The 143,811-nt window shown below is 45.9% G+C and overlaps 2 protein-coding genes across 5 annotated transcripts in view; one reads left to right on the forward strand and one right to left on the reverse strand.

The window, feature by feature from the left end:
* Positions 1–706: 706 nt before the first annotated feature.
* Positions 707–109,024, forward strand: TMEM241 (transmembrane protein 241). 4 transcript variants are annotated; one of them, XR_009534874.1, is made up of 16 exons: positions 707–845; positions 3,280–3,326; positions 9,648–9,725; positions 24,071–24,152; positions 37,430–37,507; positions 43,685–43,710; positions 47,250–47,301; positions 49,505–49,553; positions 50,681–50,726; positions 51,841–51,876; positions 55,146–55,180; positions 61,798–61,867; positions 65,594–65,687; positions 95,216–95,280; positions 105,076–105,477; positions 108,233–109,024. XR_009534874.1 is itself a non-coding variant. In XM_060121780.1 (16 exons), exons 1-16 carry the CDS (start codon positions 774–776, stop codon positions 105,234–105,236), a joined length of 1,068 nt encoding a protein of 355 aa, XP_059977763.1. In that variant the 5' UTR covers positions 707–773; the 3' UTR covers positions 105,237–106,187. The 4 variants fall into 4 exon arrangements, 3 of the variants coding, with proteins under 3 accessions (XP_059977763.1, XP_059977761.1, XP_059977762.1); XM_060121780.1 differs by lacking the exon at positions 108,233–109,024 and adding an exon at positions 95,474–95,550 and having other exon boundaries at positions 105,076–106,187; XM_060121778.1 differs by lacking the exon at positions 105,076–105,477.
* Positions 109,025–125,951: 16,927 nt separating this feature from the next.
* CABLES1 (Cdk5 and Abl enzyme substrate 1) overlaps positions 125,952–143,811 on the reverse strand; it is a 107,427-nt gene continuing 89,567 nt past the window's right edge. Inside the window, exons 8-10 of the mRNA XM_060121777.1 lie at positions 130,904–131,010; positions 129,423–129,630; positions 125,952–127,393 (exon numbers count right to left, since the gene is read on the reverse strand). Of these exons, the coding sequence (XP_059977760.1) occupies positions 127,253–127,393; positions 129,423–129,630; positions 130,904–131,010 (456 nt within the window). The 3' untranslated portion in view covers positions 125,952–127,252. The remainder of the gene's footprint in view (positions 127,394–129,422; positions 129,631–130,903; positions 131,011–143,811) is intronic.

The raw sequence follows: 143,811 nt of genomic DNA on the forward strand, positions 1-143,811 counted from the left end.
GCATGGGGTATTTCTAAAAATCTGTATGTTTCTATATGTGCGGACATTTGTACCTCTAGTTCCTGACAAAGTCTCTCAGTATGTTTTTGTGCATGTTTACTACTGTCTGCCCGAAGCCTAACTAGGTCATTTTTCCTCCCTAGAGACTAGGAATAGGGGCTGTGCTTGAAGCTCTACTTCTGGAAGGATTTATTTTATGGAAATTTCAAAGCAATTGGATTGACTTCTCCTAAAGAAAAAACTACACTGATTATAGTTCCTGCCCCCTCAGCCTTCCTTCTTTTAAAATAACATTTCTTGTTGTTAGCTTTTTTGTGTCGTTTGCAAAAGTAGTACAGACTCGATGAAGAAAATTGGGAAAATTCAGTAAAGCACAAACATTTTGCTCCCACCGCTTAGAGCTAGCTATGCACATTTTTTCTTTAAATGCTAATGGACTGTTGTGAACTGTTCTGTCAGCTGCTTTTTTCCCCACTTCTACCATTTTCTACTTATTTTACAACAACTACTGTCCGCTCTTGCTCTACGGGCGGTAGCAGCCCTGGGGGAACCTATTCCTCCCTCCGCTGTGAGTGCCGCCCCGCCCACCGCGAGGCTACGAGGCCTGCGAAGGCGCGGCCTCTTTAAGAGGCAGGCACCGGGGGCGGTCCCTGCGCGGATTGGCTGAGCTCGCTGTCACGTGGCGGTCGTAGCAGCCGCGGTGGAGGTGGGCCGGCTCGCGCGGCGGCCGTGGGGCTTCTGCGGGGTACCCGGGAAGGGGCGCAGATTAACAGATGTGCATGAGGAGGTGCCTGGTCGGCCTCACGTTTTGTACCTGCTACCTGGCTTCTTACCTCACGAACAAGGTGAGGAGGGCGGGCTTCTTACCTCACGAACAAGGTGAGGAAGGCGGGCGCGGGGTGCTGATGATTGCCCGTGGGCGATCTTAGTCCCCAAATCGTGTGTAGAACAAATGCTGCCTCCAGCTTTTTATCTGATTTGTTCCTGATGACGATGGAGAAGAAAACGACTCTGTGTACCATGCTCTTTTAGAAATAAGATTTGTTGGACGGTACTGTCCCCATTTCTCGTCCTGTAATGCATTCTTTACATCTCCTGGGAAACTGGATTTTTTTGACTGGTGAATTCCCAGGAACTTAATTTTTGGATATGTGGACCACTTTTTAGGGAAAGAAAAAGCAATTGGCTCCTGTTCCCTCGAGGAGGAAGAGTAGGCGAAGAAATCATGCACATCCTGCTTTCTCTTCTAAACATGCCCCTGCCCCAGAACCCCACAAGGTTCCAGAAACCTTTAAATAGAAGATATCAATCCATCTCCATCTCTGCCTCACACCACTGATTCTCAAACCTATTTTTTCTATGTCTCCATCCCAGGCACTTCCAGTATATTCAAGATTTTTTCATGGAATTATTTTAAAAAATAAGATGTAAACTTAATTTTGTTTAATGTCTTAGAACTCTTTTGATGAAGAGGCAGAAAAGCAGTGGTACCATGTTTTTGTTTTGTTAGGAGGGAGAAGCTGGCCTTGGATTTGGTACCATGCAGGGAAATGTTGGATCCCTGTGGGCTAGGGTGGGGCATCACCCCCTGTCCTGGATTCCAGGGTGGACACCAAGCCAAAGTGGCAATAGGGAGCTCAGGACCTCCTTCCCCCACTGTAGGGTCTTGACTGCTCTCTCCCCACTCCCTCTTGAGAATAAAACCCTCTTGCTCTCTGGAAAAGAACTATTAACAAATAGCGATAAATGAGCATTTGTTATCGTCATGAACATTGTTGAGGATGATGTAGGTCATGGCCCACATGCTCAATCCTTTCTCTGTCTCAGTTTTACAAAGAAAATATCGTGGAAAAGTGGAGGGGAACAAACTGAATTGTGTGAGTAAATAGACTTTAGAGAAGAATGAAGGTCCATTTCTAGGAAACACAGACCAGAGCACAGGTAGTTAACCATAATTGTGGCATTTAGGAGCTCATACGAGGGGAATTACATGTTGATTAATCCATGGGGGAAAAAAGTATAAATGTAAACTTGCCCAACACCAGTCTATTGCACTTTTCAGATCATGTGAAGTATCAGTAGAACCCTTGCTTAAAGCCATTTAATGGTTTTTAGGCTTTTAAAAAATTCTTACAGTGTTCAGTCATAGAAAACAATAGAAAAAGATACCCAGAAAGATAAAATACAGTTCTCCCATTCACAATGTGCTGTAAATTTGGTTAAAAGACATAATAGAAATACAAGTTGACCTTAGCTGAGTTAGCTTTAAACAAATCCTTAAAAAACACACCTAAAAATGTAATATACCTAAGAAGAATTAGTTAGGAAAAAAATCCTAAGAATGCAAAAACCAAACAAAACCCTAAAAATGGAAGGAAAACAAAGGAAAGAATGAATAGGATGCAGTTCTTACTTGAAGAGAAACACAGAAGGCAGTGGATTTTTAGGTAAACTGGGCAGTAGTTAAAGTGGATACCCCGAGAAAACAAACAGTGTCCAGGGGTTTGTCTGGTTTTCTCTGGTGTTACCGCAGTTATAACATGGCACTTCCGGGGTCTGGGACGATGCTGAGGGGTCAGATGTCCACAATATCTGGCCCAGCTGCTGTGTGTTCCACTTTGTTGCGTCCCCAACTGAGAGATTGTCAGGTTTCTGGTGACCCTGGGGAAAGCAAGTCCCCCCTCTCTCTCTTTTTTTTTAATTGTATTGGAGTATAGTTAATTTACAATGTTGTGTTAGTTCAAGTGTACAGCAAAGTGACTCAGTTATACATATACATATATTCATTCTTTTTCAGATTTTTTTTTTGTATAGGTTATCACAGAATATTGAGTAGAGTTCCCTGTGCTATACAGTAGGTCCTTGCTGGTTACCTATCTTATGTATAGTAGGGTATGTATGTTAATACGAAGCCCCTGATTTATCCCTCCCCCCAACATTCCCTTTTGGTAACCATAAGTTTGTTTTCGGTATCTGTAAGTCTGTTTCTGTTTTGTAAGTAAGTTCATTTGTATCACTTAAAAAAAAATTAGATTCCACATGTGAGTGAGAGCATATGATATTTGTCTTGCTCTTTCTGACTTACTTCACTTAGTCCCTCTCTTTAGTATGAATTGGAAGGTCATTTTTTTTCCCAGTGTGTGATTTTTTGGGGAGGAATAAAAAAAGCCTTTTTGAAACTTGAGTATACTTATGTTTCTTTAGTAGGGATTTCTTTGATATGATCTATCAATTCTCTATAATTTGAAAATGTCCATTAATTTGGTATTTGTTTTTCAGTATGTCCTGTCTGTCTTGAAATTTACCTACCCTACATTATTCCAAGGGTGAGTATCTTTTATGCGCTTTATATACATTTGTAGGAAATGTCCAACCAGCATCATTAAATGTTGTTCAAAATATATTTAATGACTGCATAGATTTTTTCATTAGATAGACATCCTGTAATTTATTTAGTCATTCTATTAATGGCATTTGAATGGTGTCCCATTTTGGGGGTATAAACACAACAATGTTCTCAGACATTTTTTGCATTCAAATCTGCTAAATTTCTAACTATTTCTTTGGAATAGATTCCTATATAAGAAATTTAGATTAAAGAACATGAACTTCTTTAGTAGTTTGCTTGAATATTAAAAAATTCTTTTCCAGTATCTTTTTACCAATTTACATTGTAACCCAGCCTGTGTATGAAAGTTTCTATGTATTATACTCAAACCATGACTGTTACTTTTTCCCTCTCTGCTGATTTCATGGGCAAAAAATGGTATCATATTATTTGTCTTATCATTTCTTAGATTATTCATGAAATTGGACAGTTTTCTTATGTTATCCACTTGTATCTCTTTTTTTAGTGTCTATTTGTGCCTTTTACCCTTTTATTTTATTTTTTCTTTTTTTAACCCTTTTATTTTTACTAGGGTTTTAGTATTTTTTTATTATTTAATGAATTCTTCATATTTAAAGGATGCCAACCACTTTTCTATCATATTTATTGGAATTTCTTTTTTTTTCAATTTTTTCTTTGCCATTTCATTTTGTTTATAATTACCTTGATTATTTAGTTTTTTTAAGTGACATCATAGAGAATTCATCGTTTGAATGTAGGAATGAAGCAGCAGAGAGAAACATAGATGAATCCAGTGTGTGATCTTGTGACTGAGAGATGCTATTATTAGGAAGAAGATAGAAAATGATGTAGAGTCGGGTCAACAGTCTAGAGAAATGGTAGAGGCAGCATGGAGTGCTCTGGCGTTCACATTTCCCCTTCTCACCTCAAACTTCCACCCCCGCCCCCATCTTTTAAAAAAATATATTTTAGTTTTAAATTGATCGTTTCTTTTGTTATAGCTACCATTGCTTTTATGTTTATTCTTCTCTATCACAAGATCATATAGATATTCACCTATAAGTCATTAAAGCTTTTTTCAATTCTTAATTATGATCCGTTTATTTTAGTGTATGGCGCAATGTGAAGAAATCATTCTTCCCCTAATGGTTTTTTATTTATACTAGCCCCATTTATTATATTTTATTGTATAATCCTTCCTTTTGCCTTTGGGTCATTAGTATCATATGTAAAGTCATTTTTCTAGGGTCTGTTTTTGAGCACTTATTTGTCAGTTTTTATGGAAAGGGGCTAGTGGTAAATTGTTTTCATTATTATAGCATTTAAATATGTGGCACAGCATGCCATCCCTCTTCTCTTTTTCCTTTTTTTTTTTTTTAAGTGTCACACAATTGCACACAGAAAAGCAGGGATAGAGATCTTAATATCAATCAAGGTTGAATTCAGGACAAAAACATTAAGCAAATGAAGACAGCTGTGTTAACAATGTTAAAGCAATGCAGTTCAAAATGAAAAGACACATTATAATGCCGGAGCATGCAGTTCAAAGTGAAAATAAAATAGTGATGAATATCTATCAACCAAACAACAGGGCATCGTCATTTGTCAAATAAAAACAGCAGGAATACCAGGGCTAAATAGGAACATACTAGTGATAGGAGACAAATTTACTACTATTTTTCCATGACAGATCAATTGGACCAACAAAACACTAGAACATATGTATATATTTGATAAATAATACAATTAATAGATAAATATCAAACTCTGTATCTTGAAAATAGAGATTATGCCCCCCTTTCGAATGCCCATGGAATATTCACCATGAATAAAACATCAATTATTTTTAAAAAATATAAAGCAATTATACAATCCCAGTGCACTAAAACCAGATCTTTATATCAAAAACAAAAATCCCTACCTACAAAGGGCTCTTGAACATATAAAAAGATATTCTTCATTCATAAGAAAATATAATTTTAAACTGTATTGAGGTATATTTTTACCAACAAGATTTGCAAAATGAAACTTCAAAATTTGATAGTGTAGCATTGATGAGAATGAAAGAAAGCAGGTGCTCTCATATATTGATCATGGGTGGCAAACTGGTACAATATCTATGATTGGCACTTTGGCAGAATATAGCAATGGTTTGAATCCTTCAATCCAGCAATTCCACTTCCAGTAATTTACTTGAGAGGTTTACTTGCATTTATGTAAATGAAATATGTACAAAGATATACATGTGAAACATTGCAGCTGTTTGTGACAGCATTTTTATTTTTTGAATTTTATTTTATTTATTTTTTATACAGCAGGTTGTTATTAGTTATCCATTTTATACATATCAGTGTATACATGTCAATCCCAATCTCCCAATTCATCCCCCCCTCCCCTGCTGCTTTCCCCCCTTGGTGGCCATACGTTTGTTCTCTACATCTGTGTCTCTATTTCTGCCTTACAAACTGGTTCATCTGTACCATTTTTCTAGATTCCACATATATGCGTTAATATATGATATTTGTTTATCTCTTTCTGACTTACTTCATTCTGTATGACAGTCTCTAGGTCCATCCACGAGACAGCATTTTTTTTAATAATGACTTTTTTTTTTAATATTTATTTATTTGGCTGTGTCAGGTCTTAGCTGCGGGTCTTAGTTCCCCCTCGGCATGTGGGATCTTAGTTCCCCAACCAGGGATTGAGCCCTTGTCCCCTGCATTGGAAGGCGGATTCTTAACCACTGACCACTAGGAACGTCCCAGAGAGCATTTTTAAACAACCTAATTTTCATCTATACAGAACCAATTAAATAAATTATATTGTATTCCTAATGTAATACTATTCAAATGTTAAAAAATAAGGAAACTCTTGTGTATTGACAAGGAAAGGTCTTCAAGATTCATTTAATGGAGAACAAAATCAAGTCCATAACAGTATAGTACATTACCATCAAGTAGAAATGTGTGTATGTTTTCCTTATTTAAAAAAAAGATGAAGACACTAGTAAGAGTGGTTACATTAGGGAACTACTAAGGTGGTGGACAGGGAAGTGCAGATAGTGGACAGGGAAGAGAAGACTTTTCACCACTTTTTTATGCTTTTGAATTTTTGTTCTGTATATTATCACCGATATGTTATTTCAGATGAACTTTAGAATTACTTCGTCGTTTCTCCATAATATTTCACAGCAAAACTTAAAAAAAAATATCGTCTATGATCGTGTATATTTCAGTCAATAAAGCTGGGATATTGTTTTCTCATTTTCTTTTCTTTTAATTTAATTTTATTATTTTTGGCTGCACTGGGTCTTCGTTGCTGCACGCGGGCTTTCTCTAGTTGCCGTGAGCGGGGGCTACTCTTCATTGTGGTGTGCGGACTTCTCATGGCAGTGACTTCTCTTGTTGCGGAGCTTGGACTCTAGGCACGCAGGCTTCAGTAGTTGTGGTATGTGGGCTTCAGTAGTTGTGGCTCGCAGGCTCTAGAGTGCAGGCTCAGTAGTTGTAGCGCATGGGCTTAGTTGCTTCGCGGCACGTGGGATCTTCCCGGACCAGGGCTCGAACCTGTGTCCCCTGCATTAGCAGGCGGATTCTTAACCACTGCGCCACCAGGGAAGCCCCTGTTTTCCCATTTTCTGATCCTGATTGTCCTTTCACTTCTCTCCGGGTAGAGGGACTTAGGGAAGTTAGTGGGAAAAGGTGATGTTTTCACCTGAATTGCCTTTTCCCCTCCTTCTCTGTAGATGTCAGACTGAAGGCACCTCCCCCGATAGAATGTAAGGTCTACAAATGCAAGAATTAAGCAACAAAAACAATCCATTTTGTCACTGGTGTATCCCTGATGCCTAGAACCATGCCAGGTACACAGGAGGCACATAGTAGGGCAGAATAACTCATTCTAAGAAAATTGATCGCATGCATATGCCAGTCACTGTTTTAGACACTTGGACTACTTCAGTGAAGGAAAGAAAAATCCCTGCCCTCCTAGAGCCTGCTCATTTCTTCTTCAGTTTACCTGTGGTGAATGGTACCTTGTATCCAGTCGCCCTACTCAGAAACCTGTGTTATTCTTGATTTCTTTGTCTCCTTCACCCCAACGTCTAATCAACAGCTAGGACCTCTAAACATCTTTAGAACCCGTCCACCTTCTTCATCGCCTCTTCCTGGGCCACTATCATCTCTCAAATCACCCTAACAACTCCTAACTTGCTTCCTGGCCCCTGGTCTTGCTTTTCTCAGCAAACATTCTCTCCCTTGTAAAGAGACAGAGCTTTCCCCAAGGTAAATGTGGCAGTGTCGCTCCCGTGCTGCAGACCCTTCAGTGGGTCCCCAGTTTGAAGCCCCAGCTCATTGACGATTGATATGGCCCTTCGTGACCAGCCCCCGCCTCGAGTACTCACATGCTAAGGGCAGGCCAATTGAACCTCTGTAAGAAGCTTTGCTGGAGCCATTGTCTCTCTTACCTGTGGGCCCTGGTCCATTCTGGGTCTTCCGCTTTGAACAGGCTTCAGGCTTTTGCTTGAATTTACTTCCTCTAGGAAGAGTCACCCAACCCCCTAGACTGGATTAACTGCCTCTGCTAGGGTGTTTTGTGCTACCTGGTACTCTTCCCATTAGGACTGTATCACACTTCATTGTAATTATTGGTTAATTAGCTTACTTCCCTCTAGACCAGAGTTTCTCGGCCTCAGCACCATTGGTATTTTGCACTAGATAACTCTGTTGTGGAGGGCTGTCCGGCACGTTGTAAGGTGTGGGGCAGCATCCTGGCTTCTACTCATCAGGTGCCAGTAGCAACCCTTCCCCCATCCCCAGTTGTGACAACCAAAAATGTCTCCAAATGTCCCCTGGGGGGGAAGATCCACATGATTGAGATCCACTGCTCTAGACCAAGCTGTTGGAAGACATGGCCCATATCTGTCCACTCCGCCTGGCGGTGTCATTGAAGTCTTCACAAGGGAGACGTAACACCTGGATCTTACAGGATGAGCAGGTGTCCACCAACACGGAGGAGAAGGGAAGACGTTATGGGTCACGAGGGCCGCACGTGCAAACTCTAAAAAGTATGAAATGGCCTGGCACATTACCGAGGCTATGACCTGTTCGGTGTGGCTGGAATGTGGCTGCCACTGACAGATGGACAGGAACTGACCCTGGAGAGGGGCAGCTGCAAGTCCTGGAAGGCTTCTATGTCACATGCAAGTGACTTTGTTCTGTAGACCAGGGGTTCTCCGGTGTCGTGTCCCAACACACGGGTGTGCTGTAATAACCTCCGAGGTAGGTGTCTCAAGTCATAACTAAAAATAAGGTTTTGAAATTTATGAATGACTCACCAAAAATAGAGTAAAAGCAATTAGTGTGGAATAGGATACAGTTATGCCTGTAGTACTGGTCACTCATTTGGCATTTTGCTGTGCTTTCTGCAGTAGGAGAGGGAGGGGTGTTTATCTTGTCACCTGTGCTCCCCCTAAACTCTACACGCGAGGAAATGTGCCTCACGTGAGCTTCATGACCCCAAGTGTGTTGCAGCAGAAAAGAGGCCAAGGGCTGCTGCCTACAGCACCAGGAAGAATCAGCCATTTTTAAAACAAGTGAGGGGCACAATTAGGTTTGCATTTTAGAACAAACCCTCTGGCTGCAGGATGGAGAATGGATGGTGCAGGGCAGCCCTGGAGAGAAGGGGACCGGTTAGGGAACTGATGCTATGGTCCAGGTGTGGGATGATGAGAGTCTGAATTAAGCAGATGGATGGAGGGGAAGGCTTCGGGTTTCAGAGAGGTTATGGGGATAAAGTCAATAGGAATTTGTAAGTTGTTGAGGGAGGTGACGACAGAGGAGGGCTGGGATGACATCTAGGTTTCTGGTTTGGCTGATGAGGGATAGTAGGAGAATGACCAGGATGGGGAGAGGGAAGTTCAAGGTAATGTTTTAGGCATGTTATCATCGGGAGCTTGTGGGGTATCAGGGTGGCCATATCCTCGTGAGAAGGGGGATATGGGAACCATTAGTGCAGAGGTCATAGAGAAGTGGTGGCTGTTGGTGAGATTGTTCGGGAAAAGTCTAGAATAAGAAGAGAACATCAGTGTCAGCACTGAATGGTACAGCTGGACTCAGGGAATAGTAGAGATTGAGAAGGATGGGTCTGAGAATTGGGATGATAATTTGGAGAAAGTGGGAGAAAGGAGTTGTAAGAAGGATCACATGTGTATATTTATGTCACTCGACAGATCTGCTGGGGGTGGATGGCATTTGAGACCATGGCACTCTGTTAAATTCACATTGGCCCTTATCCTTTTCAGGTGGCAGACATTAATTGGTGGACTTTTGCTTCATGTGTCATGGAAACTGGGCTGGGCGGAGATCAACAGCAATTCAAGGTAGGACCACCTCTTCTGTGATTGATTCATGACTCATACCAGCTTCCTTGTGTATTATTTAACTTCTTGTGGTGTTACATTGGGAAACACGGGTGTTTATTTGAGTTGTATGATCTCTTAATTCCCTTCTAATCTTAAGATTAAATGATGTTGTAATCAAATAGAGCTCAAGTAGTGTTTTCCTGGTTAATAATGCCACTCTTATAATATTAAAATAAATTGAGATATACAATTTATAATACCATATTAATTTGGCTTTGTTGTAGATCACAGGACTGCTATGAATAAGTTATTAAATCAGCTTTAAATTTTTTGGGTAAATTTTTAATTTTGAAATTATTTCCTGCTTACAGAAAAGTTAGAAATAGTACAAAGAAGTCCCATATCCTTTACTCAGATTCCCCAATTATTATTTCACCTTGCTTCTCTTATCAGTTTCACTTGATATATACATACATATTTGTATACATGTAATTTTTTTCTGAATTATTTGAGGGTAAGTTGCAGATTTTTTTTTACTTCTGAATTGTTGAGCATGTATCTCCTAAGAGCAAGGATGTTCTCTTACAGGACTACAGCAGTTATCAAAGTGAGGAAGTTAACATTGATGCAATACTATTATCTCACGTATAGACTGATTCATGTTTTGCCAGTTTTCTCAGTACCATTCTTTATAACCCTCTCCACAAAAATTTGATCCAGGGTCTGATTCAGATCACACATTGTTGTTATGATCCTATTAAGACCGCTTTTCAAATAGATTTGAAAGAAAGGTCAAAGACAATGACATTTTTCAACCAAAATTGTAATCCGAATTGGCTGTTCAGTCCTGCCTCACCCAAATAAATCCTCATGATTCTTTGAGAACATCATGCCTTGCCTGAAATGATGCACAAAATGAAAAGAAAATGAAGTCAAGGTTTACATGAATAAGGTAAACAACCCAACTGAATGATCAGGCCAAACCATTTGCCTCGTGGTCCAAGTTATCTGCCCAACTTCTCCATGAATTAGATTAACTGCTTCGTTGCTAAGTCATCCCTTGGCCTGGCGCTCTGGAGAAGCTTTGAGAATGAGTCCAGTATAAATATTAATAATTTTGGCTTCTTCTGAAAATATTTAACTGGAGAGCAAAACACTGGTATGAAGAAGTTTGACAAGGGAGAGGCCCTGGGAACTGAGGTGTGGATTAATTTCCCTGACCCTATTACATCACAATCCATGTTCTGAAAGACTGTCACACACAAGACGCTTAACTAATCCAAAGGAGTAGTTCATTAAGCCATAATTTTACATTTCCATGGTAGAGCGTCCTCCACTTGATAAAACCCCAAAATATAAAATTTGGGGATTTTATATGTGTTACTAAGCACAGGTCTTACTTTATACTCCATTGTTATGGTGGATAGTTCAAAGAGAATGGGTCTTCATTTAAACGAATAGGAGCCCTGAATTCACAAGGACTGTGGTAGTTCTAAGATTTAGTTCCAAGATTTAGTTAAATGATGAAGCATTTTGACTCCGAATAGTTGAATGTATTCCTCCACAGAAGCAAGAGATTGGACTAGAATCAGGGAATTGGCCGTCAGATTTTGCACTGGGGTCCACCGGTGCTGATCAACATGGATCTTCCTCTTTTTTTTTTTTTACGGTACGCGGGCCTCTCACTGTTGTGGCCTCTCCCGTTGCGGAGCACAGGCTCCGGACGCCCAGGCTCAGCGGCCATGGCTCACGGGCCCAGCCGCTCCGCGGCGTGTGGGATCTTCCCAGACCGGGGCACGAACCCGTGTCCCCTGCATCGGCAGGCGGACTCTCAACCACTGCGCCACCAGGGAAGCCCCGGATCTTCCTCTTTTACAGTGTTCCTGACTATGATTATCTTATAATTTCTGATGTGAATTATTTACTTGTTCATAATGGTCATTTAAACATCACCTTAGGGAATTCCCTGGTGGTGCAGTGGTTGGGACTCCGTGCTTTCCCTGCCCAGGGCTTGGGTTCGATCCCTGCTCGGGGAACTAGAATCCCACAGGCTGTGCGGTGCGGCCAAAAAAAAAAAAAAAAATTAAAATTAAATAAACATTACCTTAGTCATATTTCCTTAAAAGTGATGCCATTGTTCATACTCAAAACATTTTTTTGTATGTAAAATATACATAACATAAATTTTACCATTTTTAAACATTTTTTAAGTGTACGATTCAGTGGCATTAAGTACATTCACAATGTTATGCAACCATTACCACCATCCATTTCCAGACCTTTTCACCATTCTAAACAGAAACTCTGTACCCATTAAACAATAGCTCCCCCTTTCTCCTTCCACCGCCCCCCCAGGCCCCTGGTAAAGCTCTGTTCTACGTTGTCTCTATGAATTTACCTATTCTAGGTACCTCCTTTAAATGGAATCATACAGTATTTGTCCTTTTGTGACTGGTTTATTTCACTTGGCATAATGTCTGCAAGCTTCATCTATGTTGAAGCATCTGTGAGGATTTCCTTCCTTTTTAAGGCTGAATAATATTCCATTGTGTGTATAGAGCACATTTTGCTTATATACCGCATTTTGTTTATCCATTCATCCCTTGATGGAATTCTTCATATTTTTATTGCTTTTTTTGGAGGTGGGTAGAGGGGATGACTAGTAGAACTGGGTGAAGTCAAAGATTCTCAAGATGCTTTTCCTGGAAGAAGTGATCCTTGACAGAGAAGGATCCGCTAGACACTGTTGTCCCTTTGACTTGCATGATGCTAGGCGCCACCCATCTCAGAAGAGCCATAATCATATCCCTTTTTGGTCCCCTTGCTAAATCTCCCGGAGACTTTTTCACCTCTATCTCCTGGACTTCCTTAGGTGGTTTCACAGCCACGCACACGTGATGTCAGCTCAGTTAAGCTTCTCGTCAAAGATTCTAGTGTCTTAGTTTGTAGTGGGTCTTGTGGTTAATAACTGCTGTCACAGCTCAGGATTTCCAGTTACGATGGGCCCTGGGCAAAGAGGTGTTAGCAGGTAGCAAGCAGCAAGGACCCAGCTCCAGTGCTCCTGGGTGTGCCCGGGCTGGGTTTGTGTTCGCTGTGGCTGCTGTTTCCTACTGGGCTTAGTTTTCCAGTGATGTCATCAGAGAACCAAAGCCCAGCTTTGCTGTGTGACTGTGTACTTGTGCAGAGATAGCAGAGGTTGGGCTCTACTAAAAATGGAAACAACAGCTGGAAGACAGTTTGGAGTCCCTGATGGCATGATAGAATGTCATCATGGAGTTATAGTGATGGGGCTGGAGGGTGGGCTCCAAATTGGTCCTTAATAGCATATGCCATAGAGAGCTCATTTAGACTGTCCTTGCAGCCTGGAGCACAGCAGCAGAATCCCAGATTCCCTTGCAAACAAGTCGCAGACCCTGGCACCATGTTTCTTACATTGCAAAGAGGCCATACCTGCTGTGGTTGCCAGCCTCTGGCCACATCATGTATTGACTCCACCCAGTGATCTGATGGAATCATTCTTCTCCCAGGATGTTTGCCTGGCAGCCAGTTGTTATCAGCGGGTGTTGGATGATGCCCTGGAAGCCTCTGTCTTGGGAAAGATAGCACTGGTTTTCAGTCACAAGCTTGGAATTATGTGGTGGCAACTGTTGTAGCCAAGACTTTGCAGAGCATTGAAGTGATTTTTCTAGCAGATGTTGGAAGTCCTGTGCTGAAAGCTTTTTGTATTTCTAAAACATGATCCTAAATGAACACTGTGGCCTGTTTCAGCTGACTGGAAGCCTGGTAGCACAGTGAGACCGTGTCACTCTGTTAGATTCTAGAACCATCGCTGAGGACCGACTCAGGCATGATTTCATTGGAGACTTTAGTTGCCATCTCCTGGCTCCTATATTACCAGGCTTCATGTTTAAATAAAAACATTTTGAAAGTAATCTTTAACCTACATGCCACTTTTTGTCCACTCTGCATGTGAGAGTAAAATTTTGATTCTCAAGGTTTTCAAGTATGAGAAATTCTAAGTTAAAAAAACCTATGTCATAATACCTTTGTGACCAGAGATTTCTAATAGATGAAGAAGCCCTCACACCATAATTTTACATTAAGAGTCTTTGCTGGGGAAGCATAACGAATATCTTTGTTAAAACCTCCAAATTAACTCAGCCTTCTCCCTAAAGAAATGAATAGTGAGACAATCAGGGTCGAGGTTGTACTTCTTTTTACTTATTGATTATTTATTGTTTTTTAAGTGAGCTAGCCCACCTTTATGAAAGCTACTGGTGGTTGGAATTTCCCAAATCATGTTGTAATGTATTGATATTTCATTTTGAGTGACTCTTATACCTTTCTAAAAAGTCATCTCTGCTCACAGAGGAAAGTTAGCACTTAAATTCATGTATTTTTGATATTCTTCCCAGTTGTTTTCTCTCCAGAGGAATGCTTTACATATATACATATGTTGAAATTCCTTTTTGGGGATAATACAGTGAACTTTCAAAACTTCCTCAGGAAACAAGCTTAGAGCCACGAAAAGGATAAAATATCAAATAAAAGCTGATTGGTGTTGGTGTGGTGATTGGGCTGGTACCTGGAGGGAGTCCAGGAGGCCAGTGATGGCAAAAGGACAGGAGTTTCTGAAGTATCAGCTTTATTGAAGTGTCATTTGCAAATAAAATTTTAAGATGTTTAAAGTGTACAATGTGGTGATTTACTATACGTATACATTGTGAAAGATTCTCACCATCTAGTTAATGAACACATCCAGCACCTCACATATTTATCTTTTTTTTTTTTTTTTTTGCGGTACGCGGGCCTGTCACTGTTGTGGTGTCTCCCATTGCGGAGCACAGGCTCCAGATGCGCAGGCTTAGCAGCCATGACTCATGGGCCCAGCCGCTCCGCGGCATGTGGGATCTTCCCGGACCGGGACACAAACCCGTGTCCCCTGCGTCGGCAGGCGGACGCTCAACCACTGCGCCACCAGGGAAGCCCTTTTTTTTTTTTTTTCTTTTTTTTGGTGAGAACATTTAAGTTCTAGTCTCTTAGCAAATTTCAGTTATACAGTACAATGTGATCAACTGTAGTCAACATGTTATACATTAGATCCTCATAGGATATGTTATTCATCATTCATGAGTAATCAATATACCTTATTCATCTTGCAGCCGAAAGTTCGTGCACTTTTACCAAACTCTCCCTGTTCCCCTCACCCCCCAGTCCCTGACAATCACTTTTCTACTCTCTATTTCTCTAAGTTTGACTTTTTAAAAAAAGATTCCATGTAATAAGTGATGCCATGCAGTGTTTGTCTTTCTCGGGATGGGATATTTTGACCTTTGACACCTGCAGATCATGCCCACGCCACTCAGTGCATAGGAATCTGCTGGACTCACGATTTGTCATAGATACACCACGTGTGGAAGTCACTCTGAGTCCATATAACCCTTTCTGGCCTCTTAAGTCCATGGTGTGAAATGTAAACCTCCCCAGACTGAGATCAAAGGAGTTATGTCTTGCACATTAGCTTGGATTTGCAGTCCCTCGTGGACTGTGCACGGGCAAGGTGCTTGTACTGGGTTTTCTTTCTTCCTCACATCTATTAGAGATGAGATATGTGCCTCTTCTATCCTGCCTCACTTATTATTCGGGGACCTGGGTGGCCTATATTTCTTTTTCTTTTTTGGACTATATTTCTTAGTACTGACTTCTCTGTTCTGTGCCATGCCTGCCATCTGTCTCCTAAGGCTCACTTAACTGCACATCCAGCCTTGGTCCTCCCAGGGGAGGGGTGAGGCGCCCAAGGGTACCACCACTCGAAAGTTCCAGACGTTGGGACCCAAGCTGCCTTATTCTAAATCAGGGGTCAGCAAACAAGAGCCAGAAAGTAAATGTTTTAGGCTTTGTGGGCCATGCAGTCTCTGTCACAACTACTCAAATCTGCTGTGTAGCGGGAAAGCAGCCATGACAACGTAAACGGATGGGTGTGTCTGTGTGCCAATAAAATGCTATTTTCAGCAACAGGCAGCAGGCGGGATTTGGCCCGCGGGCCCTTGTTTGCTGCCTCCCGGCTCTAAGCTATCCTCTTTGAGAAACAGTGTCATCACAGGGTTCTTGGGTCCAAGTAATATTAGGGCTGGATAAAGGAGTGTGGCCCTCTGTGAGTCAGGGAGAGAGTAAGGAATGAAGGAGAAAGGTCTAAGAATAGGAGGAAGCAGCGAGAAAAGGGAGTAAGACACTTTGAGGACCATATTCACCAGGAACGGACCAAAAAGATGAAATTAGGTGTCTTCTATAAGTAGGAAGTTAATGTATGCAGAAGTCCTTTTGAATTGTAAAGCAAATACTGATTTTACAGTTATAAGGTGTGTTACTGTTTTAGGCAGTGTCAATCAATAGTCAACACATCAACTCTGGTATCTTGGTCAGGTGTTATTTTCATGTTTGGAAACTGCTTTGAGGTCACTAGGTGTCAGTATAATGCAGAGAACTTTTAAGACTCAACGATCGCTCCAGGCTCCCATGAACAGATAAACTAAGTGTTTTCAGGGAGCAGATGTTCCTTCAATAATGCATGCTCTATTTGAAAAACAAATGATTTAATTTAATTAGCCTTCATCTCAATAACAACAGTTTTATGATTCATGCCAACAGACTATTGTTAGCTTCTTGTAAAATGCTTTATACATCAGGGTTCTTAGGGACAGTAGAGCGTGCACAAGCAGAAAAGAAAAAGTACACGATGCAAACAAGATGCAGCATATGTGCTTATAACTCACGTAGGAATAATTGCGTATCACCACTATTTTCAAAGCAGACCCTGTAGCAAATAGTCCTTCAATAGAGTACAGCCTGCAGTCTTTCCCCCAAGGAGTTCCTGTGAGATCCCTCCTACACATACACACACACACACACACACACACACACACGCACACACACCCTGGCTCAGCCCTCACACCACAGAGACTCGAGATTCTGTCAGGACCTCCTCAGGATTTAATCCCATCTTGCCTCCTTTGATGGCACCGTAGAACAATGTAAGAATAAACCAGCACAGAAGGCCCAGATGGTGCCACCTTATGAATTAAAGGTGGAGAGGAGGTGCCTTAGTAGATGTGCCTTGTTTGTTCCTAATGCGCAGGCTGTTGGGTGTCTCAGAATCATGCAGTGTTAGAGCTGCCAAAGAGCGTCTCAGTCAGCTCAGGCTGCTGTCACAAAAGACCACGGACTGGGTAGCTTAAACAGCAGACATTTATTTCTCACAGTTCTGGAGGCTGGGAAGTCCAAGATCAGGGTGCCAGTGTGGTTGGTTTCTGTTGAGGGTTTCTTGTGGGTTTACAGATGTCTGCTTTGTTCCTGTATCTTTACATGGTGGTATTGTGTGTGTGTGGGAGAGAGAGAGGGGGAGAGAGAGAGAGAGAGAGATGGAGAAAGGAGGCATGCTCTCTTGTGTCTCTTCTTACAAGGGCACTAATCCCATCATGAGGGCTCCATCCTCATGACCTGATTACCTCCCAAGGGCCCCACCTCCAAATACCGTCATACTAGGGGTTAGGGTTTCAACATATGAATCTTGGGAGTACATAAACATGCAGATCATAGCAGAGAATGAGTCAGTGTAACGTCTCTGGAAGGCAATTTTGTAACCAGTTACAAACTTTAACGTGTGTATCTTTGAACAGCAATTCCACTTCAGGAAATGTGTTCTGAATATTGTGAACATATCATAAATATGAGCAGAGAATATATTCAAGGATAATCATTACTGTGTTAGAATAGTAAAAACCTAGGATAAGCTTAAATGTCAAGCAGTAGCCTGGTATTCAAGTATTAATAAATTGGGGATGACTTTTTTGACATGGAAAGATGTTAAGCAGGTTATAAAACAACCTGTGCAATTGGATCCCATTTTTGTTGAAATGTTCATATACGTGCATATGGATGCTGTTTGGAAGGAGATGTAACAAGGTATTAACAGTGGTTATCTTTGGGTAGTAGGATTGTAATTATAATGTTTTTCTTGATAATCTGTGTTTTCAAAATTTTCTAACATGGAAGGTACCACTTTTTAATAAGAAAAAGAGATAAATTATTATAGGAAACAAAATAACTGCCTCCATTTCAAGTTTCTAAATTCACGTCTGTTGAAGAAAAACATGTTTGTTTTTTAATGCAGTTGGTTTTTTGTTGTCACAGTTATAGGCTACAACATGATCCTTACAAATGTTTATTGAATTTGAAATTCTTAGGATTCTCGTGTTGGGGCCATTTCAAACAGGCAGACGGCACGATGTGGAACCTTTTGCTTGCATCCCTACCTTTGACAACTGAGTAGCTGTAAGCGCCAGCAATTCTGTTCAGGGCAGAGTCTCTGAAGCACTTGAGAAAAGCAGAGGAAGAAATGTGAATTAGAGTCATGACTGCAGTTTCCTGTTGTATCTTGCTGCTTTGTACCAAACTAGCAAGAGAAGGGAAAACTCTTTTTTTTAAGTTACAAAAATAATACATGGTGATTCACTCAGCAAGTATTTGAGTGCCTACTGTCTATGCCAGGTATTGTGTTAGGTGTAAGGGGTGCATAATGAACAAAACAGACAAAAATCCTTGCCCTCATAGAGCTACATTCTAATTGATGCAGACAGACAAGAAACAACTAAAAATGAAAGTGGATGATGTAATAGGTGTAGAGAAAAATAGAGCTGGGTAAGTGGATAATGTGTATGTGTGTGTGCCTGAGTATGGGCCAGTGGATGGGGGGGATTGTTATTTTATATAGGGTGGATAAGAAGGACTCATGGATAAGAAGCTGTGACAAAGCGAGAGAGAGGCATGGACATATATACACTACCAAACGTAAGGTAGATAGCTAGTGGGAAGCAGCCGCATAGCACAGGGAGATCAGCTTGGTGCTTTGTGACTGCCTGGAGGGGTGGGATAGGGAGGGTGGGAGGGAGCCGCAAGAGGGAGGAGATATGGGAACCTATGTATAAGTATAACTGATTCACTTTGTTATAAAGCAGGAACTAACACACCATTGTAAAGCAATTATACTCCAATAAAGATGTAAAAAAAAAAAAAGATGACTTTTGAGCAGAGATTTGAATACGTGAAGGAGTGAACCATGCAGGTATCCGGAGGGGGAGGGCTCCAGGCTGAAGAATGTTTGATGATCAACAATGAGGTCAAAAGCAGTTTTATTCCACTTGTAAATGGAAACATCACTGTAGATATCTTTAAATACCTCAACAACGATAATAATAAATAATAAAGTATAGTCAAGTAGTACATATGTAGCCTCCGAAAGATACCAATTTATATCCCACAGCAGTATATGAAGGCATTAATTTTATGACCCCCTGTATAAGATACCATCTTTTAAAAATTGCTAGTTTCTTGGGCAAAACTTGATATATCATTGTTTTATTTTAAAGTTCTTTTTAGTATTAGGGCGGTTGAATAACTTTTCACATGTTTATTGGCCATTTGTGTTTCTTGTGTGTGTGTGTATGTGTATGAGAGAGAGACGCACACGTACACATACACAGACAGACAGGAAAAGGAGAGAGAAAATTACCTATTTCTGTCCTTTGAATGTTTTTCTTTTGGGGAGTTGTTTTTTTTCTTATTGATTTGTAAACACTCATTATACATCAAGGATATTAAACTCCAACCTGTTTTATATGTTGCCAGTGTTTTTCCTGGTTTGCTAATCATCTTTTCATTTTCTTTATGGTGTTTTGGCCATCTTATGGCCATCTTAGGTGGATCTGTCAGTCTTTCCTAGTGGCATCTGAACTTGGAGTTATGTGTGGAAAAGCCAGAAGGAGAACATTTATTGAGTGTTGTTTTCAATGTGCCACGTGCTACCTCAATGCTGCGTATTCATTCTTTTAGCTAATTGTCTCAATAGCCTTCTGAGCATTATTATCGCCATTTTATAAATGTAAAACGGAGCTCTCACTGCAAACTAGCTTTAGAGTTGGGATATAAATCAACTAGCTTTAGAGTTGGATACAAATCTTCTAAATAGGAAGGTTTGCCTGACCACATTCTTTCTACTACACAGAGCCTCCTGCTCTATACTTGTGCATCCTTCCTACTCCCACCTCTAGATAACCTAGATGACCCCTAGATGATCCCAGCCCTAGATGCCCTGACCTAGAAGAAAGGGCACAGCCCACAGGGACATGTGTGAAGTGTGTCCATCCCTTAGAGCTGTTGGTTAAAGTTTTCAGCTAACTGCTGGAACATTCCTTGGGAGTGAAGAGAGCTAATTATAATTTCCAAAGATTTGAGCAACCATGTGAATAAGATTATACTCTCCAGTGCCCAGAACCAGGTACAGTTTCCATCACTTATTGCTGTATCTCCTGAGGAAAGAATCCTCAGTTTTAGCAGACCTACCTAGGATGTAAAAGTTAGTTGCCTTTCTTTCTGAAGAAAGGATTTTAAAGAAATGCTTCAAGAGATGGCAAAAACACAAAGAAGCACCGCCTTTTTAGCTGGTACTCACCTTGTTTCCACACTGCCTGGAAGAGTATGGAAAATTCAGTCATCATGAATTTTATCTGCCCCGGTAGCTGTTGAAAGGTCTGACCCCTCCATGTTGTAAGATCACACTTACAGTCGTGGAAACCTCTGGAAGCCAGAGGTCCAAATTCTAATTCCTGGAGCAGCCTGTGTATATTTTTTCTGGTTGAAGTTCTTCCTTTCTTTTTTTTTTTAACAACAAAAAGAAACTTATGCTTTATTGAGAGAAAAATTCTACTCTAGTAGTAAGATATAGAGGAAAATTTAGTCAGACCTTGTGCTATGCTCTGTACTTACAGTACTTACAGAGATGGAAATTTTTTTTTTTTTTGGCTTAAAATAACACAGGTTTGTTATCTTACAGTTCTGGAATTCAGAAGTCCAAAATGGTTTCACTGGGATAAAAAGTCTTTGGCTGTAAAGAATTTGTTACAATTAGGAAATTTTTCCTGCATTTTTTATGTTACAAAACTTTGCAGTACATCTTAAGTTTTCAAAGGTCCCAATTCCTTTTCAGAAATTTTTCCCCAGAAAATTTATATTTATATATATCTTCTAATTTTGCCTAAACTTTCGTTTTGAAGTTATTTCTTTGTATTTTAGGGCGGAGGGGTTAAAATACAAGAGGTTCCCTAGCGCTGTTTTATTTCCCTCACGTCCAGATACCCTGACGTCTCCTGAAGTATGTATGAGAGTAGGCGGGAGTTTTCTTTGTTTAGGAGTGGGTGGGGCACGCATGTCTGGGGCCTCACTGGCCTTCCATTCTGAAGTGTCGGGCTTGCCACAGCTGGGCCAGCCGCTATTCGCCCCGCACACGCCTTCCTTCCTTCGTCATCATGCTCCCCACAGTACATGCTCTGGGCTTCCTTCTAGGGCACAGCATGTCATGGGACTTGGCCCTTAATGTCTAATGGGAAAGCCTTTTCCTAGAAGAGTAGCAATTGGTCGGTATTAGCTTGGCGCTTTAGGATGGAGGCTGGCATTTCCATTCTTTGTTCACCTTTTGGTTGGAAGTACAGATGTCTGTGATGGCAGCAGGACTAGTAATAGCAGAATATTTCTCAGATAACCAGCTGCTTGAGCTGCTACCAGGGCAAAATCATGTTGTGTTTGCAACTTATTTATTTATATATCATTGTCTCACATTAGATTATTATGAGATCCTTGAGGGTAAAGTATGAGAGGCGGTTAAAAGCAAGGTTTTAAGTCAGACAGGCCTGAATTCAAATTGTGGCTTTGCCATTACCAGCTTTTCTGACCATAGACAAATTACTTAAACTCTTTGTGCCTCGGTTTCCTCATCTGCACAGTGGGGGTAATAATGATAATAATAATGATACTTTCCTCGTGAGATTGTTGTGCAGATTTTATTATTTTTTTTTATTTATCTATTTTTAGATAAATATTTTTTGGCCACGCTGCACAGCTTGCAGGATCTCAGTTCCCCCACCAGGGATTGAACCCAGGCCACAGCAGTGAAAGCCTGGAATCCTAACCACTAGGCAACCGGGGAACTCCCACAGATTTTAAAAAGATTACAGTGTAGAAAACATTTAGCACAGTGCCTGGTTTGCAGCAAGGGCTCAAAAAATGTCATTGGTGATGCTGCTGTTTTTTTTTGTGGTTTGTTTGTTTTTTAAATTTATTTTTGGCTGCTTTGGGTCTTTGTTGCTGCGAGCGGGCTTTCTCTAGTTGCGGAGAGCGGGGGCTACTCTTCGTTGTGGTGCGAGGGCTTCTCGTTGTGATGCATGGGCTTCTCATTGTGGTGGCTTCTCTTGTTGTGGAGCACCGGCTCTAGGTGTGCGGGCTTCAGTAGTTGTGACACGTGGGCTTCAGTAGTTGTGGCTTGTGGGCTTCAGTAGTTGTGGCTTGTGGGCTCTAGCGCGCAGGCTCAGTAGTTGTGGTGCACAGGTTTAGTTGCTCCGTGGCATGTGGGATCTTCCCGGACCAGGGCTTGAACTCATGTCCCCTGCATTGGCAGGTGGATTCTTAACCACTGTGCCACCAGGGAAGTCCCTGATGCTGCTGTTAATATTAACTCTGGCGCTCTGAGCACCTTGCAAGTTGCTGTGAGTTTGGCTGAATGACTATATACAGGAAGTAGGGTTCGAAGACCTTATCTGAGACTAGAAACGTTTTCATGCCCTGTTCCCTGGGAAGTTGTACAAAAGCAGGTCTGATGATAGAGTGCCTGCCCATGTTAATAAAATTAACAAAGAACACTTCTTGAACAGGCTCCATCCCAGGACAGCAGTTCATTGAGTTACTTGGGATTATTATGTTGTATCCTGCTGGAATGTCTCCATTAATTTATATTTATTTTAGAATAACTCTGGGAACTTGAATTAGTGAACCAAATGCATTCGTAACTGATGAGGGAAGCAAATTGCACCCTCAGTGATGTGTACTCTATGGAAAGACTGGGATTTTGCTTTGTAAAACTTTATTTCAACATAACTATACTTACAGAAATACACTCATATTGGTTATTAGAATGCAATTTAACTTACCCTACACAATTTGGACCAAAAAACTTGGTACATGGTTTGCTTTAAAAAAGAAAGAAAAAGTATTTGCAATCTGGTTTATTTTTCATCTATTACAAATGTGTATAAAAGATCCACCATCAAATGCTGCTAAAGCAAACAGCATGAACCTTGAGAAATTAAACTTTGGTTTGTCTCTGAGAAATAACATGTATTGCACTGTAAAAGTTTATAAAATTGGTGCAACAAAACATTGTTGTAATGTTTCAATGCCAGTTCACAAAGTTCAATAACTAATGGATGTTGATGATGAGGGTGGGGAGAGCCTATGTGTACGTATGAAAATATAAAAGCTCTCCGATCTAGTTAATATTGCATGCAGATCACAAGTTTACTCAAGCCAAGATTCAGATAATTTCTTAAATCTGAATTAACACTACCGGTCCAGTTCATCTGCTGTCAACAAGGAAACTGCACAGTAGCTGTTTTTCTGATTCGTGCAAAAAAGAAAATGAAGTTTTTTCCCCCAGGTTTTCAGTGTAGAACTGAAACTACAGGAATGGTATTCTGAGGAGAGCAAGATTCTAAACTGTGTTGAAAAAGCAGTTCTTGGGACTGGCTGTCCAGTGGTTAGGACTCCATGCTTTCACTGCCAGGGGCCCGAGTTTGGTCCCCCTGGTCAGGGAACTAAGATCCTGCAAGCCACGCAGTGTGGCCAAAAAAAAGAAAAAAACAGAAGAAAAAGAAAAAGCAGTTCTTGGTGTGGCCACAAGGGAATCAGAGAAATGTGCCCTTGAGAAGTCCTTGGCGATTCCCTGAACTGGCATCCCAGGTAAACGCTTGAGGCTCAGCAATTGGCCACCCAGCTCAAGTTCAGGCGCTCTTTTCAATTCCATCCTTTCACACTGTGGTTCCTTTTGTTGTGGTTCCCTGGAGCTGTTTGGTACCTTGCCTAGGTAAATAGCCTTTAAAAATTTTTTAAAATAATTTGGCATGTATTCAAAGCCTCTGGCTACTTAAATTCCAAAGAATAACATTCACTGCTCCTTTTAAAAAAAATCAGATCTGTTCTTTCTCCCAACCTGCAGGAAACCTTTTCCATCTCCAGCTCGTCTGTGCCCGACTGTGGGATCAGTAACGCCACATCGTTGGCTGAGTGATGGACTGTAGGCAGGATGGCTTGGTCAGCTTCCGTCCCTCTCGATGATACAGAGCAAATCATGCTTCACAAGTCACCTGGGGATGTTTAGACAACCATGAGTGCTGTATTTGGTGTATGGGAGCGTCATACCTTCCAGCGAGGTCTTTTGGACATAAAGTGACAGAAATCTATGGCCTCTTTCCCTTTTACAGATCTGATGTTTTGACATGGCTTCCTGCTTCAGTGCTGTTTGTGGGTATCATCTATGCTGGTTCCAGAGCACTGTCCAGACTGGTAAGTGTTAGAGGCTTTGCGGGGGACAGTCCCTTTCCCTTCTTCCCCTTTGCCTTTAACTTGTTGCGCCTTGGATCAATCGGGGGCAAAGCAACAGCTTTAATGATGGCACAGTAGATTGAAGAACAAGTCTTGGGGCTGAGGCCAATGTGGAGTGGTCCCCCTCCCTGAATTGAAGGTAACCAGATAACAGGGAAGGACTGACTTGTTTTACAAGATGGAGAGCTGCAGATGGAGACGCAGGAAGCCGGAGTAGTGATATCTGTGGAGCCTGCTCTGCGTGGATACACCCTGTCCTTGGGAGCAGGGAGGGTGGCCTCAGTCTGCTCCTTGCTTCCGGGGACCGTGACTCTGCCCATGAATAACACGGCCTGGGCGGGCTGGGCTTAGTCGTGGGTTCGCATGCTTGGCACGGAATTGATGCCCAGTACACAGGGACACTAGTGCAACAAGTGTTCATTCTGTCCTCCCACCCAGACCCCAGGACTGAGCTCCTCAAAGGAGGGTACTGTGAGGAACAGACTTCTTCCAGCTATGTTATATATGATATGGAACTCCAAAAATTTAGTTATTTTGCCACCAAAGGAGAATTCATAAGTATCAGCATTGACCAGAGTCTCAGAACGTGGCTTAAAACTCAGGAACTTTTTGTTTTCATATACTTAAGGTTTTGTTTTGTTTTTTGAATTGGGGTATAGTTGCTTTACAATGTTGTATTACTTTCTGCTGTACAACGAAGTGAATCAGCTATATGTATACATATATCCTCTCCCTCTTAGACCTCCCTCCCACCCCACCCCCCATCCCACCCACCTAGGTCACCACAGAGCACCAAACTGATCTCCCTGTGCTCTACAGCAGATTCCCACTAGCTATCTATTTTACACATGGTAGTGTTTATATGTCAATGCCAATCTCCCTATTCATCCCACTTCCCCCTCCCCCACCAAGTCTACATGTCCATTCTCTACATCTGCCTCTTTGTTCCTGCCCTGCAGATAGGTTCGTCTGTACCATTTTTCTAGATTCCACATATACGCGTTAATATACGATGTTTGTTTTTCCCTTTCTGATTTACTTCAATCCGTATGACAGACTCTAGGTCCAGCCAAGTCTCTGCAAATGACCCAGTTTTGTTTCCTTTTATGGCTGAGTAATATTCCATTGTATATATGTACCACATCTTCTTTATCCATTTGTCTGTCAATGGAACGTTAGGTTGCTTCCATGTCCTGGCTATTGTAAATACTGCGCAATGAACATTGGGGTACATGTATCTTTTTGAATTATGGTTTTCTCAGGGTATATGCCCAGTAGTGGGATTGCTGGGTCATATGGTAGTTCTATTTTTAGTTTTTTAAGGAACCTCCATACTGTTCTCCATAGTGGCTGTATCAATTTACATTCCCATCAGTAGTGCAAGAGGGTTCCCTTTTCTCCACACCCTCTCCAGCATTTATTGTTTGTAGATTTTTTGATGATGGCCATTCTGACTGGTATGAGGTGATACCTCATTGTAGTTTTGATTTGCATTTCTCTAATGATTAGTGATGTTGAGCATCTTTTCATGTGTTTGTTGGCCATCTGTGTGTCTTTTTTGGAGAAACGTCTATTTAGGTCTTCAGGAATGGTTTTATACTCTAATTGCTGTTTTTAATCTATCAGAAAATGATTGTATTCTAATGTTTGAAAACATGAGAAATTTTCAAACGATTCAGTCTTTTAATGTAAAGTTTGTTGTTATGTTGGCCCCTTAGGCCTCAGATATGAAAACAGTAAAAACAAAATGTGCCTCTCTGGATAATAATAGTATTGTTAGGACAACCCCAAAGCTGCAAAGTAGTGGCTGAGAATTAACTGCGATAATTTCTAAATTAAATCGATAATTTCTAAATTAAATCATCATTTTCCTTTCATGATTCATAAGCTTGAGTAGATGGGATGATGTGTGTGATGGGGGAGAAAATAGCCTGGGTGACCTAAGAAGTGAGCCACAGAGCACGTTGGTGCTGAGCCCAGAACAGGGGGCCGGGCTGGCTCTCAGCTGCCGCTCCTGATGCTGTCAGGCTCCTCCAAGTCCATGACCTCGCTTTACGGCCTCTGGCCTGCAGGGGGAGCTTCCTCTTCTATAGCAGAGTATGGGATTTGACTGGAAAACAAAAAACAATCTTTCGTTGTACAAAAGTTTTTGAAATTTTTTGTAGGCTCTGGATAGTTATGGATGCCAGAGTTTTGAAGTTTGAATAACTAAGGTGTTGTGCTAATAATGATAATAATTTTTTGTTTGTATAGTGCTTTTTTTTGTTTGTTTGTTTGTTTGTTTTTTGCGGTACGCGGGCCTCTCCCATTGCGGAGCCCAGGCTCCGGATGCGCAGGCTCAGCAGCCATGGCTCACGGGCCCAGCCGCTCCGCGGCATGTGGGATCTTCCCGGACCGGGGCACGAACCCGTGTCCCCTGCATCAGCAGGCGGACTCTCAACCACTGCGCCACCAGGGAAGCCCTGTATAGTGCTTTTTCATGTGTTCTCCGGAGTGATTTCCTTTGTATCTTTTCATGTGAGTCTCACAGTCACCTGATATGTGAGGCACATGTTAATAACCTGGCAGAGGAAAACACGTAGGTGTGGGAAGTCTCGGTAAGCTGACTCTAGTCCCAGGTAGTGGCAGCTCTTCTGACTCCCCACCTTTTGCCTTTTCAGATTTGTCTCTTTAGGATCAAGGTATGTGGATTTTAGAATGAGCCCAGGGTACAGTAGACATGCATAAACTTGAGACTCTTGGTTGCAAGTGTTAGAAAGCTCACCAACTGGTCTAAGTAAAGGGAAATCTCCTGGTTCACATTAATGAAAAGTCATAGTGTAGAAACTGCTTCAGGCATGGCTTGACCCAGAGGTTCCAATGACCTACTCAGAATCCAGCTTCTGTCTCTCGTTCAGTTCTGCTCTCTGTCTTTGCTTCATTTCACAGCCAGGCTCCCGCCTCATGGATGTTGTTGACTTCAGGCTGACATCCTCACAATTTTAAGTCTAATGGAAAGACAGTCTTCCTTGTAGCTTCTGTATGAGTCTCCCAATTCACTCTGATTGCATCAGTCAGGACCACTGCCCGTCCCAGGTCTAAAAGCCGGATGGACTTACATTGATTGACCAGTCCTGGATCATGACTTTTCTGAACCATTCACTGTGACTGGAGAGACTCAGAGCCCTGGTCATACAGGATCCCCAGCTGGACCCACAGACTGAGAAAGGGTGAGGCAGATGCTTTATATTGGAGTGCTTTACCAAGGAAGGGGTAAGGAGGCTAGGTGGCAAAAAAACCCTCAAAAGTCCATTGTAAATGTCTATCTAGTACGTCTCAGGCAGATGGAGATTTCTGTAACCTGGAACAATGCTTCTCAGAGTGTGGTCCACAGAAGGCGATAGCCTGTGAGCTCTTCGTTACCTGTCTGTAAGGAGACTGTGCCAGAATGAGCATCACGCTTGGCACTAACCACGCTGATTAGTTTGAGCTGACATTTTTTTTTCATAGCAGGACTTTTTGAGGAAGGAAGCAGTGCACTGACTTATATTCTGTGCGAGGTCCTTATCTTTTGGAGGGACCGCATTGGAGTGCCCCTGGCCTAGAGCACAGACTTCTCTCATTGGCAGGAGGAAGCTGCTGCGATTCAAACTCTGAGCAAAGGGAAACAACCCCAAACCAAATATATCCAGTTAGAGTGCGAGGAGGACGGAAAGGAGACACTTAGTATTGTTTTTTTTTAGTGAAATAACTCAACCCAGCATCTGTTCTTTGTTTTCTGAGTTTTTTGTTTTTACATAGTTGCTTAAAAATTTACAGAGTGGATGAAACACGAGGCACTCGTACAGCTTGTGTTAGATGGAAAACCCGTGTCAGTGCACTGGTGCCAGGCTGGCAGTTTCATGAATCCACGAGGACCTGGGGGAAACATGCTCAGTTAAAATCCGTGGGTGTGTTGTTATGCAAAACACTTAGGAAGTTGCTGTGCTCCATAAAGGCCTCCTTCATCTGACAAGACTTTGAAGCTATCCTTCTGATGTGCAACTCCTGAGAGTAAGCTGATGTAACTCTTCAAAGGCGAGGTGGGGACAGTTCTTTATTGATTTTTCTACCTGGAACTCACAACCGAATGATAGAATTAAGGGAAGGAGATTATTCTTGTGGCTCTCCATTCAGCAAATATTTATTGGGGAATCTACTTCTGGGGGCTTAATGAGGAAGAAGACCTGCTTCCTGACCTTGAAGAACTTCCAGGGGAATCCGTGAGAGACACACAACTCACCATGGGAACAGGCATCGTGAATAGTCAGTGTTATATATGTGTGCCGGGCACTGCCTATTGTTAACCCTCATGACATATGAAGTTGGACTTAATTACTCCCATTTACTGAGATGCAAATTATTTGACCAAGGTCACCAACTAGTAAATGTTAAAGCGGAGATGCAAACTCAAGCCTGTCTGACGATAGTGGTTCATCTGCAACGCTTACCCTCTTTCCTCCCTAAATCACAATAAGCAAAGGAGATGAGCCCATCAAGATGGAGCTGGGAGGAGGGGAGAGGAGCCGTGTGGCTGTCCTCCCTTCTACAGGGGCTAATTTAGCTCTGCTTCGCCAGCGTTCCTGCCCTGAATAAGGTCACAGTGATGAGGGCTGATGGCATGAATGTCAGTCTTTGGAGGGACAGGACAACGTCAACCAGTCGTTATTACTCTTATTATAATTTCCCTGCCGCAGCCCTTCTCAGCTGGACAGGATTGCCTCAAAGCCTGTGCTGGTGAGTGTTTAGAACAGATGTGCAGATTCTCACACTCAGGAGCTTCAGGGAGAAGCCATCCCAGTGCTGGTGATCTGGGTGCTCAAACCATGCTCTTTTCTTGCTTAGGGTCAGCAGTTGGAAGACTCTGCAAATCTAAACTGAGGCATCTCGACGGGACTGGCCTTGGTTTCCTACCCAGCACTTTGATCTTGAGCCTTCCCTAACTGCTTGTCAGGGTTTCTGTCTTCACTCAACACAATGGAATAGAGATTGGCTGGGGGTGTCGGTGAGGAAACACACATGGATAATCAGACTTGCGTGGAGTGAAATTACTCAGTTAAGCAAACTGGAGCCTGTGGGTTCCCTCCCGCTTGGTTTGGCTCCAATATCACGTAAGGGATCTTGGATCCACAGGGAAAAGGACGTAAATGTTGATCTGTCAGTAGAATGGAGACCCTTCCCCTAAGGTTCCCTGTCACTGTGGTTAGAGGCAGTTCTCTTTCACATGGTTTTCTCATCAGAGGTGATCAGAGTCCAGTTGCAAGGATTACTTAAGATGTGGGCGCAGTGGCAAAATAATAACCCCCTCCTCTGCATTTTAGTTATGTTCCTGCCCCATCTAAAGATGTTTTCCATAACCCTTATAAAATGACTTATTAAAACTGGGCTCCAAGCGGAAAACTTCATGACACTGGACTTAGCAGTGATTTATTGGCTGTAACAGCAAGACACGGGCAACAAAAGAAAAAAATAGGCAAATTGGACTTCATCAAAATGAAAAACTTCGGTGTATCAAAGCATGCTGTCAACAGAGTGAAATGGCAATTCACAGAATGGGAGAAAATATTTGAAAATCATCTATCTGATAAGGGATTAATATCCAGAACACATAGAAAACTCCTAAAATTCAACAACAAAAACCAAACAACCTGATTGAAAACTGGGCAAAGGACTTGAATAGACATTTCTCCAAAGAAGATATGCAAATGGCCACTGAGCCCATGATGAGGTACTCAACATCATTATGCATTAGGGAAATACAAATCAAAATCATGAGATACCACTTCGTGCCCATTAGGATGACTGTTATCAAAAAAATAGAAAATAACAAGTGTTGGTGAGGGTGTGGAGAAATTGGAACTCTTGTGCGCTGCTTTTGGGAATGCAAAAATGGTACAGCTGCAATGAAAAACAGTATGGTGATTCCTCAAAAAATTGAAAATAGAGTTACCCTATGAGCCAACAAAAAAATTGAAAGCAGGGACTTGAGCAGGTATTTTGTATACCTGTGTTCACAGCAGCATTATTCACAGTAGCCAAAAGTTGGAAACAATCCAAGTGTCTGTTGACAGATGAATGGATAAACAAAATAGTATATCAGTACAATGGAATATTATTCAGGCTTAAAAAGGAAGAAAATTCTGACACATGCTACAACATGGATGAACCTTGAAGACATTATGTTAAATGAAATAAGTCAGTCACAAAAGGACAAGTCCTGTATGATTCTACTAATATGAGTTACTTAGAAGAGTCACATTTATAGAGACAGAAAGTATTGGTGCTTACCAGGAGCTGTGGGCTGGGGAGAATGGGGAATTATTGTTTAATGGGGACAGAATTTCAGATGAAAAGAGTTCTGTGAAAGGATGGTGGTGATGGTCGCACAACAATGTGAATGTACTTAATGCCACTGAACTATACACGTAAAAACGGTTAAAATGGTAAATTTTATATGTCTATTTTACCACAATTAAAAAGATGTGTTTATAACTCCCCTCCCCAGGCTACAACAGAGATTTTCTTGAGGATTATATGGGGGAGGGGGATATGTTCTCACTCACCTCACTCAGAGCCCTTTCCGGTGCTGTAGGAGGTGCATATTTAATTTAACTGAATTCATTCCTACGCACTCGTGTAAAAAAAGGGTGAGAAAAATAGCAGTTCACTGAGAGCAGGCCAACTTGCCCTCTGTAGTAGCATGTGCATTTATGGCCCCAAGTGAGGTTCTTATTCCCATGCATCTTACAAGCTGGCGTTCTAAGCTGCCTATTTTTCAAACAAAAAGGCCCCTAAACACAGGTCAGCTACTTTATGTGATGAACAGATGAAGGAGGGAGGTGGCCTCCAAGCTGGTGCTGGAGATACTCTGGCAAAGAGGGAGTCTGGCCCTCTGCCCTCAAGGAGTTGACCCGGGAGTTCCCTGGAGGTCCAGTGGTTAGGACTCCACGCTTTCATTGCCAAGGGCCCGGGTTCGATCCCTGGTCGGGGAGCTAAGATCCCAAAAGCCGCTTGGTGCGGCCAAAAAAAAAAAAAAAAAAAGGTGTTGGCCAGTTAATGACAGAATGATAAAACTAATGTAAATAAACACTCAAATTTATCTCATGCCAATCAATTTGTGAATATATTCATTTATATGTACACATAAACATATTCAAACACCTCAGCTGTCTTCCCAAAAGGATGTGTTGTGGCTTAAAAGAATAATGATGATGAAAATAAGATAAGCATTTCTTATGAATAGAATTTAAAAGAAATCTAGGTCAAGGGTAATTGAAGAAGAATTAGATGAGACCACAGAGAGACTTAGCACACATCTTATGAAATAAATACAGTTGGGCCTTGGAAAGATGAGAAAGCTCTCATCTTTCTGCAGCCAAATAAAGAAGTTACGAGACTCTCAGTGCTGGTAAGAGAAAAGCGGGTTGTTGCCGCAGACATGCTTCTTCCTTGCTGTCAGGCCCTTAGTCCTCATAAATGGTAAACTGGGCTACTTAGGGTTTTCAATCGCATCCTTATAACAAACACAATGGTAACCTGATTTCTGGGATTCTTAGTGCATTTTGGAGGCCTAATGACAGCACAGTTCAGTAGGAGCGATTCTCTGGGGCTAAAATCTCTGCTCTCCAATTATCCGGCTCCCTTCCTGTAGGAACAGTTATTTCTGGCATGCATGATTTTGATGAAAACTAGGCAGCCAACAGTTCAAAGGTACATTCTTTGGCAAGGGCCTGGCGAGCAATTATTGTATATTGCAGATTAAGGCCGCGTCCACATATTTAAAAATCACCCAAATTGAAGTTAGGATTGATGTTTTTCTATAAAAACTTAGAAGTCGACCCAGGACTTGGCTAAGGGAGTCATCCCCACTCCTACAGCATGACCCAAGGCCATGCCTGTGGGCAGGGCCAGGATTTTCCATAGAAAACTGTTTTAAGTCAGTTCCAACACCTGAACAAATAACAATCAAGGCTTGAAAATTCCACTCTGGGAAGCATGGGAATAATGAAAAATCTTAAGTAATAGTTACCAATTTCTCTTTACATCCAGAGAAAAATTTCCAGTGGTACATGGATGCAATGTAAAATTATAAGTGAATGTTAAAATTTTAAGAATAAATTAGTTGCAAACTGTGCCCCTAAGTAATGAAATGAATTGGACTGTAGGGTAGTTGAATTCAGTCAATTACACTTTGTGTCAAAATTGATAACTTGGGCTTCATGGTAGTTGATCTTGAGCCATTTTTCCTGATGAAATATGGTGGGGACCTTTTGTTATTGAGCCCGTTCCTAGAGTCTATGTGAAAGAACAGACTTGTTTTTCTGTTCTCTTTAGCAGCAAGCTAGTGTCTAGATCGTCTAAAGTGATTTCAGATTATTAAGAGGCAGGTTAAAAAGGAGAACCAAAATACATCCTTTCTTTTTTCTCATCCGTATAACTGGAATGTTACTAGTATCTCCCTCATAGATTTATTATGATGATTCAATATGTAAAAGCAATTAAAACAGAGTCTGGGGGCTTCCCTGGTGGCACAGTGGTTAAGAATCTGCCTGCCAGTGCAGGAGACATGGGTTTGAGCCCTGCTCTGGGAAGATCCCACATGCCACAGAGCAACTAAGCCCGTGTGCCATAACTACTGAGCCTATGCTTTAGAGCCTGCAAGCCACAACTACTGAGCCCGTGCACTGCAACAACTGAAGCCCGTGCACCCTAGAGCCCATGCTCCACAACAAGAGAAGCCACCACAATAAGAAACCCATGCACTGCAAAGAAGAGTAGCCCCGGCTCCCCGCAACTAGAGAAAGCCCACGTGCAGCAACGAAGACCCAACACAGCCAAAAATAAATAAATAAATAAATTTATTAAAAAAAAAAAAAAACGTACAGTGACAGCAGTAACATTTAAAAAAAAACAACAGAGTCTGGTACATAGTAAGTATTCAATATATCTTAGCTATTATTGTTATCATATCTCAGAACTTTTTATTTTGTTTTTTTGCCTGCACTGTGTGGCTTGTGGGATCTTATTTCCCCAACCAGGGATCGAACCTGTGCCCCCTGCAGTGGAAGCGCAGAGTCTTAACCACTGGATTGCCAGGGAAGTCCTCATTTCTCAGAACTTCTGTCTGATTTCACAAAAATAAGTCCTGCTGAACCTCACTCCATAAAGATAAAAGGCAGGTTTTCCAAAATAATCAGTCACTGGAGACTCTTGAACTAATAACGTAGTTCAGACTGGGGCTTCATGCACAGAGGTAGAGGCCAAGGGAAAATCAGTAATCATAACTTGTAGACTGCCTTAATACTGTTTTTGATAGATCTCTATGGAGGCTGATAAAATCAGTCGTGGAATTACTGTTTCTAAAGCCTGTTAGCTCCTCAGTCGAAAAAATGGCTTGAGAAATTCAGATTAAAAAATTTTTAAGTGGAAGTGGAAGATATCCCTTTAAAAAATGGCATAGAGTTTACTCCGAGGTCATCTGTTTTAGATCATACCAGTTATATTGCTGGAGGAAGCGGACTGGCAGGATTTGGAACACAATGGTATTGGACATTGCACAGTTGTAGGTCCAGGAAGTTTATACTGGGGGCTTGCTGTAACTTGGCTCCATAACATCGAGACTGGGAGCGTGGGCGTTGCCGTTACTGGGTTGGAGTCATGGAGTCATACCCAGAACTAGTTGTGAGCTCGCCAGCAAGCTGCCCCATCACTCTAAGCTTCAGTTTCCTTGTCTGTAAATCAGGGCAACAAGCATCCGTGGATACAGTTGTTGAGATATGGTTTAAATAAGAGAATGCAATTAAAATAATTAGCACTGTGCTGAACACATTGTTGGTATCTATTATTAGAGAACTTTAATATCAGTTCTGGGCACTTCCCTGGTGGTCCAGTGGTTAAGACTCCGCGCTCCCAATGCAGGGAGCCTGGGTTCCATCCGTGGTTGGGGAAATAGATCCTGCATGCATGACTCAACTAAGAGTTCACATACCACAACTAAGGAACCCACATGCTGCAACTAAAGATCTTGTATGCTGCAACTAAGACCCGGTGCAGCCAAAAATAAATAATAAATAAATATTTTTAAAAATTTTTTTAATTTAAAAAATTAAAAGGCAACTTTCTTTTAAAAAATTAAAAATAAAATAGAATAAAAAATAAAGTAAAATCAGTTCTGTATGTGTAGATAGATCCTTTTCCAGAATCTGATCAGAATCTCCTAGGCAGATGGAGAAACCTGGCCACAGTTTATAAAATTGAGAAAATTAAGCCTCCTTGAAGTCTAGAGTTAGCGTCTAGAGTCACCCTAAATCTCGTTTCCTTACTGATTTTATAGTCAAGGAGGCAAATGCATTTTAAATCAGGGCTTAATTTTAAATAGATAAGATCCAGGTTGCCCTTTCATTTTCATGTCATGTACCACAGGGTTAACCTCTCTAAGATTTTCTGTGCTATCTTCTTAGGCTCAGACCTAGAAGGCCAAGGCCCACGTTTTCCAAACATGAGCCCAATGGATAAAGCCAATTAAAAAAAAATCTCTTTAATAATCTTAAAATACATAAAGAATAATTGAAAATATAAAAGTTTAAGAGGGATAAAAAGAAGCACAAAAGATGAAAAACATAGAAAATAATTAAAATAAAGGATGATTTTAAAAGGAAAAAAGTTTCAGCTGCACTTTTAAAGGAGTAGAGAACGTTAAAAAGGCAAGAAAAATGTAAGGTGAGAGCTCAGAATGAAATGAAACAGTGCGAGTTAGAACAAAATACCAAAATAGGGCAGAGCTATACAGTTATAAAAGTCTTAAAGACAAGGTAAAAATATATACTCCCAGGGACTTCCCTGGTGGCACGGTGGTTAAGAATCCATCTGCCAATGCAGGGGACCCGGGTTCAAGCCCTGGTCCAGGAAGATCCCACATGCCGTGGAGCAACTAAGCCCGTGCGCCACAACTACTGAGCCTGCGCTCTAGAGCCCGCGAGCCGCAACTACTGAGCCCACGTGCCACAACTACTGAAGCCTGCGCCTAGAGCCTGTGGTCCACAACAAGAAAAGCCACCACAATGAGAAGCCCGTGCACCGCAACGAAGAGTAGCCCCCGCTCATCGCAACTAGAGAAAAGCCTGCACGCAGTAATAAAGACCCAACGCAGCCAAAAGATAAAGAATAAATCCATCTGGAAGTGGTTGGGCAGCAACATCTGCTTAAAGACCCACTTAAGAGTCCTCGAAGCTGGAATAATTTCCCAGCTCAGGTCCTCCATCGAGGCCACTAAGCGTGGGCTTGGTACCTCTTAATATGGACAGCCTTCATGCAGTGCTCCTGCATTATTTCCATCGTTCCTCCCTATAGCTCCAGGTCGTAGATATTGTTATCCTCATACTACAGAGGAGCAAACTGTTTGGATACGTGCCCTGCTCCACTAGCAGATGGTGGAGCTGGAGCCTGAAGCCCAGCTGATGCCAAAACCCATGCATTATTCTTGATCTTTTTCTGCTTTCCAGGAGACATTATCATCATCAGCAGCAACAAAGACAATAGCACAATCCCTCACCCCTTAATCCCTCCCCTTTACCTTGTCAAGATTATCTATCAAATTAGGAAAGAGTGCTGTTCTTAGCAAACAGCCCAGCGATAGTCAATGTGCAGTCGGTACTCTGTGTATCTTGATAACCCACTGGAGTGTTACCTTTTTTTATATCTTATCCCTCCCCCCCCTTTTTTGGGGTACAAAGTTGATCCCAGTTATCCCATCATTTACTGCAGTTCAGTCTCCTAAATATTTCCCTCATGTGGCCACTTTTCTCCCTCTTCGCTGCCACTACCAAGTTCAGGCCACCGTCTTGTCATTCCTTGTATTAGTTTCCTGTAGCTGCTGTAACAAATTACCACCTACCTAGGTGGCTTAAAACAACAGAAATTTATTCTCTCCTAGTTCTGGAGGCCAGGGGTCTGAAGTGAGTACCAAGGTGTGTCAGCAGAGCTGCGCTCCCTCCAGAGGCTCTAGGGGAGAATCTGCTCCTCGCATCTCTCTTCCAGCTTCTGGTGCTGCTGGCACTCCTTGGCTCGTGGCTGCATCATTCCAGTCTCTGCCTCTGGGGTCACATCGCCTCCTCCTCTGTGTGTGTCGAATCTCTGCCTGTCTCTTAGGAGGAGATCTGTGTTTGCATTTGGGACCCACCCAGATAATCCAGAGTCATCTCCCCACCTCCAGATTCTCACCTTAATCCCATTTGCAAAGGCCCTTTTTTCACCCTATGAGGTGACATTCATGGGCTCCAGTGACTATGATGCAGCTATAGTTTGGAGGGCCGTTTTTCCGTCTACCGCACCACTGAACTTTCGCAACCATCTCTGCCTCCTTTGCCCCACCCAGCAGTCCAAGGTCCCCTAAACACGCAGATCAAATCATGCACGGTGGGCTTTAAACTCTTCAGTATCTTGTGGTCCTTGGGACGGTCCTGATTCCCTGATAGGGCCCGTGATTACCTCTCCACCTTCCTCTCCCCCACGTTTCCCTTCCACACTATATTCCACCCCACTCAACTCCCCCTGGTTCCCCGAGGAGGTGGGCTTCCTCGCTCCTCTGGGCCCTTGTGTATGCCTCCAGCCCTCTCCCGCCTTGTCTCTTTTTGCTGGGCTCATTCTTTTTTATTTCTTTTTTCCCTTTGGCCGTGCCATGCGTCATGCAGGATCTCAGTTCCCCAACCAGATATCGAACCCATGTCCCCTGCGTTGGGAGTGCGGAGTATTAACCAGTGGACCACCAGGGAAGTCCCTGGGCTCATTCTAGTTCATCATTCTGTTGCCGTTTAGACTTTGGACTTCACTTCCTCCGAGAAGGCGTGCTCTGCCCACACTGGGTTGGTCATGCCTTTCTGTGCATTCGGTCAGAGCTCTTACCTCAATAGGGACAGCCTCTCTAACATGTGTCCACCTGTTCACAGGATGTGTCCCCTGCACCTGGCATGGCACCTGACACACAGTAGGTGCTTAATAAATGATGAGAATACCCGTAAGAGGGGAACCTGTACATCCACCCTACTGAGCACAGTGCTGTAAGCAAGAACACTGATCCGCGCGGAAGAGTTTTTGCTGGAGAGCAGTATCAGTGTGAATGCCAACAGTGCCCACAGATCTTTATTTTTAAGCGTAAATCAAGAATTATGTAATTATGAGATCCAAGAAAATATTTTCATGCTTATTCCTTTGTTTTCTTTCAGGCCATTCCTGTGTTTCTCACTTTGCATAATGTAGCCGAAGTTATAATCTGTGGGCACCAGAAGTGTTTTCAGAAAGAGGTAAATGATTACGCAAAAGGCTAGTTTCACTTCCCTTGCTTGAAATTTCAAAGACGTGCTTTTTATGTATGGTCCAGATTAGTGTCTGCCTTTTCCTGCCATCTGTTTCCAGTCAAGCCTGCCTGACGGTGGTCACTAATGTCAAGGATCACGGTTTTGACATCCCTTCAGTTCACCAAACATATGTGGGGATGCTTGTGGGTCTGAATGGACCTCAACCCCAGGCCAGCGCTGAGCCAGGGCCTGGGGGGCCGAGGTAGAGATGACTGTGGGCCTGGATGGTGGTGGGGGGGCATTCCCCCCCCCCCCCCACCGCATCCCATCACCATGAGGAAATATTTGGCAAGCTTCCCACAGGGTGCTGGGAGCTTTAGCCCACCCTGTGGACATCCTCTTTTCCTCCCAACCCCAGCTCTGCCTTCCACCAGTTGGAACACGTTTCCTCACCTTCCGGGCCTCCATCCATGAAAAGGGGAGAGAAATGTCACCCACTCAAAGAGTCGTTGGGAGGACACCATGCAGCACAGGTGCTAGTAGGTGCTCCCAACACTTTCCGGTACATAGTAGGTGCTTTGTACCTACTATGTAGTTTAGCTATGATTTTTTTTTTTTTTTTTTTGCTGTACGCGGGCCTCTCACTGTTGTGGCCTCTCCCGTTGCGGAGCACAGTCTCCGGACGCGCAGGCTCAGTAGCCATGGCTCACACGCCCAGCCGCTCCGCGGCATGTGGGATCTTCCCGTACCGGGACACGAACCCGTGTCCCCTGCATCGGCAAGCGGACTCTCAACCACTGTGCTACCAGGGAAGCCCTTAGCTATGATTTTTAACGTGATTGGTGGTTTTAGTTTGGTACCTGTTTTGAGAGTTCCTTTTTTCTAACATCTGCCTGTTTCAAATGACTTCACATCAAAATTTTGGAACTTTTAAGCTCGAGAGAGGCTAGTGGGCCATGCAGGCAGCACACTTCTTACAGGTGTGCCAGGGACAGAGAGACACCTTTCCTGTGGCCAAGGCCACTCCACACACCAACACTCCCTAGGGACCTTTCTGATACATGGATCTGATCATGTCCCCCTACCTACAGCCCTTCAGGACCAGCCGGAAGCTACCTGGAGGCCTGCAAAGCCCTTCACCACCTGGGCCCCATCCACCTCTCTGGCTTCAGAAATTCCAGCCACAACCAAACTTCTCATTTTCCCTAAACCATGTCGTAGTGTTTCTCTCCTCTGATCTGTCAGCAAACCTCTTCATGCACCCCTGTCCCGTTCACTCTATGAATATTTCTACATCCCTGTGTACGTGGCCACCCTGCCAGGCCTGGGTCTGCAGTCGTAAGCAAGAGGCATGACTGCTGCTCTTCACAGAGCATCAGCCCAGAAAGGGAGACAGACATTAAACTAAGAATTAGACCCACCTGCTCGATTGTGTGGCCAGAGCAGGCCACTCTGGGAAGTGACATTAAACACAGACAAAGGATGAACAGGAGGTAGACATGGTGGGGAGGGGAGGGCTCCCTGGAAGAGGAAGCAGCAGATGCAAAGGACCAGACGTAGGAAGGGACTTGGTAGAAGTCATTCTGGGCTGTGTGGCTGGAGGTTGATGAGAAAGAGAGGGGGTGCTCAGGACGAGGCTGGAAACGGGCCTGTGGGGTTGAGCTGGGAATTTGGGATTTGTGCTGAGTGCACTGGGAGGAACCGGTTGGGTTATAAGGCCCACAGACACTGTGCAGCTTCCCAGTGTTAAAAGCTCCCCCAGTTTCTGCGGAGGAGAATGGATTACGGGAGGCGAGGGAAGCCTGTAGTGACTCCAGCGAGGCTCCGTACTTTAGGCTAATCTGCCTGCCGTGGGAACCTTCCCTGACCCCTCAGGCAGCTTGGGCACCTTCAGCTGACATTTTACTTATCACACCAGCTTGCAATTTCCATATTTCATCAGTTCTAACATGGGCTTCTTTTTCTCACATCTAACATTTTCACTATCGGGACTTCCCTGGCGGTCCAGTGGTTAAGTGCTTCCACTGCAGGGGGCACAGGTTCGATCCCTGGTCAGGGAACTAAGATCCCACATGCTGCGTAGTGTGGTCAAAAAAATAAATAAGTAAAAATAAAATAATTCTTTAAAAAATAAAAAATAAGTTTTCACGATCTAAAATCAGGGTGGTTTTATAGTCAATGGTATGTCCTGGTCTAATGTTTGTTGGTTTTTTTTTTCTTAGTAGTATAAAAAATACTAATTTTACAATCAGTGGCATCTTAAATTCAGTGAAATACAGTATGATTTTCCCTGTGTCTCTGCCTGCTTCCAGCCCTCTCCTTGCAGTGACCCTGTGGTTGGGTGTTTTTTGGAGCCCCAGGTCTCAGCCCAAGGACTGGAGCTGAGCTGAAATATTCACTAACTTGTCACTTAGGTTCCAGGAGCTGCTCAGGTTCTGGGAGACTAGTCAGACCCTGACTCAATTCCACTCAAATTCCAAAGAAGACTTCTTATTCACAAAATGGATACCTTTTGTGTGAATTAAAAATGAAGATTTACCTGGTCTAGGGATGAGATCCAGCCATCTTCATGGGATACTGCTTCTTTCTTTTTTTGGGGGGCCACACCATGTGGCATGTGGGTTCTTAATGCCCTGACCAGGGATAGAACCTGCACCCCCTGCATTGGAAGTGCGCTGTCTTAACCACTGGACCGCCAGGGAAGTCCCTCCGTGGGGTATTGCTTCTTGATGGACAAGTCAGATCAGGTAGGTGAAGATGAGGGTGGGACATGGGGCTGGAGGGTCCTCAGTGTATTTCCACCAAGCAGAGCGCAAGGGTCAGACTCCCAGGCCAAGAGGACCTTTCCTCGGAAGCAGTTGGGTGAATACCAAAATATTGTGACTCTTTAACTCCATTTCATTACTGACACAAAACAACATCATTAGGAAACAATTGAGTGGGTTACATATCTATTTAGTTATTTTTTAAAAAAACCCTTTCTTTCCTTTACGAATATCATAAGATGTAATAAGTCGTAGAAAATGCAGAGAAAAAAATGTCAGAAATCAACTGTGATCTTACTTCCTAGAGGAAACGACTTCATTCATTCAGTTCAGACAGATGTAGAATATTTACAGAAATGATAAAATACGTCCTGTTTTCCCATTGATCGATTTGTCGGAATCCCTAAATGCCTCATTTCTCTCCACATGGAATGCAGTGTGTTGGCCGGTCCCTGTTTGTAGATTTGTAGGTGGTTTCTAGTAGTTTGGTGTTAAAATCTGCTCTGTGATGAAGATGACCGTGATATGTTCTTCGTATGATTTACATTCCTGATCATTCAGCCTGGAGCCATGACCAAGCGACCGGGTGTCATGAGGAACATGGTTGGACGCCACCTCTCAGACTTGACCTGTGACTCCGGACGTAGGCTCTTTGGTCCATTACGTGTCAGGTTTCCCTAGAATGGCATTGGGAGAGTAGAGTTGACCTCTTCATGACCTCGCTCCCAGATGATGAGAATAAGCTCTATCTGGGCTGTGGTTCATTGTCACCAGCCATAGCTAGTTCTTTGTGTATGTGCACACACACGCACACAGTTTGACTCTAAGTTAGCGTGTGGCTTGTGGAATTAGTCTCGATAACTTGGCAGATATATTTGCCACGGTTTAACCTTAAAATACTGCTATTCATTCATTGGTTCGCTCAACATTTATGAAGTATATGCTACATGTCAAACATCTGGCTAGCTCTACAGCTACAGATGTGGAGAGACACATTTATCACCCTCACAGAACTCAGGCTGAATGGGGAGCTGACATGTAAACAGGTGCTGGGATGCCCATAGAATGTCCTATGGGCTGAAACAGACGTGTGGGTGCACCGTGGGTAAGTCTGCTTGCCAGGGCCAGATATGAGCCCAGTCACACAAATGGGTAGGAATTTTCTGGGCACCCAGGCAGAGAGGAAGCAGCCAATGAAGGCCAGTGGCCCGAAAGGGCCGGTGGGTGTCACTGCAGGACTGGCTGTGACAGAATGGAGTCCAAAAGGGTCAGACTCTGGAGCTCGATCGCCTGGGCGCACACCCTGTGATCCCAAGCAACTTACCTGATTTCTCTGTGCCTCAGAATCCTCATCTGTAGCACGTAACCCAGGACTGTACATTAACCCGTAGTGACATGAGTCAATATGTGTCGAGCACCTAGGACAGCACTAGCAGTCCTCAGAGCGCGTTAGCTTACCCAGAGCGGTGTCAGCTACTTACAGCTTACCCAGAGCGGCGTCAGCTACTTCTTGTGACTTTGGCAACGTGACTCTTGAGGAGTTGTAGTGACCCACGCAGAGCTGAGATGTCGTTGGGACTCATCACTGGGTGATTTGGGGACCGAGGGGCTTGCGGAGGGGAATCCCGGACACACACTCCTCGCTTGCTCTCGGAGCCTTGGGGGCTGGAGCTCCGTAATGAATTTCTTGCTGGTGTTCACTCTCCATGTCTCAGGTTCTGGGCTCCTGTAGTCAGAGGAGGTCAAAATGAAAAGGACTCTCCTCTGTGGGATGGGCAAACTCCTTCAGGCACTAGAGTTGATTTGCTGCCTTGTAACGGAAGCCCCCGAGCACCTGCTGGTGAACATGTCACTCATGGAAGAGTTGAGCATCCTTTTTGTCTCCATCCTCTCCATTCCTTCTCTTCCTCCGAACTCTGGAAATGTCAGCTTTATTTAGCTCAGAATCTTTTAGTGACACGTTTTCCCATGTTGGGGGCAGTTATCCAGGTGGGAGCCAGGTCACCTCTGCGTGTGTCATCCTTTCTGTACTGAAGGGATAAGTGTCCCCACTGGGGGGCAGTGGAGTCAAGGTTGGCTTTGCCTTTGGTCTCTGCTGAGGCCGGTTCCACAAAGATGAAAGATAACGTGTAAGTGATAACAAAGGATCTAAAGATGGGAGCCACTGCTTTGTACACACACATCGTGTGTTTATTAAAACAATGCAATGTGGATTATTTAGTCACACATGAAAGCTTAAGATAGCCTTCATAGCAAACCACATGTTTCTCTTGCCAGTGCTTTACTTTTTTAAAAAATTGAGATATAATTGACAGATAAAATTATATTTGTTTCAGGTGTTCAATATGATTCAATGTTTGTATATATTTCGAAATGATCGCCACAATAAGTCTAGTTAACATCCATGACCACGCATTTGTTTTTCTTGTGATGAGAAGTTTTAAGATCTACTCTCTTAGCAACATTCGAATATATTCAATACAATATGCTGCTGTTAACTATAGTCACCGCGCTGTATGTTACGTCCCCAGGCTTTGCTTATTTTATAATAACTGAAATTTTGTACCTTTTGAGTGCTTCATTTTTAAACAATATGTTCATAGTTCGCACTTTATCTGAGCTGGAGTAAAAGAAAATTGCAGTTTGTCCTCAACTAGCAAAATAATCCTTCTGAAATGTCCAGAATTAATCTATTATCTTGCCTGACCATTTCCCCTGTCAAATATGAAAAAAATCTATGCTTCTTCCTGCTAGAGCTTTCTTCCCAAGTGCCAAGGACTAATTCCCTTAAACTGACCAATAAAAAGGAGGTAACAAAGGTAGAGTATGCATTAGAATTTCTTCATTTCAGGGAGCTCTAAACGGCAACTGTAGATTTCCCCAATCTGCCCTTTTTTCCTTCTCTCTAGGGATGGAGTCAAATGTCCCTTCTCCTTTTTTCTGTTTCCTAATTTACACATCATACCAGAGAATTTATAGCACTGCTCAGGGTCAGAGCTGGATTAATGAAAGGAAAATTTAAAGAGACAGACCGGAAGAGAAGTTGAACAAGAGCTTAATTTCTTTTCCTACACAGGGTACATTGATTTCTCTCTCCTTTTCATGGTGTGTAAGATATTCGAAGGCTTGGGCGTGGCGTCATTTTGCTTTTTTGTGGGTAAACATAGTTCTAATGGTGAGAGCGGTAAAACTACTCATCCAGAGTGCTTTGCTGAAGTGACTCAACTCTGGACCTCTGAGTCATCCTTCGTTTGGTCCAAGCAGAAAAAGCCTCAATAAATACTGAAGTGCAGCAAGTTGTTAAGCCCCCAATAAACTTATTCATAATTTATGTGCCTCTTGATCTAAATATTTACTTTCAAGGGGAACAAAAAAGGATTTTCAAAGACTAATTGTACGTCTCTTTATTTTCATACAGAAAACATCTCCTGCGAAGATCTGTAGGTAAGTTTAAAAAAAAAAAAAACAACTTCACAAACATCTAAAATAGAAGATTTAACCTGATATTAACTTCGATGAGAAACCGTCTGTTGACAATTCATACTTGAGAGTTGACAGAGGAGTTTATTACAGACACTCACATATCCCTATTTTGTGTCTTATTCTCAAATTTGCTCTTTTTTTTTCTGAAATATTTTATCCCTAAGGGGAAAACAACTCATGCTCGATTTCAGCCATTGATGCCCAGAATTTCACTAAGAGTTGTGCAATACTGATGAAGAATGAAAATGGAAAAATGGAAGTGACTTAAAGTTTTAAAAATAATGTTTGATCCTCATTGGGTTTTTAAGAATTCCCATGGTGGAAAAGTACTGGCCTGCGAATCCACGGATCTGAGTCGTGGTCTTGGGCCACACAGCGCCGTGACCGTGGGCAGGTTTCATACCTCTCTGTGCCTCAGTTTCCCCAGCTGAAACGTGAGTTGGGCTGGACCTTCTGGCAGGTCCCTGTGCTCCTGTTGTGCTAATTCTGACCTGGGTGCCTTGTCCTCTGGTGGCTTCCTGCTTCCTCGGCAGTAGCTGCGAAGCTCGGACCTGAAGATAGAAAACCAGCAGAATGTTTTGATACGTGGATTTAGGACTTTTTGTTTCATATATTTCTGGGCTTTCATCCAATCTCCTTTTTTTGCCTTTATTACAGGCTGCTACTTGAAGAAAAAAAAATCCCACTGTCAGGAAGCATCGTCTTATTTAAAAGATTAGCGGGTGTTAAAGAGAGGCATTAAAACCCATTTATGCCTGATGTAATCAGGTGTTGCTCAAGGCCAAGTTCGGTGGGAAACCAGGGGCTGCCTCACACCTGGCACTTCTCCCCTCAGCCCTGAGGGCTTGTCTGCTTGAGGGGATCTAACGCTCATTGCCTGTGGATGGGGAAGCATCCTGCATCCTCTAAAGCCTCTGTCCACTGCAGGCAGACACCAAAGCCATGAGGGTTCTCCTCTCCCCACAGCCTACAGCCTGCCTATTCCTGTGCAGTCCCAGAAACCCTCCTGGACAACCTCCCTCCTCTCACCCCGCCCTGACCTCCGAATCCCTCAGCAGTCGGGTGCCAGGGAATTGTCTCAAGGCTGTTTGAGTGTGTGCCTTTAAAGTTGGCGAGGCTATAGGACTGGAGTGGTTAGGACCTGTCCCGTGTTGTCCTGCCCTTCCTGAGGCCCTGAGGCCCCAGCTCTGAGGATTCCTCTGTACCCATCCTCCTGCCTCAGGCCCAGCAGCCATGCTAGTCTTTTAAGGGTTACACACTACGTGTGATGACAACAGTGAGGACTGTGTGTGTGTGTGGGGGGTGTGTGGACAGAATCGATTAGCGTCACTATTGCCAGTGTACTTAGGTTATGAGTATCAGGCTGTTGTGTATTCCGTATATATATGTAAGTAATACAGAATTTGATATGTATGTAGAACATATACTGGTGTGAGATGTCATATGATAAAGTTCCCTAACAGTGAAAATGCTGTATTCACTGCCCCCATTTATGTCTTTGATCCTTTGCTGTTCGCCGCGTAATGCAATGGTCAGAAGGGCCCCAACCCTGAATATGTTGTTGCGTCATAAAATGGAAAGAGGGGGAAAGAGCATGTGGTCCTTTGGGTTTTGTGTTTTCTGGTGCCTTTCTTTAGGAGAAGAGAATGATTGGCAAAAACTATAGGCCAAGATATTTTGGTATATGAAGCCCATATACCATCTAAAAACCACTGATTTCTAAGCCAAAAAGGATCTCCAAATCGACTTTCTAATGAATGAGAAAATGTGAAAATATCGTGATCGGCAATGTTACTTTTTTGTGCAAGAATTATAAAAAGAACCTTTTATTATGGAAATTTCTAAACAGATATAAAAGTAGACAGAACAGTATAATGAAGCTCTGTAGACTCATCCCCCAGATTCAACAGTTTTCAACTTAAGCCTCTACCCAGCACCTCATTTCAGCAAATCCCAGGCATTGTAGCGTTTCAGCCATAAATATTTTGGTATGTATAAGAGATTTTTTTCTAATGAAACTTTTTTTTGTTTGTTTTATTTTATTATTATTTTTTTTGGCCACGCTTCGTGGCTTGCAGGATCTTCGTTCCCCAACCAGGGACTGAACCCCTGCCCTTGGCAGTGAAAGCGCCGAGTCCTAACTACTGGACCGCCAGGGAATTCCCTTATTTGGGAAAAAGTTAAAACCGATAGAAAAGCTCCAAGAATATTACAATGAACTCCCATATACCTTTTATCTAGATTCACCCACTGATAACGTTTTTTGTATTTGCTTTCTCTCTCCATATATACATATGTACATATATATCACATAAAATATGTAAGAATATATACATAATTATTCTTACTCTCTTTTTTTTTTTTTTTTTTTTTGTGGTACACAGGCCTCTCACTCTTGTGGCCTCTCCCGTCACGGAGCACAGGCTCTGGACGCGCAGGCTCAGCAGCCATGGCTCACGGGCCCAGCCGCTCCGCGGCATGCGGAATCTTCCTGGACCGGGGCACGAACCCCTGTCCCCTGCATCGGCAGGCGGACTCTCAACCACTGCGCCACCAGGGAAGCCCCTTACTCTTATTTTTTTCTGAACCATTTGAGAATAAGTTGCAGGGGTTATGACTCTATCCCTAAATACTGCAAAGCGTATCTCCTAAAAATAAGAAGCTCTTTTATAACCACAGTGCAATGTTTAAGTTTAGAAAATTAACATCGGATACAATACTGTTATGTAATATTGAGTCGATGTTCAAATTTGGCCAATGATCCCGATATTGTCTTTTATAGTAATTTCTTCCCCCAAAGATGTCATGTCTCTTTCATATCCTTTAATCTGAAACAGTTTCTCGACTTTTTATTGCCTTTCATTGGCTTCATAGTTTGAATAGTGTAAGCCCATTGTTTCGTGGACTATCCCTGAATTTGGGTTTGTCTCAGTGTTTCCTTGTGATTCAGTCCAGGTTATGCATATTTGGCAGGAATACCACATGAGTGACGTTGTGCCCTTCTCAGTACATCGTATCAGGAGGCACATGGCGTAGCTCTGTCCCACTATTGGAGATGTTAAGTTTGATCATTTGGGTAAGGCGATAAGTTTGTAATGTGCTTTCCGTGGTGTTTTCTTATTGGTAAGCGGAATAACTGTAGTCTGCTTGCCTGCTTTTCCACTAGTGTATTTTTGGGGATCGGTAGTTTAAAGAAGCCTCCTTTTATATGTACTGTTTTTCTCAAGTGAGCCAGCTGTGGTTTTGCACATGTCCTGCAAATGCCTGTCTCTGGGAAGATGGCTAGCCGAGCCCCAGAGAAGAAACTGGTGTCAGCAAAGCACGTAATTGAAAACTGCATGGGTAGTGAGGTTCTCAGAGGATGAACGGGGGAATTGGGTGTGGTCTCACGAGATCTTTGCCTCATCCGAGCTCCAGTCCGTGTATTTCAACCTCCACACTCTCCGGGACTCACCCTTGACGTTGACAAGTGAAGCTGCGTGTTTACCCCCTCTCCACAGTGCCCTCTTTCTCCTGGCTGCCGCAGGGTGCCTGCCCTTCAACGACTCCCAGGTGAGTTCAGGCAGACTCACTTTGCCTTCCAGGTATCTCTGAAGCCTTCGTGGATGAGCAGAATTTCCGAATCCTTCCTTTGAGAAGCAGGATAACCTTGGCCTATACAAAGGCATGTAAAAGCAAACTTTCGGGGCCCTAGGGCACTTTTTGGCCAGGCCAACACCTCTCCTCAGGTCTCTGCCTTCTCCCAGGCTGCAGCAGGGGAGCCCGCAGACCTCGGGCCTCTGGGTGCCGCGATGGGGGCGGTCCACCCTCTGCACATGCTGGGAGGACCTGCACATCCAAATGACTCCAGCCCCACACGCTGAGGTGAAGTTGATTTTCTTTTCCTCTCATCCCAAGGGCCTCATCTGCACAGTGATTTTCACTTTGTCAGACTGAGTTTTTCTTTCTTAGGCACTGAGAACCCACCCCCACCTCCAGGAGTCATCTCATTTCGGGCTCTTTTTTTTCTTTCTTTTCTTCCCCAGCATTTATTCAGTTCCCATCAAGTGTTAGGCACCGAGCCAGGCTCTGGGGGCACAAGCAGGGATTGCCATCCTCCAGGCAGAAGTCGGAGTCTAGTCAGAGCAAAGGGGAAGGGGCAGACGATGAACCGATAATTATAACACAGGGAGGCCAGGGCTCTGTCCGGGGAGGTGTGGGATCCTTCGAGGCTCGGAGCAGGAATAGGGAGCAATTATAGGGAGCTTACTGTGTGCCAGGCTCTGTGCCGGTGCTTTAGGGCCTCACTCTATTTAATCTCACAGCAATTCCACAAGGGTAGCAGCTATTATTATCTCCATTTCATAGCTGAAGAATAGCGAGGCCCAAAAGGTCACCAGCTAACACATAAGTGGGGATTTTAGAATTTAACCCAGATCTTTCTATTTTCTTTCTTTCTTTCTTTTTAAGTCACTGATCCTTTATTTTGTTCCAGTTAATATATCAAGTTTTAGTAACATGAAAGCCATCATACATTGGACACTTGTGTGCCAGGCACTGTGCTGAGATCTCTGTATACTCGGTTTCATTTAATTCTCACAACAAACCTTGAATGGTTAGGATTACTATTTTACAGAAGAAGAAACAGACTTAGATTAAAATAATTTTTTTTTCAGCTGCTTGGTATAGTGAGTGTATAGATGGTGGCACAACCAGTCTTCAAACCTAGACTTGTCTGCCTCCAAAAGACATGGTTTTTTTTTTGCGGTACGTGGTCCTCTCACCGCTGTGGCCTCTCCCGTTGCGGAGCACAGGCTCCGGACGCGCAGGCTCAGCGGCCATGGCTCACGGGCCCAGTCGCTCCGCGGCATGTGGGATCCTCCCGGACTGGGGCACGAACCCATGTCCCCTGCATCGGCAGGCGGACTCTCAACCACTGTGCCACCAGGGAAGCCCCAAAAGACATGTTTTTAATTACCGTGCTAGTTTATAGCAGATGGGCAATAGTCTTTTGGATGTGGGGAAGGGAAGGGGGCAAGAGAATTAACCCGGATCTTTCTGATGCTGGAGCCAGGCTCTGCTTACTGTACCTAAATCTTGAAGGGGGAGGAGGAGCAACCCAGGAGAAGAAGGCAGGTACGGACAGAGCCCTAGAGGCGTCCTGAGTGGCCTGTGATTCAACTTTATTGAGCACCTACTATGTGTGCGTCCCTGGGCAAATTCCTGCCCTCTTGGAGTTAATCATCTAGTGCGGGGTGGAGACAGAGACAGGTCACAAGTAAAACAGAGTGTGTCAGGTGAGATAAATGGAAAACGGAAGGGAAGAAGAGGCGGGAGTGCCCCTCAGCTGAGTTGGCCAGGGACGTGCAAGTTCTCTTTCTCTGGAGGGGGATGGGCAGTGGATGGGACTGGTTGGGTTGATAGGAGCTTGTCATAGGGATTCTTGGGTGTCCTGAGTTTGCATTTCATCCTGAAGTCACTGGGGGATGGCTGGATGATTTTAAGCAATAGGCGGCAGCATCAGGTCTACTTTTTAGAGATGCAGTGCTGGGGAGTTGGGGGGATGGGGAAAGAGATGCTGGAGGCAGGGAGCCCTGTTAGGAAATGTTGTAGGCAACTGGGTGAGAAATAAGGAGGGACTGGCCCAAGGCCCCAGAGTCCTGTCTGGCACCATGCCTGGCACTGTGCATTGACATTTAGTGTTTCTGATCATCATGCTGGATCCCGTTTGTCTGTACTTACAGCCAATTTTTTTTTTTTTAATCTTGTGTTACAGTTTGATCCAGATGGTTATTTCTGGGCTATAATTCACTTATTCTGCATAGGTAAGGGTTTTTAAATAAATTTATTTATTTATTTATTCATTTTTGGCTGTGTTGGGTCTTTGTTGCTGTGTGGGTTTTCCTCTAGTTCCGGCGAGTGGGGGCTACTCTTCGTGCGGTGCATGGGCTTCTCACTGCGGTGGCTTCTCTTATTGCGGAGCATGGGCTCTAGGTGTGTGGGCTTCAGTAGCTGTGGCTCGTGGGCTCTAGAGCGCAGGCTCAGTAGTTGTGGCGCACGGGCTTAGTTGCTCCGCGACATGTGGGATTGTCCCGGACCAGGGCTTGAACCCGTGTCCCCTGCATCGACAGGTGGATTCTCAACCACTGTGCCACCAGGGAAGCCCCGTCGGTAAGTTTTTAAAGAAGTCTTACTGAAACAATTGAGACTTATTATTCCTTATCATGTATCCACTTTTTAGTGATCCTGGACAATAGGAAGATGAAATCTAAGGTGTCAAGGTTAAAATTAAATGGGCATTTTTCTGGTTTGAATTTTCTGTTTTGGAGTTTTCCTGAAATGTTTGCAGTTTCCATAGAGTCTCGCCTTTCTCATGACAGACATTAATTAACTCGCCAGGGCCCAGGCTTTGCTTGCTCAAATCCACTTGTGCAGTGCTGGTTGGTCTTCTCTAAAAATGGTGAGAAGAGATCCAGATCCAGAGGTTTGTGTCAAAAACACTCTCTTTCAGCAGTATACAAAAAAAAAAAAATTAAGTGGGTGAAATAAAAGGACCATCTACTTTATTTCAAACCAGTGTTTCCTATCTGTAGTCTTAGAGGGAAAAACAGTGCCCTGACTTTGTGACACATGGGTCAGAAGTCCTGCGGTGTTTCTCATGTGCACCATCAAAGGAAATCCAGGCTTAACAATCCTGTTAATTGTGTTCTTCTGGGGACCACGAGCCTTTCCAGCCCAGCACTCTCTCTATGAACTGCATCATCTGGGGGATTATCGAATGTGCATCCTTGAAATTCTCCAACGTGCTCTTGGTCGCCCCCTATTGGCTGCGGGTGACCCTTGCAGGGAAGAGGGGCCCTTCTCCCTGCGGGTTTCATGCTTCCCAGGAAGCACCAGCCGGCCCCCTCCACAGAATGCCGCGTGCCAGTGACTTGTGTTGCTTCCTTTCCAGGGGCTTATAAGATACTACAGAAATCCCAGAAATCCAACGCGTTAAGGTAAACTTTTAAAGTTTGGTGAGTCGTCCTTTGGTTAAAGGAAAGGGGTGAGACCCATGGGGTCGTGAGCTTCTTCCATCAGCCAGAGACTCCATGAGTCCAGGATGGGGGGAGGGCAGCAGGCCTGGTCCATCAATACCTAAACCATTGCCAGCGATGTGCAAAGAGCCTGGAAGTCTCTCTCCTCTTCCTTCAGGGTGGCCCTTTAGATGACATTTTGACAAAAATTGCGTGACCGGCTGCCTTGGGCCCCAGTTCACTTCCTCCAGCTCAGAGGCACAAGTCTTTTCTCTTGTTTCTCCAACCCCTTCCTAACTTTAGACCCAGAAGCCTCCCCCGTCACCAGCTCTGTTCTGGGGTAAAATGAGGCCTTTGTTGAGGGCAGTCAGTGGAACAGAGTTGCTGAATGTAAATGAAAAAGATGAGAATTCAGGCCTTGGTTGGGCTGGAGCCGCCGGGTCAGAGCCCTCCACTGGCCAGCTGGCCACTGGGTTTCGGGGCTGTCTGAGGCCCACAAAGAAAGGTCTGAAGGGACTGACTCCTGGGAGAAGGTTATACATGCTGAGGGTATGTGATGGGTCCTTAGGGCACCACTTTTTCTTTGAATAAAGTGCTTTTTCAGCAAGAAGCCAGTAGAGTTGTTAGATAAAATACAGGATACCCAGGTAAATTTGAATTTCAGAGAAGCAAAGAATAATTTTTTTAGTTTAAGTATGTTTCATGCAATATTTGGATCATACTTATACTTAAACATTATTCTTTATGTGAATTTCAGATTTATTTGGGTGTCCTGTATTTTTATTTGTCAAGTATGGTAGCCCTAGAAGCCAGTCCAGTGACCTGAGAGAGCTGACACTCCTTTTAAAATGGCAAATGTACACATAATCGGCCACAAGTGAAAATGCATGTGATAGTACTAAATTGAAAACATTTTTAAAAAATGAGCCAGGAAATGGTTTTGAATATAAAGTACTTTTCTTAGTGTTTATTAATGATTTATAAATCTAGGAACTTATACATAGATCTAATTTATTAATGGAAGAAAATGACTATTTTGTGTATGTTAAACACATATTATTTTACCTTTCATGGTTTTTTTTTTCTCATTTCTTAGTGACATTGACCAGCAGTACTTAAACTATCTATTCAGGTAAAATATAATTTAAATTTTCAAAGAATAACTCATATTCTTCTAGAGCTAATGGATTTTTATTTTCCAATAATGTATATATTTTCTATTAATTTTTTTATTGGAGTATAGTTTATTTACAATGTTGTGTTAGTTTCTGCTGTACAGCAAAGTGAGTCAGTTATATCCAGTAATATTTTGATAAGGGAGCTCTGAGCCAGTGTGCCTGCCTACCAGGAAGGCAAGCTAAATAATTGGTGAGATGATCAGAACTGCAGAAACTAAATAGTGGTCCTGCCGTTAGGCCAGGCAAGAAGGGCTTCCATCCAGCCCCACACTTAAGAGAGCCATGCCTCTCCCCAAGTCATATGGAGTCTGTAAGGCTAAGAGCCCACACCCTTCCTTCTAGACTGGGCCTTGGAATTTCCGACCCAAGTGGATTCCAAGGCCTCCCTGGGTCTGTCTTCTTAACTCATTCCGAGACCCAATGGATGTCCAAAGAGAGGCTGTTAGTATGAGGGATGTGCATGGAGGGTGGGCTTGCAGACTGAGGTGTCCATATACACATGTTTGAGGTCCTTGGGTGCAGGACAGAGTCTGGTGTCGGGAGAGAAGAGGGTGCACTGGGAGCTGGGAGCCAGAGGCAGGATGTCCCCACCTTCTGACAAGAAGCTCCAAGGACTCCAAGAATTCTCAATTTTAATCTGGACTTTCAGGTTGCTTTGAAGGTGTATTTGTTAAGGTAGGATGAAGTTTGAGGCTTGGTTTATAATATGTAAGTGTAGTATATGGGTTTCCATTTGTACCCTTGCCCCAAGCCAAGTAAAGAATAGGGGTTGGCTGCTAAGTAGAATAGCTGGGGAGTATTCTTGCATTCTGAGAGTCCCACACGGTGCACTGAGGGACCTAATTGAGAAAGTGAGGTTTTGCTGTCTAGAACTCAAGTTTGCCTAATGCAACAACATTCAGTCCAGAGGACCAAGGTCGGAGAGGTGCCTCTCAGCCTTTGGCCACATGGATTTCTGCAGGAAGTTGGCTTAAAACGTTCAAGATCTGTGTTTTCTACCTACAGGTAAAGTTCCTAAATGTCTTAGTATTTATGAAAATGCCTTTTTGAAGACAGGATTCAACCCAAACATAGCTGGGGCCTCTTTTGTACTCAGTGGAACAGTCATTAGTTCCACTCTGCCCAGACCCACCAGCTGCCTTTTCAAGAGATGTTTCTGAAAATGCAGAAGTCTCTTGGTGTTTGAAATGTTTCCATGACATCGGACTACTTTAGACAGTTCTTTTTCCCCACAGAGCTTATAGCCAAGGCGAGCAGCAGAGGGTTTTGGGGGTGGAAAAAAACAGCCGCTGTGACCCCCAGCTAGTTCTCCTGCCCTCCCCCCTCTCCGCCCTCCCCCGTGTGAGGGTTTCACTACCTGGGAGCCAGGTGCTCAAGGCTTCCTGCCTCAGCCCGCTACACACCCCGCCAACGCCACACTGCTGTTTCCACGTCTTCTTTCAGTACAAGTGATGAAGATGAGCCAGGTCTGAGATTCGATTTCCCACAGGCCCTGGGTATCAGCCTCCAGAGATCTGCATTCACTCAGCTCTGTAGGGTAGCTGCGCCTGTAGGTGCCAGCCCGGAGCTCTGCCTGCTGGTTTGATCTCTCTCTGCTGGTTTGAAAACATAGGGAGAACCTGCCATGTATCTGGCCCTGCTAAATACTTGAGCTCCAAAGATAAATAAAATACGGTTCTTGCTTCCCAGATCATCACAGTGTAGGAATTAGAAGGGTGTAACTCTATATTTACAAAATTCAGACATGGACTAGAGAGCCAACTCTTTTATTTAATTATCTCTTATTTTTAACTCCCTAGTGTTTTCTTTTAGAGTCACCCTTTGGGGTGATTCCGATGATGGCATTTGGGATACCGTGTCAGGCCCTGGGACATGTTTTGGGATGGAAAGGGGCCCCTCACATCCAGCCATAGGAGCAATAACTTCTGCTGCTGAAGTTGAAGCCGAGAGGGGATCCAGCGAGATAGAATGATGGAGAATGTCCAGGGTATGTGTTTTCCGGAGAGAGATAGAGTAATGGAGTATGTACAGGGTATGTGTTTTCCGGAGAAAGAAGAGACAGCAAGCAGACGCCCATGAGAAGGACAGGGAATCTCCAGTCTTGTCTGTAGTGTGTGTATTTTTTTACAGCTAGCTACCTGTAAACCCTTGTCTCACAAACCTACAACTTCCGAATGACCAGAATGTGACTATTCTTATGGCCGTTGTCACAACCCTCCTCTCCTCCTGCCTCTTTCTGTGATGCTGCTCCTCTGAAAACCATCAGAAAAACAGAAATGATGCTGGGAGATAACCCAAGAGCAGGGCTGAGGAGCTAACATTGGTTTCCCTGGCTGTCAGGTCACCAACTGGAGATTTGTGGCAGTGGTTCCTGATCCTGGTACTTTGTAGCTTCCGGGAGCCATAACAAATAAAAACAATGGATGCCCGGACCGTACCTTAGAGATTCTAGCCAGGATGTTACACTATTTGGATGTATATCCAGGGTTGAGAACCAGAGCAGGCCATCCAGCGCTTTAAGAAAACTTTCCTTCTTATATTTGAATTAAAAGTTTCATTCCTAACCTCCAACTAAATCAGCTGCCTGCGTGGCATGAGTTTTGATGGAAGAGGGTACGGAAGGTGGGCTTAGGACCACACAAAGGCACTTGTAGACAGGCGCCAGGAGATGGGACATGCTTCCAGAGATAAAGATGGGAGACAGCCAAGCACAGGTATGGCCTGCATCATCCCATACAGCATCAACTGCAAATTGGTCCGGGTAGTTTTCAGACACAGGGTGGATGGCATGGGTCATTTTGTGGGCTAGCTTCCTGGAAATTTACCTATTCTTCTGTGTAGTTAATTTTGTGGTTTAGCTCACATTCAACAGCTCACTTTTAGGCTGCGGCCTGTTTGTAATTTAGACTCTGTTTAGCTGACACATACTCTGTGGATTAGGTGAATATGATAATCATTAGTGGCAGGGCTGACCCTCCAAGAGGGGCACGGACCCTCAGAGTCCATCCCAGGGGAGATCCAGCCCTCTTGCCCAAACCTGAGGCATTTCAGGAGATTCTCACTCTCTCCCTGACAAGCTGGATTTAGGCAGAACGAGACCATTCAGTGCAGATAGTTTGCTTTTAGGCAAATCTCACTGTTTCCAAGTAGAATGGGTGAAAATGGATGTTGTTTTCTCAGTGCTGGGGAAGCCAGCTTCACGAGTCTGCTGTTTCTTTTTCAGCGTGGTGCTCCTGGCGTTTGCATCTCACCCCACAGGTAAACATGATTTTGTTTGTTTGTTTGTGTATCTTACACTGCCCATTCAACCCAGTGCTCTGACTCCGGTTATATCTCTGAGGGAAATTTTGTAAGAGAATGCGGCTGCCTTCCAGGGTGTCAAACTTAAGGGTTAGGAATGGCCCACATACTTGAAACTGTTCTTAGTATCCCGTTGTAGATTTATTGCCCATGAATTGAACCTTTTTCCATGTTCTTTGTTGATGTTTTCATCTGGTGCAATCTCAGATGTACAGACGGGTTTATAATCTGCCAGATAAACTAGTGCTTGCTTTGTCCTTTTCTAAAATTCTCCCTTCAAGGACCTAGAATTGCTCCTCAATCCTAGGGCTAAAGATTTGGTGGAGAAGTTCAAATTGCACCTATTTCTCAGTGACATCCTTTTATACATTTTTATCATATATTGTCATCCAGTTTTCATAACTCCAGATTAAAGAAGTCATTTTAAAACTTACCTTCACCCATATATACACTGATATGTATAAAATAGATAACTAATAAGAACCTGCTGTATAAAAAATAAATAAATAGAATTAAATTAAAAAAAAAGAAAACTTACCTTTACCCTGTTGCTGCCTCAGTTACCCTAGAGTTGTTTTCCAAATTCAGGAATTTTCCGTAGTACTCTATTTCATTGTGTTTTTTTACTTTGAAAGGTTTTGAAGTTGATGCAAAGATAAAGCAAAAGTATCTGTGTGCAGCGTGGCTGGAAATACACATTTTTTTGGTCACACTCCTTAAACTAATGTTTATTGACCTCTGCTATGCATGAGGCATTACCCAAGCCCTCAGGGTCTCAGTCTTTTATCCAGAAATTAAGAAAGGTGGACTGGATTATTTCTGAAGCCCCTTCTAGCTCCCTACTGTGCCCCAAACAGCAACCCCTTTCTGTTTGTGTTTTTAGCTGCTTCGGACTGTTTGAACTAATATCCTCAGAGAACTGCTGATGGTGACTCGGGTCATGTTTCTAGATTGGACACGACCTATCCGAACTGCTGTCTCATTAGCATAATTTGAATTATTTTTTCTCCATGAGTGCTTCTACGCTTGCCCATACTGAAGCACATCCACTGTTTTCTGCCCACTCCCACAGCCTGAAAACCTATCCTTTGTAAAATTGCAAGTCATATGAAACCCTGGTGTTGACCCTAAACACCTACCTGTACCGCTGAGTGTCCGCCTCCAAATCCTGCCTCTCAGCATTCCTTCGTGCAGCCAGAGTGTTGCCACCCAACAGATATTTCAGAGCCCACTAAGTGTCTTCTGCCTTTCAAATAGGTTTTTTTTTTTTTTTTTTTGCGGTACGCAGGCCTCTCACTGTTGTGGCCTCTCCCGTTGCGGAGCACAGGCTCCGGACGCACGGGCTCAGCCGCTCTGCGGCATGTGGGATCTTCCCGGAACGGGGCACGAACCCGTGTCCCCTGCATCGGCAGGCGGACTCTCAACCACTGCGCCACCAGGGAAGCCCTCAAATAAGTTTTTAATCAAAGACCTTTGGAGAGTTATGCTTGCTGGTTCTTCTTGGTTTACATGTTCATTTTCCCCCTGAGTGATTTCTAGTGGATTTGGGTGAATGATATTCACTTAAAGAAGCCACTCTGCCTTTCACTAAGAGGTTATGCTAGTTCATTTGTTACACTCACGCTTATCAGAACTGGAAGGAACCTTAGTGATTATCCAAGGTGCCACCACATTTTACAAATGAGGAAATTGAAACCCAGAGGAGTTAAGTGATGTGACCAAGATGAGGAAGTGAGTAGCAGAGGGAGACTGGGGTTTAGCTAAAGCTTCCCTGCGAGGGGATGCCCCACAGCCGTAGGGGTCAGGAGTCCTGTGGGCCTCAGTAGCCATCGTAGCAGGGCTCAGGCAAAGGCCCCAGGGAAGGTAGGTGTGCGGCTACCTACGAACTGGTGGCAGCCTTCCAGAAGAAGCCGGAGATGTTCATCTATACCAACACCAAGTTGGGTATCTAATCCGTGAACATCGCAGGGAAACATTGCGGAACCACACCTACTTTTACGTGAATGAAGTAACAAATACAGTTGTGGTCTTTATAAACAGTGCAGTTTGTTTATACTGAAGTTGTGTAATGCACAACCATGTGCAGCTCTAAGCAGTGGCCCATTGTTTCAAAAAGCACACAGGTTTGCTCAAGTAGGTAATTAAGGCAGATGGATACGAAGGTAGGGATTTGGTGTGTGAGATTATGGAAGCGGAGAATCTAGAAGACTCCTTGGGGATCCGTTTTTCCCAGCTTTATAAAGCCAGGTCAGTTGCCCTAAACCTTTGATGGGTCCTGGTGATGTCTTCTCATAGGAGCATAAGGTTGATTACAAAACTTAAGCAAATAAAACCGCTGAGGAGAATCTCTTTCCTCCGGAAGTATTCGAGGACTGCTCTGATTGGGCAGCTGCAATTCCTGCCAATTCGTTAGCTTCCTCATTGGACCCGTGGGTGGTCCAGCCCATTTTTAAGGTGGAACAGCACTTCGTTCTTTCCCACTTGCTCATTATACTTTCCATCTGGAGTGTCCACTTCAAGGCCTGGGTGTGGGTCAGGGAGTGCAGCTTCCTGATTCTCCCACATCTGCACCAATTAAAACACAGTAAGAGCCAGGACCCGCGGGTGCAGCCTTTTTTTTTTTTTTTTTTTTAAGGCTTTGTTAATTTCTGATGTTTTAAAAACAGGCCTTTATTCTTTTTGGTTTCTTCTTACCTCTTCTTTCTTGACTTGTATCTTCATTGTTTAGTAGTACTCTCAAAACATTTTAAAATTGAGATATGATTTACACATAGGAAATGCACCTATCTTAAATGTGCAGCTTGATCAATTGTGACAAATGTATATGCCCATGTAAGTCACACCTCTGTCAAGATACAGAAAACTTCTGTCCCTCCAGAAAGTTTCCTCACGTCCCTTCTCAGTCGCTCCCTCTCACCGACCACCAGAAGCCCCTGTTGATCTGACTTCTGTTACCATACATGAGTTCTGTCTATTCTAGAGCCTCATGTAAATGGAAACACACAGGAAGTATTCTTTCGTGTCTAGCTCTTTCATTCAGCATAGCATTGAGAGATTCATCCAGGTTTTGGGTGTCTCACTAGTCTATTCTCTTTTATTACTGACTAGTGTGTCAGTGTGCGAACGCTTTGTTTATCCATTCACCTGTTGATGCTCACCTGGGATGTTTCCAGTTTGGGGCTGTTATGAATAAAGCTGCTATCAAGATTCTCATACAGTGCTTTCGGTGGACTTATGTTTTAATGTCTCTTGGATAGATATCTAGGAGTAGAATTTCTGGGTCTTACAGTAGGTATATGTTTAACTTTTAAAGAAAGTGCCAGTTTTCTAAAGCATTTGTACCATTTTACCCTCCCACCCAACAATGCGTTAGAGTTCCGGTTTCTCCGTGTCTTCACCAACATTTGGTGTTGTCTGTCTTACGTTAGCTGTGCTACTAGGTGGGTGATGGTCTCTCAGTAGTGCTTTTGACTGAGCCCCCCTTCTCACTCACTCCCGAGTGACTAGAAAGATAAGCTTTCTTGCAATGCAGATGATGTGGCTTTGGGTCACCACCTTTGGGGTGCATTGGGATGTAGTGGTAGGTAGGGACCAGGTAGATAGTTCTCCATGTCCTAGGTGCAGACCCTGACACTCTTCCTATTTCAGGCACTGGGTTTGCTTCTTGATGGGTGGGATCTAGTTCTCCTTCTAATCTTTCAAAGTCACAGTTCATGCAGAAGCTCCAAGAATCTTAGAAACTTGCACCCCCAGGACTGCTTTAAGTAATAGAGAAAAGAAATTCTTCCTCTGTTTGAAAGTTTGCGTTTCATCTTTGTATGGGGTCCCTCTGCTGTGGCATTTTCAAGAGAGAAAATTTCAAGGAACCGGAAGGGCAGGAAGACTTTCGGGAATCTGACCAGAAATGACCTTGTTATGTGGTGTGTCTACTGCTCGTATTGAGATAAAGCAATCAGTACGAACTACATCCTGGAACTGACCTTCCACTTTTCCACTCATTCTGAGGACTAAATTGTGGTGAGAGGAAACTTTCTTGATGTCCAAGTATCCATTATTCTTGATGTGGTAAAATTGTGCCACACTTTTCACCGTGGTGATTTCATGCTCCATTATCTTCGGAGAGATGGGACTCACTCCCTCACTCAGAGAGTCAGCAGAATTTTAACTGTGGAGCACAGGCATGAAGGCTTAACTCCGACTTCTGTGCATAAGCTCCACGTTGATGCCACAAAGCATGTGTACAGAGCTTGAACCACTTACTTTGTGCTTAAAGTGTGCGTTCTGCACTAGGTGGTGCAGAAGTGTTGTCTTTTGAGCACCTTTACACAGTTTTTGGTTCCTGGGTCTAGTTCTCATGTGGTTGGGGCCAGCTAGCCACATACTGCAGCATTTTCGGGGCTATTTTTGTAGCACAGTCATTAACCTTTGCTGTTTAGAGGTTAGTGTGCACTCTCTCTGTTGAAGTAAAAGATGAGGCCGGCTGAAGGCATCAAGGGGGACGTACTGGGGGCCAGTTTGAGATTGAGGACCAGCAGAGCCAAGTGGAAAGTGTTCGGAACATTCTCTCCAGGGAAAGCAAGAGGGGTTGAAGTCTTCCAGATACTCTTGGCGCAGGGGTGCTTGTTATTTGTCAGAGATGGTCCTCACACAGTGGATACAAGGGTTGAGTATAATAGAATCCTTGCTCACAAGGACTCGATGGCTCTAGAAGGAGAGACAGTCATGGAGGCAACTACGTGAGAAATGTGTGGAGGTTTTAGACATGGCTCAAAGACAAGAGCGAGCTCTTCTCTCTCTTGCTCTCAATAATCGACAGGATCAATTTTTAGGATTTGAGGGAGGATTATTATGCAGCTGGTCAATTCCCTAGGATGGTGATTTTTTTTCTTTATCTTCCGTCCTCCCAGTCCTTCCTTCCTCTGCCCTCTCCACTGCCCTTCAGACCCCTCCGTAGCCTGGGCCGCACCGGGAGTCCAGGTCACCTCCCCTGAATCCTGAGGTCCTGCGTTTAATTTATTCTTCTCTGCTCAGTCCTCCTGATCACATTGACTGCGCTGCAGTTTCTCTCATGCTGAGAGGGCGGTTGGGAAACAGCCAAGAACGAAGAGCTGCCAGAGACAGAGAAGAGCTGCCAGAGACAGAGCGAATCCTCCACGAACGTGCCTTCGCCCACCTTACAGGGGGTGGGGCCGCCTGCCAGCATCGGGGTGCTCAGGGTCTCCTCGGCTGTCACTTCTGTGCGAAAAGGGGCTACAGAAGCAGTGGAGCTCCTCGTGCACTGGATGTCTGGGCCTGATGTCAGTTACAGAGTCCCTCCACCAGTATAGGTCCCTGGTAAATGACAGGGGTGTCCAGCGGAGCCGTAGCAGAAAGAGAACAAAAGCTCTTAGCCTTTGGTTGGGCTGCACGAAAACCAGATCCTAGGGGACCTCTCCTTTTAGTTCAACACACATACATATGTACAAACCAAATCAAACAAAATAACAATAGTCATGGTAGAAAAAAGCAACCGTCCAGAGAAGTGGAATTCAGACCTTTCCTTCCCAGTCGATGGTTGAATCATTTGAGATCATTTAGGTACAAGGAAGTGTAGCGATGCGTTGTGTCTTTTGTTCTGAAACTCTTGATTAGTAAGTGTAGTGATGAAGGATGTTCCACCGCCCCTAACGGGCTCCAGTCCATCCAGAACTGAGAGACGGACCGAGGCCCAGGGGTCTGGAAGGTCTGGCGCCTCCAGAATCTCAGAAATTCCAGATTTGGAAGGATTAGGCTTTCTGCTGTGGAAACGCTTAATTCCTTTTCTCTGGACATTTTTGGAAGGCCTTCTGCTTTTTTAATCTCCTGACTTCTTGTTTGTGACCAAGTTCAAATTCCAGAGAGGGAAGCGGCCAATATGTGTGATTATTTCCTCTTGCACCAAGTGGAACTAAAAGAATGAACTTACTTCACTAGAAATAAATGTACCCTTTGGACCTTGAACTAAAATGAGTATGCACGGGCGCTTGGCCCCTTCTCTGTTTGTGCGGTAATTAAACGCAAAGATGAGAGGAGATGTCAGAGGCATGCGTTCACAATCCTTTTTTAGATATAAGGCAGGAAAGAATAGAAGAATCTTAAAAAAAGATTCTTTTTGTCCTACGCTCTGGGCCAGGGATGGCTGCCTGGCGAAGAGGAAAGATCTTAGGACTTGAAGTCACCGGGGTCCACATTCTGGCTCAACAGTTAGGGAGCTGTGCAAACGTAAGCAAATCACTTCTCTGAGCTGCAGTTAAAATGGGGACACCAGAGCTTCACAGAGTTGTTACAAGGATTGAAAGAGACGATGTTCGGGAAGCTTTTCACACAGGGCCCCGCACAGGGCAGGCTTTCACTAAATGGGTGTCATTATCATCATACTATTATTATAATAAGACAATGCCAATGACACAGAAACCCTCGAATGCCGGAGTGAACTCACTGCTGGGCAGCTCAATGCTCAGAGGGCTGATGTAATTAAGACCCTTGCCTTGTGTTTCCGGGCAGCCGGGGGCAGGGGGCTTTCGGGCTGTGTGTCTCACCCTTGCTGTTTCCCTCAGGTGATCTCCTCAGCGTCCTGGACTTTCCGTTCCTGTATTTCTACAGATTCCATGGCAGCTGCTGTGCCAGGTAATCTTAACTCGGAAAACCCCTCGCGCTGCGGATTTGTATGTTTCTGTACTACCAGCTGTGTTTTCGTGAAGCCCCGGGTCACTGTCTGTTATCTGAATGAGCGTCAGAGGAAAGTGGTGTCTGGTACAGGTGAGGAAGTTGCCCCGTCGGCCATCAGAGGGTTGTTATGAACGTTCTCAGGTGCTCAGGGCTGGCCTGGGACCTGCGAGGTCCCCTGTCCTGAAGAATTTTCTCGGCCAGGGCAGTGGTTTTCGGACTTGCAGAAGAGAGAGAATTCTCCCCCTTTTTTATTTTTTTCCCCCACAAGCAATTCTTAAACAGAACTTCAGCATATAAAAATGATGACACTGACTCAGTTTAAGGGAAGATTTGGGTACAGAATCACACCCTGTCAGCATCTACCTTGATTTCTCTCTTGTTTCTAAAGGGTAGCCTCCAAAAAATTTTGACTGAACCCTAAGACTCTGAGAGACAGATTTTGAAACCAATGACTAGGAATTGTCTAGACCACAAGGTGATCGTTAATATTTGGCCTTGGGAAATATCAGAGATGTGGACCAATTAGATGGATACATTTAGATACAAAGAGGTTCATCCCCATCCTACCCCCACCCCTGTCCTGCCATGACCCCCACTTCACTTGACTGTATTGTGCTGAGGAATGGAAAGGCTTCTGTGGACGGTCTCAAAGCATGGATTCTGATGTGGTCGAAAGACCACACTTGGGTTGAATTTCAGCCTTGCTGTTTGCTAATTTGTGTCTTTGGGCAAGTTATCCTACTTCTCCCAAACCTTAGTTTAGTTTTCTCATCTGTGAAACGGAAAGATAATACTAATACAGGGTGATTGTGTGTATTAAATAAGGTCCACGAAGCTCAAATCATCTTGCCCGGCTCAGCAAATGATGGGCATTATTATTATCTGTAGATAAAATGTCAACAGACCGGAAGCAATTGCTACATAAAAGCCAGACCACCTATTTCCACCCAAAAGAGAGTGTGTCTTGTGAAGCAGTGATTCTTCACAGAGAGTTAAAGAGCTGATATGCAGCTAGGTGCTGTTTCTGATGGGGGTGTGTTAGGGCAGAAAAAAATCAGTATCATGGAGTTTGCATCTGCATTGGAGCCTCAGAACGATTTTTTTTATTTTCTTATCATTCTCAGAAAAGTTTCAGGAAAACACTGACAGAATTTGTCTTCTCAGTTCCTATCCATTTGGTCAGGACTTGTCACTTGCCCATTAGCTAGGATTGTGTGGCAGGAGTGTCAGTGCCACCCTGGTGCCTGTGGACTTGCTTCCCTTTGGGCCTGCTTCTTTGGCCGCGTGGGTGGCCAGGGTGCCAAGGGGGCCGCCAGGTTTGGTTATGTGGAGCAGAGCATCACGGTTCATAGCCCGTTGGTGATGGCTTTGTGGGGTGACCTTTTTTTTTTTTCTTGGCCACGCCGCGCGGCTCGCAGGATCTTAGTTCCCTGACCAGGGATCGAACTTGTGCCTCCTGCAGTGGAAGTGCAGAGTCTTAACCACTGGACCGGCAGGGAAGTCCCTGTAGGGTGACCTTCTGCCTCCATTTCTGCCCCTTTTAATCTGCAAGTTTTTCTAATCCAACGTGAAAACTCAGGTTTTTTTTTTTTAATTTGAAAGATTTGGAAATCTTTATCTGAATTGGTTTAACTCTCTATTACATTCTACCTCTGGCTTACCCTCTTTTAAGAACGTGGCGCTTTTCCCCACATCATCTCGTGACTCCCCCATAACTATATCTCAGACTAAGAGCTGTCACCTTCAGAGGTCCTGGGGGAGCTCAGGAGGGGTCGTGGAGGCCTGAGGGGTCAGTGGTAGGCGTGGCCTGGAGACCCCATGAATAGGGAGTCCCAGGCTCCTTCACTCCTGGGGTCTGCCCAGTGCTCTTAAGACCTGCCTCCACAGCAAGGGGTAGACAAGCTGGAAGTGGAAGACACAGATGAGGGAGTTGAGGGAGGGACCCATGAGTCATTTAGAAATGATTCACCGACATGCAAGTCAGGTGATGGGAAAGAGTCATGGACGCTTTCAGGAGCGTGTTGGTCACAAGCCAGGGTCGCTCAATCCTAGCAGAGTCTGTGCTGAGGGCAAGGGTCAGCGTGGAACTGTGCCCTCCTCTGGCCAGGGATGGAGAGGACAGGAGAAGCGCAAAGGGGACCGAGGTATGGGGGATGGGACAGGCACCTGTTGGGGATGCAGGGGGTGGACACCACCAAGAGGAGCCCCGGAGGGCCGGCTACCTCACTGTTCTCTACCAGCCTCGCGACCTTGGGCACCCAGAGCTTCTCACTCCATCTCTCTGGCCGAGAGCACATTTCCACGCTGAGGTCTGCAGGGCCATGGAGAGTTTCGGAAGAGCCAGGAAACCTGGGCTCTAATTACGCCTGTGACCCCGTTTGCTTGTTAATAAAGTGAGACTTGGGGCTGGGGAACCTTTCTGTTCTGAAAATCTCTGATTTCCATAAAATAGGATGAAGAGCGCTGTGCTTATTCCTGCTTTAAGGCCACAGAACCGAACCTGGGGCAAGAAAACAAGGGAAAAAAATGGGGATTTGGTCAAGGTTACGAGGGTCGGTGAGCACAGCCAGGAATAGAATCCCGGGTCACTTGATTTCCAGCTTCCTGGTTCCCCACAGGGGCTCCTTGTGAGGGTGACTCAACGCCTTAATCAGTGCGGCCAAGGCTCCCATGACTGCAAGTGCAGACCTGTGCAAACTTTGTGGGTAGTTAGGCCAAACAGGCTGAAATATAGAGAGAGGAAACCTAATCCCTGTCCCTGGTCCTGCCCCAAGAATGTGGCTGTGACCTAATCGAATCTAATGAAATGAAGGCTCACATTTCTGTGAAATTTGGCCTTAGGTGCGTTTAAGTCAATTCAACCTGCTTCCAAGTACACCTGCCAAACATTTATGTAATACATGCTATGGTCAGGGCACCTTATTTGGCTCTGTTGGGGAATATGGAGAAGCCCAAGATTGGGCCCCTCCCTCTCAGGGCTCATGATCTGGGTGGGAGCCATACCCCAGCACCTATAATAGAGGTCAGATGGCAGTCTGGCATCCGACACCCTGGAGCTACAAAGGAGGAGGTATGTAGAGCTCCAAACCTCCGGATAGCCCCCCGACGTGCTGTCCAGCCTCAGGCTCCCTTGGGAGGTGAGGGCTCTTTCAGACATCATTCCCAAAGTATAGCGTCTGTGTAGGTCACCCTGCTTTGGGGGACTTCTGTTATGCAGCCCTCCCCTTTAGGTTCTTACCTTGAACCAAGGGGCCAGTCCAGACCCTCTGACTTCATACGGCGAGTGTTTCTTTGGAAGTCTTTTCCTAACAGTTTGTTCTGCTTCAAAAAAAAGATGAAGCTCTACCTTGGCAAGCACCCAGCTCCAGAAGTAATATAGGAGGAAGCAGGCGATACTGTCCTCCAGATTTTTTTTCTTTCTTTCATGATTTAGCCAGAGATCTCCCAAATTTCTATACCCACTCCCTGCCTCCAGGGCAATGATCTCTTCATAGCTCCTTAGCATAGTAGAGCTTCATGGGTTTTTAAATTTTGGGTATTTTTATCCAGAGATCACTAGAAAACAGAGATGAGATAGGGGTGGTGTAATAACTAAATATCGACTAATTTTTGTAACAGGAAGTAGTTAGCTACTGGCTATAGGAAGGCAAGTCTCACTAACAAAAGTATATTTTCTCCTTCCAGTGGATTTTTAGGATTCTTTCTCATGGTCAGCACAGTGAAGCTAAAAAGCCTTATGACCCCAGGGCAGTGTGCAGCCTGGATTTTCTTTGCTAAGGTAAGAGACAGGGGAGGGGTGGGAAGAATCCATCTCAGGAGCCCTTGTGTCCAGTGTTCTCAGAGTCAGGTTGGTCTTCACGGAGTCATCTCTAGTCCCTGGCCCTGAGCCTGATCCTTCGCTTGTTCAGGTAACAATTTCTGAGGGTTTCTGCGTATTTTATCAGCATGACATACTGATCTCTATCACATTCCTGGAAGGTGACCTGAGTATGCCCCTTAATTTCCCAGAGCCTTAATTTTCCCATCTGAAAAAGAGAGGTTTTGCCAAAACAAAACAAAACACCTCTAAGCCTTCTCTTGCTCGAAGAGACTGGACCCCCGGATGCATGGGGCAGTTCTTATCTTCCTTCCTGGGAGCTGTGAGGGTGTCCAGAGCTCCAGTGACTTGCCCAGAAGGTCTCAGCCCGTCAGAGGCAATTGAAAAAGAAAACAGATGGCCTGATAGGGGGACTCTGATGGACCATTCAAAAAAGGAACTAATAAAAATGCCCAGCGCGTATTGACCATGGTTGAAGCATAAGATAGAGAGGTGGGAAAATAAGAAGGAGCAGAAAAATCAGCTCTGGGATGCAGGATCTTAATGCTTTGGGGCTAGCTCTTTCTAGTGGAGCATTTCATTTCCCTAAAGTCTGTGAAGGAGTCAAGTTACAGTGCCCTAGGTGTGCTTCCACTGAGTGAGATTTCTTAATTAATTTAATCTAATACAGTAATCATTTAAACTTGTGCCTTTAGCCATCTTTATGTTTGTTGGCTGAATTTTTTCCCCCAGAAAGCAAAAACAAACGTTTTTATTTGAAAGTAAGATTTCACAGCGATGTTTCCACCTGCATTGTCTACTTTCTAATAGCATTAATGATTCACATTCCAGAAAAATGTAAAGATTGGCTGTGATACTGACTTAGAGCATGACAGAATGACGAGGTTGATAAATCCTCTCCCCCAGAAGCAACTAGAAAGCTGGAAAAAGACTGTCAAAGATATCCATTTCAGCTCTCTAAAAATTGACCAAAAGCACACAACAAGCTGAGAGGCATTTGTTCATGAAAACTCCTAAACTTCGGGTAGGAACAGCATGAGTTAGTGGTGCTCTTGCTTTAGGTTGCTCTCATTCCCTTCTCCCCATCTCTGTAAGTATTCTCTTTCAACCAGAGCAGGGCAGGCTGTGTAAACCAACAGGCTTGCTGCTGCTTCCAGAAGGGGCTCACCCTCTTTGGAGTATTGTCAGGTAAAGGGGCCGTCTAGGTGGTAAATGAACAGGAAGTTCCACTAGCTTGAGTTTACCTCTTTGGGGCAAGCAATGGACCAGTGGTCTAGCTGGGGACTTACCAGGTAGTTCTGGGAGGTGAGACAGCCATCAGGGGCTTGCTACCTCTCCATAAATGCCAGATTTACCTTAGTCTATGTGCATGAGCAGCACAGAGATGGAGGATGCCCAAGACACGTACACGTCCCTGGTCAACAGAGCCTGTGTGCACACACAGAGGAGACGTGAGAGACCAGCAGTAAGAAAAGCCGGGGCAGACATGAAAACATCCTAAAGTTTGAATGTGCTCCCCAGCCCACATACAGAGTCAGAAGCAGAGAGAAAGCTTTCTGGCTTAAGGTGTTTGAGCAAAAGCTCTTGACTAGTCTTTGCCAGAACACTAAGCTATGCAGACTGGGGATGATCCCTAGGAAGACAGGCTTAAAAATAAAAGCAAGAAAAAAAATTGAGTGAAGACCGCAGCAATGATACCTTATATGGGAGACAGGCTTCACAGACTGAGTCCAGGCAAATTACTAAACAAGCAAAACAACAATGCCAATGAAAATGCTCTGGGAAAAAGTCAGAATCCAGAGTTGCTATACTATCTAAAATGTCCAGTACTCAGTGAAAATTAGGGCATTCAGAGAAACAAGAAAGCATAACCCATGCACAGGAAAAAGGCAGTCAATAGGAATTGTGTCTGAATGTCTATCCTCAGAGGTAGGACTTAGCAGAAAAAGACTGCAAAGCAGCTATTTAAATATGTTCAGACAGCTAAAGGAAACCATGTTTAAAGAATTAAAGGAAAGACTCAATGAATACAGAGTCTCAAAGAGGTAGAAATGATTTTTAAAAAACAAACCAAATGGAAATTCTGGAGTTGAAAAGTACAGTAACTGAGCCGAAATGAAAAATTCTCTAGAGGTACCCAGCAACATATTTGAGGGAGCAGAAGAAAGAATAAGTGAACTGGAAGGTGGAACAAAAGAAATTATTCAATCTAAAGAACAAAGACTTTTTAAAAATCGAAGAAATATGAACAGAGGCTCAGAGACCTGTGGGACGACATCAAGAATATCAACAAATGTATAATAAGAATTCCAGAAGAAGAAGAAAGAAGGTTAGAAGAAAAAAAAAAGTGACAATCAGCAGATGACTTCTCATCAAATACAACAGAGGCCAGAAGGCGGTAGAAAAGAAAAAAGGTCTCAAATCAATAACCTAAGCTTGCACCTTAAGAAACAAGAAAAATAGGAACAAAATAAACCCAAAATGAGCAGCAGGAAGGATATGATAAAGTTCAAGGTGGAAAGTAATGAAATAGAAAACAGAAAAGCAATAGAGAAAATCAATGTTTGTTCTTTGAAAAATCAACAAAATTGACAAACCTCTAGCTAGACTGATGAAGAAAATAAGAAGATACAAATAATCAAAATTAGAAATGAAAGAAGGGACATCACCACTTATCCTACAGAAACTAAAAGTATTGTATAGTTTTATGCCAGCAAATAGATGATTTAGATGAAATGGACAAATTCCCCAAAGGCACAAAATAGGAAAATTGACTCAAGAATAAATGGAAAATCTGAATATGCTCATAACAAGTAAATAAATGTAAGTAGTAATTTAAAAATCTTTCTACAAAGAAAAGCCCAGGCCCAGTTGGCATTACTGATGAGTTCTATCACATATTTAGAGAAGAAATATTTTTTCTTTACAAATTATTTTAGAAAATAGAGGAAGAGGGAATAACTCCCAATTTATTCTGTAAGGTGAATTACCCTGATACTAAAGCCAGACCAGAAATTGTAAGAAAACTACAGACCAGCATCCCTCATGAACATAGATCTTTAACAAAACATTAGCAAACCAAATTTGACAACCTACAGGAAGGACTATACACAATGATCAAATGAGATTTATCACAGGAATGCAAAGTTGGTTTAACATGTGAAAATTAATATGTGATATTAATAAAATAAAGAACAGAAATACATGATCATGTCAATAGGTACAGAAAAATCATTTGACAAAATCCAACATCCATCCATGATAAAAACTCTCAACAAACTAGTAACAGAAGAGAACCTCCTCAGTTTAATAAAAGACATCTATGAAAAACCTATAGCTAGCATTATACTTAATGGTGAAACTGAATACTTTCCCCCTAAGATTGGGAGCAACACAACAATTTCACTCTCACCACTTCTATTCAACGTTATCCTGGAGGTTTCGGGCAGTGCAATAAAGAAAAAAAGTTGTTTGTACTCACAGATGACATTATCCTATACATAGAAAATCCTAAGGAATCTATAAAAACCCTAATTGAACTAATAAATGATTTCTCAAGGTCTCAGGGTGCAAGATCAGTTGTAGTTTTATGTATTAATAATGAACAGTCATGTGCAAAAAAATGAAATTAAGGAAACAATTCCATTCACAATAGCATCAAGAAGAAAAAAATACTTAGGAACTTAACAAAGAGGTGTAAGATTTATACACTGAAAACTATGAAACCTTTCTGAGAGAAATTAAAGAAGATCTCAATAAATGGAGAGACTCAATATTGTTAAGATGGAAATTCTTCCTAAATTGTACAAATTCACAAACTGATCCTAAAGTTTATTTGGAAATGCAGTAGCCAAAACAAAAGAAAAACAAAGTTGGAGGACTTGAGCTACATAATTTGGAACTCACTATAAAGCTAGAATAATCAAGACATCTTGGTATTGGCATAAGGGTAGACATTAAGGTCTATTGATTTTCTTTTTTTCTTTTTAAGGGTGTCAATGTATTTTTTTTAAGATTTTATTTTATTTAATTTATTTATTTGGTTGCACTGGGTCTTAGTTGCGGCTCACCGCCTCCTTAGTTGTGGCATGCAAACTCTTAGTTGCGGCATGCAAACTCTTAGTTGCGACATGCGTGTGGGATCTAGTTCCCTGACCAGCGACCAAACCCAAGCCCCTGCATTGGGAGCATGGAGTCTTAACCACTGCGCCACCAAGGAAGTCCCAAGGTCTATTGATTTTCGATAAAGGTGCCTAGGCAGTTCAATGGAGAAGGGGTTTTCTCTTCAGCAAATGAGGCTGTAACAGTCCGTATGCTGGGGAAAAAAAGTAGTTAGACCCTTGCCTTGCATTGTTAATTCAAGATGGATCATAGACCTAAATGTTAGAGCTAAAACCAGAATACTCTTAGAAGAAAACACAGGAAAAAATCTTAATGACCTTGGTTTAAGCAAAGAGTTCTTAGATATGACACCAAAAGCATGAGCCATAAAATAATTGGTAAATTAGACTGCATTTGAGTTAAAATATTTTGTAATTCAAAAGACACCATTAAGAAAATGAAAAGATAAGCCACAGTCTAGGAGAAAATATTTGCAAATCATAATGGACCACTTATACATCAAAATGTGCTGACATTTGGAATACAACATAATCGTCCTTAGCAATACAGCCTTTCCCCCATGTCATTGCGACGCTACTGGGTGCCAGTATATTTAGAAAGTGACTCAAAAAGATGTTCCATTGGCCCAGAGGAGAATATGGATTCTGCGAAAAACTCACAGGCAGAGAGGTTAAACAGAAGGATGTGCAGGTGGGGAACCAGGAGGAAATAAATTTAGCTAGAGGAGGAGGAGAATGTAGAGGGGAAGGGAAGAACTGGGCATAGGAGAGTCAGATTATAGGTATCCCTAAAAGCCATGCCACAGAGACTACTGTGAACCTCAGAATGAGACTGACCAAGGGTAATGTTTTAAGCAGGTTAATATAGCGGCAGTGCTTAAGACAGATTGGAAATGACTTCCAACCATTCAGAAGGGAGGTGAATCAAGGTAGTGATGGCAAGAAGAAAGGTGAAAGGTCAAACTTGACTTACAATTAGAAGGAAAATAAATTTTAAGTACACAACTTACCATATAATTGTTCTGTGATGTGATAAAAGAATTAGATAACAAAGACAAATCATTTTAGAACAGATGGGGGGATAGTTTGGACATAGGAATGATGGGTATGGAAGGTCACAAATGGCTCCAAGGTTTGTAGCTAGAGACATGGGAAATCCATGGCATTACAGACAGAAATGGGGGTGATTGTGAAAGAACATCTTTGGGGAGGAAAGCTGGTGATATACATTTTAGACAAATGTGTATGGTGATAAAACATCTACATGGAGCTCTTTTTTGTTGGAAACATGGGGTCAAATGTAGGCAAGGGCTTGGAGCTCTGCATGTCCATTTGGGCTTCGCCTGTAGAAAGGTGGAGTTGAAATCAAGAACATGTGTAAATTGATGAGCTCACTGAGAGAGTGAAAGAATTTGGGGAGAACAGAGAAGAGGCTTACAACTTAGCTTGGGCGATACTTAGATGCCAGGGACCAATAATGAGCAGGAGAGAGAAGTAATAGCCGGAAGGTAGAAGGGGGATCAGGAGAGTTCAGAGCGGGGAAGTCTAAGGGAGAATTTTAAGGAGTAAAGCAAAATGCCACCAAGAGGTCAAAGAGATCCGACTGAGAAAAGACTAGAGCAAGGACTTTGCTGGCCTTTGAGGAAACAGTTTTAGGCAAAGGGCAGGGGTCGAAGTGGGGCAAAAGCTGGATCAGAAATACTCAAGAATACATAAAAAGTGGATAGAAGATTGTGATTGGTCGTGGGTAGATCTAACGAAGACAACTTCTGTTCTAGGAAAAGAAGGACTTGGGCGTGCTTGAAACTGGAAGACACCTGTATACAGAGATTTCACGATGCTAGAGAATGAGGGGAAATTGGGAGAATAAGTTTCAAAGGGAAATGGAAAGAGTGTGGGGGGGTTAACTTTAGAGAAAATGAAAAGCCTTTATCCTGAGCCTTGGCAGAAGGGCGAAGATAGGAAGGAGGCTGTTCCTTGAGTCACGTGGCAGGGGAACTCGGATCTCAGGGGTTTCAGGGAAGGAAAGACTCTTCGGCTTTGATCACTATGTACCGAACCCCTCTAGTCCTCAGCTTTTTCATCCATAACGCAAGGGGTCTGGACTAGAAGATCTAAAGATAGTTCAAAAACGTTGTGATGCGATCGAGCTCTGACAGTGCTGACTGTATCTGATACTTGGGACTGAACGCTGGTGGCATTTACATTCAGCTGTAGGATTATATATAATGATGATCTGCTGGGAACCATATCATTACCTGTCAGTGCCTACTTAATGAAACATGTACCAGATTTAACAAGTCTTTAATAGAACCGATCAGAGTAAAGTAGGAAACCACTGAGCAATATGACCTTCTTCCATCGCTATTACCAAATCCCTTCTCTCATGGAAGATTACGTTTAAAGGCCGTATGTGGTTAATTGGAGTGTTTGTCCCTGTTCTTATTTAGAGTTTGGACAGTCACAGTTCATGCTTAGGGAATGGGGTTTCCCTTCCCGTTGCTGCTTAGGCTAGAGCTGCTCATGCAGTCCAGGTGGAAGACGGGGCAGCCTTCTTTTTTTTGGTTGTATTTGAGAAATCTTTGCCAAATCTAAGGTCAGTAAGCTTTTCCTTTATGATTTATTCTATATGTTTTATAGGTTTAGTTCTTCTTAAAATTAATTAATTAATTTCTTTATTTTTGGCTGCGTGGGGTCTTCGTTGCTGTGTGTGGGCTTTTCTCTAGTTGCGGCCAGCAGGGGCTACTCTTCATTGCCGTGTGTGGGCTTCACATTGCGGTGGACTCTCTTGTTGCAGAGCACAGGCTCTAGGTGCATGGGCTTCAGTAGTTGTGGCTCGTGGGCTGTAGAGTGCAGGCTCAGTAGTTGTGGCACACGGGCTTAGTTGCTCCGCGGCACGTGGGATCTTCCCGGACCAGGGCTCGAACCCGTGTCCCCTGCACTGGCAGGCGGATTCCTAACCACTGCGCCACCAGGGAAGCCCGGTGCAGCCTCCTGACATGGGGTCCCACGTGAGTCTTTGAACTTGGAGCGTGTGGTGGGTGTAGAAGTGGAGCAAGGAGGCAAGGAACAAGGGGTGAAATATTGCAAACTGAGAAAATTCTAGAACCTGGCTCCTCAACGCTTCAAGAAAAAGGCAGAATGTATAAGAAGATAGACCACAAAGTGCTATGCAGACACAGAGCATTATGTAAAGTTACTTAAATCCCGACCAGGACTTAATTTTGACCTAGCTCTGAGTCCCAGCTCGGCCACACTTTCTAGGTGTGTGCTTCATTTTCTCATCTGTAAACAAGTATAATAATAATGTCTACCTTGCTAGAGGGTTGAATAATATTTAGACAGCCCTGGAATAGTGAGTGCCGGCAGCTGGCTGGCCCTCCTTGGCTCTGTCGACCACTAGTTTAATTCTTCCTCCAGATTAACCAGTGATTCCTGAGTCTGGATTTTCCATTTGTATTCGCTAGTTCTAGGTTATGAATTGAGTTGGGAACGGCCTATCTAGGCACTGCTCAGAATTCAGGGTGCAGGAGAACCAGCTCTCTCACCGTGTTTTTAATCAGGCATTCCCTAACAAAGGAAGCAATTGATGTACCATTCACAATGTTTTTAAACCTATATAAAGAGTCATTGATTCAGAACAGTTGCTGTGCCTGTGGAAATGTGTGTTTGTTGGTCTCCATGGAGACCACCTCTGGCTGTTCTGTGATCACTGGCCTTAATTATACCCAGGGTTGCCAGAGAGCCTGCAAAGCTGTCCCCATAACAACACATCCTTGTGTAGTAAAAGGACCAAAGTCCTGAACTGTGTTTCCCATTTAGGAGTTTCTCTTAAAAGAGTTGAGAAGACTATACTGGTAAGTTTTAGCCTCCGTTTGATTCATCCTTATGAAGAACTCTTGAGTGGGTAGGAATTTCTCTTGTGTTTCGACCGCCTCTCTCTCAGGCTGTTTGGCCAGGTCTTGGGAGCATGGCCTGACATCTTTCTTTTTCCAGTGACATCTTGACATTTCTCTTGACCTATTGTCAAGATATTGAATTAAGAAGGAGGCTTGGCTATGTGAGTTTACTAGATAAAATTCAACCTGTTTTAAATATAGGATGTACTTGTAAAAGTGTCCTCAACAGATGCTGTCAGGGTTTGATGTTCGGAATTTTCAAATGTTTCCCAAGACCATGGGTGAAATGCTTGCTGTTTCTGGTGGAATTTAAAAAAAAAGAAATAAAAGAAGCTTAGTGTCTTTTATATTGGAATCACACAGATTTTATGACTTCTAAATAACATAATTTTTTTCTCCACTGAATTTTTATTAGATATATTTGTAGGGAAGTTCCAGAGCTTAACGTGAAGTCACACCTTGAATTTCTGAGGAGGTGACAAGTAAACAAATCTTCCAGGTTCTGGAATCTGACTTAGATTCAATTTCTGGTGCATGCAAACATGCATGCGTGCGCATACACACACACACACACACACACACACACACACACACACACACACACACACACACACACACACACACACACACACACACACTCAAGAACAGACTACAGACAAGTCCTGGAAGTATAGTTAACGATCCCCATCATGTTTCGCTTTCATTAGGTCTAGTCAATGCTGAACAGTGTTAGTTCTCCTCCGCCTTCTACTTCCTGCTTCGTTACTACTCTTCTCCTTTTTTAAATTTTTTTAATTTATTTTTTCTTTTTGGTACGCGGGCCTCTCATTGTTGTGGCCTCTCCCGCTGCGGAGCACAGGCTCCGGACGCGCAGGCTCAGCGGCCATGGCTCACGGGCCTAGCGGCTCCACGGCATGTGGGATCTTCCCGGACTGGGGCACGAACCTGTGTCCCCCGCATCAGCAGGCGGACTCTAAACCACTGCGCCACCAGGGAAGCCCTCCTTTTTTTAAAAAAAAACAGTTTTATAGAAATTTAATTGTCATATAACATTGTGTTAGTTTAAGGTACACAACATAATGATTTGATATTGGTATATATTACAAAGTGATCACCACAATATATTTAGTTAACATCTCTCAGCTCCCATAGTTACAAAAAAATATGGAATGCTTCATGAATTTGCATGTCATCCTTCTCTGTATCATTCTGGTTTTAGTATATGTGCTGCTGAAACGAGCACAGTTACTTCTTTTTCTTTATCATCATCATCTTCATCATCTCCATCACCATCTGCTGGGTGTGCAGAGCCTGTTGCTGTCTTTCCTCCCCTCCTGGATGGTAAAAGGCAATCACAAAAGAGAAGGCCACTTCTCTCAGTCTGCTATTTGCATTTCTTCCCATTTTCTCAGCTTCTTAAGACTCCACACTCCCTTCTGGGGAGCAGCTTCCTATTTTTTTTAATTTACTTCCTCGAGCTGTTCTTCAGCACCTTGATGTGTACTAGAATGGTCCGATGAAAATAAATGATCAAACCCAATGAAGCTGTGCTGTCATGTAATTTTTATGTTGAAAGAATGAGCTTACAAAATTATGACTGTTTTCCTAATTAAATCATTTTTCTTTTTCACAGTCTAAGCGGCTAGGGCAATGAAAATAATTTTCATTGGAAAATGACAACCTAGAGGCAGCAGCATACTTTCCTTTACGGTCTCTAGCTGGGCAATAATAACATGTCTATGTCTTTCCATGACATCACCACTGAAGCGACAGGAACGTGAAATAGCAAGCTCAGGAGCTTCTCTGTGTTTCTTGAGCTGTATGGAAACAGTCAGCAAGAAGCTGGTTATCTGGGAATGATTCATTTATAAGCAAGGTTTTCCCAGAGGACACATGGGAGGGGAAATACAGTTTTGGATTAAAGGGAAAAAAATTAAATTCCATTTCCCATTGTCAGAATAATTCCTAAGGAAGTGAGTGATGTTAATGGACATTTTGCTATTTTGGATAAGGTTGTTGTTTTTCTTGTTTCCGATTATGAACTCCTAATTTTTTCTGGGCTATTTTTAGTGCCATTGATCATCACAATGTTCTGTACTGCAAAAATATGATAACGATTCTGGATTTCTCAACTTTTGACCTGAATGAATTTGCTTTAAAGGAAATGCCCGGAATTTCTGTAAATGTTCTGACTGCAAGGTTTATAGGAGTGCTGTCAGTATCCAAGACAATTTATAACACCTAAATTAAAGTGATTTTTTGCAACACAAAGGCCAGTTAATTGGGAAAGTTTACAAAGCCTCCGTTGGGGGGATGAATCAATGTGTCCTTGGTTCACTGTAGGATAGCCTCAAATAAATGAGTGCCAAGTGAATGCTTAAACACACTGATCTTATTTTACACATCTTGGCAGGTTTGTGCACTCATGTCAGAAACAAAGGTGCAATCCCACATGTATCTCTTGAAGTTACCTTCCACTGCCCCCAGGGATGCTCTCGTAATGTACATATTCCTTCCCTTAATTGTGCCATTAATCCAGTTTGAGTTCACCTTTCCTTATGAAGATCTTCTATCCCAATCACTAGAACTAAGTCCCCCGAGGTATGGCCGGACATGGGGTAATTAGCAAGGAGCATTTCATGGCCTGTATGTGCCCAAACCAGAGCGCAAGCTTCAGGCAACAGCAACTGCCCGTGTCATTAGAGAATGAGCAGGCGTTAATCAGAGCTCATAAAGGGAAGCAGTTTTGGGGAAATCTGAAGAAGCAGAGTTTCATTATGGGACAGCTAAGTTTTGACACATAATAGAAAGGAATGACATGTGGATCTGAAAGACTTAGTAGGTATTTACTTGGTGCCATTTTGTGAAAATAGCTCTTCTCTCCCACTGTGCCTTAGAGACATCTTGGTGACCTGGCCCCCCGGGGCCCCCAAGTACCCCATCGGATCCCGCCCCACGCTCGTTCTCCTGTTTTATCCCCCAGAGTGGAATTTGCTTATAGATAGTCATGTGCTCATTTTTTTCCTGTTTAAAATGTACTCCCTTACAAAAAGTCGTCCAGACTTGCTTTTCCCCTCCTGACTCTGCATCGTCACTTTGAACTGACCCAGTGGTTCTTTAGGTTAAGATTCCGGATGCTTTTGCTTTTCTGTAAGTAGACTGCATCTAGCTGGAAGGCCAGGCAGTTAAGTACAAGCAGGTGTGCTTGTTTATGTGACTCCAGAATAGCCAGTCTGTTAGTCAACTATGTGGCAGGAAAGGTTTTTTTCAGTCAATAATGAACTGCCTGATACCATGTAAACTAGCGTTAGATTGTGTTCGTAATTTTATTTGATTGTTTCTGTGCATATCTGGGTGGTTTTGGGGGGTAGATTATGAGGGGAACAGGCTCTCTCTGTCTACATTTCCACATCTGTCTTCTTGTCATGTGACTTCTGGGGGTGCCCTGGGGGATACAAAGAGACACCTCTCCTTCAGTTATTTGGAATGAACTCCTTTTCTAACTTCTCGAATGTTCTAGCTATCTGTGAAGGACGAAATATATAAAGTGTACTCCAGCAAAAGGGGAAATCGAGTAATTGCCAAAACCTTCTCTCCCAAAGTGTTGAGCTCCCAAATCCTAACTTTTAAAATTAATTAATTAAATCTTTTGGCTGCGTTGGGTGTTCGTTGCTGCGCGCGGGCTTTCTCTAGCTGCGGCGAGCGGGGTCTAGTCTTTGTTGCAGTGCGCGGGCTTCTCATTGCGGTGGCTTCTCTTGCTGCGGAGCACGGGCTCTAGGCACGTGGGCTTCAGTAGTTGTGGCTCGTGGGCTCTAGAGCACAGGCTCCGTAGTTGTGGCGCACAGGCTTAGTTGCTCCGCGGCGTGTGGGATCTTCCCGGACCAGACATCAAACCCGTGCCCCCTGCATTGGCAGGCGGATTCCTAACCACTGAGCCACCAGGGAAGTCCCCCAAATCCTAACGTTTTAAGGGTGCACAGAGAGAAGTAAAAAGCTCTGAATGGTGTGGTCAAATGGCAGCAAACACCCGGCAATTTGGAATAGCAGTGCTGACACTGCTTACAGTAGGATTTCTAAGGTGGGAATGCAAGGCCTGAGGTTGTGAGGACATCTCTTACTCTCACTTGAAGGGAAAAACCAGCCCAGTTCTGAGCCCAGTGAACTGGTGCTTTTTCCACTGAAATATCCCTGCGCTGACATCTAGGTTGAGCTACGCTGTGTGAACCACTTGGATCCAATCAAGTCCTGCCGTTATCTTTTGTGAAGCCAGTCAGTTACTCTTATTTTCATGTTATCCTTGGGTGGTTGACTGTTCACTCTAAGAATTACACAATGCATGACTCCGTTTCAGTACTCATGCTTCTTTTTTTTTTGCGGTACGCGGGCCTCTCACTGCTGTGGTCTCTCCCGTTGCGGAGCACAGGCTCCAGACGCACAGGCTCAGCGGCCATGCCTCACGGGCCCAGTCGCTCCACGGCATGTGGGATCTTCCTGGACCGGGGCACGAACCCGTATCTCCTGCATCGGCAGGCGGACTCTCAACCACTGCGCCACCAGGGAAGCCCCTTATGCTTCTTATGAGGGTTTTCTTTTCCCTGAAAAAAATTTTTTCAAGTTACTTTATAAGAAAATGTATATTCAGCAAGTTTATTCAGCAGAGATTTATAGAGTGACCTGTCATATTCCAGGCTAAGAAGCTGCAACAGCAGAGAGTAGTGACGAATAGCCCCACATTTTGGAGACAGAGAGAGCTGGATAAGAATCCCACTCTCCAGCAGTGTAACTTTAAAAAGATTCCTTTGCCTCTGTATGTATCCATTTTATCATATGTAAAATGGGAGTAACTGTATAACTTCACAGAAATATTGCAGGAATTCTATGAAGTAATGTATGTTGCGCAGTTAATGTTTGTTCGTGTTAATTGAAAAGAATGAGCTTTTCCCTTGCAGATGGAGGAACGTTTGAAACGCTCTTTGTATTTTGGATTTGGCTACAATTTGAGAACTTCTGACCTGTAGTTAGAGAACCTTTGCTTCTGCTTTGCTCCATTTTGTCATTCTAGTGTCAAGAGGAATTTAAAATTACTGGATTCAAGTGGCACCATGGGTTTTAAAGTTCTTTTTTCAATTTTTCAAGTAATTCGGGGAACCTAATTTATCATTTGGTGGAATATTTTGGAAGTCACAGGTGTTTATTTAAAAAAAAAAGAAAAAGGAAAAGAAGAAGGATCAATCCTAAAGATTGTTGGATGAGTCTTAAGTAGTGGAATGCAGCTTACAGTCTGTGCCAGGTTGGTTGTAAGAGAATGGGGATTTGAGACAGAAGTGGTTTTAAATCTGATGTGGAACCACACACACACCACCCGCCCCAACCCAGGCCGGCTAAAAGTAAAGAGGCTGACAATACCAAGTGTGGGTGAGGGTGTGGCATAACATTTCTGGTTTAGAAAGCACTAAAGCTAAATAAGGTTTGTTATGACTGAGCAACCCCACTCCTGGTGTACACTCAATTGAAAAATGAAGACGTATGCCCACAAGACATGTTCAGTGGTATGGAATTAGAGGCGATGGTTGCATGACTGTGACTATACTAAAGAAGCTATTGAATTGTACACTTTAACAGGGTGAATTTTATAGTATGTGCCCTCTATTTCAGTAAGACTGTTATTTTTTTAAAATCCATGATAGGAATATCCACAGTAGTTTTACTCATGACAGCCCCAAACTGAGGAAATAGACCGTACATCAAACAAGGAGAAATAAAGTTTGATCTCTCCATACAGTAGAATAGTAGACCGCAGTAAAAAAGAGCCTACAGCCACATAGGTGATTCAGATGTATTGATTGGGAAGGAACCTAGGTTCCTTCTCTGTCTGGTGGTGGTTACATGGGTGTTTCAAGGTGTAAACATTCAACAAGCCCTACACTTGAAATTCAAGCTCGTCGTGCATTTTACTGTATTTATGTTATAATTCAGTTTTCATTTTATTTATTTATTTTTTTGCGGTACGTGGGCCTCTCACTGTTGTGGCGTCTCCCGTTGCGGAGCACAGGCTCCGGACGCGCAGGCTCAGCGGCCATGGCTCACGGGCCCAGCCGCTCCGCGGCACGTGGGATCTTCCCGGACCGGGGCACGAACCCGCGTCCCCTGCATCGGCAGGCGGACTCTCAAGCACTGCGCCACCAGGGAAGCCCATAATTCAGTTTTAAAAATCCGATGTGGGTGCTGCAGTGGTGCCATCCTCAGAAAGCACAGCTGAGCCTCCTCTCCTGCTGGTCCCTGGGAAGCCCAGGTGTTGGGTCCAGCAGACCCTCCCACCTCTGGCTTTGACCCTGTCTTTGCACTGCAGATGGTCTGGGCTTTCACTTACTGGGGAAAGAGAAGAACCCACAGAGTGGTGCCTCAGTCTCCTGGGCGCCGGCCACCAGTTCTCTTGAATGTCATGGTTGGAGAGGGTTTCTAATCAATATTCAGCTCAGTGCCAATGTAAAGAAAGTGAGCTCAGGCTTCCTGGTAGCGTTGCAGAAGTATTTATTGGTCTGCTTCTGCTCCACAGGCTTTACCGTTTCTTCAGAGAAAAGCAGCCTCTGCTGAGCTGTCTCCTTGCTGGAGGCGGGCGGGGCTCCTGGCTGCACCGCCAGCTCCCTGCACTCAGACTTTCTGCTTCCTGTAATGGAACCCAGGCGAGGACCGTGGTGCAGATTTCTCTATTCTCAGCTTCCTAAATTGTACACGGGGTGTACCTTGTAAATGGCATGGGAACAAGACAAGACATTTTCTTCCCTCTGGGTCACTACACTGGGCCTCACTGTGGCAGTTGACAGGTTTCCTAAATTAACTGCTCTGTGCTTTTTTGAAACATATATTTGAATGTCTGTAACGATGTTTTCAGTTTAAACTTCGGAGACAGACTGACATTAAATGGCTTCTCCCAAGCAATCCGTTTGCCTGCATCTTAGGGACACCCCTTGTGTGACTGACCATATGGACCTTCACGGCTGTGACTACAGCCAAACTCCTGAGCTGCTTCCTCCCCTGCTGCGTGTAGTCCCCTCCCCACTGCGTCAGTAGACATGGCGTGGACTTGGGGTCATAGCCTCATCTCTGCCTCCCTGTCTTTGTTTTCCCCCATCTTCATCTCTCTTATCTACTTCCTACAGATGTTTAAAGTCTGTAAAGATTGTCTTTTTAAGCTTCTTGAAAATTCTCACTGGAACAAGGAATGAATAAAATTCCCCCATCCCTTTCAAAGAAAAGGTGTAAGTGAGAGAATAAAACTCAGTCCCTGAGAAATAACTTTATAGATGATTCCTTTGTCTTAGGGAGGGGGAAACTGAAATCTAGAGAGGGGAACGGCCAGCCTGAGGTTAGTCAGTGAGTTTGTGACAGCAAGGGGACACTGGGGACTCTCAGAGTGCTGGCCCACTGCTCTCCCACGGACACGGCACAAGAACAGATTGGGGTGAGCTCTTTTGAAGTCCAAGTCCAGACATGCTGCACGCCCAGTCGTCCTGGACCCAGCTGCCCACGGTCTTTAAGGGAATAGGATTCCCATGGGAGTTTTTTCAATACCTTGCTAGGAAAAAGCAGTTTCCAGCTACTGGTTTTTTCTTTCTCTTCAGGTTTCCTTCAGCTTTAATGGTGGCCTCCACCCAACTCACGCTTTGCATTTTCCGATAATACCCAGTGGCTTAGCGTCTGTGAGTTTGTTCATGCTGTTCCTTCTACGTAGAAAGCCCTTTTCACCCTTCCTCACCTGGTAATTCTTACCTGTCCTTCAAGATTAGCTCAGGCATCATCTCGATGTGGGCTTGTTCCTGCAACACTGAGTATACCCGTGTCTTAGCACTTATCATATGGTATTGAAATTATTTGCTTAGTAACCTCTGGAAGTAGCTAACCTAGAATGGGGTGCTGGGGGCAGGTTCTTGCCTTTCATTTTTGCCTCTCTAGTTCCTAGTGAGGGGCTCAGTGAAGGGAATTTGGCCTTAGTGTCCTTCCAGCAATAACTCAAAGCCCTTTTCCTTTTTCACTTCTAATTCAGTGAAAGCTTCTTCCTAAACAGTTTGTTGTTTTTTTAGCTTTCCTTTTGTAAACTCTCCAAAAGAGCAAGGAATTATGTCTTAGCTCGGGCTGCCATAACAAAATGTCATAGATTGGGTGGCTTAAACAACAGACATTTATTTCTCACAGTTCTGGAGGCTGGGAAGTCCAAGATTAAGGTGCAAGCAGGGTTGGTGTCTGGAGGAAGCTCTCTTCTTGGGTAGCAGGTGGTTGTCTTCAGCTGTGTCTTTGCATGGCAGAGAGAGGGCACAAGCTCTCTGACCTCTTCCTATAAGGTCACTAATCCCATCATGAGGACCCGACACTTATGACTTCATCTAACCCTAATTGCCTTCCAAAGGGCCCATCTCCAAATACCATAATATTGGAGGTTAGGGCTTCAGTATATGGATTTAGGGTGGAGGAGGGGCATATAATTCAGTCCATAGCAAAAGAGTGCACAGGTGACCCACTGACGTTTTGCAGTGAGTGCCAAGAGTTGTGTAACAAGAGCTAGAAAGGGGCTTCCCTGGCGGCGCAGTGGTTGAGAGTCCACCTGCCAATGCAGGGGACACGGGTTCGTGCTCCGGTCCAGGAAGGTCCCACATGCCGCGGAGCAGCTGGGCCCGTGAGCCATGGCCGCTGAGCCTGTGCGTCCGGAGCCTGCGCTCCGCAACGGGAGAGGCCACAACAGTGAGAGGCCCGCGTACCGCAAAAAAAAAAAAAAAAAAAAAAAAAAAAGAGCTAGAAAGTCTTCATGGTTTGTGTAAATCCCTCAAGTGGAACTGAGCTGGTAGAGTGAGTTTTGTGCAAGCTTTGTACATTTCTAAGGAGTTCTCACTCTCTGGTCATGTAAAACTGGGTGTGACTAGACCTGGAGCTGGGATATAGCCCTCGACATCATAGGCTCACTTCTCCCAACTGATATTTCATCAGGAATTGTTGGGATTAAGGAAGAAGGCAGGTTAGAAGTAGCAAAAAGGGTTTTGCCAAATGAGCACCACATTTCCTGTCTTTAAGCAGGTCTTGTTGTATATCTTTTGGCAAATCTATTCCTTCACCTCCATTATTACTAAGTATAACAATAACGTGAATTGCAGTTGTTGTTAAATGGAGATTAAAAAAATCCTCATGACCTTGGAGTAAGTATAATTATGGTGCTTTTATTTAAAGCTCCTTTGAGTTAAATTCACTTCATTTCTAAAAATAGACTGCAGAGATTAGATCTATTCTTTGAGAGGATCAAAATAACTTAGAATATAAAAACGCCTTAGCTGCATGCTCCTCCTTTCCAGAAGCACAGAGTACTGCTTAGCTGGGAGACTGATAGAACTTTTTAATCAACAAGGCAAAGTTTGAAAAATAACTTTGGCAGAAATCCATCATTCTAAAAGTAAGTCTGTCAGTAAGTGAGTACATTTGCTGAATAAAATGAGACTGAAAAAGTTGAGAAAAAGTACTAGAATGAAGAATCTATTAATACTATACCAGGCTGTCACTGAATTGAATTTGAAGGAAAATTAGAGTAGTCTCAAATTCTCCATTTGTCTTTGACGATTGGATGTTCTGAGTATGTCTACATTATTTTGCTCTTTGTAGTTCTTGGCAAAGGAGCAATACTTGGCAAATTATAGCCCCTTTATTCAAAGAAATTGTAGTATATTATAGAAAATAAAACAAACAAAAACAAAACAAAACAAAAACCCAGCCAAATCAGGTATTTTAGGATGAGCTGAAGTGGAATGCCCAGAGAGATAGGTGAAAGGAAGAAGCCCCCCCAAAGGTACCAGGGAACACTGCTTCAGCAGACATGATTTAATATGGCCTCTTGAGAAATGTGAGTACTAAAGAGAAAAGTCTGACACTCAACCCTTTCTGAGGGAGAGCCAACACTTTCTGCACTGCTGATCCAGGAAGATTGCAAGTCCAAGATAAAAGGTCCAAAGGTCACAGATTTCTGAAGCTGGAACCAAGGGATCAGTGTCAGATGGCATAAAAGACACACGGGTCTTTTCAGCCTACAGCATGTGTTAAAGGGTTCAGAGTTCTGGTACTTGAACTCTTCTACCCACTTCTCCCTTCTTGGTATATGGACTAAGAGAACATATGGACAAAGAATAGTAGGCAAGTGGGAAACAAAGTTGAGTTGAAAAACTCAACCTTAGTTTAGAGACTTAAGGCTTTCTGCTCCCTATAGGAGGCATGGCTTCCTCTCCGTCCTCCACTCCCACCCCCCAACAGGTGAAGACAGGGTAAAGAAAATTTTATTGCATGGATTCAAGAGAAGAAATAAACCATGTGGAGTCTGGATTCTTGCCTTTAAAACACTGGAATCCCACTAACTAGTGTAATGAGCCTCATTAAGTGTACAATCAGATGAATGATTCTTCCCATTAGAGTGAACTTGGAAGAGACGGAAAGGATGGAAAGCAGAAGAGTTTCCTCCCCCCAGCAGGGAGAATTGTGAGGAAAGGAAACTGTATGTTCCTCTCACCTCCAGTCTGCCTTATTAATCATCATCAGTTGCATCATATCTGAATCTCTGTGTCTGAAGAGAAAGAGACTGTGTCCTTAAGAAAGTCCTGTTGCCCTCGGCTGATATATACAAGATCCTAGGCTATGATGAAAATACAAAGCTAATTTAAATTGTAATGATGAGTTAATAAGATTGTCACTGATCAGGAAGATGTTCAGAACAAATCAAATACAGCCTCCCCACCTTGCCTCACCATGATGACATCCAAGGTGGCTCTAGGGAAATAGTGGTCAGCCAAATCTGGTTTGAAAACCAGTGTCTTACCATCTCTCTATGTCTTAGTTTTCTCATCTGTATAGTAAACGGAAATCCTCTACTTCAGAGTAGACTGTTGTACATTGTGACAGGCCAACATTCAGTTGAAACAACTAGGGGAAAAACAAGTAAATTGCAAAAATCATATTTTTAAAGAAATCAGAGATCTGTGAAAGCAATGAGAACTAAATTAAATAAATTTCCAAAGAAGGAAGAACCTTCCTAGGTATACTGAGTGACACAGGCTATTTTCTTCATGGGCTTGGGGGGAGGTGAAGGATATTTGCTGATTCTGGGTGTGGCCTAAGGATCTGACTTTGTCCAAGAAAAGGAAATATTCTGTGGGAAAGAGAAACTAGCAGAGCTTTTGGCAGTCATGTGGAACTGGCTTGATGGATTGGAAACTAGAGGAGCCCCAAAGGCAAGTCCAGTATTCCCAGGAGACGTTTGCTGAACTCTGGAGCAGTTCTGGAGGCTGCTGGTTGGCCCAGAAAGGCAAAGCAAAAGCTCATAATCTTGGGGGTACTTAGGAGACAAAATCTTGCTAAAAAGAGGAGCCTGAAGCAAATATACAGTGACTCTTCCCCTGAAGACTGTTGCCAGATTTTGAATCTACATGGGATGGGAAGCTAAAAAGCTAAGGTCAAAATTTCTGAAAGGCAGAACTTATAGGAATGAGAAGTTAGAGATCTACCAGGCTCTTACACACAAGTCTGGAAGGGCCATACCTGAAGAACTAGATAAAGTAGAGGTGGACTAAGCCTTACTAGAGCTATAGCCCATCTCTGATTCACTCAATCCCTGATTATAGTTCTTTTACATGCAGTGTTCAACATAACGAAGTTGTAGACATGTTAAGAGGCAGGAAAACATGACTGATAATTAAGTGGAAAAAATAATGAGAGCATAACCACAAATGATCTGGGTGTTGGAGCTAGTGATAACTTAAAAGTGACTATGAATAATATGTTAAAGAAAATAGTGGAAAAAATGAATTAAATGATGGGAGAAATTCAATGCAAAATTGGAATCTAAAAAAAAATCAAAGAGTTATTATTGAATGGAAAAAAATATGTGTGAAATTAATAACTCAGTGGATGGGTCTAAGAGCAGACTGGACACAGTGTTACAGGATTAGTGAAGCATAGAGAGGAAAAAAGAATGGAAAGAATAGAAAAAAGTATAAGAGACATGGGGGAGATTGTCAAAATGTCTAATATATATGTACTTGGAATTCTAGAAGGTGAGGAGAGAAGCAGTATATGAAGGAATAATGGCTGAGAATTTTCTAACACTGCTGAAAGACATCAACCCACAGCTTCAAGAATCTCACCAAACCCCAAACTAAAAATACAAAGAAAAATAAGTATGCTTAGGCATATCCTAGTTAAAATGTTGAAAACCAAAGATAGAGAAAATCTTAAAAGTCAACCAGAGGAAAAAGACATTACCTTGAATTTTAAAAGTAACTGACATTTCAACTGAAACTATGAATACCAACAGACAATGGAATGACATCTTTAAAGTGCTGAAATTTAGGGGATAGATTAGATAATCTCAACACTCCATTCCTCTATTCCTACCTTAAAGAACTAGTCACCAGCCTCTTCAAAATTACTATGAATATGTTTGGAGAATTACTACTTGAGGTTTTCTAGACTTTTTCATTAAATATACATGCTTATTTCATCTCCTAATTCTCAGATTTCTGTTGTCTTGTATTTATATCACATAGCATGATACTGGCTTCTAAAATTCACATTGGAAACTCATTATAAATCAAGTAAAGTAGTACTTAATTTGGATAGACAGATCATGTTCTAAAGTAGAATATAAATGTTTGAAGGTAGAATGAATGAATGGCTTTATAAAAAGGAAACTGTGATATAATGGTATGATTCATGTATAGTGAATCATTAGTTAAGGTGTTGGTTGGAATAGTGATTTAGAATTCCTTGCTACTCAAAATGTGGCTTTGACACCAAAAGCACAAGCAACAAAAGAAAAAAATAGATAAATTGGACTTCATCAAAATTATAAACTTTTGAGCTGCAAAGGACACCATCAAGAAAATGAAAAGACAACTCACAGACAAATCATATATCTGATAAGGGAGTTGTATCTAGAACACATAAAGACCTCTTAAAGCTCAATAGTAAAAAGATAACACAGTTTAAAAATGGGCAAAGAGTCTGAAGAGACAATACTACAAAGTAGATAAGTAAATGGCCAGTAGGCCCATGAAAAGATGTTCAGCAGCACTTGCCATTAGGGACATGCAAATCACAACAACAGTGAGACACCACCTCACTCCCACGAGGATGGCTATAATAAAAAAGACAAATAAGAACAAGGATGTGAAGACATTGAAACCCTCATCCACTGTGGTGGTAATGTAAAATGGTGTAATAAATGATTCCTGTGGTGAAGATGCTGATGATGATGGTAATGATGATGTCTTATTGACCAGGTTCTGGCTTATTCATCAATGTTATAAAGTGGTTCTGTGAATTTTGGCAGTTTTGTAGATACTTTTACTGAAATTAAGAACACATCACTAGGGACTTCCCTGGTGGCGCAGTGGTTAAGAATCCGTCTGCCAATGCAGGGGACACGGGCTCGAGCCCTGGTCTGGGAAGATCCCACATGCCGCGGAGCAACTAAGCCTGTGCGCCACTACTGAACCTGCGCTCTAGAGCCCACGAGCCACAACTACTGAAGCCTGCACACCTAGAGCCTGTGCTCCACAACGAGAGAAGCCACCGCAATGAGAAGCCCGCACACCACCATGAAGAGTAGCCCCGGCTCGCAGCAACTGGAGAAAGCCCGCATGCAGCAATGAAGACCCAACACAGCCAAAAATAAATAAATTAATTAATTTTTTTTAAAAAAGGGGGGGCTTCCCTGGTGGCGCAGTGGTTGAGAGTCCGCCTGCCGATGCAGGGGACACGGGTTCGTGCCCTGGTCCGGGAGGATCCCACATGCCGCGGAGCGGCTGGGCCTGTGAGCCATGGCCGCTGAGCCTGCGCGTCCAGAGCCTGTGTTCCACAACGGGAGAGACCACACAGTGAGAGGCCCCATATGAGAATTCCTAGGGAATTTTTTTTTAAATGCTGATACCTGTACCTTATTATAAGATATTCCAATTTCATTGATATGGGACAGGACTTTAGTTGTTTTTGTTTTTGTTTTTGTTTTCTAACTTCTCAGGGGATTCTGTTGTGCAGCTAGTGTTGAGAGCTACTGAGTCAAGTTGACATCTCCAGGGTTAAGCAGAGCTACCATTGAGGGTTAACTTGGAAGTGGAAAAGGAGGATTGGCACAGGAACCAGGAGACCTGGGTTTGAGTCTGCACTCTTCCCTTTTTGTGACTGTGTGCTTTGAGCAAGATATTTGACCTCAAGGAGCTTCAGTTTCTTCATCTGTAAAATGGGACAAAGCACCCTCCCCTCCTGTGGAGGGTTGTTGCGAGGAGCAGATGAATTCATACATGTGACACTGCTGAGCCTGACACCCGGGACATTTTTTGCCCTATTTATTTATTTATTTATTTATTTTTTTATGTTTTGCAGTACACGGGCCTCTCACTGTTGTGGCCTCTCCCATTGTGGAGCACAGGCTCCGGACACGCAGGCCCAGCGGCCATGGCTCATGGGCCCAGCCGCTCCGCGGCATGTGGGATCCTCCTGGACCGGGGCACGAACCCGTGTTCCCTGCATCGGCAGGTGGACTCTCAACCACTGCGCCACCAGGGAAGCCCTGCCCTCTTTATTTTTTTAAAAAATTTTTGGTCATGCCGTGAGGCATGCAGGATCTTAGTTTCCCGGTCGGGGACTGAACCCGTGCCCCCTGCCTTGGGAGCATGGAGTCTTAACCACTGGACTGCCAGGGAAGTCCCTGACCTCTTTAAATTTTGGTTACTTTCTTCCCTTACCTTCCATGAACTAGATACTTACGTCACTTTTTTTTTTCTAATTTTGTTCTATTATTGCTTTTTCCGTAAAATGTAGGAGTTTGTTAAAAGTCATCCGAGGTTTCTCTAGTTTTAGAATTTATCCTTTCTTCACGTGACCTTGATCTCTTTACGTTCCTCAGCTATATTCTCAGTCCCAGTGTACTTATGGTAAATGTCATTTTTTGATACCTGAAAAAGTAATGGCTCATTGTATATTTTAATGAGGTGATACCAAATGCTGTTAATAGCTCTGCCTGGAGTTTAGCATGATTTGTCTGTCATTAACTGATCCTGGAATAAATCATAGGATTGATATTGAATAAATTAATTCCATATTTTAAAAACACCAAACAGGGGCTTCCCTGGTGGTGCAGTGGTTAAGAATCTGCCTGCCAATGCAGGGGACGCAGGTTCGAGCCTTGGTCCGGGAAGATCCCACATCCCATGGAGCAACTAAGCCCGTGTGCCACAACTACTGAGCCTGCGTTCTAGAGCTCGTGAGCCACAACTACTGAGCCTGCATGGCACAAGTACTGAAGCCCACGTGCCTAGAGCCCATGCTCCGCAACAAGACAAGCCACCACAATGAGAAGCCTGTGCACCGCAATGAAGAGTAGCCCCCGCTTGCTGCAACTAGAGAAAGCCTGTGCACGGCAATGAAGATCCAACGCAGCCCCCCAAAATAAATAAATAAATAAAACACCAGACAGAGTTCTCAGCCTTAGCTGTGGTTTCTGTCTAGTGGATTTGGCATAGTCTCTTTGGTCCTAGGCGAGAAAGACAGCCTGTTCTGAGATTATACATTTTTATTAGATTTACTCTTTAACCTAAAAGAAAGGCTGGGTTGGTTACATTCATATGTGAATCTGAAACACAGATGGACTCCAGGACAGTCTGACATGTGCCTCTACAGCCTGTGAGAAAGCTAGAGTTCACCTTTCCCTGGAGATGTGGCAGTACCATCTGGCCAGTGCTGGAGTTGGATGGTGTGGAGCAGAACACCTCACATTTTAGTGGGCGTGCATATCACCAGGGGTCTGTTCCACTGGAGATGTTACTCAGTCGGTCTGGGGTGGGGCCTGAGATCCTGCATTTCCTGCAAGCTCCCAGATGGTTTCGATGGCAAGGGTATAGAAGACAGCTGTTCTTCTGTCTGCCCAGCACTTTCCCTACCTTCCTCCAGGGAAACCTTCCTTCCTCCATTCCAACCATGAAGTTCAAGGGTGAGCTTCCATGTTCTTACATTACTCTGTTTCCCAGGCCACAGTCAATTGGTTCAGGGACCAATCAGAATCTTCCCTGGCATTTTTGGACTTGGAACCAGAGAGCCAGTCTCAGCTCTTCTCTGTGGAGCCCCAAGGAGGTAATTGGTCCAAGAAGCACAGACGAGGGACAGAGAGATTGCCCCCAGGGTTCTCAGGTCTGGGTTCCAATGTCCCTAATATACGAAAAGTGATTAAAAAATAAACAACACTGTGACCTTTGGGGTTATGTTACCAGCTCTGACGATACAGTGCATTTGTGTAAACTGTTTCAGGCACTTACTGTATGCAAGTCTCTGTTGCCGGGCGCCGAACATACAAAGATGAATAGCTCACCTCCAGTGTGGGGAGACCACCATTTCAGTAGAATTTGATGTGTGCAATGGTAAGGGGTTACGGAAGCCCCTAGAAGAAACTTCTGATCCACTCAGGAAAAGTTTTAGAAATGGATTTTCAAAAGGTGAATAGGGATTGTTTGAGGAGGCCTCTGAAATTATTCCAGGTAGAGAAAACTTGCTGAGCAAAGGCAAGATGATGGGATGAAACAGGGTTTGAAAACCTATAACCAGTTTACGTGGGAGGTGCATGGCTGAAACCGGGGCAGTTACGGTGAAGGGCCTTGTATCCACGCTGCCATTGGCCACTTTTTCCTTATGTCCTATGTACTTCAACAACAACAACAGTAACATCAAAACAATAACAAACAGCAAAGCTAAATCTCTGCTTCTCTTCCAAATACACGACTCTCTGGCGGGTTCCCATCAACAACTGTTCCTCTTTATTTTCCCTTAAACAAACAGGAAATTTGTCTCAGGATCGAAATGAATGTTTAAAAAACAAACCTAATCTGCTTTAAATACTAAAATCTGTTTAAATAACACAGAGGTTGTGACATCCATTGACAAATCCAGGAAGTTCAAAGCCCCACGGTTGACACAATGTATTGAGTTCTGCTGTTGTTGGCAGCCCGAACTGTGGCAGGTCCTGGTGTTTGTCATTCAGGTCCTCATGTGCGCAAGGCAGACATTCCTCAGACCACAGGGCTCTTTCTTCTTTGGGGAAACATTTGTATTTCTTTCTTTTTTTTTTTTTTTAAATGCTTTTTGAAAGCAAGAACAGCGATTGACAGTGACGGCTGCTACTTCCATCTCCTGAATGGCAAGCCCCAAGAGTAACTTGGAGTCTTTCTCGTGGGCAGATTTTAGCTGTTTTAAAGGTTAGGAAAAAAAGTTTATGCTTTTACTGACATTCATCAACGTAAATTGAAAGTCTGTACCCAGTAAACACTAATTTCCCACCCCTCCCGGGCCCTGGTAACACCCATTCTACCTTCTATCTCTGTGAGTTTGGCTGTTCCAAGTGCTTCACATAAGTGGAATCATACAGTATTTGTCCATCTGCGTCCGGCTTATTTCACTGAGCATAATGTCGTCCAGCTTCACCCGTGTTATAGCATATGTCAGAATTTCTTTCCTCTTTAAGGTTGAATAATATTCCATTGTGTGTGTGTATGTATATATATATCACGTTTTGCTTACTCGTTCATCCATTGATGGGAACTTGGGTTGCTTCCAAGTTTTAGCTATTGTGAATAATGCTGCTCTGAACATGGGCTTGCAGATATCTGAGTCCCTGCTTTAAGTGGACTCTTATTTTCAAAAAAGCTGCATGGAGCTCATGTGGGGCCTTTCTGGCTGTGAGAGAAGGCTGACCTGGGAGTCAGGGCCTTGACTCCACTGCTCCCTGCCGTGAAGTCGCCGGGGCCTGGAGCAAGTCACACACCATCTCTGGGTCACCGTTTCCCCACCTCTGAGCTTAGGGAGTCGGTTGCACCTCCCGAATTCTGCCCCCAGGTGCCCTTGCATGGGACATTCTGTACCCAGACCTGCACAGTCAGCGGTGAAGGTGAAAGATCGGTTCACCTGGCTTCCGTTTGTTCCTCGGTGGAGTTAGAAGTGGAGTGGACTCTTAGCACGAGCAGATTTGTCATTCACACACTTCCCAGTGTTTTTGAGCAGCCCTGATGGCCCATGGCATATGGAAATCTGTTGCTTTGCTGGGGCATGACCTTGAAGCTCATACAGGCTGAGATGGATGTGTGGGTGCAAGTCACTTAGTGGGTGAGTCGGGCTGGACACCTGCCCAGGGTCCACCCCTTAGTGGGGTGTTGTCAGCTGCTACTCATCCCTTCTTACACTGTGACTTTTGTGATGTGGTAGAACATTGGTGACTGTGTGTGTGTGTGTGTGTGTGTGAGCGAGAGAGAGAGACATACACGCACACACACACACACACACACACACACGGGGCGGGGGGGAAGAGGGTGATGGGAAATGCTTCTAAAAGATCTGACCGCTGGGGCTGGTGATGGTGGTAAAAGAAAGTAAAGAAGCCTAAGGAACTGAGGGTCCTTCTGGAAATTGATTAAAAAGTGACCCATCTGCCTCCCCAGTAGCTCTACAGATAAACAAGTTCACTATAAATTCCCTACAGAAAGAAGACAAACCTTCTTGTGAAATTTCACTGAGTGTCTCAGCCAGCAGAAGATTTGCTCATTGAGAGAGAAAAATTTAGAGAAGTTTGAAAGAGGGGCCCAGGAGAAAGGCAGGAGACCATGCAGACGTTTCCAGGAAGCGGCAGATGGAAAGGCACCAGTCTGGCTATAAACCAACCTTATTTTCAAGTAAGGGCTGGTTTGAAAATTCTCAGAGGTATTTTTCTTGGCAAAAGGTGCGGTTAATAGGAACAAGCAGGCCAGCTGTCTATCTCATGGAAGACGAGATTCCTCCTAAGCTGAAGAAACTCGTGGAGGAACAGAGCCACAAGCCCTCAGCTGTGACTGTTGCAGGGCATGTGGGAGGGGATGGTTCCACAAAGGAGACTAAAGTCATATGAAAAAAGCCATCAGAGAAGACAGTTAGAGGAGGCCATGTATGTATATGTATATCAAATCATCACGTTGTGCCATTTAGATATATACAATTACATTCGTCAACTATTCCTCAGTAAAGTTGGAAAAAAGCTGGTAAAAAGGGCAAAGGAGATGAAGACAATGGTGAAGAGTTAAGAAAGGCTTCAGAGTTGTTCCGTTAACACCAAGCTGCCATCACTAACCTCCGTCAGCAGAATGGAGGCCTTTTCAGCAATTCCAAGAAATAAATCTCTGTTGGCACCATCCCAGGAAATGTCCAAGAAGTTGCAAAAGTAAAGAGGGATTAATGAGATTAACTTTGGTTAAGACTAAGGAAGGAAAGGAAAAAAAAAGTAAGAGAAAATGACAATAAAAGTAAGAACAAAAGGGAAGGTGATAGGGACTTCCCTGGTGGCGCAGTGGTTAAGAATCTGCCTGCCAATACGGGGGACATGGGTTCGAGTCCTGGTCTGGGAAGATCCCACATGCCGCAGAGCAACTAAGCCCGTGTGCCACAACTACTGAGCCTGCACTCTAGAGCCTGCGAGCCACAACTACTGAGCTTGCGCACCACAACTACTGAAGCCCGCACGCCTAGAGCCTGTGCTGCGCCACAAGAGAAGCCACCACAATGAGAAGCCCGCTCATCGCAATGAAGAGTGGCCCCCGCTCGCCACAACTAGAGAAATCCCACGTGCAGCAACGAAGACCCAACGCAGCCAAAAGTAAATAAATAAATAAATTTATTTTAAATAAAGGGAAGGTGATAAAAATGGGCACAAATGAGATAAAATAATATTTCTCCAAACTGCTAAATGTTAATGAGGGGAAAACATAGATGAAAAACATTTTTGGAAAAAATGAAAATGAGAAACTTGAATCCAGGAGAAAGAGAAGACTTGCTTATGATTAAAGCCCACCCCAACGAGAAGCTCCAGGTCCAGAGGCAGTCAGGTCAGAGTAGAGACCACAGGAAAGACCATCTTTATCCTTTATAGGAAAAGAAGCAGGGAAGCTGATGAATTAATTCATGTGGTTTGTATAACCATGTTTCCAAAACCAGACAATTGCATTGCAAAATAATAAAATTTTAGGCCCACTTCATTTATGACCATAGATACAAAAGTCCTAAATATAAAATGCCAAATAAGAAGAGGGCAGGATGGGGGAAGAAGAGCTGCTCTTTGAGATAAAAGCTCTTTAAGATAAAAGCCACCGCTCCGTTTTCACTTTGAGAAATCTGTTTCCTCTTGTCCTTTGCTTTCTACTTTGCAACTGTCTCTCTGACCTTGTTGCCGCTTCTTTTTTGTTCCTGAAGACACCATAGGTCTTTTTCGTTATCAAGGTTTTTGCTGCAAATTAAGCAAGGAAAGCAAACAGAAAGTGACCTGAAATGAATAAACTACCACAAAGGTTCTAAGAGCTCACGGAGTTTCTGTACTGAATGTTCCTGGTTTATGTTTCCAGACTTCTTTTTGAGATGGTAAATGAATGAAGATGAGACCCATTAAACACACTCCTTCCTTCTGACCATCTGCTTGTTGCCTTGTTCCCGGCTTCGGACCTGAAGAGGCCTCCAAGACCGGACATGACGTCCCCTTGAGTGACATGGCAGTTGACATCTCCGAGGGCATCCAGCCTGCATGACCCATCCCGATACGGCTTGCTTCTTTCTTCTTCTCATTGCAAGGAAGCAAGTCCTTAGGGTGACCTTCCTCATGGAAGCCGTTTTGTATTCCAGAATGCAGAATTCTGGGAAAAAACATCTTTCCTGAGCAGACATTCCAAAGTTGGGTCTTTGATTCTCAAAACTTTTTGTGCCGATGTTTAGAGGCACCGCTGGAGGCTGAGTCCTGTTACTGCCATTCCTAAGAGACTTTTATGTAATTTCTAGCTCTGAGAGATGTGGACTAACCTCTTCCCTCTCCTGTGGCTTCTAGATGTTTGCAAGTAATTAATTAATGATTTCATTGCTCCCTCCCTTAGGAAGTACCTGGTTTCTTACAATGTGTGTCACGGGCCAGAAAGACAGGGGCATTAGGGCAGGGCGAGAGACGGTGTGTTAGCAAAGGCAGGTTGACAGCTAGGTTTTTAGCTGGAGGATCTGGGAACAGGTGAATGAGTACTTCTGACCCTGAGGATTCTTTTTGCACAGCTGAGACAAGATGGAAACAGGGATTCTTGCTATGCCCCTGCCCAGGGGAGAGATGAGTTTGGATGTTGGCTTCCAAACTCCTCCTTTGAAGAGTTTGGAAGTTAAATGTTTCTTTGAAGATTCTCACCTCAGAATAGGCTAGAACTTAGCATTTTCCGCTAAATACAGGGGTATTTGGGAAAGGTAATTAGGGGGACTAGGAAGTATTTGGGGCAAAAAGTCATGAAGTGGGAAGGCATGGCTGACGTCTGGGATCTGAACTCGTACAAACTAAGCTTGTGAAGAATGGCTTTGGAGAAGGTTGCCGAAGCCCTGCTGCTCTGATGACCTTTTGTTGAAATGATTTCTGCAGGTGATCACGGCTGGTTTATCGATATTGCTGTTTGATATGATCCTGACCAGGGCCACCGTGGGATGGTAAGTCTTTTGCATAGAGAGAGGAGAAGAAAATTCGTTGTTTGTGTTTCCTTGGGATACTAATATTTGCTCTCAAATGTTGAAGAAAGGGTGTGTGTTTGGGTATATATTTTATTGACATATAAATATACATTCAGAAGAGTGCATCTATCATGAATATTTTCACAAACTGAATATACCACACCTGCTATAGCCAGCATCCGGGGCAGGAACCAGAGCATCAACGGTACACCTTTCAGCCACTCATCCACACGAGAGTAACCACTCTAGGTGAGCCACTAATTATGCGTGCATATAACTTTAACTATGTTTGTGTTTTTGCCTTTGACCCTTCAATTCATTTTCTCCTAGTCAAGTTCCAGATCATCTTTGTTTAGAATGCACCCATCCATTTGCTTAAAGACAGCACTGCCTCTCTCTCCCGTATTTGAGCAGAGACCTGAAGGAAGTGGGGGAGCGAGCCCTGGGGACCCTGGGGGAAGCAGCAGGTTCAAAGGCCCTGAGTGTGCTTGGTCTGCTCAAGGAGCAGTGTGGCCGGAACAGGTTGATGGGGGAGAGTAGTAGGAGATGAGGCTGGTTGGTGGCTGACCATGTGGGGTCTTAAAGGCCATTGTAAGAGTGAGGGGGGAAGCGATCAGAGGATTCTGAGCAGAGGAGCCACTTGCTCCTAGGTTAAAAACACATTCCTCAGTCTGCCGTGTGGAAGATGGGCTGTAGGGTCCTACCTCCGAACACTCTACACAGACTGCTGATCGCACAGCTGACGGAGTTAGGACTTTGATCCACTCCAGCTTGCTAGCATGCAAACCAGCTGATGTGATCATTACCAAGGGCTGTCTCTGTCGTCTTCAGGGAAGATGAGGCGAGGTGGGGAGTGATGGTGAGTTTGAACTGTTAAGACTTCTGTTGCTCCTCTCATTAGTGGGCGTGCTTTATTTGGGGGGTATATACTTACGTCTTTTAAATCTGCATAGTAACGGGTGCTATTTGTGAGACGTTTAAGACAATGCAGAAATGCATCGAGTAAAAAGTAAAGGCCTGTCATCCTCTGCTTCCACCGTCTCCACGTGCCAGAAGTCACACCAGTTTGATTCAACAGTGAGAACGATGCACTGTTTGGTCAGGATGTCCGCGCTGAGGGAGGTGGGCTCTATCGTCTGCCAAGTGAAACCACACCGACGGGTGCCTGTCGAGCAAGACGAGCCTCTCAGTCACCCGGGAATGGGTCAGTCTTTGCCAAGTCTTCGCCCAGCCTGCCGGCTGCTGGCCGGATGACCCACAGCTTTCCTCCCCTATGACCACGGCTGCCTGCTGTCCGGCCTGAATCACTAATGCGGCACATTATGGAGAATAAGTCATATTTGTTGTTGCTACTTACTGGTCTCTTAACCTCTGTTTTAAAAAGGAAAAGAAGCTTAGGGCCACTTGAAGATAAAGCTTATTTCCATTCCACTTTGGATGCATTGTTTGGCAATCCCCCCTCACCCCCGCCCCAAGAATGGCACTCCAAAATGGAATGGCAGACAAGTTTTGGAATAGGTTTTTCCATTTCTTTACCAGCATGATGGAAAGAAAAAGCATATTGTTGCTTAGCTTTGCTCAAATAAGGCGTAGTTCTAGAAAGTCCATATTTTTTCCCATTCTGGGGCTGAGAGTAATTCTAAGGGTTGGTTCTTCCCACCCCCTCCCTCCACTTTTTTGCATTCATGTGCACATTGGACCTGCAGAATTGTCACCTGTTTGCTCAAAAGCCACAGTGCTGGTTGGTGGGGCCGGTACTCGTGCTCAGTGTGTCTAGGGCAGCCTCCCCTCTCCCGGGACGTCTTGCAAATAATCCCCTGCCTTGTGCCATCATAGCCACACACACAAAAATGGTGTCATTTTTAAACATCAATATGAGGTTCTTGAAAGATAAATGTGAGGGGCAGGACCAGGCTCTGGGAATACCATGATGAGGAAGTCCAGGAGGTGACTTTGCATCTCATGTGGCTTTGGGCTGGGAGGGGTTGGTTCAATAAACAGATATTTCCTGGGGTTCTGTGTGCCAGGAACAGCTCTCGGATAAAAGTGTAAAGTCACTGCCCCTGGGATGTCTGTTATTGCTCATCTCCCTGCCTGAGGGCAGGTCTGCACCTAAACCATCCAGACTGACAGAAATGAATCTTTTTGCTCACGGCATTCGGTGAAAGCGATTTTCAACCCCTCTCAGGAGCCCCTAATGGGGCATTTCCTGCCCCAAGAAGAAAAACGGAAGGAAAAGAAAAATTAGGAAATACTCGCACACCCTCCTCTTCTTCCTCCTCCTTCTAGTCTCACCTCTTCCTTTGACTAATAATAACCATTTATTGAGCAACTACTATATTTCAGACATTTTTATATTAATATTATCTCATTAACTTTCACAACAACCCTCCAAGTTAGCCCCGTTTTAAAGATGAAGAAGCTGAGGTTCAGAGACATTTAACTGATTGTCCCAAGATTTTAGAGCTACTAGGTGATTGGACCAGGATTCAAACCCAGGTCTGTGTGTGTCCAACATCCCATAAACTTCACATACCTCCCTAGAAATGACGTGGGAAACGCCAAGGACTTAGCAGCAGCGTAGATAGTGTCTAGGTAGAAGCAGGTCATGGAGAGGTGGAAGAGACATTGGCCTAAATGTTTCTCTTCCCAGCAGTCTGATCGTTTATAAAGAGCATCTAGATGATATGGCAGGAGTACAGAAGGAGCGTTACCCAGGACAAAACGGCTCTATTTCTTGTTCAGGGGCTGACACGGTGAACTAAGAATGTCCAGTGGAACATTTTTAGGAAAAGGATTTCATTGCCTTAGATTTCTTTTTTAAATTTATTTCTTTTATTTTTTGGCTGCGTTGGGTCTTCGTTGCTGCATGGGCTTTCTCTAGTTGCGGCGAGCGGGGGCTACTCTTTGTTGCGGTGCTCGGGCTTCTCACTGCGGTGGCATCTCTTGTTGTGGAGCACGGGCTCCAGGCTCATTGGCTCTAGAGCGCAGGCTCAGTAGCTGTGGCGCATGGGCTTAGTTGCTCTGCGGCATGTGGGATCTTCCCGGACCAGGGCTCGAACCCGTGCCCCTGCATCGGCAGGCGGACTCTTAACCACTGCGCCACCAGGGAAGTCCAGCCTTAGATTTATAACACTAGAGGCTATAATTCTATCAATCAACTAACAATATTTATTGAGTGACTGCTGTATGAAAAGCACATGGAAGTCATTAAGGAACATAAGACATCATCCAGCCTTCAAGGAGTTTTCGGGAGAAGAAGTCATAAAGATAATTTCTGCAGTAGGATAGTAACCGTTTGAATGCACAATGAATGTGAAGACTGGAGGAGAGAGAGAGGGTGGGGTGAGCTGGAGGGCCTTGGAACTGGCTTGAAACTGGACCTGATGCAGAAGGGAGAGGCTTAGTCAGACTGGGGGTGGAAGAGTATTTGGTCCCTCCAGCCCTGGGAGGACAGGGAAGGATGGAGGGGCAAGAGGTGCCAATGGTGAGACTTCGCGATTTGGAACCGGAGCTGGTGCTGGGGGGCAGGGAGCTGATCCTACACTCCCTCCTTCTTACTCTGCACCTGTCCTTCTGGGAAGGCAGGACACAAACAGGCAGGTTGATGTCCAAAAACCTAACTGCCAAGATATCCTGGTGCATCCTCGAGACTCTTCCCCCAATTTCTGTATCTTACCCTTCATAGTGATCGTCTCAACTCTTGACAGTAATTTTCCTTCTTACAAATAAGCCTCATTGATTGTATTTTGTATACAATTTCAGAATGAATTAAAAAAACAGCAGAAAAACAAAAAACACCCAGGTGTTGAACTGAGTGTGAGAAATGAGCCTGAGATGCTCTCCAGTGGGGAGGCCACGCTTAGTCTGAAGGTTCCAGCAGCCGTCTGTGCGTAGGCCATATCTCCAGGCTGTTCCACATCCTGTGGACTTCGTGGTACGCCCTGAACAAGATGGAAAGAAGGGCTGTGTATACCCAAATCAAGGAAACAGCACGTGTGATTATTGCAAAAGGAACCTTGACTTTGGAATTTCCTGATTTTTGAGAACTCTCGAATTTAAGGATCGTGTGTTTTCAGCCTCAAAGAATTTTCCAACCACAAAGTGAACCGCCAGAAGAGGAATGTCAGACTGTGTTTCAGATTTCCTGTCTTTTGCACAGAGCTGATCTGCATTGTCCATAGACTGGGTGTGTTCAAGCTGTGACTGGGTGACCAGCTTGGATCCTGGGCAGGGATCCGAGGCCAGTCTCTGTCCTGTGGGAGCTTAGACTGATCGGAAGTGAGAAGGCAGGGCTGCAGGCCTGTTTTGTTTGGACCTACTGTGTTTGCCTGTATAGTCATTGTTTCTTCTTTTTTGATTTTCAAATTTCAAATTACTCAGCATTTAGAAATCAGGTGATTTCCCTGTACAAATCCAGATCTCCAGATTCTTTTAAAAATACGGAACAGCTGTTAAGTTGGGCCTGCACGTCCACACAGCAGCAGTCGCTGGAGTGGGTCGAGGCTGCCCGCTCAGTGGACACGGGCTCCGTGAGTGAGCGTAGCTGCCACCGCTGCAGTCTGGCTGAGGGCGGGGACCCCGGATCAGCCGATATCCTCGCCTGCATTTGCTTGTATGTTCATTCATTCTGTAAGAAGTGCTTGCTGGGCTCTGAGGCTCCAGACACAGTCCAAGACCCCAGAGAGGTCACCCTCCAGGAGACGAGGGCCCATGTAATTAACTGTCCACCTTCGTGGGTGGGCAACAGCTTAGAGGCACAAAATAGCTCATTGTCTCAAGTAGGGTTTTTCGCCCGCAGCACTGTTGACGTTTTTGGGCCAGATAATTCTTTGCTGTGAGGGGCTGTCCTGTGTCCTGTAGGATTTTTAGCAGCAAACCTGAGCCTCACCTCACTAGATGCCAGTAGCACCCCCTCAACTGTAACAATGCAAAACGTCTCAGGACATTGCTAAAGGTTCCCTTAGGGGCAGAATCGCCCCGGTTGGGAATCACGGATCTGAAGTTGTGAGGTGGTTAGTGGAGACATGCCATTTGAAATTTCAGCAGGATCTTAAGGAACTTGCTTATCTCCTAATTAGAGATTTGGATCAGCTCCGGGGTCAGGTCCTGGGCAGCCCTTGCTGCCCGCTCTGTGTTCCGCGATCAGCATGAACCACACGGCGTGACAGGTGTGCACTCCTTGCCCACCTGCTGGCTGAAGCTCCTCCAGGAAAGGAGCCACGTTTTGCTCACCTTTGCGTCTCTCCTTCCGGCACCGTTTGCTGAATCAACAGGTACTAGGCTTCTCAATCCTGTACCCAAGAAAAATGGTAAGCCTAAGCCCCCAACATTGGTCAACTTTTAAAGCCTTTAATTAAAAGCAGCTGCTCTTGGGGACATCCCTGGTGGCACAGTGGTTAAGAATCCACCTGCCAGTGCGGGGGACATGGGTTTGAGCCCTGGTCCAGGAGGATCCCCCATGCCTTGGAGCAACTAAGCCCGTGCGCCACAACTACTGAGCCTGCGTGCCACAACTACTGAAGCCCGCATGCCTAGAGCCCGTGCTCTGCAACAAGAGAAGCCACCGCAATGAGAAGCCCACACACTGCAACAAAGAGCAGCTCCTGCTCGCCGCAACTAAAGAAAGCCCGTGCGCAGCAACGAAGACCCAACACAGCCAAAAATAAATAAATGAATAAATAAATAAATTTATATGTATAAAAAAGCAACTGCTCTTGTCCAGCTAATTACCTTGTTTTAACTATAAAAGCCCAGTATTTTAATATCTATGACAAGCCCAGTAATTTAAATTTCCAGATTAATATGTATTCATTTTTTAATTAACAACATTTTACAGTGCAGATCGATAATGAGTTCCCTCTATTCTAAAATTTCGGCAAAGGGGATTCAACACATACAAAAGAAAAAAACTCTGAACTGTGAGTGATGTTCCTGTCGAGTAGAATTAGTTGTGTGTGCCTCCTCTTCGAATCCTCCTTAGACAAAGAGAGTCACTCTTCTCTGTGGAATAGTTCAGGGACAAGGAGAGAAAGGAATAACCAAAGCACAACCTGTTTGTTTGTAGGATTTCGTGATCAGCTCCTCAGCTTTGCCCGTCATTCACCGGGCCTGCCATCGATCCTGGGCTGCAAACACGAGGATCGCTTCAACTTGATTCCAGTTCCAACCTCATTAGCACCAAGAGTCTTTAGAAAATGGTCTTCTGTCCTCTCTGAGTAGAGATGTCTGTGCCTTTAATTTTAGGGGAATGCTTGGAGACTGCCCAAGTCTCTTTGTAGGAAGAGTGAATTTAGGGGTGAAGAAAGAACTTCCACACACCCCAAAGTGCCTCTAGGACCACGGTGTCTGAAGTTTTTCAATTGAATTAAAAATTTGAAACCTCTTCTTTAAAATGCTGAGAGAGGCCTTCATAACTATGCTCGTTACCTTTCGACACAGAGTAGTTTATCAGATTGTGAACTGTCACTCAGCGAGTCCCCAAGGGAGTGCTGAATTAGTTTTGGTGAGGAAAAGAGAGAAAAACAAAAATAGTTTGGAATCCAGATGGGAAAAGGGGGAGCAGTTATAAGAATTCCATCACTCACTGAGTAAATATTTATTGGGTGTTGTGTTAAGTGCTAGGCCTACAGCTGGGGAAAGGATACAGTCTCTGTCCTCTGTCTGGAGGGTTCCATAGGAATTCATTGAATCACCACAGTAATAAATGTATAATTGAGATGGGGCCTTTGGCTCCCGATGGGAGAAAAGAGGAGTGGAGAGACGCTGAAAATAACCCCCTGGAAGAGAAGCGAGTGATGACTATTTCTGGCTGCCTCTGCTCTGCAATCTGATGTTTATGCCTTGTTACATGAAGTTTGTTCATTTCAGGAATGATGGGGATTATAAGATTTGCAAACAGTCCAGTAAAGCTCTGACTTGACCAGCTGTAATGCGATTAAGATTCCTGCCCCCCTCCTTGTGTCAGCATCTCCCGCTGTTTAGAAGACAGCATCAAAGCTCACCTCCCTGGCTCTCTTAACAGTAAACGGAACCAGGTTTGTTTGCATGTCAGCGTTCCCTAAGCTGCTAGGTGTTTCATTAACTCGCTAAGCCGAGGGGATGAAATGCAAGTTTATTACGCTGCAGCATTGTTCTAAAGCTGCAGGTGTGAGGGTGGCGGAGAGCCAACCGATATCCTGTTCTCCCTGGTGATTAAGGAAGATTAGTGGAAATGACTGTGACCCCCTCCTGTTACATTTGCAGAAATAAAACTCTTCCAAAGCCAAAGTTCTGTACAGATCTTGCATCAGGTCACGGTGACTCTGCGCTTTCCCAGGGGTTTAAGAAGCTGGTATGTGCGTTCTTTAAGGGATGTTGAAGGAAACAGCAGATTGGCTAAGAAGGGAAAGCCAGATCTTTAGAGGTGAGCCTGTGTACAAAATGAACGGCTTCCCCTTCCCAGGCCCTTCTTCATCCAAAGAGAAGAGGCAGTAGAACCCGCCAGCATCTGGGTCTGTCCCTGAGCTAGACCAGGGACAAGCACAAATGGGTCATGTTTCTCAATACGGTCTTTTGGAACTTGGACCCTAGTTTCTCCCAGGAACAGTCCTATAAATGATGAGTATAGATCTAGGAAAGTCCTCAGAAATTTATTCGGTTCGTGATATAGACACAAACTTCAGCTACGTTATTATGAGCTTAGTGCGCGTTAAAGAGAATTCATCGACTTATTGTCACTATTATAATACTTCTGTAGGAAAGAGGAAAGTACGTTCCAACTTGGAGCTTAAGCTGTCAGGCAGACATCTCCCTCGGGCCCCTCTCCTCTCTTTCCCCCTTGTTAGCGGGCTCGGGGGTCATCCTCCCAGCCCACTCCCCAGTGCAGTCACTTGACTAGCGCCTCTCTGCCCTCACCCAGAGAGAGAGAGGCCTGACATCACCAGGGAGGGGACATGGCGCGGGTTCAGGGGATTTTCCCACTCTGTAGGGTTGGCAGATGGGTGATGGGGGCGTAGATTTGTTCTCTGTTGCTCTAGAAAGCAGAACTTAGACTCACAGGTGAGGTTGTCAGGTCAGTATGAGGCAGGACTTCCTCCAGGAGGGAAGAACCTCGTGCCCCGGGACCTGCCACAAGATGCCCGTAGATGCCCATAGATGCTTGCCTGAATCCCATGGCTAGAGCTGGCTTTGCAGAGCAGGATGGGTCCTTCACAAGGACTTTTCAAGCAGAGGTGGGGAAGCCAGCCAGTGGTGAGGGCTGCTGAGAAAGGGATCCCTACTCTGGGAGAGCAGTCGAGAAAAGAAGAATATTTCATTGCTTGCCCATTGTAGGCCACACACGGGGGTCAGCTGCTTCAAGTACGTCCTTCTAAGCCTCACAGAGATGGTTAGATGTGATTGTCTCCTGTGGTGCAGCTGAGGAAACAGCAGACTAACACTTGCAGGATTACGTAGCTAAAAACACCTGAGCACAGTTTGAATTCAGCTTATTGTTTTTCTATGCTCACACTTATTCAGTTCACTGCTCTACTGGAAATGGTCCATGGTACAAGTTATCTTTATGTCGCAGTCACCCACATAGGTGACATTTTTCACTGGGAACAGGATATGCACGGCCTAAGTGTGTTTCATACATTCGGTGCCTTAGATATATGTTAGGAATATGGAGATGCAATAGCCCAAATGTGAGAGTGTGGTGTGTGGGTGTATAGGAGGAGTGGGATACTGGGCGGTTAAATGGGAGAAAAAAGGAAGAAGAAGGTGGGATTGTGGGGTTGTTGGCACCTCTGGACAAGAGCATTTCATCCTCAGGGACCCCCATCAAAATCCTTTACTCGTGGCCCATCCCAGGCCTTAGAAGTGCTTTTGGGGAAGAATGACAGGGGATTCAGACGGACACCAGGTTGTCTACTGAGAAGTTTAAAATAGGAAATGTGCAGACCTTTCATTGTATTACATTTTAGGCATGTTAAAATATCCAGCTCTTCTCTTTCTCACACTCTTCTGTTCTCCTGCTATTTTTTCATTTTCAAATCACTGACCATACACATATTTCTGCCCTGGTGGGAAATTCACGATTCCCCATTTGTATTTTCTTCATTATTCTTTTTTTAAAAAATATTTATTTATTTAGGTTGCGCTGCGTCTTCGTTGTCGCAGTCGGGCTCCTTAGTTGTGGCATGTGAACTCTTAGTTGCAGCATGCGTGTGGGATCTAGTTCCCTGACCAGGGATTGAACACCGGCCCCCTGCATTGGGAGCGTGGAGTCTTAACCACTGCGCCACTAGGGAGGTCCCCTCCCCATTTGTATTTTGTTTTTAAATGTTCTGTTAGTCTAAATGAAATTAAAGGATTCAGAGATTGTCAGCTTAATAATAAGATTATGGATATCTGCATGATTTTATATTCATCAACCCTCTATGGCAAAAAGTACCAGGCAGCTCTGTGGGAAGCCCTCCTTCAATATTTCTGCCAGAGAGCATTAACGAAGGGCAGTCACTGTCACCTGGTCAGGATGGTTGGGACACATCACCTTCTTCCCTAAGGGGAGGTATCACAACCCACCTTGCAGCCCACTCCCCTCCCCCTGCACAGCTGAGGCTTACCCTGGACGACTGGGCAGTCCCTGGGCCTGACCTCAAAGCGGGGCAGTGCAGGCGGGGGACAAGATGCTCAGCTGCGGGATGAGGGGGCATCCCTTGCCCTGCGGTATGTGGGCACCAGGCAACTCCGTGTGTCCACAGCCCCCAGGCTCCGGGGAGGGGAAAGATGACCTCTTGCTGTTTCTTGCAGCCTCCTGCTCGGCGGCCTTGGAGAGGCCTTGCTGGTTTTCTCAGAGCGGAAGGGCTCCTAAACACAGAGAAAGTGGACTCCCAGGCTGCAGGTGGAGAACACCGCCCTGGGCTTTGGAGCTCCCTGTCCCGGAGATAGAAAGAAGAAAGCAAGAACGATGAGACACTGCTGCTCGCTGCGTCGAGGAGAACTTCTTCTGGGGTCTCTGGGCCGCTGCAGAGAGTGGACTGTGTCGAGAGGCTCCCCCAAGTCCTGCTGACTGTGCTGTGAGCCCAGCTGTGCAGAAACAGATGCAGGATTTCACCTGTATGGGGATGGCTCCGCCCACCTTGATTGCCACGCAAGCCTCCTTACTAAACACCCTTCCCAGATAAGCGTTCACTGCCTGCTAGTGGGCCCAAGGTATTGCGTTGCCTTTTTGGTTTTGTTTTGTGTTCCCCTGGAGACTCCTCTGGGGACCCCCTTTCCTTGCTGTCAGGCTGGCTTGCCTAGAACGCACACTCCCCCGCCTAGGGGCACAGAGAGAATTCCTCAAGCGGGGCTTCCACTGGGGGTGGGGGTGGAGGAGGTAAATGGGGGTTCTGGGCCAAGTAAGACACCAGCAAGGACACTACTTCTCCAGAGTGTGTGCTGAAGCCTTTTTATGGTTGTGTGTTGTGTTGAATTGCACACACCCTTTTTTGCCTACCATTAGGTTAACTTGATACTAATGATTACCAGAGGGCATAGGATTAATAAGCACTGGTGGAGGAAACACCAAACAAACGTGGCTATGTAGGGGCTTCCCTGGTGGCGCAGTGGTTGAGAGGCCGCCTGCCGATGCAGGGGAGGAGCTGGGCCTGTGAGCCATGGCCGCTGAGCCTGGGCGCCCGGAGCCTGTGCTCTGCAATGGGAGAGGCCACAACAGTGAGAGGCCCGCGTACCGCAAAGAAAACAAAACAAAACAAAACATAGATATGTAAACGCACACACAGTTATATTCATAATCCATTTAATTCCCTGATATCTCAGAGGAGGTTTCAGATCACTGAACACTGAAATATATTTTTCAGGCCAGATTAAAAATAGGATGAAAACTCTAAACCTTGCCTTTATGGGAGTCAAAAGAAATGAATTTGCATGAAATGGTCATTTGATTCTGAACCCCAATGAAGGTTTAAGAAAATAATGTCTAACTCCAAATATTCCTGCTCATAATAGGTTTTCTGAATGCATATACTCTGCCAGGTGTCAGTTTTGGTCATTTTGAGACATAGAAGGTAATGAAGTCCAGGGAGTCCTGTCCGGGAAGGATCCAGGCCCTGCAGGGTTGGACACCCTGTTAGTGATGAAGGACCACCTCCAGCATCTGGGAAACAAGCCTTGTCCATTCTTGGCCTTGTGAAGACTAAGGTCAGCTCAGTCAGGCCATTCTTCCTGCATTTTTTTCTCCAAGTTGTTGAAAAAAGAAACAAGATGAAACAAATAGGAATGGATTAGTATATTTGGACCTTGAGTACCTTAAATTCATTTCCTTGTCTTTTCCTGGTCTCTGCTTGTCATTTAAGGTAAACATGTTCAGAGTGACCTTTATACATATATAGTTTCACTTTGTTTTTTGTTCCTAATCTGAGATGTCAAACCTTCTACCGAGGATCAAATAGGAAATCTGGGTTTACAATTTTCTTTGTTCTTTTGCTCCCACAAAACCGTGTCTGTACACCTGAGTACAGTTCTGTCTTTGCAGAAAGTGGCATCTGTCCAAATGTCATCTTATGTCTGTCTTTCCACGTCTCATTTGAGCAAATGGAGATTCCTAAGGCTAGAAAGAGCCATGTACAGTTAGCAAACCCTGTCCCCTGTTCCAGCAGGACTGACCTCAAACACTTCTGCAGCAGACAGAGAAAGACAAATACTGCACGACATCACTGATATGTGGAATCTAAAAAATAATACAGATGAATGTATCTGCAAAACAGAAGCAGATATAGAAAACCAACTAGTGGTTACCAAAAAGGAGAGAAAAGGGAAGAGGCAAATTAGGGGTATGGGATTAAGAGATACAAACTACTGTATATAAAAAAGATGAGCAACAAGGATATACTGTACAGCACAGGGAATTATAGCCATTATCTTGTAGTAACTTTTAATGGAATATAGTCTATAAAAATATTGAATCACTATGCTGTACACCTGAAAGTTAATACAATATTGTAAATCAACTATGCTTCAATAAAAGAAATAAATGTACCTCAAAAAACCAAAAAACAAAATTTCTGCTGCAGAGTTTTAGACCTTTTTTTTTTTTCTTTTTAAAGAATCTCTAACAAGGATTTTTTTTTGGTTTTTGTTTGTGTGATTTTTTTAACTTCATTCCAGAGTCCCATTGTTTTTAAAATCTCAGGTCTTTTCTTACTTTGACACTAGCAAGAGGCAAAGGATAAGATGTTTCTTCAATAGACCATCCTGCTTCCTTCAGCTTCCGTTTCTTCTTGGGATTTTTTCTTCAAGCTTTTACCACCATCTTTTATGCCCAAGTTCACGTGCTCAGCTCTGAACTCAGGGTGAGCCTAGAGGGCTGTAAGTCAAGGGACTGGCCTAGATTACTGCTCTCATTCTCTGTGGCTCTCTGGGCCCCTGGCCCCCCTGGTGGGGAATCCTCAGGTTACCCCAGCACTCCCTTTTACCTGAAATGATCCATTTGGTCATGTCCTATCTTGGTCATGTCCTTGCTGGCCCCATGTCAAAGCCAGGGTGTTTTGTCTTTGTATTTGTCCAAATAAAGAATACGCTTTCTGTCAAGAGAAGCAAAGTTCTGTGTGATTGTGTATTATTACTAATCTGCTGTGGATATAAGGAAAAATAAACCATTTATTTTCTCGGTAATTGGCCTTTCTCTTCTCTTCAGCCTGGACAGGAGAGTATTGCAGAAAAGGTTGTTATCCTTGGGGAGTGAGTTCTTGCATCTTAAACACAGGCCCAGACTTCTACCAGCATCCAGGCCACTTAGCTCTGCAGAGGGAGGTCCACCCAACTCCTCCCTCTAGCCCTGCCCTGTCCCGTGTAACCACCAGCCGTGTGTGGCCGTTGAGTACTGAGAGGGTGCCCCACCCCTACCTACCCCAATGGTATTTACACTCCTTGCAGTTCCCGTCTCTTTCTCTTGAATCCGGTCTAGCTCTGACTTGCTTGCTGCCAGTAGGAGGTGATAGAAGCTATGATCCCAGACTTCCAAGGCCAGGTTGAAAGCCTTGCAGCGCCTGCTTTGATCTTCTGGAACGGCCTTTGGGAGTCCTGAGCTGCCTTGTAGAAGTCTGACTCCCCTGAGGCGGCTGTGCTGGAGAGACCAGGTATAGGAGCCCTGTAGACAGTCGCTGCTGCACCCAGCCTTCTCACCACCCCACCAGGCTACCAGACATGTGAGGGGAGCTGCCCTGGACCTTCTAGGACCAGCCCATCTGCCAGCTGAGTGCCGTCAAGTGATCTCAGTCAATGCCACGTGGTGCAGAAGCATCAGAGCCTGCATGAATGCCTGACCACAAAATCATGAGCTACAGCAAAATTGTTTGAAGCCACTAAGTTTTGGGCAAACTTGTTATACGACAGAGAGCCTCGAATTCCCTTCGTCTCAGGTGGATCCAATCTGAGCACTCTGAGACCCTCCCCTCAATAGACTTGTTCCAGGAGAACCAGTCTGCTCCAGCTGCCTTCCGCCCTGGAGCTGCCTGGAGAAGGGGGCCCCCGCCGCGTGTCCAGGGCTTTCCCAGACCCCCATTACAGGGCAGGATCTGTGCCTTTGGGTCATAGAACCTCATTCACTCATTCATTCATTCAAAAAATACCGAGAACCCACTATGTGCCAGGCTCTGTTTTGGGCTTGTGGATATATCTGTAAATAAGATGAGTCGCCCTGAAGCTTACTTTCTAGGGGTGGAGACAGACGATAAACAAGTAAATAATGGAATTTCAGAGAGAGTTAAGTGCTTTTAATAAAATAAAGACACAGACTCTTCTGAAAATCTGATGAAAAGTAAGGAATTTCTCTTCCGAAATGTGCAGTCTCACACACACACACACACACTTAAGCATGTAGTTGGGGGATTTATTCTCCCTGAAGTCCACTATTGGGCCTCTATTGGATTCCAGGTTAAGAACAACTGAGTGAGAACCTCTTTGGGGGACATGGGGTGGAGTCAAGGGTGCCCATAGTGGAATGTGCTGCCGCCCCCCACTGGTCTCAGTGGAGGCCAGGTCACTGGGCCTTGTGCAGACAATGGCGGCCACGGAAGGCTCGGCCCTGTCTCGGGGGGAACCTCAGGCTGGTGTGGGAGAGACGCGCAGACTTGAACATGGGTCTCATGGTCCATTTCAAGGGCATGGTGCACCTGGTAGGAACCTGGAGAGATGCCGCGAGGGAGAAGTCCCAGCTGCGAAGCCCAGCACCGAGAATCACTGGGGGCCGTGCAGAGTGTTGCCCAAAGGGCTTCACTCCTGAGATGTCTCACCTAATCCTCACAAGGAGCCTTTGGCGGAGGAATTGCCATTGGCCTCGTTTTGCAGAGGAGAAGGCAGACACGGAGAAGGTAAGTCACATCCCTGAGGCCCTCAGCTCGGTGGAGGGTGCGTGAGGATTTGAGGGACGTTCCCAGCCCTGCCTGTCAGCTCCCACGGTGGCTGCCCTCCCCACGCGAGTGACAGGGGACCCGAGTGAGCAGAGCCGGAGCTGGGGGCTCCAGCCATGCTCAGGCAGTAACCGCCGGCGAGGCAGGGCCCAAGAGGCCAGGAGGTGGGCTGGGTCAGGCAAGGGGTGTTTCGAAAGCCTGGCTGGGAAATTATGTTCGTGAGCACCCGTGATGCTCTAGATGGGGTGCAGGTGCCTCCCCCATGCTGTGTCACAACCTGCCCTGCTGTCTTCACAATGCTGCACTTACAGAGGACGCCTCCAAGAGCCTGACCGGACAGGAAACCTTGCCACGCTCACCACTCCTGAGCTAAGATTCCAAGATGGCTTTCACGACCCTTCTGCCCTGGCCCGTCCTGTGTTATGCGTTGTCTGTGGGCACTGCCCACGTCACCCCCACCACGGACCGCTGGGTTCTGAACAAACCAGACGAGCCAAGCCCCCCACCGGTGGCCCTCGTACAAGGTCCAGGGCAGTGCTGTCCCCCGTGGGCGTCGGCCACTCGGACCCCACGCTGGCCGTCTGCCTGGCGGCTCCCGGGTCCTCTGACCTGGGCAGTAAACCCCTGGGAAGGCTGAGCCCATCCTGGAGCTCACACGGGGCTCCCCTCTGTTCTGGAGACGTCTCAGAGACTCAGACATCCTGTGCTCCTTGTGGAACGGGGGATCCTTTGCTCCTGCTGTGAGCTGATTTTCGGTGGCCTGGCCAGCAGAGGCTTGCCCTGTGCAAAAGCAAACCTTGGCACACAGACCTTCGTCCAGTTCCATCCAGGCCCAGCCGGGGAGGGGTCTGAAGGGACCGCGCCCCGCTCCACCCCCCAGCTCCCCTCCCTTGGCCGCTGAGGGTGGAATCCCATTTAAACAACCGCCTGAGCCAAAGGGAACATTTGAGTCATTTATTTCCTTCTCGCTGTGTGAAGAGGCCCACGGGCGGGCGAACACAAGGCCTCTGTGCCTGTTTGTCTTCACACCCATCACTCCGAGTGAGCCTCCGGGACAGCAGTGGAGCCCTTGGAAACGTGGGGATTTAATCCAGGCACCATTCCCTGGCCGGTGGATTTGCATGACGCATTAAGAGGAGCTGTTTAGCGAAAAGGGCTCTAAGTGGGAGATAGAACCCCAGGTTCTGTCCAGGCTCTCTCACCACCCCGGCAAGTGATAGCCATCATTCCTCCGTTTATCTCCTCTTCCCTTCATTCATCACACACCTACTCTCCAGCAGAGCTGGCCGCTGCTGGAGGGGAGGCCCGGCTCTTCACACAGGGGAGGCTGTGGGCAGGGTCTGCTTCGCACGGAGAAAGCTGCAAGTTGTCCCTTGTCCTGGCGGAGCAGCTCTGGCGACCCTCTATGTGACTGTCGAGTACAGCAAATGCACCCTCCCTATTCTCAGGGAGGCCCTGAGTCGACAAGAAGACCTGCAGACTGAGCTCTTTTAAAAAAAATAACAGCTTTATTGAGATATAATTTACATACCCTAAAATGTACCATTTTGTTTAAGGTGTTGGGTTTCTTTCTTTCTTTTTTTTTTTAAGTCGTTATTGAATTTGTTACAATATTGCTTCTGTTTTAGGTTTTGGTTTTTGGGTGTGAGGCATGTGGGATCTCAGCTCCTCCACCCGGGATCCAACCTGCAGCCCCTGCACTGGAAGGCGAAGTCTTAACCACTGGACTGCCAGGGAAGTCCCTAAGATGCACCCGTTTAAAGTGTACAGTTCGGTGGGTTTTAGTATATTCACAGAATTCTGCAACCATCGCCACTATCTAATTTGAGAACATTTCCGTCACCCGCAAAAGAAACCCTGTACCCGCTGTCACTCATTCCCCCCCCCGCCACTCCCACTGACCCAGGCAATCCATTTTCTATCTCTGCACACGTGCCTGTTCTAGAGATTTCCTATGAACAGGGATCGTGCAGCATGGTGTTGGCTGTCCTCTGGGGAATAAAGGGCCTGGGTCCCTCGTTGGTGGTGAAGCTGGACAGGGGAGAGGAGGCCCGGTCACCACAATCCCGCCGGTGGTACCACTTTAAAAAGCTCCCAGATCTGTCCTCGTCTCTCCAGGGGTCTTGAAGGTACAATGGAGTCAAACCCGTCATTCTATTTGTGTGTGTGTGTGTGTGTGTCGACTACTCATCACATGTTCTCTAAGTAAAGCACTCTTTCCCAGGAGAAAGGAGAGAACAGACGTGGCGGGTTTGCAGGTTCGCCCTCGACAGAACAGACTCACGCCCACAGGTGACAGAGGACGTGGACCAGGGAGGGAACCGAGGGCACTGCCGTGAGAATTTTGAAACCATAGAAAACAATCAGAAACAATGTATATCAACAGCATGTGTAAAATAAGCTACAGTTCAAAGTTAAGCTGAATAACCAAACCATGAACATTACCTCCAACTAATATTTGCTGTTATTTAGAACATTGCACATGTTTTCAATAACTTAAAAGTGAATTCTTCACATCTCCTAATCCCCCCAGGAAGTACAAGTTTCTTTTCAGTAGATTTAAATAATACATCCAAATATTTACCCATAGTAGGAGATTCTGGCATTAACTATAGCTGAGTTTAACAGAAATATAGAAAATCATGAAGATATATGCAGCGTTTAAAGATGATCACTTGTAGCAGTTCCTTAGAAGTCCTAGGGGAGAAAGGCAGTTCTCTACTTCCTAACAGCACCTAAGGTTTATGCTGCATAATGTAATTCAGCAGGACAGCGTTCTGACCAATGATAAGCAACTTACAGAAAATTCTTTCTCCTCTTCAATGTTTCATTTTAAAGCTACTATTTTGACCGTCTCCAGCCCCAACCCCAGCCTTGGCCTCACGGTGGAGGCAGTTCGTAACCTCACCTCTGCGTGTGGGGAACGGATTCTATGACGGAGGGTCCGTGACTCCCCGCTCGGCTGCCCACCACCCACCCCTCCCAGCCATGTCCGTTTGTCCATCCTGCAGGCTATGGCTCAGCTTGGCCCCAGCTGCCCCAGGAGTGCTGGGGCTCCGAGCCCGTCTCCAGGACCCAGACGAGCTCAGGATCCAGATGGCTAATTGCTAACCCCTTATACATTTCCTCTTCCTCAGTGTATTTGTTTGCTAGGGTTCCGGTAACAAAGTACCACAGACTGAATGGCTTAAATGGCAGAAATGTCTTGTCTCACGGTTCTGGAGGCTGGAAGTCCAAGATCAAGGTGTCGGTGGGGTTGGTTCCTTCTGACGGCTGAGAGGTGTGGCTCTGTTCCTGGCCTCTCTCCCTGTATCTCTTCCCATGGTCTCCTCGCTATGCAAATTCCCCCTTTTTAGAAGGACATACGGGATAAGGACCCACCCTAATGACCTGATTTTAACTTGATTACCACTGCAAAGACCTTATCTCCACATAAGGTCACTGAGGTACTGGGGATGAGGACTCCAACATATCTTTATGGGGTGGGAGGACACAATTCAACCCATAACACTTAGTAATAGAAGTTAGATGTATTTGAGCGACTGTGTATAAAGCTAACAGATACATTCCCAGCCTCTCTTGTAACCATGCAGCTTATCTGAGTAGGTTCCAACCAAGGAGATGTAAGCAGAAGTTGGTGGGTGAGACTTTGGGGACAGTTGCTTAAAAGAGCTCAGAGAGGTAAATCTTCTGCCTTCCTTCCGCTTCTTGCCTGGGTTGAGGACATGATAGCTGGAGTTTTAGCATCTATCTTGGGCCTTGAGACAACCTTGAAGTTGCAAGTTGTGGCCTTAAGATAGTGGAACAGAAGCTAGAAGGAGGCTGGGTCTCTGATGAGATAATGGGGCCACCATGCCACCTGAGGACTGCCCACCTCCAACCATTTTAAGTGAGAGAAAATAAAAAATTCTCCTTTGTTATTTCTAGTCTCTGTTACGAGCCCCCAAGGAGCCAGGATGGTGCCGTGGGGAAGACATGTACTAATACTTTGGCACGAGACAGACCTGATTGGGTCTGGACCCTCCTCTGGACCATTTATACACACAGTTGTCTCACAGCATAGAAATGACCTCTCTGCTTGTCTGCCCTCCCCCTACATGGTGAGCTCCTTAAAGGTAGGGTCCATGTCTGTTTGTCTTTGTTTTCCTGGTGCCTTGCACAGAGCTGCACATAAAAGTGCTCACTGAGTGTTGATCTGAACAGATTTTAAACCCTGTACACTTACCAGCTCTGTGGTCTTGGACTCTGAGTCTTAATTTCATTAATGATTAAAAAAAAAAGGAGGTTATAATACCAGGGCTGTATTAAAGATGAAACACGAATAAATGTATAGCATTTAGCATTTGTTGGATGTCCAAGGAGCAATAGCCCTCATTAGTATTAAGACCACATTTTCTACAAAATCCTAGTTCTAGGCCCGGTGTGATGTTCCATTTACTTCTGATGACCAGACTTTTGCTTTGTCCTAAGAGCAAGTCTCTGACATACACACATTGTAGTCATCGGGTTCCCGTCTTATTCTCTTTGACTTCTTTTGGTCTCGAGAACCTCATCGGTACACAAGTCCCTGGGTTGCCTGGGTTCCAATTCTGGCATCTGCTAGTCTGTCCGTTTGAGTGCAGGTAAGCCTTCCATGCTCAGCTTGGTGATCATCTAAGTCAGGACACAGGGAGCATGGGGGGCTTTACATTCTATCTGATGGTCCTGGTCATAGAAGAGGGCCTTCCCATGAAGAGAGCAGCAGAGATGGCCCCAGCGTTCCACCCTTCCCAGTGCCCAGGCCATTTGCAATGCGATGGAGCCATTTCCCCACTGCTTGGATCTGAGCTCTGGCTGATAAATGCAGTGAAAGTGACACTGCCAATTTTGGGTTAAGGCCTTGAGAAGTCTCAGACACCTCCACTTGTGTTCTTAGACTTCTCTGAGCCCTCTTCTTGACCAGTTCAGCAAGAATCCTGCCAAGCCAGTTTAGCAAGAATGCCCCCTCCCTCCACTTGGTACCTAACCAAGTTCCTCTTGGTATTTTTCCATCCACTGACTCTCTCACCCTGCCCATTGGCTATAAATCCCCAGCTGCTTCTGTTGTGTTCACAGTTGCATTCAATTTTTATCTCCTATTACAATCGTCTGGACCCCTATTGCAGGAGTCTTGAATAAAGTTTTCCTTGCCTGTTTAACTCTACCTGACGCACGTTTTCTTTGACTGCTTCCATCCTGAGAACAAGCCCGGACTAGTCTACTGGAGGATGAGAGACCACGTGGAACAGAGCTAAGTCCTCCCAGCTGAGGCTGTCCTAGACCAGATGCCCTCAGCTGACAGCAGTCACATAAACAAGCCGGGTCAATATTGGATGCACTAGGCTCAGGCCAGCCGACCCCAAGGCTCATGAGAAATAATAAATATTCGTTAGTTTGCTCCACTATGATTTGGGGTGATTTGATTTGCAGCAATATTGTGTCAATAGCCTATTGGTACAGAGGAGAAGAAAAGGGAAGAAAAGCAGAGCAGGACCTTTTGAAAGACTCCCCCTGTCTTGAGCACCGTGGGTCCTGCATGGTGTTACGATTCCCGTAGCGATAGTGAGAGACAGCCCTGTGTCTTTGGCTGCCACTCCCGGAAAGGAGGGACTAGAGCTGCAGCGGACTGTGTGGGTCCCACAGGCACCAGGCTGCAATAGAGAAGGGAGGGAGGATGGGGCACTGGGCAGGAAGGGACCGGCTAGTTATGGGGCTGCCCTCATGGGATGCGCCAGCTAGGGAACAACCAAGTCCTGTATTCCAAATCCCTTCAAGTGACAGCACTGGGACTGAGCTATTCATAGCAGGGGAAGAACTCTGCAGTGTCCGCGGTGGAACGCACCCTGAGTCAAAGTGCAGGAGTCAAAGTCGCCCCTCGAACGTCCTCCTCCTCAGTCCGGGGCTCCACCCTGCCCGGGCCTCCTGTCCTCCCCCACAGCTTCTCTTGCCCCCTCAGCCCTTTACTCTTTTTCTAATTTTTAAAATTGTGGTAAAAGATGCATAAGGTAAAATTTATCATTTTAAACCATTTTTAAGTGTACAATTCAGTAGCATTAAGTACATTAACAGTGTTGTACACCATCACCACTGTCCATTTCCAGAACTTAAAAAAATCTCAAATAGAAATTCAGCACCCATTAAATAATAACTCCCCATTCCCTCTACTCCCCGGCGTCCCAGCCCCCAGCCCCTGGTAACCTCTATTCTAGGTGCTGTGTTTATGGATTTGCCTGTTCTAGGTACATCATTTGAGTGGAATCATATATTTCATTGGCTAAAAAGTTTGTTTGGGTTTTCCTGTAACATCCGAATGAACTTTGGGGCCAACCAGTATTTGTCCTTTTGTGCCTCTCAGCCCTTTATTCTTCTTATTTTTTGGTTGCGCTGGGTGTTAGTTGCAGCACTTGGGCTCCTTAGTTGTGGCATGTGAACTCTTAGTTGCAGCATGCATGTGGGATCTAGTTCCCTGACCAGAGATGGACCCTGGGGCCCCTGCACGGGGAGCATGGAGTCTTCACCGCTGCACCACTAGGAAAGTCCCTCAGGCCTTTATTCTTACCAAAAGTTTTGTTTCCAGACACCTGAAAAGCAGCCCACCAGGGATATGTGCTTTCTTTAATTCCCATCCCCCTTCCTTTGACCTGCAAGTGTCGGGTTACATGACCTTGGCCTTGGGGAGCCCCTGTCCCCATCAAATCCCCAAAGAAAACATACATATCAGGGGATTCCCTGGTGGCGCAGTGGTTGAGAGTCCGCCTGCCGATGCAGGGGACACAGGTTCGTGCCCCGGTCTGGGAAGATCCCACATGCCGTGGAGCGGCTCCGCAACGGGAGAGGCCACAACAGTGAGTAGGCCACAGCAGTGAGAGGCCCGCGTACCGCAAAAAACAACAACAACAAGAAACACACAAATCAGTCTTCCTGACCACACTGAACAGGGGCTGTGAGGATGCCCCGCCCTGCATTTTCCTTTCCGCCTTTTGGGCCCAGCTGTTCTCACCACCCGCTCCGCACCCCTGGCTGCGCTCGCTCCAGTTGGACGGGGAGCATCGAGGTCACTGTGAGCCTCAGGTTTGTCTAACCGACCCCCAGAGGGCAGGGTCCACATTCCTTGAGCAGCCCCAAGGGGCCCGCCCAGTTTTAGGTCAAAAGCTCCACAAGTAAGCTGAGCCTTAATAGCAGAGGCCCTGGCTTGAGGTGGGCTGGAATCAGGCCAGCCCAGTGGGGTCGGAACACCCAGTGGGGCCTGAGGTCTGTAGGCAGCTTGTCTGTGAGTCAATGAGGTAAAGGAGATGATGGGGAAAATGCAGAATATTTCCGTTTCCACCCTCTGCTGCTCCTCCCTGCAGCCTCCACAGCCTCACGCACACACACTCACACACATGCTCTTTCACACACTCACACACTAGCTCACACCTGCCTCAGGGACTCATGTTTTCATGGCCTGAGGTGAGAGGGCTACTCCGGGCATAAATCAAAGAGGTGTTCTCCAGGACCCTGGGGGCCGTGAGCCGTGGGGTCAAAGGTGACCCTGAGGGGGAGAGAGAGGGTTCGCTCTCACTTCCTTGAGAGTGCAGTGCTGCTTTGGCCCTTTGGCACCCTGGGGACAGCACCTGGGGGCCCGTGGGCAGGGGCAGAAGCGGGCCTTGAGGTGACGAGGCGGCCTCAAGAGGCTTGAGGGCCTGCAGAGACGCAAGGCGGCGGGGAAGAGGGAGGGGGGAAGGGAAAGGGCCAGCAGGGGCAAGGGCTGGCGGCTTGTTGTTCTGTGTCTCACCCCCAGGAACTCTCAGGTTGCCTTCCATCAACTTCGCCCCCAGCAGGAGCGCACCAGACAGTAAACTCCACCTTGTCCTCAGGCATGGAGTTTATTTTCATTCTTTACTTTCATTCTGAAGCTGATTCTTCATTATTGAGACTTCTCTACTTGCCTTTCCTGCGTGGTCTTTCCCAGCCCCCTTGGTCAGGGGGATGCATGGCTGCCTCTGTTGGGCAGGGGGTTCTGGGCTGGAGTTGAGGAACCCCACGGAGCCCCAGTTCTTTACAGTGGGAAACGTAATCTAGAACCTGAAACCTCGTAGGTTTGCTGACTTACACAGGAAAAAGTTATATATGTCTATACGATATGTATGTGTAAACACACATTCACCACACATGTATGTACATACGTATTTGTACGGGAACCACACACAGACCGTTTATGAAGGTATGCTGCGTACCCCGGCACCCAGCACATCATAAGCCGTAAGTGTTATTGGTGACCCTTGTCATCATCTGGGACTCTCCCTAGCAGTTGGCTTTCTGTGGCAGGGGACTTGGGGTGTCCGAGCAAATGGAGTGTGACAACGAGGTAAAGTGACTTTAAGATCTCTTAGCACGTGGAACATGCTGTCACCCAGAAGCCCTCGTGCATTCATTCGTTCCTCCAGGAAGTCACAGAACAGCGCAGATTACGTTCTCTACACGTTCAAAAGCACCAACCTCAAACGGCTCCCTGCTCTATGGAAACGATCATTTCTCAGGCTGGTTCACTTTCCCCGTCTCTACAACTATTCCAAACGTTTTCGCTCTCTTCAAGCCCCATCCCCTCCTTGCCCTCCTCCTTCCCGTTTGGGTGGGCCCCGCCACTTAAAGGGAAAATGGAAGCTGTCAGAGGAGAACAGTCACCTTCCCGATCTCATCTGGACAAACCTGCTCACCTGGGCACGTCTCTCCCCTGCTTTTCCCAATTGAGGAGTCCTTCCTCTCCAACTTCACATGACTCCCTCGCCTCTGCTCATTTTGATTCCAGCCCCTCCTGCCTCCTCAGGACCTGCCCTCTCTTGGTTATTTGAACTTATCCCTCTCAGCTGGCTTTACATACCCTCAAGTCTTTCAACACAACAACAAGAAAACGAGGACGCAAAACGTCGACCTTGACGTCTTTCTTTAACCTCGCTGTCGTAAGCTGGCTCGCCGAGTATGACCAACACACCTCCCGATGAGACAAAGCCGAGGGCATTGCTGCCGCCCTGGCAGGGAGGGGAGGACAGCACCGCTTGGATTTCAAAGCCAGGAAGACAAGGTCAGCATTTTGGTTTGAAGTGAGTACTGTATCTCAGTGTGGGGAGTTAGGATCAGGTAACAATCACAGCACCACGGTCCAGGACGGGTGGAGACGGCAAGGTGAGGGGTTCACAGAACCTTCAGGCACACACGCTGGAGATGCTTTTCACGGAAGAGTTGTCTTGGGGGAAGTTTGCGTGGTAAACACTATTTGCTTGGGAGCACAGTCCCCCCAAGAGTAAAGAAATGCTACTGAAGATAGTAGAAGACTCTGGGTGGGCAGTAAGGTGTGGTTTCACTTCCCTCACCTAGGTTGAGCGTGGGTAGAACGTTTTGGTTCTCAGCCTCGAGCTTCTGCCCTCGCTCCTTCCCCCCGTTCACGACTACGCTTCTCAGAAAAACCCTTCTCTGCTTGCTCAGGCCATTCCCTCCCCTCCCACTCATTCCTTAACCCTGCAACCCGACTGCAGGCTCCCTGGGAAGCAGGGCTCACTACGCCAAAGCCTGGATGCCACGGGGGCCTCATCGTCTCCCCGTCGAGCTCCTGGGGGCAGCACTTGGGGGTAATTTGGAGCAGCAAGGCACCCAGAGCCCATCTGCCACCTCTCCCAGGTGCTGGGTCGCCAAGGGGCAGCCGGCACCAGTGTCTGCCCAGCCGTGGGGACACGAAAGGAGCCACGGCGACTCCCTTGGGCTGGGTGGCGGAGAGTAAATGAGTGAAATGCCATGGGAATCAGGAGACTTCCAGCTGGACCCAAAGAAACGGGCTGGGAGCAGGAAATGGAATCAGGGCACTTGGAGGATCGCTGCGGAAGGACACTTCCTTGTCATCTCTCCGAGTCTCCTGAGATCCGAACTCCTCAAGTCTAGGGTCCATCACAGGCCAGAGCAGGCGGTCTCAGCCCTTCCCAGCCTCTCACTCCAAGCTCTGCAGCCCAGGGCTGGTCTGGTCTGACTAGGGCCAAGTTGGTCGGTGGCCTGGAACTCTGGACGAAAGTGACCCAGAGGCCAAGAGCAACGTCGGCTTTGCTTTGGGGGGTTCATTGAGCAGAAGGCCCTTCCTTGGAAACATCTGTGCCCGTGTCTGGCTTCAGGCCCCTGGTGTCCTTGTCTTTCCCCAAGTTTAGCCTGCAGGAAAGTGGCCTTGTGAGGGAAGGGGGAGAGGTCCCAGGAGAGTATCGGGGAGTCAAGGTGAAATAGGACTCCCAGGTGTTAATAGGCCTCGCCAAACTCCTTATACTGACCCCCTTCCAAGAGGTGACCACCTGCCCAGCCTCCGCCAGGTAAAGATTGTTCGAGAGCTGGGTCCCTGCACCCTGTACCACTCCTCCATAACCACCATGCTCTGGCCTCTCCACCACCCTCTTCCCTTCCTGGCTGGGGCCCAGGCAGTTAGGTCCTTGCCTCTCTGCATGGCAGCCCTGACCACCCCTGCTTGCCCTGCACAGAGGCCGTTCCATTTCCTCCAGGTCTCTAGGGAGCTCATTCACCGTCTGCACCCCTGACCATAGATAACATGGCCTACTGGTCCTCTGAGGGGTCACATCACCCAGCTGCACCACAAGGCTCCAGCAGCCATCTGCCCCATGGGACGGGGCTCATCTCATTGGGCTCGTAGGGGTCCCGGCATTCCCTCTACCCCTACCCTCTGTTCCCTGCCCTCCTACCACCCAGCTCCTCTGAAGGATCAGGGGCAGACCCACCTTTCTCCAGCTGCCTGGCAGAACGTCATCTTCTGAGCACAACAGTCAGAAAGGTGTCCTTTCCTCCAGGCTTGCGCCATGGACACAACTTGGTGGGTGAAGCTACGGCTGAATTCCAGCCTGCCACCCAGCACCTCCTCACCGCTGCACAGCTGTGCACTCCATGGAGACCCTGGGTCGCCTAGACCCTGAGTTACTGCACCTTCCCCATCTGGTCCTAGATGCCATAGCTGTGCTCCAATAGCCTCCTCTATAGAGCAGGAATTTTTATTTAAATTCTTTGCTAACTCAGTGAAGTTCAGTTATAAAACTAATTATGTCCATTTATGGAACACCTACAGGTGTCTACTGTAGCATCTCACTTGATCCTCCAGAACCCCTCTGATGGGAGGTATTAAGACCCCCTTAGGAGGCCAGCACCCTTCAGTGGCTGGCTTGAGGTCACCCGGTCTGCCGGCCCCGGAGCCCCCTCCTTCCTTTCTGTGCCCGCCTCTCCCAAGGTCACTGCCTCTGGGCTCCCCATGGGCTGCTACTGAAAATCATCCTTCTCGCTCTGGGCCCCCCTGCTTCTGGCTGAATGCTCTTCCCAGAAAAATCTCTTGCCCGCAGTCTCCCCTTGAAAACCGCTTCCTCCCCTCTCTCCAATACATAAGGAGAGGGGAAAGGAATCTATTCCACTTGTGTCTTGTTTATATTTTGCAAATAAAAATGAAAATTGGTTTCATGGGAGAAGGCAGGTGCCTTAGGAAAAAATTGCACCTGGTTTAGAATCTCATAAAACAGTCTGTAGTTTTCCCCAGGGACTTCCAGATACGCCTCAAAGGGGATCTGCTTCCTTTTTCTTAAGCCAGTAAAAAAATATATAGAGTGAGTGGTTCCGGCAGAGATGCCATCAGCCTCCCCGCTGGACCCCCGAATTTTCTTGCTGGTCATCATTTACGATGAGCTCCTGTTCAGAAGCCCCTCATTAGAAAACCACCAAGAATCCGAGGTCCCCAGGGAAAGCCCAGTTGGCAGAGGGGGACTGGATACCACCAGTGCCCTGAGGAGGGCTGTTCGGGGTCAGGTTCACTGTAGCTAAAACGCCTTTTTTTTTGCGGTACGTGGGCCTCTCACTGTTGTGGCCTCTCCCATCACAGAGCACAGGCTTCGAACGCGCAGGCTCAGCGGCCATGGCTCACGGGCCCAGCCGCTCCACGGCATGTGGGATCTTCCCGGACCGGGACACGAACCCGTGTCCCCTGCATCGGCAGGCGGACTCTCAACCACTGGGCCACCAGGGAAGCGCCCAAAATGCCTTTTTTAAAGCGATATGTGATCTTCTTGAGCTTTCCCATCCATGTCCTCCTGCTTTCCAGAATGCTTTGGAAGTATAGGCAGCCCTCGATAGGCCATCCTTGATGGGATACCCTGTCCTCTACTCTGCCAGCTGGCTGTGTCAGGCGGGCTTGGCACCAGCAGTGCCAAGTGAAGTGAGTTCAGTGAGGAAACTATTTATGGAGGCGTGGACAGGTTAAGGGACCAGGAAGCGGTGGTGAGACCCGGGGACGAGCAGGGTCCTTTGGGTGGGGTGGGGGCTGACTGTGGAACACCTCCCTGGACCTGGTTTTCCTCCTGCTGTCACTCTCCCTCAGTGTCTCTCCTTGTCAGAACCTCTTCGGCAGCCGGAGGGCAAGGGGACCTGGGTAGTGTGGTCTGTGGGGTGGAACCTGAGTGGGACCCGAGGAGAGAACTGAGAGCTGCAGAGAACTACCCGCCCAGTGTGGTGATTGTTTTGTGATGGTTTATTCAACCCAAGCAATATTTGGTAAATTCCATGTGCTAGGCACTGTGCTGGGCGCTGAGGGATAGGGCGATGGATTTCTGTCTCTGGCTTCTCACCAATCTGTCCAGGTGCCCCAGTAAGGAGTCTCCTTGATTTCCTCCTGTCTTCTTGATCTTCACTCACTGGACCAAACAGTTGCTCTAACTTGCCCACCTTGTCACCTGTGTGCCAGGCTGATTCCTGAGTGGCGGTTTCCAACCCTGTTGCCTTGGGCTCATCCATTCCAGGTCCATCCGGGGAGTCTGTCCTGCCCCTGGAGCATCCCCACTGTTGGGGCTCCTTCTGGAGAACAGTATCACGGCACCTGGAGAGGGTGCCTTCCACTTCCAGTGGTCTCTCTCCAACCTCTTGAAGCATCTCAGGGGAGACCCATGGAGTCCTTGCCGTCACTCACAGAACACAGGGTAAGACACATTTTATAAAATGCTACGTGGACCTCAATGAAGGTCAATCTGGAATCAAACTGGAGATCTGTTCATCATGATGTCCCAAGGTCATGACTGTACAGCTCTCCAGCTCTGGTAGAGGGAGCTCATGCTCCAGCACCCACCACGGCTCTGACCCTCCACTGTCGCAACTCTCCACCTGGGCATGGACCCGAGAAGCTGAGATACAGGCCTCATCCAGGCAGTGACCTTAGTCAACACTGGATGAAGCGATCACTATAAGCCAGCTCTGCGCTGGGACCTCCTATCGGTTAACTGTACCTTTATCCAATTTAAATCTTTCTGGCCATGTGCATCCACAAAAATGTTAGATGAGGCAGTTTGGTAAACAACTGTCAAAACTACCTTTCAGTGAGAGACTGGCACTGTTCTTTTTGGTGTTAAAAACCATCTACAGGACTTCCCTGGTGTCACAGTGGTTAAGAATCCGCCTGCCAATGCAGGGGACACAGGTTCGAGCCCTGCTCCGGGAAGATCCCACGTGCCGCGGAGCAGCTAAGCCCGTGCGCCACAACTACTGAGCCTGCGAGCCACGACTACTGAAGCCCGCATGCCTAGGGCCCTTGCGCCGCGACAAGAGAAGCCGCCACAGTGAGAAGCCCGTGCACCGCAATGAAGAGTAGCCGCCCACTCACTGCAACTAGAGAAAGCCCGCGCGCAGCAATGAAGACCCAACGCAGCCAAAAATAAATAAATAAATAAAATTAAAAAAAAAAGACATTACAGAGATTTGTAAAAAAAGTAAAACAATGCCACTCTTCCCACTAGATTAAAAAGAAAATCTACAGTTCCTGTTTTAGACAACTTTATACATGAGTAGTATCTTTTTTCAGACAGAAAATTTATTTCCTATGCGTATTGGAGGAATAATACCTCTCAGATTTTAATGCATACAAATGTCCACAGAATCTTGTTGAGATGCAGATTCTGCATTTGTAACTAGACCCCAGGGGATGCCAACTCTGCTGGTCCTCAGACCACACTTTGAGTAGCAAGATGGTAGCGGGAGACGGTACACGGGTAAGTACCATCCTTGCCAGGTGTGTCTTCAGGGTTCAGCCAGCTCAGTGTTTGAAGACTTTCTGGAATATCTCTTTAGAAGTCTGCATGGCCCTTTGTGCAATGGGGGCTGTCAGAGCGAGCACTCCCTGCCTTGACAGTGAGAGGACCATGCCCTTGAATTATTATTTTCTTCTCTTATAGCTTTTTGCCCTGTTCTGCCTTGCACTTGCACTCCTGGAAGACGCTTTCAAGTTGGTGCTTACAATATGCGACTCCAAATATATAGCCTTGATGTTTCCTCCCTCGTCCGGTCCTCAACCCTCTACCTGGCCCTGCTGGGACCTGGCCAGCAATGCGCTTAACCAAACCGTCCTGACAGCTCCTAGGAGATGAACTCAGGCTGTCCCTGGGGCAGGGGAGCCCTGGGACGCTCCGCCCCACACAGAGAAAACAATGAACAGGTAACAAAACTACCTGGCTCACATTGCTTTGTTCCAGCCTACCCCTCCTCGGCACAGGCAGATTGCAACGGAGGCAAGAAGGCCGGCCGTTCTGCACGGAACCGGAAACGTCTAAGAAAGAGTTCAGTGGTAGGGCGATGAACAGACCTGTGTGCTGCTGCGGGAACGGAGGGGCCCGTGGTGCGCAGTGGTCTGTGCGGAGTACGGGGAGGCCCAGAATGGGTGTGCTGGGTGGGCCGCCAAAAGAATAGAGGAAGTTTGGGTCAGGAGAAAAAAACCAAGGAAAACAAACAGCTTTGCCTTTGGTGTGGATTTCCTGCTTTAATGCAGGTTTGATTGGGGGGAAAGAAGGGAAAGGAGTGACCTCTACTGTCACTGGCCTGAGGCCTCCAGGCCTTTGGGGGATGGGGACTGACCCTGCCCGGGCAGGGCGCACAGCGGGCCCACTGCTTGGGGACAGGGCAGGCCGGCTGCTCCTTGCTTTCCATCTCTAACCTGACCTCACAGTCAGGGCACCAGAGGAGAGACACCCCCGGTCCGCCAGGCCAGTCTGGGGAAACCAAGTCAGGTGGGGCGGCTCCTGCCATCCCGAGGAGCGTGGGCTTCCCCAGACCCTTGGCCTTGAGAACTGCAGAGCCTTCAGGCAGCCCAAGAGGGAGCAGGGCTTGCAAGGGGTCCAAGCCTGCCGCTGTGGTGGACGGTGGAAGGGCAGAGCCTCGGGGTCTTCTAGAACAGTCTGCTGAGCGGCCGCCTTCTCTCCACACAGGCACAGGCTGCCTCCACGACTCCTTGCCAAAGCCCGAGTCTGGGAAGTGACTGGCAGTCACCACATTCCAGGAGGCGCCGGCAGTGACCTTGGAGCCCTGGCCGCCGCCTCATTCCCCTTTTCCTTCGGAAAGCTCATGTGACGGACAAGGTAAAGGAGAGCTCTGGACAGAATCTTTCATTCTCAGCCTCCTTCCCAACGGAATTAAAACCCATAAACTCCCCACTTAACAAACCCACAGGTCAAAACAGATGTTTAAATTGTCTTAACAAAATGGACCCACAACTTCTTAAGTCCACCTCATAAATGCCCCAAACCAAACTGCCCCAAACCCAAGAACCTGAGCCTGGTTTTAAGACACAGGCAGGATGCAGGGTGTTGCCCTCTGCACATCTGGGCCGGTGGCCCGTGTCACCTATAGGATATCCCCTGAGCTTGGCGGGAGACTCAAGGCAGATGGGTGGCGGGGAGCTACAATTTCTAGATGCCAGTGGCCTCGCATCTCTGAGAGGCTTTCCACCCACCAGGCCCTCACCGGGGAGCTGAGTGGGCTGGGAACCAGAGGGCTCATCAGGGAGAAGCAGGTGACAGACACCAGCAGAGGAAGGTCAAGGGCGGGTTATATTCAGGTGATGGAGACATTCTGAACACTTCCTGTTTCTTTCCCAATTTGCCTCATAAACAGTAGGTGTCCCAGAAATAGTAGTTAATCTATCAAGCCCAAGAGATCGCGTTCATCATACCCCTCAACAAAATCATCTCACAACCGAATCCAGCTAAGGAAATTTGTTAGCAAAATATTTATGACTAAACTCTGTTACTCTGGGTCCTGTTTGCTCTCCCCCTGGCCACTCCTTGAATTCCTCCAACCTGTGACTGTCAGATTCTTTCAAGCTCTGCTGACTAAAGCCCGGTACCCCGTCGCCCCTTCTCTGGGGTGATTGCAAAGCTCCGAATCTGTGTGTCAAACCGAGGCGGGGATGGTGGCAGAGGAACTGTAATGCAGGGCGAGGGTGATTGGTGAGACGTCACACGTCTACACATACACATACGTGGATATAGAAACAATAAAATCTTTTAATTCTCTCTTTACAGGGCCACAGGCTTCCTTCCGTCTGGTGAACCACGATGGGCGCCTCTCTCCGGCAGCTACGAGGGCACAGAGCGATGAGGTGTCCCCATGCAGGTCGTCCCCGTGAATCGGTACAAGTAGCAACGAAAACTCTGCACTGACAGCCCTGGGGACACGGTGATGCTAAGAGCTGTTGCCTCTTCGATTGACTCAGCCTCAGTCAAGAGACGGTTTGTCCCAACTGTCAAAAACCTCAAAACACCCATCATGCGTCTTACCCCTAATCTGGATTTTATAAAACACTTTATATAGACAGGTAGATACATAGGTAGCACAATAAATGTGCCTGTGATGCACTCTAACATAGAGCACAGGAATACACACACGGATCCCGACCCTGCCATCTCCACAGCAGGGAAAGTGTGAAGGTTCGTGTACACGCAGGACGCGATGGCGGAAAGGTATAGAACGTCACATGCCACACCTTTCCACGCAGCCCATCCGAGTGAGAGCTTGTCTTTGTCCCATGGGTGGTAGGAGCAGTAACAGAAACAATGTCATTTTCTAAGGGCAGAAGCTGTCCACCTGGTACGGACAGAGTGACTGTTATCCAGAGATTAGGTAGAAATAATTGCCGAGGGTCAGCCTGGCTCCTGACCCCAGGCTGAGGTCTGTTCTGCAGAGGGTGGGGCTGGCTCTGCGGGTGGAGGCCTGATGTGACATCTCTCAAACACACTCACACTCAGCCACACGCTCCAGAGGAAAGTGCACTTCCAACAGCGGATACAAAAATAGATTGGCACGCTCTTTTGACACACTGAGGGTATCTTTTAGAAGCTCTCTCCCAACTTCTGCAAATTCTCTTCCCCAATCTGCTCTAGAACTTTGCACTCCGAGTTGGAACAGGGCTGGAGAGAAGGCCCTGGACCACGCCTGCCAGGTCTGCGTGTGGTCGCGAGGAAGTCTGGGTGAGGCCAGCTAGGAAATCTGGTGAGTGGGGAGCTGGGAGAGCCATCTTCTGCTCGGGTCTCCCCTTCCTGGCTGAGCAGTAAATGGTTCACAGCCCATCTCGGCTGGCCAGATGGAAGACTCCCTGAAAAGTTTCTGGTACTGCTTCTACACAAAAACATGTCGAGTGGAGAAAAGTTTGCTGTGTTGAGTTCTATTTTTGTATTTCCAGTAGTACGCGCTGCCCCAGTGAGCTCAGGGGAAGTGGTCCCGGCCCTCCTAGGAGGCCTGTGCTAGGAGCTCTGGACCAGGCGTCTGTAGTGGGGCATGACTTCGTGCTCCGGCAGATGAAGGGCAAATTCCAAGGCCACCAACACTGGGAACTCAAAGGCAATCAGTTCTCGTCTATTCAGCCGGAACTTCTCTTCCAGCTTCTGCAACAGAAATAAAGGAAACCAAAAGCCTTTTAGCTTTGAAATAAAAATCCTAGGTTTTCTCCACGTGTAACCTCTGTATCCGTCAGCCAGAGAGTGTTTACAGAGAAACCCGTTATGGGCAAGACTGTGGAGGAAGAAACGGAGGCATCAGCTGTGTTTCCTGCTCTCAGTCCTGATGGAAAAGGACTCCTACCTCCCTGAGGACCCACAGTCTGCCGGGAGCCTGAGATACATCCCGTGACTTCATGAATCTCTTGATAATCTTACACGATCAGTGTTACATTTATCTCCATTTTACAGATGGGTAAATGGGGTCAAGAGGTTAAGAATTTGTCTAAGGTGACATGGGCAGCAAATTGAAATGCTGAGAGTCAGACTCAGCTGAGACCCAAACTGTACCTGTTACAACTAGGTTATTCAGGCTTAGAGGTAAGACTAAAACCATAGCAAATCACCTATAACAACAATATCCACGTGGAAGGTTTAGGATTGGGGGAGCTGGTCATGTGTAGTTTGGTCCTTGCATTTTATGCTCGAGGACCAAGTCCTGGCGAGGCTGCCTCACTTTCAGAGCATTACACGGCCTGTGTGGATCTGACTGGGCTGAGCCCACGCCCAGGGGCTCCCCTCCTGCACTGCCTCTTGGTCCAGCTGCTGCCGGAGTAGGAATGGAGAACAATCAGGGTGAGCGTGGGTAGGAAGGGCCTCATCTTTGCTAGAGTACATTCTGCTTTGGCTTAAACTTAGCTTTTGGCTTAATTAAAAACACAAAAAATCTCAACAGCAGAGTAGTCGGCGACTACTTTCAGATTATAACTGGGCTGGGATCTCGCGTTCAGTTAATTGCTACTGCAAACGGCCTGTCCGATCGTTACTCTTATATCCTGCATTGGTACTATCAGCATTGCTGGATGATATATTTCTCAACTATGAAATGTGTGTAACAGCACACTTGTAAAGATTCATTAGTTCAGCTATTATCTACATAAACCTATTGATTCTCAGCTCAGATTTGGCATCCAAATCATGGTCCTAGAAGTGTTTACTACACAAATTAGACGATTCTGTACCATTTCTTCCATGGATGGATGAATGGATAAACGAAATGTGGTGTATACATGCAGTGGAACATTATTCAGCCTTAAAAAGGTAGGAAATTCTGAGGAATCTCCTGATCTGTTGGCTTTATTGTATCTCAAGTTTTCTATGAATACACTGATTTTTTTTTTTTTTTGTCTGCGCCGCGCAGCTTGTGGGATCTTAGTTCTCTGACCAGGGATTGAGCCCAGGCCCTTGGCAGTGAAAGTGCGGAGTCCTAACCACTGGACTGCCAGGGAATTCCCAGAATACACTGAATTTTAAAAACAGGCATTCTTGTATCTGTCCAAGAAGATCAGTGTTTCCTTGCCTTAAGGGGCTCTACTTTAATTTTTATTTTTTAAAATTATTTATTTATTTGGCTACACTGGGTCTTTAGTTGCGGCATGTGTGATCTGGTTCCCTGACCAGGGATTGAACTTGGGCCCCCTGCATTGGGAGCACAGAGTCTGAACCACTGGACAACCAGGGAACCCCAAGGGGCTCTATTTTAAAAGGAAGGAGATACCACTCAGCCAGGCCCACGCCCTTCCCCAAAGCAGCCGAGGCCACAGGAAGCCAAGGTGTGTCTGACGGATGTTCTGCAGGTCACACCGCCCGCAAGACCCCTGGCTATTACAGTGGCTTCTGGGGCTTGGAGAATAAGCTCACCCTCATGGTGCCTGAAAGCGTATTTTATGGCCAGACCCAATACTGGGGATCTTCAGTCTCATCAGAGTGGCCTATCCCTCCGTTCTAAGACAGCCCGAGATGTGGGGTCTGACATCTGCCGTGGAAGGGCCAACCTCACAGCCCTGGTCCCTTAGCTGGTACTAAGGCTCGGAAGTCTCCCGGGCTGGGTCACCAACCAGGCTCTTCTGAGACCAACGCTGGCCTGGAGTGCATGCCCCGCCCCCCCAACCAGCCAATCAGAATTCAGCCCACTTACGTCAATTAAATGCTTGACTTCATGTTTTTTGAGGTCGCTTCCAATTTTGGCTGCTAAGAGCACACACGCCCCGGCACAAAGCTTCCGGTTGTGTTTGTTTAGCTTTCCCTTGAGGGCGAGCTTCTCAAAGTAGACAAATGCCATGGCCACCGTGGGCTCCTCGAGGCCACAGTCCTCCTGGGCAAGCTTCCGCATCTCTCGCTTCAGGCTAGAAAAAGACGGGAGGGAGGGAAGAGTCTTATCAGAACTTGGAGTTTCGGGTGACCCCAAAGAAAAAGACTGCCCTGTCTTGAAAGCATTTTCTCTTTCATTTCCAGAAGGGCGACGTGGAATGGGATTAAATCCCTATGAGTGAGAAAGTTACGTTATATGTGGCCAACAGACTTAAGTCGCTGGGACTTCAAGCCCTCCTCTGTTGGTCAAGCTGTACAGACCACGTCCAGATGGGACCATGTTGAGCCCAAGTGGATAGGTGAGGGTCCGGAAACTAGGAGTAGAGCTGCCCACAGTGACAGAGGGAAACTAAGGTCATTCCAGAGAGACAGTTACTCGGATAAATTAGGTACTTGGCATCAGCTCTGCCGAAGATCGCTTATGGCCACTAACTATGGCCGAAGAGGGGTTAGACTAAGAGTGCAGCAAACAGCCTACTTAGGAAAGCTGCCCAACCAACAGACAAAATACGAATACTTAATTTTTCTCACCTCTTTGGCTAGGAACGGGCGAGAATCAAATCAGGATTGGGCATAATCCTAAATTACATGTATGTATGAATTACATTCATACATAAATGTATGAATGCTGGCATGTGTTCCAACACTATGTGTATAGCCTAGCCTCCATTACTACACACACACACGCACACACGCCCTGAAATCTTGCTGTCCTGGCACTCAGACACAACACAAGTCAGCTTCTCTCCAGCCCAGCAGGGCCAGTCCTCTCGATTACTGGGCCGGAAGATGTGGGTCACCACAAGGTCGATCCAATCAGCTGCAGGGGAAATTTGGGCCTGATTTTGCTTTGGCCGTTTTGCTGACTGCTTACATATAGGGCTTGGCTGTCACCTCTGGGCAGACGGTTGTGGGTAAAGAGTTATCTCAAACCCTCTGATACCAATTCTGTTCTGTTTTGCCTGCATTTGAGAACGCAGGGAACTGAATGTTTCCTATTCTCAGTTTTCCATAACATAAATCTTACTGAACTGTGAGCCACAGATAGTATGAAATGATTCTTTCATAAGGAACCGCACTCCAGATCCTTGTCAGCTTGTGTCAAGGGCTCCGCCTCTGTCCTGCCTGCCTTGGTTCACTCACATCTGGGCACCGGTCAGCCAGCACCGGACGAGCCTCTTTTAGCTGAATGTGACCACGTTTCACTTCCCCGGAACAACAGAAGACCCACTGTACAAAGCACGAGCTCAGTGCATGCTGGGAGAGGGGCCTGGGGGAAAGTTCAGGTGGGTGTTCATCCCCACATACCTCCTTATTTTGCTGAGTGTTAACTTAATGTGAGGAAACTTCTCCTTGAAGGTCTCATTCATGTCCTTCTTGAGATCCGAGGGCTTCACGTAGTCGATCACCGTGGTCTGAAACAGATGGGGCGACACAGCTCACTCCTTAAAATACTGGTCATGGGTATAATCATTGCAAGTTAGAGCCAACTTCTAACACCCTGCACCACCAGCAACAGGGAACTCAGATGAGGGCCGCCTCAAGGGCTCTGCTGGAGGCAGGAGCCTGACGGGCAGGGCCTCTGCAGGTGGATGGAAGCCAAACCCCGTCCATCAGCAGGGCAACACTTAGAAATCGTCAGGAGTCTGTGCCTCTTAGTGCCCGTGTTTCAGCCTGCTGTTCACAGAGTGTGATATCTGGACCCTCGCAGATCTGGGTACAATCCTCACGACCATCATAAGTCATCTGGCTGTGAGAGGTGTATGTATTTAATGACCCCAAACTTCAGATTCCACATCTGTAAAATGCAAACAGCAACGGCGCCTACCTCATACGGCTATTTGGAGAACTACGCCAGAAGTGCTCTGTGCGGTGCTTGGTATACAGCAAGTGCTCAATAAATGTTGGCTACTGGTTTTTTATTTTTTTAATTGTGGGAAAATACCCATGACATAAAATTGACCATTTTTACCTTTTTAAAAAAATAATTAATTAATTAATTTATTTTTGGCTGTGTTGGGTCTTTGTTGCTGCGCACAGTCTTTCTCTAGTTGTGGCGAACTGGGACTACTCTTCGTTGCGTTGTGTGGGCTTCTCATCGGTGGCTTCTCTTGTTGCAGAGCGCAGCCTGTAGGCGTGTGGGCTTCAGCAGTCGTGGCTCGCGGGCTCTAGAGCACAGGCTCAGGAGTTGTGGCGCACGGGCTTAGTTGCTCCGCGGCATGTGGGATCTTCCTGGACCAGGGCTCTACCCCGTGTCCCCTGCATTGGCAGGCAGATTCTTAACCACCGCGCCACCAGGGAAGTCCATTTTTACTGTTTGTAAGTGTGCAGTTCAGTGGCATTAAGTACATTCACCATATCGTACAACCATTACCACCATCCACCTCTAGAACTGTTGTCATCTTGCAAATCTGAAACTCTGTCCCGATTAAAGGCTAACTCCCCATTCTCTCCCCCCAGCTCCTCCTGGAAACCACCATTCTACTTTCTGTCTCTCTGAATTTGACTACTCCTCATAGAAGTGGAATCACACAGTATTTGTCCTTCTGCGTCTGGCTTATTTCACCGCGCATAATGTCCTCAAGGTTTATCCATGTTGTAGCACGTTTTAGAATTCCCTCCCTTTCTAAGGCTGGGTAATATTCCACTGTAGGTATGTAATGTTGGCTATTATTAACAGTCCCATGAATCCTGAGGTCCTCCTCCTCCCCTTGCCCTTCCCAATTCCATTCATCCTGAAAGACCGGCTCCTTCGAGCTCTCTCTGCGTACCCTGATCTCCCTTCCTTCTCTGTGCCTTACACTATTAACTCTGAATTAAACTCAGTCTGGTGGGGAGGGATAAATTGGGAGACTGGGATTGACATATACACACTACTATATATATAAAAGATAACTAATAAGGACCTGCTGTATAGCACAGGGAACTCTACTCAATACTCTGTAATGGCCTATATGGGAAAATTAAAAAAAGAGTGGATACATGTATATACATAACTGATTCTCTTTGCTGTACACCTGACACTAATACAACGTTGTAAATCAACTATACTCCAAATTAAAAAAAAAAACAACAACAACTCAGTCTGGCTGGATCTCGCCAGAGTAATCTTACCCCACCTCCTCAGGAACATACTTTCCAAGGGCTGCAACAACGTGGGATGCGTCTCCTGGCTGGTTACGGGCGGTAACCTTTGTCAGGCAAAGCCAGAGAAAGAAGAAACCACACACTGTGATGAGAAGGCCGGTTCCCGTGGACAGCTACTGCCAGCCTCTTCTCAGGCGAGTGCCTGGCCTTTTCCAGAAGACACGTCCAAGGTCTCCTCAGCAGCTCTAACAAAAGTTGGTGGCTTTCTGTGAACACCCCCATTCAGAAGACGTTTGCTTGGACACGGTTTCAGAACAGGCACATGGAATGTCTCTGGTGTCACTTTTATAACCAAGAGCAGGCAAAGAGCCTGCACGTCCAAATTCACACTGATCTCGGTGGGACCTTCTTTGCTTCTCTGGCTAAGAAAGGCAAACCACAGTCCTATTAACGCACACGATTCCACCAAGCTTGTGCAGAGCTCTTCCACTTCTGGGTGGAGGTGGACTCGGTGGGTGCAATGCCGTGACTTCCACCTCGGAGCTGTGGTCTTTCCAGCCCCATCAGGAAGGCTGTCCCTCAGCTGACCCAGGACACACCCATCTGGTAGCTGCCATGTGTCCCGGCGACGTGCCGGTGAAGAGGCGGGAAGTAGCAACCAGCCGTGGAGCACACGTGGACACGTGCTCGCACACACGCATGGGCGGTGCTGCTCTGCTGGGCACACATTTTACGGAAGCCACTTACTACCAAGGTCCAGGAGAGTGGACACCTTCCCTGTGGCAGCCCTCCAAGACGCGCCTGTCATCTCAAACAAATGTCTCCTCTGGGCTGAACGGGATGTAAGCGTTTTCATTTAGGAAACAGGCAGCAGAACGGGGTACCCCATCTAACACACTTACCTCAAGCTGGGCCCATCAGCCAAGTTTTCTGTCTCCTAAAGAGCCAGTACCCCCTCCCCCTTTCTCCCACCCCTCCCCACAGCCTGACCTCCCAGAGAGAGCCCCTTCTGCTCTTCCTCTGCAGCCGTCGCGAGGCTTGCAGTGATGTGAGCAGGTTCAAGCGAAGAGTTGCCAGCTTTTGCTGGGGGCCAAAGCTGGGTGAGCCCCCAGCAAGGATATTCCAGGGGCTGGAGGAGGTGGGGTTGTGCGGGAGGTGTCTGGATCCCTCCCTGTGGCAACCACAGCGGCCCTGCTGCTTTCTGTCTTAGATGTAGATACACGCAACGCTTCTCTTGAAAGAAGGCTCCCACTGTCAGAAGAGTGCCTTCCAGCCACCTCACCGTACAGAGGAGGAAACAGAGGGTCAGAGAGGTGAAGGGGCTTGCCCCCACTGAGGTAGGGCACACTGCTTTCCTGCTCTTAATCAGACTGAAAGAGCACGAGTTAGTAGCAGCAGGGAGTAGCTCCAAGAGGCTGGCAGGTGGAAAGGGTTGGGGACGGTGGTTGGCAGTTCCAGCTCCAGCGAGTCAGGCCTGACTTGCAAAAAGTGGCTTAACCTCCCTGAGCTGAGCCTCACCTTCCTCTTCTCTGCACAAGGTAAGAATACCTGATGGGCTGCTTCAGAGGTTTATCTCAAAGATCAAACAGAGAACACGATGTACCTAAAGGACACTGAAGAATTTTATCCAGAGGACAACAGGGAGACAGCAGCAAACAAGTTCCGCTTCAGTCCCACTGAGCCAGTGTCTGAGGGGGGCGCCCTGCTCTCTGCACCGTGATCTTGCCCAGGTGATTTTTATAAGCATCAGATCCTCCTTGCCTAGGCTGCAATGCCACTTCTGTAGGACCATCTTCCCTAAACCCCAGTGATTCACCTTCACTATACACTATGGCTTGGATATCCAACCCCCTTCTGGGATGCCTTGCTGTACTCCCCGCCTCCTTTGCAGCTAGGATTCCAAATACAATTCCAGTTCTTCCTATCCCATGCGCTGGTGTCAGAAAGCAGAGCTGAAGCAGAGGCTGGGCTTCTGTTGCTTCTGCTACCAAGAAGAGTCGCCACAGGAGCCCTAGAGTCCCAGTTTCCCTTTTGTGGGTGTAGACCACAGTAGGGCAGCATGGGTCTGGATCCAGCAGCAGTGGCAGCTTCCTGACCGTGGAGGTGGCAATACTGTCACATCCAGAGCTGACAGCCAGTGCAGATTCCCCTAGTGACCTGGTTCTGCAGTATGGTTTTGGGATCATTCTGGAAACCCCAACCTAGGCTGTTTCGCCAGCCTCCCCAGTGACTCTATACGCTGTTTGGTGCCCTGGAAGAAAATGCCTTTCTTCTTAAACTAGCTCGAGTGGATGCTGTGCTTCCTAACTGAACCCTAACTGATGCACACGCTGTTTTCACTGATGGCATTTACTGCTACTGTAACAGGACCTTACTGGGGGGATGTGGGACAGGGCAGAGCTCTGCTTCTCCTAAAGGCACCGATGTCATCAGTGCACCGCAGCACTGGGGTCCTCCCACACCACTTCCTGACCAGTCCTAGCTTTAGAAGGGCCCCATGAGCACCAACAACCCAGCTCAGCTTGCAGCCCTGGAGGTGGGGCAAGGAGGGCTCCGGCCACCCCCAAGCCCAGACCTTGCAGGAGAGACTCTTATTTTTATGAGTAGCCTCATCCTAGCTCTTGGGATACGGAGCTGGGACCTACTTTTCCTGGCAGCAGGAGGAGTGGAGAGCTATATTTGTTTCCATGCTGGACCCTGGAGAGGGGTGGAGAAGGAGGGCCAGTGAGCTGATGCTATGAGACCCTTGGCTCAGCACCTGGCCCCCAGCGAGGGCTGCACGTGGCCAAGCCCTCAAGTTCACGTTCTAAGTGGCAGAATTCCTCTGAACCCCAGCTCTGCCACCTGGAGGTACAGAGGTGGCACCCTGTGATGCCTTCTGTGAGGGGTTTCCAGCCACAGGGCCATGTCCTGGTGACTGCTCCCCGCACCGGGCAGAAGACTGGCTGGCAGCCTGATCCTCCATTTACTGATCTATTTGGCCATCACCTGGCTACTGTCTTTCCTCAACTAGATATAGTACATTTTGGGGGTGAGATAGTCTCTGCAAACTTCCATCTTTCTGTCAAGGCCCCCCATTTCCTGACCTCCAAGTGGCCAGCAGCCCTGTCCTCCAGGGCGGTGTGGCAGAGGGAGGGTGGCTCCACTGGGGAAGGTACAGGACGGACACAAGCCAGCTGGGCCCGCATTCCTAGGGGTTTGCAGCGTCAGGAAATCCAAGGGCATCCGGGGAAAGAGGCTGTGCGTGCTGACTGCTGAAGGCTTGCTATGCCTGGACCTGAGGCAGGTGCCCAATAACAGTCATTCTAGTTCACTTGCTTACATATATTTTGGGGGGTGAGGTAGGTTGGCTTCTGGGGCAAAGAAATGCTGCAAAGATTCAAGACGGCAGGAGGATGGTGGCAAATCTCGGATGTCAGTCTGAGTGCCTCAGAACACAGAAGTGGTTGTATCAGTGTCCAGTGGCTGCTGTAACAAAGTACCATAGACTGCACGTCTTAAACAACAGAAATTTATTGTCTCATAGTTCTGTATGCTGGAAATCCAAGATCAAGGCATCAGCAGGGCCACGGTCTCTCTGAAACTCTCCCTTGCTTCCTCCCAGCGTCTGGTAGTCCCAGGTGGTCCCTGGCTTGCACATGCATCATTCCAATCCCTGCCTCCACACAGTACTCTCTCCGTGTCTGTGTTCACATGGCCTTCTTCTCTCTGTGTCTCTGTCTTCTTAGAAGGACACCAGTCCTATTGGGCTAGGGCCCACCTTGCTCCGGTACGACCTCACCTTAACTAATTTACCTCTGCGAACACCCCACTGCCAAATAAGGTCACATCCTCAGATGCTGGGGTTAGGACTTGAGCCAATCTTCTTGGGGGACACAACTCCACCCACAGCAGTGGTGTCGCTTGTGACGGAGCTGCTGTGCAGCCTTGCTGTACTCTGATCTCAGCCCTCCATCCCGGGCCGGATGCAGCGTCGCCCCTGCCTGTGAGGCCCCGCTCTGCCCCAGGCAGCTGGTTCTGGCCTTGACCTTGGTCTGAGGGAGCACATCTCTTCTGCCCCCACCTCCTCCACCTCCAGATGGCTCTGGCTCACTCTTGCTCTCATCTCTGCTTCTCTGAGCTGCAGCTCAGTGGGGAGGATCCAGACTCCGGAGCCAGATGCCTGGGTTTAGACCCCAGCTCGACCACTCAGCATCTGGGCACTAGTGCAGGCGGCCTGAGCTCTCTGTGCCTCCATTTCTTCATCCGGCTTCTCCGTCACGTGCTTTATGATGATGGCTGCGGGGCACCAGACGTACGGGCTGCTCGTGCTCAGCTGCTCGGGGCACGCGATCAGGGTGGCTGAATGGGTGGCCCCCCAGAGCGACAATCTGCTCCCAGGCCCTTGCTCAGACGGGGCCTTGCACGCACGCTGCACCTGGAGCCTTCAGATCGGCCAGGCGCCAAGTATGGGAAGAACAGCCCTGAGCCCAGGACGACCCTTCAGGTAGTTTCCAGAGGGATGACAGTCCTCACTGTCGTCAGCTCTGGTTCCCTCTAGGAAACACTTTCTGGAACATAGCTGCCACGACTCCTCTGCATGGTCCTATCTGTCTCGAGGGAGCCTTACGACATCCTTTAGAGGCTGGACCTCCCTCCCTCCCCAACCCCGAGAGACCGTTGTCCTCTTTCCAGTGACGGAGGGTGAGCCGAGGTGGCAGTACTGGGAGGCTGAGCTGCAGGCGCGGGTCACAGTGGGCCCCCAGCCACCCCTTCGTTCTGGCTCGAGAGAGAATGAGTGAAACGGGAGGCCCATGCTTTGTTCCAGGTCCCCTATCAATCTAACTGCACGGTTTACAAAGGCTCACAACGGCCGGGTTTTGCCAGTGCGCGTGCGTCCCTATGAATCAAAGTGCTAATAAATGGGCTGCGGTCCCCTACTGGTCTGGTACAGACCGGGTGACCACTGTGCTCAGTGCCACTAAATTCCAGGCCACGGGATGTGCCAAGTGCAGGGGTCCTTGCGGCCCCAGCAGTGGCCAACAGCTGGGCCCAGCTGCATGAGGCATGGGCAGCTCCCTCCCTGGCGCCTGTGATTCGCAGGGTGGGGTGGAGCGAGAGATCACTTAAATGCACTTTCTCGCAGCTGCCTGGCTACGGGGAAGCTGTGTGTGCACAGCTGCAGAAAGAAGAAGGAAGGTCAGCTGGGAGCAGGAGACCATTCGAACGAAACGCAGAAGGTCCAGGAGATGCAATTCAGAAAGGAGCCCTGCCCGGCCTGCCCCGCCAGAGAGGCAGGCAGAGTTAGGAAAGGCCCCGCATGGGGGCTGATGCCACACACCCCTTCTGAGATAACAGGAAACGACGGTAAGACCACAACCTAGTTCTCCAGCTGGAAGAGTCTACTGCACCGCCGAGACACCCTTTGCTTTTTACCAAAACAAATAAAGGCTTGGACTCATCATGAGAGAAGGGAGGGAGCCTCCACAGAGCCGACCTTGGGTCCCATTCTGGCCCAGGCCACCACCAGGATGCCCTAAAGGGAAGGCCTCCCAGGGTGGGGTTGGGGTGCACCAGGAGAGGGCGGGAGGCAGCAGGTGTGCGCCGGGGGTGCGTGCACCCTAGTAACAGTGCTGGAGGAGAACGAGGGGCTCAGAGCTGACAGGTTGATGGTCTGATTCCCACAGAAACAACATAAAAGGTGCTTCCACTCGGGGCCTGTTAAGGCTCTCCTTCCTTTCGTCCCCACCTCCAGGGCTCACATCTCCCTAGGGACTCTTAGAGCAGCTCTGAACTGATGTGAGCTTGCTGTCGACTCTGCTGCCGCTCCCCTCTGGGTCAGAGGGGCCCCTGGGGGGCAGGAACGTTCCAGAGGAGCCAGGTTCCAGCGGCAGGGCTACCTGAAACCCAGGAGGCAGCAGGGAGCTCAGGGCAGGTGTGCGGCCTCTCTAAGCCTCGCTTACCTGGCCTGTGAAACGGAGGATACAAGGCAGTGATGTCTGCAGCTCTTTCCGGTGCCAACAGCCAGCCTCCACTGCACTTGCCTGACATCCACGGGGCTCCGAGCCCAGCTGGGCACCGGAAAGCACACGTGACCTGCTCGCTAAGGAAAGCAGAGCCGCGGCCCTTGATGAAATCTATCTCACCACACACAGCTGGGCGTTTCGGCTGTTCTATGTTTATTCCTTTTTCCTGAGAGGGCTGTAAATCACAAGGAAACTACGGGAACGAGTGCACAGACCACTCGGCCTGGGGCTGCATTTGTTGCTATTTCTACCCATCGGATTCCAAACCCAGGACCCTGGGTCTAACCTGTGCCCCTTCCCTTAGGCGAGCAGCTCTTCAGGTTCTCTCACTGAAATGAGATGGCTTGCAATCGAGGAGAGGCACACAGGGAAAGCCGCGTTTGTGTCAGGATTACACCACCATGTGGACTGGCCAGCTGTGCAAAGCACGTTCACGGTTTCAGACATGTGTCGAGTGTTTCCCTGGTACTACAGGAACTTCTGGAGTAGTGTGTCCACCCACCTGAGATAACAGTGGGTGGACGTGGCCCTGAGGTCACACACACCCAGATAGTATTTAGATGCACTTTTAAATGCACGCTTCTTAAAGGGTGGTCTCAGAGCACGAGCTGACGAACTGCGTGTGCAGTGTCATGTTAAAAACCACAAAGTGATAATCAAAAATTTGAGACAAATACAGAGAAAGGGAGCAGATGCTACCTCTTGGTTGAAATGGAAAGCAAAGTTTCGTTTCATATTATTTTTACAAGAAAAAAAAGATTAAAAACCCCCCACAATACTGATGCATGCTACCACATGGATAAACCTTGAAAGCATTAAGCTAAATGAAAGAGGCCAGACGCAAAAGACCATATAGCATACGATTCCATCTTCATGAAATGTCCACGAGAGGCAAGTCTATAGAGACAGAAAGTACACTGGTGGTTGCCTAGGGCTTACAGGATGGGTAGGTGCTTAAGGGTATGGGGGCTCTTTGAGGATGACGAAAATGTCCTGAAATTGACTGTGGTCATGGTTGCACAATTTTGTGAATATACTAAAAACCATTGAATTGTACACTTTAAAACAGGTGAATTGTATGATATGTGAATTTCATCTAATAAAACTGATACCAAAAAAACCCCAAATCCCAAAACCCAAACCCAAAACAGAAAACAAAACCCACCACGACGCAATAAGCCATTTTATTTTTACACTTACATCAAAAGCTGGCAGGTCTCAAAGCCCCACTGCTCAGCGTTTGTGCAGGCGCCTGGCAGGGAAGTTCCAGGGCCCCTTCGAATCTCCAGAGAGGCCCAGCAATGGTGTTTCTGTAACGCTGAACTACTTTTCTTAAAGAGGGTCTCCCGAACTGAATAAGCTTCAGGCATCTGGAAACTTGGGGGCCTGGAAAGAGCATTGCGAGGGAGGGGCCCCTGGGCTCAAGCTGCTTTAGCGTCTCAATAAATCCACCTGCAGACAGGTAAGTAAGTGCCCATGTCATCCAGACAGCTTTCAGTGAAAAAGAGATATGGAGGGAAAGCAGAATCCAATCTCACGGAAGCCTGGATTAATCTTCCTTTACTGTCTTCTATTCCCTCCTGCTCAGCATCTCATACTGTCCTGAAATATTAAGTTCTAAGATATATTCCCACAACCCTGGGGAGATGCTGAAACGGAAGGAGGGACTTTTCTATGAGTCCTTAGATTGTAATATTAAGTAAATAAAAGAATAGGCACTGTATCACGGAGATCAATCCAAGAGACATCCTCTCGAGATCGAGATACCTATAGATATCACAAAGTCGTCTTTCTTTCTGTTGTCAATACAGTTCGAGAGGGCTTTCTTCCTGAGAAAGGAAAAGGGTCCAGAAATCCCTTCATAGAACGTTAATTTTGTTGGCATTATCTCAGTCAGTTCTCTTATTTTCTCCTCTTAATTGCTCTCCACACCCACAAGGGGGGGAAAACCACTACCGACTTCAGCTGCCAGGTTCTAATGATAAATAACCGCTCTCTAGTGAAACTTTAATTATAGGCCAGGAGGCACAGGGCAGGAAGCACCAGTTCTGGTGGGAGGCCTCTGGCCCCCCTCACTGCATTGAGAAACCATATGAAGTTCAGGCCCTACAAGAACCTGCATGTAGCCAGGAGGCTCGACATACTTTCATGTTTCGTGGTCACCTTCTAGAAACCGTAAGGCCAAAACCACGGGGCCAGCTGCAATTTGATTTCCACATCTGCACCAGGATTTCTTTTTTTTTTCGTTCAAACCTCTCCTTTGCCCTTTCACAATGGCTAATACTGGGAGTGACTTGCTTGGATCAAAGTTAAAAAATACAACTGTAACTACAAATGCAACGTCAGTTTCAAAGGGTTCCACTTAAACTCTGTAAGTAACAGCCTTCTTTCTGAGACTCAGGGGAATGTTCAGCTCTGGAACCCTCCCACTATAAGGCACATCCCAGCAGGATGTGCATTTCATGACTGGCCTTTTTATCTTCTACTGAGAACAAACATGAACGAAAATATACCTTCAACTACATCCTGGCTGGTAAACATCACCTCCACTGACTCAGAAAGCCCGCTCCTAGGTATTTATCCAAGAGAAATGAAAATGTATATCCACAAAAAGACTGTATGTGAACGTTCACAGCAGCAATATTCATAATATCCCTAAGTTGGAAACAATGCAAATGTCCATCAATAGGAGAACGGGTAAATAAATCATGGTATATCCACACAATGGAATCCTACTCAGCAATTAAAAAAAACCCAAAAAACTACTGACACATGCAACATGAGTGAATCTTACAGATATTAAGTTGTGTGAATGAAGATGGATTAAAAAAATGAAGATAAAAATGACTGGCCTTTTTATCTTCTACTGAGAACAAACATGAACGAAAATATACCTTCAACTACATCCTGGCTGGTAAACATCACCTCCACTGACTCAGAAAGCCCGCTCCTAGGTATTTATCCAAGAGAAATGAAAATGTATATCCACAAAAAGACTGTATGTGAACGTTCACAGCAGCAATATTCATAATATCCCTAAGTTGGAAACAACGCAAATGTCCATCAATAGGAGAACGGGTAAATAAATCATGGTATATCCACACAATGGAATCCTACTCAGCAATTAAAAAAAACCCAAAAAACTACTGACACATGCAACATGAGTGAATCTTACAGATATTAAGTTGTGTGAATGAAGATGGATTAAAAAAATGAAGATGTTTAAAAATGAAGATGTTTAAAAAAAAACACAGTACACAATTCCGTTCATATGACGTTCCAGTAGAGGCAAAACCAATCTTTGGTGACAAAAGTCAGAACAGTAGTTGCCTTTGCTGGGAGGGGGTATGAAGCGGAACACGATTGAAAGGAGGGAACTTTCTAAGGGAACAGAAGTGTCCTACATTTTGGTCCAAGTGGAGGATACAAAATTCATGGAACTATACACTTAAAATTGGTACATTTGATTAGCTATGTTATACCTTAATATGAAAAGAGAAAAAAATGGCAGGACTTCCCTGGTGGTCCAGTGGTTAAGACTTCGCCTTCCAATGCAGGGGGTGCGGGTTCGATCCCTGGTTGGGGAGCTAAGATCTCACATGCCTCCCGGCCATAAAACCAAAATATAAAGCAGAAGCAATATTGTAACAAATTCAATAAAGACTTAAAAAAAAAAATTGGTCCACATCAAAAAAATCTTTAAAAAAAAAAAAAGGCTGCTGCAGGATTTGATGGGGTAAAAGGACTATAGCTCATCGCTGTAAAGCTTGCTTGATTCTGTAGAGCCCACACCAACACCTCAGACCCTGAAATTCCACAGGTATAGGATACCCCAAAACCCAGGACAACAGTCCCTCATTCTCAGATCTGGGCCTCTGCTTGGCTGGCCGAACTGAAACTGCCCTGGGGGCCTCGCAGGGACAGGCATATGGCAGCAGGACCCCAGAGGCCTTGGAGGTTGATATTTAGGGAGGTGTGTGGCGCTGCTCAGACAGTCAGCCTGTGAGGGACTTGCTGGTTCCCTTCCCCAACTTCCACAGCAGGGAGCCGGGGAGGGGCAGGAAGGAGCGGGGCTGCACAGGCTTCTCACAGGGCTGAGTCCGCCTGCAGGGGGAGCCCTGCCAACCATGAGGGTTCACCCCGCAGCAGGAACGCTCCAAGCTGTGTCACTGTGTCAGCTCTTCCTACCCACCTACAGGCCAAGATGTGCCCCAGACCCTCAAAGAGGGCCTTTAACAACCTGGATTAGATGACCCTGTAGCTCCCTCTGTCCACCTTAGTAGCCGGCGCCTACTGACAAGTGCAGCTCCCTGAGCACGGGGTCAAGTTAGCACAGAAAATTGGCCAGGATCGTCATTCTATTGACTTCCGTGTGTGTGTGTGTGTGTGTGTGTGTGTGTGTGTGTGTGTGTGTGTGTGTGTGTGTGTGTGTGTGTGTGTGTGTGTGTGTGTGTGTGTGTAAAGGGCAGTGACTGTTAAAAATATCCATTTTACACAAGATCAACCTCTTGCACACTTCAGGCTCTTGCACATGGGGCCATCCCCCCAAGGCCTGGCAGGCCTCTCTCCCCTCAGCGTTCACTTTCGCATGTCTTCAGGGGAGCCTTCCTTGAGGCCCACCTCCAACCCCTAACCCTCCCTGTCATTCTTCACCACTTTTCTAAGATGATTCCTTCCTTATTCTCCTCACTACAGTGACTTGTGTACTGTTTGCTGTCTGACTTCTCCACTCTAAGGTCGAGAATAGGGTCGGTGGCTGGTTTGTCCTCCACTGTATAAGGAAGCTCCTCGCCTGGCACATAGTAGGGCCTCAGTCAATACTGGTTAGATGGACAAATTCTATACCTAGCACCCAACACACAAAATAAAGCAAGCAAACCAAAGCCAAACCCCCTACTCTTGCTCTTGCAAGTTCAGTGCCAAAATGCATGTGAAACAGCCCTGGAAGCCACATCTGCTTCTAGAGAGGAAGTCTCCTGGAAGCCAGTCTAAGGCAGTTTGTAACCATGACATGCACGTCAGTGCTGAAAAGTGGACGGCCCACGTTTTAGCAAAGTACCAATATCTGTGGCCAGAGCAGAAGGAGATGTAGGTCTTATGAAGCTGACCTACAGGCAAATGCAG

The sequence above is a fragment of the Lagenorhynchus albirostris genome, chromosome 14, assembly GCF_949774975.1.
Source record: "Lagenorhynchus albirostris chromosome 14, mLagAlb1.1, whole genome shotgun sequence".
Taxonomy (NCBI): Eukaryota; Metazoa; Chordata; class Mammalia; order Artiodactyla; family Delphinidae; genus Lagenorhynchus; species Lagenorhynchus albirostris.

Coding starts and splice junctions, on each gene's coding strand:
- TMEM241 (XM_060121780.1), top strand. CDS start 774: ATGTGCATGAGGAGGTGCCTGGTCGGCCTCACGTTTTGTACCTGCTAC. Junction 37,508..43,684: donor AGAAGTGTTTTCAGAAAGAG/GTAAATGATTAC, acceptor ATTTTCATACAG/AAAACATCTCCTGCGAAGAT. Junction 65,688..95,215: donor CCTGGATTTTCTTTGCTAAG/GTAAGAGACAGG, acceptor TGATTTCTGCAG/GTGATCACGGCTGGTTTATC.